At 38.3% G+C, this 144,179-nt stretch overlaps 1 long non-coding RNA gene across 2 annotated transcripts; it reads left to right on the top strand.

Moving 5' to 3' along the window:
* The first annotated feature begins 48,233 nt into the window (after nt 1-48,233).
* LOC144333231 (uncharacterized) lies at nt 48,234-115,148 on the top strand. Of its 2 annotated transcripts, none has more exons than XR_013401743.1 (3): nt 48,234-48,338; nt 100,312-100,524; nt 114,865-115,148. It is a non-coding gene; the product is annotated as an uncharacterized LOC144333231 (long non-coding RNA). The 2 variants fall into 2 exon arrangements; XR_013401742.1 differs by lacking the exon at nt 48,234-48,338 and adding an exon at nt 96,384-96,612.
* Nucleotides 115,149-144,179: the final 29,031 nt, after the last annotated feature.

The following is a 144,179-nucleotide window of genomic DNA, read 5'->3' as shown; positions in this document are numbered from 1 at the left end:
AGGTAAGAAAAACCTGGTTCTACTACCTCTCTTCAGAGCTACAAAGAGCTCCTGAAAGACTATGTAAAGTTAGAGTCTCGACGTCTCTGTGACTTTAGAGAACTATCAGAATAATTCATAGTTTGACTTTAGCTATTCTCTGTCCTTCAGGGGCACCTCAAACTTTAGCCACAAAAATTTCTCTCAAAATATTACCTAGTCACTTCAAAAAAACTCAAAAACACATAAGAAAACTGGAATTCCCATAAGTCTCCCATCAAACATAGTTTTCATCACAAGAAATAATCCAGAATAAAAAAATAATAGCTAGGTCTGAACTACAATAAAAATATTAATTTTAAAGAGTGAAATTATTTATATATGTATACACACACACACAACTCTTCTTGTTCTTAAACATCCATTTGTACAGTGAAAGTAAACATAAATTTAAACCACACTAAATTCTAGACCATTGACTATGGCTACAATATCACAAGAACTTCCTGAATCCCCAATTCTCGTCATTCTACAGTATCCACCTATTTTATCTGAAAGACCCTAAATACTATTTCAGGTCCATACGTCCTAAGTGATGCCCAACAGAACTACAATAATGAAAACATTCCTAAAGGGCAGTCAAATCTTCATGATTTAATTATTAAGTAATTAGCAGGTCGGCAGCAGATCCTATACAATCTGGGGGGGAACTCAAGTATAAGCTCAAGTTTAAAAGAAACACTGAAACCACTCAATTCAGATCCTTGCCTGCTAAAATTTGTATTTAAACCATTTTTTAAATTAAACAACTTACTCATATACTAGAGACACCTAAAGAGTTTCTCAGGAAGAAAACAAATATCTAAGATGGTACTCTCTGCAAAAATAGTCTTCTACTGGTCAGCAGCCTTGAAAACCAGCACACAGTGCTACCCAGATGTTGCTGCACTACTTCTACTGTCCTCAGATATTCTGCTCATATGATGGGTGCAGCACAGCAATATGGCACAAGTATACATATGTAACAAACCTGCACGTTATGCAAATGTACCCTAGAACTTAAAGTATAATAACAACAACAACAACAACAACAATAATAATAATAATAATAATAAAGAAACTGCTTTGTGATGTGTGAATTCATTTCACAGTGTTACACCACTCTTTCATGGAGGAGTTTGCTAGCACTGATTTCGTGAAATGTCAGAAGTGATAACTTGGATTTCGTTGAATCCCATGCTGAATAACGAAATATCCTCAGACAAAAACTGCAGAGAAGCCTTCTCAGAAACTGCTTTGTTGTGGCTGAATTCAGATCACAGAGTTACATCATTGTTTTCATTGAGAAGCTTGCTAAGAGTGTTTTCGCAGAATCTGCAATGAGACACACGGGGACGCTTTGAGACCACAAATATCCTCAACTCAAACAAGAAAAAAGCTTTCTGAGAAACTGCTTTGTGATGTGTGAATTCAACTCACTGAGTTACACCTGTATTTCGTGGAGCCATTTGCTAGCCCTGTTTTTCTGGAATCTGAGAACTGATATTTCAGATCGCTTTGAAGACTATAGGGCCAAAGGAAATATCCTCAGATAAAAACCAGAATGAAGCTTTCTGAGAAACTGCTTTGTGATGTGTTAATTCATCTCACATAGTTACACATGTATTTCGTGGAGTCATTTGCTAGCACTGTTTTTGTGGAATCTGAGAAGTGATATTTTGGATCGTTATGAAGACCCCTCGGACAAAGGAAATATCCTCAAATGAAAACCAGAAAGAAGCTTTCTGAGAAACTGCTTTATGATGCGTGAATTCATCTCACAAAGTTTCACCACCCTTTCATGGAGGAGTTTGCTAGCACTATTTTTGAGGAATCTCAGAAGTGATATTCTGGATATCATTGAATCCCATGGTGAAAAATGAAACATCCTCAGATAAAAGCTGCAGAGAAGCCTTATCAGAAACTGCCTTGTGGTGTGTGAATTCATCTCACAGAGTGACACTATTGTTTTCATTGAGAAGTTTGCTAACACTGTTTTCACGGAATCTGCAATGAAATAGATGGGAGTGCATTGAGAACTGAAATATCCTCAGATAAAAATGAGAAAGAAGCTTTCTGAGAAACTTATTTGTGATCTCTGAATTCATCTCACAGAGTTACACCTTTGTCTTCATGAAGCCATTTGCTAACACTGTTCTCGTGGACTCTGCAAAGTGATATTTGGGAGTGCATTGAGGGCTATGGTGAAAAAGGAAATATCCTCAGATAAAAACTGGAAAGAAACGTTCTGAGAAACTACATTGTGATGTGTGAATGCAACTCACAGAGTTACACTTTTCATTGATCAGTCTGCTAACACTGTTACTTGAAATCTGCAATGGCATAATTCTTAATGCAATGAAGCTTACGGTGACAAAGGAAATATCTTCAGATAAAAACTAGAAAGAAGCTTTCTGAGAAACTGCCTTGTAATGTGTGAATTCATCTCACAGAGTTACACTTTCGTTTCATGGAGCAGTCTTTTACCACTGTCTTTGGGGAATCTGAGGAGGGATACTTTGGATTCTCATTGAGAATGATAAAGGAAATATCCTCAACTCAAAACGTGAAAGAAGCTTTCTGAGAAACTTCTTTGTGATATGTGAATTCATCTCACAGTGTTACAACTTAGTCTTCATGAAGCCGTTTGCTAACACTGTTTTCGTGGAATCTGCAAAGTGATATTTGGGAGCGCATTGAAGCCTATGGTAAAAAAGGAAGTGTTTTCAGATAATAACTAGAAAGAAACTTTCTGAGAAATTGCTTTCTGATGTGTTAATTCATCTCACAGAGTTACACTTCCTTTTAATAGGGCAGTCTATCACCACTGTCTTTGGGGAATCTCAGAAGGGATACGTTAGATCGCATTGAAGCCTACACTGACAAAGGAAATATCCTCAAATAAAGACGAGAAAGAAACTCTCTGAGAAACTTCTTTGTGATGCGTGACTTCATCACACCGAGATTCACCTTTCCCTTCTTGTAGCAGTTTGCTAACACTGTTTTCATGGAATCTGCAAAGTGATATTTGGGAGCGCTTTGAGGCCTATGGTGAAAAAGGAAATATCCAAAGAAAAAACTGGAAAGAAGCGTTCTGAGAAACTGCATTGTGATGTGTGAATGCAACTCACAGAGTTAGACTTTTCTCTTCGTTGATCAGTTTGCTAACACAGTTTTCTTGAAATTTGCAATGGGATACTTGTTAGCGCAGCGAAACTTATGGTGACAGAGGAAATATCCTCAGATTAAAACGAGAAAGAAGCTTTCTGAGAAATTGCTTTCTGAAATGTGAATTCATCTCACAGAGTTAAACCACTACTTCGTGGAGCTGTTTGCTAGCCCTTTTTTTGTGGATTCTGAAAACTGATATTTCAGATGGGTTTGAAGAGTAGAAGGACAAAGGAAGTATCCTCCGAGAAAAACCGGAATGAAGCTTTCTGAGAAACTGCTTTGTGATGTGTGAATTCATTTCACAGTGTTACACCACTCTTTCATGAAGGAGTTTGCTAGCACTGATTTCGTGGAATGTCAGAAGTGATATCTTGGATCTCGTTGAATCCCATGGTGAATAATGAAATATCCTCAGACAAAAACTGCAGAGAAGCCTTCTCAGAAACTGCTTTATTGAGACTGAATTCAGCTCACAGGGTTACATCCTTGTTTTCACTGAGAAGCTTGCTAAGAGTGTTTTCGCAGAATCTGCAATGAGACACACGGGGACGCTTTGAGACCACAAATATCCTCACCTCAAATAGGAAAGATTTCTGAGAAACTGCTTTGTGACGTGTGCATTCAATTCACTGAGTTACACCTATATTTTGTGAAGCCATTTGCTACCCCTGTTTTTGTGGAATCTGAGAACTGATATTTCAGATCGCTTTGAAGACTATAGGGCCAAAGGAAATATCCTCAGATAAAAACTAGAATAAAGCTGTCTGAGAAAATGCTTTGCAATGTGTGACTTCATCTCACAGAGTTACACATGTATTTCATGGAGTCATTTGCTAGCACTGTTTGTGTGGAAACTGAGAAGTGATATTTTGGATCACTATGAAGACCCCTCAGACAAAGGAAATATCCTCAGATCAAAACCAGAAAGAAGGTTTCTGAGAAATTGCTTTGTTATGTGTGAATTCATCTCACAGAGTTACACCACTCTTTCCATAAAGCAGTTTGGTAGCACTGTTTTGGGGGAAACTGAGAACGGACATTTTGGATTGCATTGAAACCTATGGTGACAAAGGAAATATCCTCAGATAACAACTAGAACGAAGCTTTCTGAGAAAGCTCTTTGTGGTGTGTGAATTCATCTCACAGAGTTACACATTTCTTTTCATGAAACTGTTTGCTAATACTGTTTTCATAGAATCTGCAAAGGGATATTTAGGAGCGTATTGAGGCCTACAGTGACTGAGGAAATATCCTCAGATTGAAACCCAAATGATGCTTTCAGAGAAACCCCTTTGTAATGTGTTACTTCATCTCACAGAGTTACATGATTCTTTTCATTGCGCAGATTCGTAGCTCTGTTTTTGGGGAACCTAAGAAAGCATAATTTGGAACACATTGAAGCCTACGGTGACAAAGGAAATACCTCAGAGAAAAACAAAAAGAAGCTTTCTGAGAAACTGCTTTGTTAGGTGTGAATTCATCTTACAGTGTTACATCATTCTATTAACTGAGAAGATTACTGACACACTTTTCATGGAATCTGCAATGGGATATTCATGATCCCATTAAGGCCTATGGGGAAAAGTAAATATTCTCAGATAAAAATTAGAAAGAAGTGTTTTGAGGAACCATTTTGTGATGTGTGAATTCATATTACAGAGTTACATGACTGTTTTCATGGATCAATTTGGTAGCCCAGTTTTTGGGAAATCTGAGAAGGGATATTTTGGATAGCATTGAAGCCTATAGTGACAAAGGGAAAATCCTCAGATAAAACCTAGAAAGAAGCTTTCTGAGAAAGTTCTTTGTGATGTGTGTATTCATCTGACAGAGTTACACATTGCTTTTCATGGAGCAGTTTGCTAACACCATTTTCGTGTAATCTGCAATAGGATATTTGGGTGCACATTGAAGCCTATGGTGACAAGGGAAGTATCCACAGATAAAAACCAAGAAGAAGTTTTCTGAGAAACTGCTTTGTGATGTGTGAATTCATCTCCCATAGTTACACCTTTCATTTCATGGAGTAGTTTGCTCACACTGTTTTCGTAAAATCTGCAAAGGTATATTTGCAAGCACCTTGAGCCCTATTCAGGTGAAAAAGGAAATATCCTCAGATAAAAACTAGATAGTAGCTGTCGGAATAACTGCTTTGTGAAGCGTGAATTCATCTCACAGAGTTAAACTAGTCTTTTCATGGAGCAGTTTCTTGTTTGGGGTATCTGAGAAGGGATACTTTGGATCACTTTGAAGACTATGGTGACAAAGGACTAGAAAGAAGCTTTCTGAGAAACTGCTTTGTGATGTGTGAATTCATCTCACAGAGTTACATGATTCTTTTCGTGGATCAGTTTGGTACCACCATTTTTGGGGAATCTGAGAAGGGAAATTTTAGATCGCTTTGAAGTCTCCGGTGACAAAGGAAATAGCCTCAGATAAAAACTAGAAGGAAGCTTTCCGAGAAATTGCTTTGTGATGTGTGCCTTCGTCTCACAGAATTAAATGTTTCTGTTATGGGAGCAATTTGGCATCAATGTTTTAGTGGAATCTGGGAAAGGATATTTGGGAGCGCATTGAAGACTATGGTGGCAAAGGCTATATCCTCAGATGAAAACCAAAAGAAAGCTTCCTGAGAAACAGCTTTGTGATGCGTGAATTCATCTCACCCAGTGAAACAATTCTTTTCAATGAGCAGTTTCGTAGCACTGTGTTTGGGGAAACTGAGAAAGGATGTTTTGATTACATTGAAGCCTCTGGTGACAAAGGAACTATCCTCTGGTGAAAACTAGAAAGGAGCTTTCTGAGAAACTGCTTTGTGATGTGTGAATGCATCTCAAAGAGTTACACCATTTTTTTCATTGAGCAGTTTGCTAACAATGTTTTCGTGGAATCTGCAATAGGTTATTTGGGTTATGCAATTCTTTCCATGAAACAGATTGGTAGCACGGTCTTTGGAGATTCTAAGAAGGCATATTTTGGATGGCATTGAAGCCTATGGAGAAAAAGGAAATATCCTCAGACAAAAACCAAAAAGAAGCTTTCTGTGAAACTGCTTTGTGATGTGTGAATTCATCTCACAGAGTTACACTTTTCTTTTCATGGAGCAGTTGGTAACATTGTTTTTGTTGAATGTACAAAGGGATATTTGGGAGCACCTTCAGGCTTGTGGTGAAAAAGGTAATATTCCCAGATAAAAGTTAAAAAGAATCTATCTTTCTGGGAAACTGCTTTGTGTTGTAGGAATTCACCTCAGAGTTAAACGATTATTTTCATGGAGAAGTTTTATCTGAGAAAGGATATTTTGCATTGCATTGAAGACTACAGTGACAAAGGAAATATCCTCAGATAAAAACGAGAAAGAAGATTTTGAAGAAACTGCTTAGTGCTGTGTGAAGTTATCTCACAGAGTCATATGATTCTTTTCATGGAGCAGTTTACTAGCACTGTTTTTGTGGAATCTGCAGAGGTATATTCCTGAGCACATTGAAGCCTATGGTGAAAAAGGAAATATCCTCAGACAAAAACCAAATGAAGCTTTCTGTGAAACAGCTTTGTGACATGTGAATTCATCTCACAGAGATAAACGAATCTTTTCGTGGAGCAATTTGGTAGCACTGTTTTTGCGGAATCTGAGAAGGCATATTTTGGATCGCATTGAAGCCTATAGTCACAAAGGAAATATCCTGAGACAAAAACTGGAAAGAATCTTTCTGAGAAACTACCTTGTGATGTGTGAATTCATCTCACAGATTTACATCTTTCTTTTTCATGTAGCAGTTTGCTAACACGGTTTCCATGGAATCAGCAGTAGGATATTTGGGAGTGCATTGAAGCCTACGGTGACCAAGGAAATATCCTCAGATAAAAACAAGAAAGAAACTTTCTGAGAAACTGCTTTGTGATATGTGAGTACATCTCAAACAGTTACACCATTGTTTACATTGAGTAGCTTCCTAACACTGTTTTCGTGGAATCTACAAAGGGATGTTTGGGAGCAACCTGAGACCTATGGTGACAGAGGAAAAATCCTCAGATAAAAACTGTAAAGAAGCTTTCTGAGAAAGTGCTTTGTGATCTCTGAATTCATCTCACAGAGTTACATCTTTCTTTCCATGGAGCAGTTTGCTAATCCCATTTTCATGGAATCTTCAAAGAGACATTTTCCAGTATCCTGAGGCCTATAGTGACAAAGGAAATATCCTCAAATAAAATCAAGAAAGCAGCTTTCTGAGAAACTATTTTGGATGTGTGAATTCATCTGACCGAGTTACACTGTTCTTTTCATTGAGCATTTAATAACACTGTTTTCATGGACTCTGCAATAGGATATTTGGGAGCAAATAGAAGCCTATAATGACAAAGGATATACCCTGAGAAAAATATCAAAAACAAGCTTTCTGTGAAACTGCTTTTTGATGTGTGTATTCATCTCACAGAATTACACTGTTTTTTCATTGAGAAGTTTGCTAACACTCTCTTTGTGAAATCTGTAATAGGATATTTTGGATCGCATTGAAGCCTATGGTGACAAGGGAAATACCCTGAGAGAAAAACCAAAAAGAAGCTTTCTGAGAAACAGCTTTGTGATGTGTGAATTCACATCACAGAGTTACACCACTCTTTCCATGGAGCAGTTCAGTAGCACTGTTTTTGGGGAATCTGAGAAGGGATATTTTGAACTGCATTAGGAATATGGTTACAAAGGAAATGTCCTCAGATAAAAACTAGAAAGAAACTTTCTGAGAAACTGCTTTGTGATGTGTGTATTCATTTCACAGAGTAGCACCTTTCTTTCATGGAGCAGTTTGCTAAAACTGTTTTTCATGGATTCTGCAAAGGGATATTTGGAGCAAGTTGAGGCCTATTGTGAAAAAGGAAATATCCTCAGATAAAAACTAGAAAGAAGGTTTCCGAGAAACTTCTTTGTGATATGTGAATTCATCTCACAGAGTTACACTGTTCTTTTCATTGAGCTGTTGGCTAACACTGTTTTCTTGGAATGTACAATATGATATTTGAGAACTCATTGAAGCTTATGGTGACAAGGAAAATATCCTCATATAAAAACTGGAAAGATGCTTTCTGAGAAACCACGTAGTGATGTGTTAATTGATCTCACAGAGTTACTTGGTTATTTTCATGGATCAGTTTGGTAGCACTGTTTTTTGGGAATCTGAGAAGGTTCATTTTGGATTGCAATGAAGCCTATGGTGACAAAAGAAATATCCTCAGATAAAAACTAGAAAGAAGCTTCCTGAGAAACTGCTTTGTGATGTGTGTATTCATTTCACAGAATAACACCTTTCTTTTCATGGAGCAGTTTGCTAACACTGTTTTCGTGGAATCTGCAAAGGGATATTTGGGAGCACATTGAGGTCTATAGTGAAAAAGGAAATATCCTCAGATAAAAACTAGAACAAAGATGTCTGGGATACTGCTTTGTTTTGTGTGAATTCACCTCACAGATTTACACTATTCTTTTCATTGGCAGTATGGCCATTTTCACAAAAATAAGTCTTCCTATCCATGAGCATGGAATGTTCTTCCCTTTGTGTCCTTTTTATTTCATTGAGCAGTTGTTTGTAGTTCTCCTTGAAGTGGTCCTTCACATCCCTTGTAAGTTGGATTCCTAGGTATTTTATTTTATTTTATTTTAAGCAATTGTGAATGGTAATTTACTCATGATTTAGCTCTCTGCTTGTCTGTTATTGGTGTATATGAATGCTTGTGAATTTTGCACATTGATTTTGTATCCTGAGACTTGCTGAAGTTGCTTATCAGCTTAAGGAGATTTTGGGCTGAGAATATGAGGCTTTCTAAATATACAATCATGTCATCTGCAAGCAGGGACAATTTGAATTCCTCTTTTCCTAATTGAATACACTTTATTTCTTTCTCTTGCCTGATTGCCCTGGCCAGAACTTCCAACACTATATTGAGTAGGAGTGGTGAGAGAGGGCATCCCTTTCTTGTACTTGTTTTCAATGGGAATGCTTCCAGTTTTTGCCCATTCAGTATGATATTGGCTGTGGGTTTGTCACAAATAGCTCTTAATATTTTGAGATACGTCCCATCAATACTTAGTTTATTGAGAGTTTTTAGCATCAAGGACTGCTGAATTTTGTTGAAGGCCTCTTCTGCATCTATTGAGATAATTGTGTGGTTTTTGTCTTTGGTTTCATCTTATATAATAGATTACGTTTGTTGTTTTGTGTATGTTGAACTAACCTTTCACCCCAGGGATGAAGCCAAATTGGTTGTGGTAGATTAGCTTTTTGATGTGCTGCTGGATTCGGTTTGCCAGCATTTTATTGAGGATTTTTGCATTGATGCTCATCAGGTGTATTGTTTTAAAATTCTCGTTTTTGGTTGTGTCTCTTCCAGGCTTTTGGTATCAGCATGATGCTGGCCTCATAAAATGAGTTAGTGTGGATTCTCTCTTTTTCTATCAATTGGAATAATTTCAGAAGGCATTGTATCAGCTCCTCTTTTTACCTCTGGTAGAATTCGGCTGTGACTCCATCTAGTCCTCAACTTTTTTTGCTTGGTAGGCTATTAATTATTTCCTCAATTTCAGAGCCCTTTATTGGTCTATTCAGAGATTCAACTTCTTCCTGGTTTAAACTTCAGAGGGTGTATGTGTCCAGGAATTTATCCATTTCTTCCAGATTTTCTAGTTCATTTGCATAGATGTGTTTATAGTATTCTCTGATGGTAGTTTGTATTTCCATGGGGTCGGTGGTGATATCCCTTTTATCATTTTTTATTGCATCTATTTGATTCTTTTCTCTTTTCTTCTTTGTTAGTTTTGCTAGTGGTCTATTTTATTGATCTTTCCAAAGTACCAGCTCCTGGCTTCATTATTTTTTTGAAGGGATTTTGTATCTCTATCTCCTTCAGTTCTGCTCTGATCTTAGTTATTTCTTGCTTTCTGTTACCTTTTGAATGTATTTGCTCTTCCTTCTCTAGGTTTTTAAATTGTGATGTTAGGGTGTTAATTTTAGATCTTTCCTGCTTTCTCTTGTCGGCATTTAGTGCTATAAATTTGCCTCTACACACTGCATTAAATGTGTCCCACAGATTCTGATATGTTGTGACTCAGTTCTTATTGGTTTCAAAGAACATCTTTATTTCTGCATTCTTTTCATTATTTACCCAGTAGAGGGTACCCATTCAGAGCAGGTTGCTCAGTTTCCATGTAGTTATGTGGTTTTGAGTGAGTGTCTTAATCCTGAGATCTAATTTGACTGCACTGTGGTCTGAGAGATAGTTGGTTGTGATTTCTGTTCTTTTATATTTGCTGAGGAGAGCTTTACTTGCAACTATGTGGTCAATTTTGGAATAAGTACTATGTGGAGATAAAGAGAATATATATTCTGTTGATTTGGGGTGGAGAGTTCTGTAGATGTCTGTTAGGTCTGCTTGGTTTAGAGTTGAGTTCAAGCACTGTATATCCTTGTTAGCCTTCTCTCTCATTGAGCTGTCTAATATTGAGAGTGGGGTGTTAAAGTCTCCCATTATTATTGTGTGGGAGTCTAAGTCTCTTTGTCAGTCTCTAAGGACTTGCCTTATGAATCTGGGTGCTCCTGTATTGGGTGCATATATATTTAGGATAGTTAGCTCTTCTTGTTGAATTGATCCCTTTACCATTAGGTAACGGCCTTCTTTGTCTCTTTTGATCTTTGTTGGTTTAAAGTCTGTTTTATCAGAGACTAGGATTGCAACCTCTGCTTTTTTTTGTTTTTCATTTGCTTGGTAGCTCTCCCTCCATCCCTTTATTTTGACCCTGTGTGTGTCTCTGCACCTCAGATGGGTCTCTGGAATACAGCACACTGATGGGTTTTGACTCTTTATCCAATTTGCCAGTCTGTGTCTTTTAATTGGCACATTTAGCTCATTTACATTTAAGATTAATATTGTTATGTGTGAACTTGATCCTGTCATTATGATATTAGCGGGTCATTTTGCTCGTTAGTTGATGCAGTTTTTTCCTAACATCGATGGTCTTTACAATTTGGCATGTTTTTGCAGTGGCTGGTATCAGTTGTTCCTTCCCTTCAGGAACTCTTGAAGTATCAGTTCCTAGTATCAGTTGTTCCTTCAGGAGCTCTTGTAAGGCTGGTCTGGCGGTGACAAAATCTCTTAGCGTTTGCTTGTCTGTAAAAGATTTTCTTTCTCCTTCACTTATGAAGCTTAGTTTGGCTGGATATGAAATTCTGGGTTGAAAATTCTTTTCTTTAAGAATGTTGAATATTGGCCACCACTTTCTTATGGCTTATAGAGTTTCTGCCAGGAGGTCTACTGTTATTCTGATGGGCTTCCCTTTGTGGGTAACACGACCTTTCTCTCTGGCTGACCTTGACATTTTTTCCTTCATTTCAGCCTTGGTGAATCTGAGGATTATAGGTCTTGGGGTTGCTCGTCTCGAGGAGTATCCTTGTGGTGTTCTCTGTATTTCCTGAATTTGAATTTTGGCCTGCCTTGCTAGGTTAGGGAGGTTCTCCTGGATAATATCCTTAAGTGTGTTTACCAACTTGGTTCCATTCTCCCCATGACTTTCAGGTACACCAATCACATGCAGATTTGGTCTTTTCACATAAGCCCATATTTCTTGGAGGCTTTGTTCATTTCTTTTCACTCTTTTTTCTCTAAACTTCCCTTCTCACTTCGTTTCATTCATTTGATCTTCAATCACTGATACCCTTTCTTCCACTTGATCGAATCAGCTACTGAAGCTTGTGCATGCGTCACGTCATTCTCGTACGATGGTTTTCAGCTCCATCAGGTCATTTAATGTCTTCTTTATACTGTTTATTCTAGTTAGATGTTCATCTAACCTTTTTTCAAGGTTTTCAACTTCCTCGTGATGGGTTCGAACATCCTCCTTTAGCTTGGTGAAGTTTGTTATTACCGACCTTCTGAAGCCTACTTCTGTCATCTCGTCAAAATCATTTTCTGTCCAGCTTTGTTCCATTGCTGGCGAGGAGCTGCCATAATTTTCAGTAGAAGAGGCACTCTGGTTTTTTGAATTTTCATCTTTTCTGCTCTTGTTTCTCCCCATCTTTGTGGTTTTATCTACATTCGGTCTTTGATGATGGCGACCTACAGATGGGGTTTTGGTGTGGATGTCATTTTTGTTGATGTTGATGCTATTCTTTTCTTTTTGTTACGTTTCCTTCTAACGGTCAGGACCCTCAGCTGCAGGTCTGTTGGATATCGCTAGAGGTCCACTCCAGACCCTGTTTGGCTGGGTATCACCAGTGGAGGTTGCAGAACAGAAAATATTGCTGCCTAATCCTTCCTCTGGAAGCTTCGTCTCAGAGGGGCACCAGCTATATGTGGTGTCAGTCGGCCCCTACTGACAGGTGTCTCCCAGTTAGGCTACACAGAGTTCAGGGACCCTCTTGAGGAGGCAGTCTGTCTGTTCTTAGAGCTCAAACTCTATGCTGGGAGAACCACTGCTCTCTTCAGAGCTGTCAGACAGGGACTTTTAAGTCTGTAGAAGTTTCTGCTTCCTTTCATTCAGCTATAAGCTGCCCCCAGAGGTGGAGTCTACAGAGGCAGGCAGGCCTCATTGAGCTGTGATGGGCTCCACCCAGTTCGAGCTTCCCTGCCTCTTCGTTCACCAACTCAAACCTCAGCAATGGAGGATGCCCCTCCCCCAGCCCAGGCTGCCACCTCACAGTTCGATTTCAGACTGCTGCACTAGCAATGAGCAAGGCTCTGTGGGCGTGGGACCTGCTGAGCCAGGTGCAGGATATAATCTCCTGGTGTGCTGTTTACTAAGACCGTTGGAAAAGTGCATTATTTGGGCAGGACTGTCCCCATTTTCCATGTACTCTCTGTTACAGCTTCCCTTGGCTGGGAAAAGGAAATTCCTTGACCCCTTGCACTTCCCCAGTGAGGCAATGCCCAATCCAGCTTCGACTCACCCTCGGTGGGCTGCACCTGCTGTCCAACCAGTCCCAATTAAATGAACTAGGTACCTCAGTTGGAAATGCAGAAATCACCTGTCTTCTGTGTCAATCATGCTGGGAGCTGCAGACCGGAGGTGTTCCTATTCAGCTATCTTGGAATGATCCACCCAATTAAATTCATTTTCTAGGGTTGCCACAACAAAGTACCAGAGACTGGGTGGTTTAAGAAACAGAAATTAATTTTCTCACAATTCTGAAGCCTACAAAGTCCAAGATCAAACTCTTAGCGGGGTTGATTTCTTTTTGGGCTCATCCCTCTTTTGTTTGCAGATGACCATTTTCTCTTTGTATTTTACCATTGTCTTCCGTATATATGTGTCTGTGTGCAAATTTTCTCTTCTTATGAAAGCACCAGTCCTACTGCATTAGGGCCTACTGTAATGACTTCATTTTAACTTCATTACTCCTTTAACCTATATTCAAATCAAGTTACATTCTGAGGTACTGGGGTTAGGATTTTAATATGAATTTTGGATGGGAACAAAATTCAATCCATAATATCAAGATTACAAGAGGAGCCACTAACCCTCAATGTATCCATTCCTCAACTTATTTTTTGAAAGGTCAACAGGTATTTGGATTGTATTTGCCAGTCAAAACAATAGATTGATAAGTTTTGTGTAGACATTGCCTAATTCAGATACAAGCTACATAATCAGATTTAACCAGATATGGAGCTGTGGTATTTGCTCAACACACATAATGATAAAAGCGTAGGGCAGTAGTTACATGGGATTCCACTACGTGTTAAGCACAGTACTTTCATATATATATACATATATATATAAAATATATATATTATCTGTCTACATTCAGCAATCCTATGATGAGCATTTCAGAAATGAGTGGTCTGAAGTCAGAGTTGGTAGCTTTCCCAAATTAGCTCTGCTATAAAACGGTGAAGCTTGGGTTTGAATCTCTGTCTGATTCCAAAGACCATATTCTTTCCATATTTTATGCTGCTTAACTTGACCATTCTTTGTATTAACAATCTTTTTTGAAATAAATATTTTATTGATTTCAATTTTATATATTAAATAGATCCAAAATGTTTTTTAAAAATTTTGTTACATGGGTATATTGCAGGATGCTGAGGTGTGGGGTATAAATTATTCTGTCACCTGGGTAGTGACACCCAATAAATAGTTTATCCACATTTGCCTCCCTACCCCATCACCCCCTCTAGTGGACCTCAGTGTCTATTGTTACCATCCTTATATCCACGATTATCCAATGTTTAGCTTCCACTTACAAGTGACATGAGGTAGCTGCTTTTCTGTTCCTGCATTTATTCACTTAGGGTAATGGCCTTCAGCTGCATCCATGTTGCTGTGAAGGACAAAATTTTCTTCTTTTTAATGGCTCCACAGTATTCCATGGTGTATGTGTATCACATTTTCTTTATCCAATCTACCATTAATGGGCACCTACGTTGATTCCATGTACTTGCAATTCTGAATAGTGCTGTAATGAACATATGAATGCATGTGTCTAATTTTGGTAGAACAATTCATTTTCTTTTGGATATATACCCAGTAATGGGATTGCTTAGTCAAATGGTAGTTCCATTTTAAGTTCTTTGAGAAACTTCCAAACTGTTTTCACAGTAACTGAATTTCTTTACGTTCTCACCACAGGGAACAACCATTCCTTTTTCTCTGCAGCCTTGCCAGCAACTGTTGATTTTTGACTTTTAAAAAATAGCTATTCTGACTTTTGTGAAAGTGTATCTTACTGTGGTTTTGACTTGCATTTCTCAGGTGATTAGTGAGGTGGAGCATTTTTCATACATTTTTTGGCCACTTGTATGCCTTCTTTTGAGAAGTGTCTGTTCATGTCTTTTACCCACTTCTTAATGGAATTTTTTGTTTGTTTGTTGAGTTGTTTAAGTTCCTTATAGATTCTGGATATTATGCTTTTGTCAGATGCATAGCTTGCAAATATTTTCTCCCATTCTGTAGGTTGTCTCTTTACTCTATTTATAGTTTTTCTTTCTTTCTTTCTTTCTTTCTTTCTTTCTTTCTTTCTTTCTTTCTTTCTTTCTTTCTTTCTTTCTTAAATATGGCTTTTAAAAATTGTTCATAAAACTTATGCAGTAATTTATATTCTTTAGACTTTACTACATAAATATAGACTCACTTTTGTAACACTTTCCCTAATGCCTTTACTTTATGCACTACTTGTCAGAGTTCTAATTTGTTTAATAATTTGAAATGCATGATCAAAAGGAATTGTGTAAGGATTGTTTATGCTGAGAATATTAAATTTTCTGTAAAATTTTGTAGGAAAAAATGTTTGACATGCTTTGTATGTGTTAAATACTGGATTTCCATATGTAAACTTTCTTGCACAAAACAGTCTAAATTGCACTACATAATTTTGTAAGACCTCTAGAAAATTTTTCATTATGTGTGTGGAAATAAACTCATTTTATGAAATTTTAACAACTGTAAGCTTTTTATTTCTTTGGTCTCTTTAGAAATGCCCTTTAGCCTGTGTAAGTCACAATAGTATCATGATTATGTTGAAATTCATTGAATTTCTGAGTGAAAAAATTGATCATAATAGAGTAGAACATGGGATGGAGAAAAGATAAAACAGATTAGGTCTGTTGTCAGCACCCAGCCACAAACTCAAAACCTCTGATTTGAGGGTGATGAAAGGAAAGGAAAATTTTTTTTTGGATGCAGAGGGTAAAATTTACAATAGAGATTTATCAATTTATTTAACTTTTACTTTAGACTCAGGGGTACACGTACATGTTTGTTACACAGGTAAATTGCACGTCACAGGGGTTTGGTGTATAGATTATTTTGTTATCCAGGTAATTAGCATAGTATTCAATAGGCAGTTTTTTGATCATCACCCTTCTCCCTCCCTCTACCCTCAAGCAGGTTCTAGTGTCTGTTCCCTTCTTCGTGTCTGTATGTACTTAATGTTTGTCTCCCATTTCTAAATGAGAACATGTGGTATGTGTTTTTCTGTTTCTGTGTTATTTCACTTAGAAAAATAACCTACAGCTTCGGCCATGTTGCTCCAAAAGACATGATCTAATTCTTTTTTATGGCTGCATCATATTCCATGGTTTACATGTACCACATTTTCTTTATCCATTCTACTATTGATAGGCATTTCGGTCAATTTCATGTTGCTATTGTGAGTAGGGCTCCAATGAACATAAGAGTACACGTGCCTTTATGGTAGAACAATTTATATTGCTTTGAATATATACCCTATAATGGGATTTCTGGGTTGAATGGTACTTCTGTTTTAAGTTCTTTGAAAAATCACCACACTGCTTTCCACAATGGTTGAACTAATTTACATCCTCACCAGCAATGTATAAGCCTTCTCTTTTCTCCACAACCTCACCAGCATCTGTAAGTTTTTTGGCTTTTTAATGATATTCATTCTAACTGATACAAGAAGGGATTTCAAATGCATTTGATTTACATTTCTCTAATGACTAGTGATGTTAAGCATTTTTTCATATACTTGCTGGCTGCTTATATGTCTTCTTTTGAAAAATGTCTGTTCATATCCTTTGCCTAAATTTTTTTATATGGTTGTTTGTTTTTTGCTTATCAATTTAAGTTCCTTGTAGATTCCAAATATTAGACTTTAGTCAAATGCATAGTTTGTAAATATATTCTTCCATTCTGTAGGTTGTCTGTTTACTCTGTTGATAGTTTCTTTGGCTGTGTAGAAGCTCTTTAGTTTAGTTAGGTTCCATTTGTTAAATTTCATTTTGTTGCAATTGCTTTTGGCATCTTCATCATGAAGTCTTTTCCAGGTCTTCTGTTCAGAATGGTATTTCCTAGGTTATCTTCCAAGGTTTTCATAGGGTTAGGTTTTACATTTAAGTCTTTAATCCATTTTGAGTTAATTTTTTAATATTATGTAAGGAAGGGATCCAGTTTCAATCTTCTGATGGTTAGCCATTTATCCCAGCACCATTTATTGAATAGGTAGTCATTTCCTTATTGCTTGTTTTTGTCGACTTAGTCAAGGATCAGATGGTTGTAGAGCTGAAGCATTATTTCTGGCCTGTCTGTTCTGCTCCATTGGTCTGTGTGTCTGTTTCATATCAGTACCATGCTGTTTTTGTTACTGTAGCCCTACAGTATAGTTTTAAGTTGGGTAACGTAATGCCTCCAGCTTTTTTTTTTTTTTTTTTTTTTTTTTTTTTGCTTAGGATTACCTTGGCTATTTGGGCTCTTTTTTGGTTCTATATGAATTTTAATTATCACCAAATTATCAGCAAATATCATATCATTTGTTCCTAAGAATTTCAGGAGGTAGAAAGGATAGATGTCAAACTTGTTTCAAGAGTTGAAACTTCAGCTTAGAATGGTTAAGTGATGAACATAAATCCATGCAGCTAGTGATTGACAGGATTAAATAACCCATCTGATTTCCAGCCAGGTGCCTTTCCAACAAGTTAATGCTCACTTATAAATGAAAAGTGTTTGGTCATGTTAACGATGCAGAAGCTCTTTGGGAAATTTATATTGAAAAATTTGTAGTTACATATATCTACAGCAGACTCTGAATAAGAAAAAAAAGAGACTACTTGATACACCAGTGCAGGAAACAAAAATCTTTTTGTTAAAATTTTAAAGAAGAAATATATTTAATGGGAAATTTCCAGATTTTCCAAATCTTAGTATTATACTTACAGTGTTAGATTGTATGCATCATGTGACATATATGGATATGAATTTCTCATTTATTTCTACCTGTGGATTTGCTTCCTCTCTTTCCTTCTTAACCTGTCATAGAAATACTTTGGACCTCAGAGTCATGGACTAGAATTTGTGTATATTTAAGCATCCATCTCAATTTTGGTTTTTTTATGTATTACTGGAATATTCTGACACTGTCACTTTTTAAAGTTTTATTGGTAGTAGACTGGCCAAAATCTCACCCTATGAAGGAACTGATGTCCATTAAAGCGGGGGTACTCCAAACCTCAGGCTGCAGAGCAGTACCAGTCCGTGGCCGGTTAGGAAGCGGGTGGAACAGCAGGAAGTGAGCAGCAAACAAGCAAACGAAGCTTCATCTGTATTTACAGCCATTCTCCATCACTCACATTACTGCCTGAGCTCCACCTCCTGTCAGATCAATGGTAGCATTAAATTCTCATAGGAAGGATTTTGAACCCTATTGTGAACTGCGCATGTGAGGGATCTAGGTTGTGAGAATCTAACTAATGCCTGATGATCTGAAGTGTAACAGTTTCATCCCAAAACAATCTCCCACCCCGCCTCATCCATGGAAAAATTGTCTTCTGCAAAACTGGTCCCTGGGGCCAAAAATGTTGGGAACCGCTGCTTTAAAGGGCTCTGATGGAAAAAAAAAAAAAAAAAAAAAAAAGGACTGTGATGATGAGTAGTATTATGCCCTCTTGCCTTGCACGGTGGCACGGTGGCTCACGCCTGTAATCCCAGCGAGCGTTTCGGGAGCTCGAGCACTTAAGATCAAATTAACTTCTACCTAATGAGAAGCCTTTCGAAAGTAATCAACATGGAGTTGATCTCTGATAAAAAAAATATATATATACCTTAAAAATCTATCTGTACATCAGAAATCTTTTTAAGTTGGAAGCATATTTATGATTTTAACTCTATATCCTTGAATTAAAAAATAAAGATATAGCTGGGCACAATGGCTCATGCTTGTAATCCCAGCTCTTTGGGAGGCCGAGGAGGGTGGATCACCTGAAGTCAGCGGTTCAAGACCAGCCTGACCAACATGGTGAAACCCCATCTCTACTAAAAATACAAAAATTAGCATGATGTCGTGGTGGGTGCCTATAATCCCAGCTGCTGGGGTGGCTGAGACAGGAGGATCGCTTTAACCTGGGAGGTGGTGGTTGCAATGACTGAGATCATGTTGCTGCACTCCAGTCTGGGGGACAAAGCGAGACTCCATTTTAACAAATATATAAAAGGTATATACATTGTGAAAATTGAATAGTTCAGAGTCCTTTTGGTAAGAAATTATAGTTTCCTGACCACTCTTCCTCTATCTCCATTCCCATCCCCACAGCCAACATTTTAAAATGGCATTTATTGTAAGTTTCTAGTAATAACATCCATAACTATAAATATTTTTATTTTTTATTTGTGTCAATGTTACACCACATCAAGTTAAATTTTTGTAGAGACAAGATCTTGCTATGTTGCCCAGGCTGGTCTCAAACTCCCAGCCTCAAGCAATTCTCCTACCTTGGTTTCCCAAAGTCACCTGGCTACTTTGTTAACTTTAAGTAACATACTTCTACTTCCTGCTCTGTTTACTGCAGTCTATACTTGATTCTCTGTTCTATGAGAGGCTATAAATGGAGTACACTTGCCCTTGGTTTTTTTCACTCCCTCCTCTGTTTTCTTCCAACTGCTTCCTTCTTACAGCTATAATTTTAGTATTTTGTTTGAAAAATTGTTAATATTTACATTATGTTCTGATCCCATAATAGAAATCATCTTTTATCCATTGGTTGACTTGAAAAGCTGACAACTTGTAAGCACCATTTTCATTACAGTATTATGACTATGTAAATATTATCTACCAGCTTAAGTAGTACTATATTCCCTTGTCTATACTACCTTTGTTACTGGCTTAGTTCCTAAGTAAGGTCAAGTAGATTCTCCTCTCCTATACCCAAGCTTGAGTCATATTTTGTTTGCCTTGTGTTTGAACTATAAATTTATTGCAAAGGTTTAGTCTGCTCCTGATAGAGGAATTTCTATTTGCCCAAATTGTATATGTCATCAAATATTTCTATGCTGTAAATTACATTTTTTTATTGCAGTTTTATATTTTTTGTTGGAGAATAACTTTCCTGAGTTATTTATTATCCCAAACCAATCTAAATCAGTGGTGCCACTGAGACACGAGGGTTCCCTGATTCCCCCCTTGCAGGACGTGCAACTGGGGCATGGCTTATGTGTTTGGCCACGAGGCACTCAAAACCCTTACTAGAGGGGGAGCATGCAAATGGGCAGGTACAGGAGCCGGGGCAAGCACTCTGGGGCTCTGGCCCCATGGTAGGGTCTAGGGGTGTGTGCCTGCAACTCCCAAGACCCAAGTGGGTACGGCGTGTGTTACAGTACGCTCTTTTAACTTTGCCATCTGCAGATGGCTTAAGTGTTAACCAGCTCAGTGGACCCTCTGCCTTTTGGCCAGGGCAGAGGGCCAGTTTGACAGCTTCCTGTATTCCAAGCTCTTGTCCAGCATCCCAGAAGAATTGAGTCACACCCAACCTTAAAGGATAAATGTGGGGATTTTGTTGAGTGATAGAAGTGGCTCTCAGTGGGATGGATGGGAGCTGAAAGGGGGATGGAGTAGAAAGATGATTTTTCCCTGGAGTTGGCCGTCCAGTGGCCGAACTCCTTTCCCACCACCCTCAGCCAAACTCTGCTCGTTCAGACACTCCTTGTCTTCTCTCTTTCTGTGCAGTGTCGTTCTGTCGTTCATCTGTTTGTCTCCTTGTCTGCTTGTCTTCTCATCTCCTGGAGCCTGGGGTATGGGGTTTATATGTGTACAGTATAGGGGGTTGTGGCAGACCAAAAGGCAACATTTTGGGTGTGAAAACAGGAATGCCTGTTCCCATTTAGGGGCACAGGAATCTATGCTTGAGGGCGGGGCCTTTGCCAGGAAACTGCCCTCTTCTACCCAGTATTTCCCTGGCTCCCGTCTGTGTCACAGCTATGCCGTTTACACAGCTGTCTTCTTGGGATGTACGACTGTTCTCTTCAATTGGATTCCTGACTTCCTTTACATAGATTTCTGTTAAAGATAGCTCATTTTTTTCTTTTGTAAGAATTGAGTTTTAATTTTCTTAATTAACAAAATATCCTCATTTCAGTTTTGGAATAAGATACTTTTTTGAAAAAAGGAAACATGGTATTAAATATTGGTGATGTGTGATTCCTTCTCTGTGGATTTTGGAGAAATATCTTTGGCAAGCTTTGCCATTGATGTTGCCTGTGGGTGAGATATATCCATTTACTTTTCCTTCATTAGAAAATCCATTACTTATTTCACTCAGTTAGATAATTACCAAATGGAACATCAATTAGTAGTTAGTGAAACTTTTCAAAAGTGATCATGAACTACGCTTCTGTGTGCTAGCCCACATTATTTTGCTCAAGATATCTTACATATATTTTCTCTCTTTCCATAGCCCTGCAACATAGGATTCATTTATATTTCATACATCAGGAAACAGACTCAGAAGGTATATATAACTTACACAAGGACAAGTGTTTAGTAAGTGGCCAAGCTCTGATTAAACCCATGTCTGATATGTTCTTTCTTATAGGCGAAACTGCTTCTCTCATAGTAGCCTTTGTTGGATTTTGGTAACAAAGACGAAAGGTTGGTCCTTGGCCTGTTATAATGCATATAAATATTGAAGCATTTGGGTAATTTCCAACTATTTTAATTACTCTCCCAAAGTAATCTCTCTTTTTTGTCAGTATGGATCACTGGAAATATTCAGTTAGAGACAAATAGATGTTGGTTTAACTTTAAAAGAATATATATCAGTTGGGAGATTTTTATTCTGGTTAAGAATCACAACAGAAATTTCAGATATAATTTCCAAATGAAATTGTCATGTTTTAGTTTTCAAGCTTAGAATGCTATTCACATTCATGTCCCCACATTAAGAAATCAGTAAAAAATTAAAGGATATTCAATTTCTTGAGTAATTGAGATTCCTTGAAAAATACTCTATGCTTAGTACTCATGTGGTATATATATGATGATTGTTTCAGTGGAAACTTTTGTTACAAATGAAAGCTGTGGGTTTTTTCTAGATCAGTGACTATAAAGAAGAAAAGTAAAGATATGTATTGGCTCCACATTTAGAAGAAAACTAAGAATATTATTGCTGAAAGTATAGGAATTCAATTTATGTCATTCGTATACCAGCTTCAGAAGTATCGTTCTTTAAGACAAAGTTGTAGGTAATGGAGGGAATGAAAGGAATCTGTGTTCAGATATATTCAGTTTTAGCTTGAAATATTAAGGCCCAAGTAAGCCTTCTCTATGGAATTTCTGAAGAATTATCACAACTCCTTGATCTTTGACATCATTTTCCCAGGAGGCATTACTGCAGTCATTATTAGATTACGTCTTCAGGTCATCACCAACTCAGTTTCCCATACGTCATGACCTTCTCCAAAGTTGCTATGACAACAGCATGATACTTATAACAAAGTAGCTAGTTAAAGCTAAGCCTATAAGCAGTAGGAAGCACTTGTAGAAATATTATTATCTATTGAATTTTAAGAGCTTCCAGCTGTTTCCACAATTCCACAACTCTAATAAAATGTATTAAAATCCTGATTGCTTCCAGGATTGAATTATTTGGGCCAAGGATATACATATCCTATAAATATGATGCACAGAAAGCACAACATTCAAAATGTTTACAGTAACTTAGAATTTAGTACTTTCATAGAACAAGTTATGGCATATTTTCATGGTGTTAAATAAGCGAGGAAAAAGAAAATCAAATGCTGATATTTTAAACTCAAAGAAAGTGATCTAAAGTGATTTTCCAAAAAGACATTAACCCTATCTAGAGCTTTTTGACCAGAACTCATTCCATGATATAAATTAGGAGCCTCTTTCTTTTCATCTGTATGGATCCTTCTCTTTATTTGAGTAGCATGGAGGTTAACTCTTGGGGTCACCAGTAGTGAATCACTAACACTGTTATTTACTCAAGTAATATTTAAAGTATTCCTAATACATGAATTTACAATTGTAATCAAGTTTTTCTATTCTCCAGGAGCCTTGATTTCATTCTTTATTTTCTCCAGTTTATTAAAAAAGAGATAAAATGAGAGAAAAATAGGGAAGAGAAGGATCTGTAGCAAAAACCAAGAATCTTATAAATTCTTAGACCTGGGTCCTAATTCTGAGTGAAATTTTCAAGTGTCACAACAGTTAAATCATTCATCCTCTATAGCAGTGGTCCCCAACCCTTTTGGCACCAGGGACCCGTTTCATGGAAGACAATTTTTCCATGGACTGGAGTGGGGGCAGGGGAATGGTTTCAGGATGATTCAAACACATTACATTTATTGTGCACTTTATTTATATTATTACATTATAATATATAATGGAATCATTATACAACTCACCATAATGTAGAATCAGTGGGAGTCCTGAGCTTATTTTCCTGCAACTTGACAGTCCCATCTGGGGCTAATGGGAGACAGTGACAGATCATCAGGCATTAGATTCTCATCAGGAGCACAAAACCTAGATCCCTTGCGTGTACAGTTCACAATAGGGTTTGTTCTCCTGTCAGAATCTAATGACACTGCTGATCTGAGGTGGAGCTCATGTGGTAATGCGAGTGATGGGGAATGTCTGTAAATACAAATGAAGCTTCACTCATTCACTCTGCTCACCTCTTGCTATGAGGTTCAGTTCCTAACAGGCCACGGACCACTACCGGTCCATCGCTTGGGCACTGAGGACCCTGACGTATAGGGTATGGCTACATAAATGTTCTTTGAAACTTTAGAGACCACTTTGTGCTGGAGATGGTTTAGAACTCATGCCAAGGAAAGAGTACATGTGGAGTTGTATTCTGAGTTCCATGGGAGACAGAAGAAAAAATAAAAACTTCTTCATAATGCCGACATTGTTTGCTTACAAATTGCACTAACTAGTTCTGCCAATAATGTGTAATTAAATACATTTTCCTTCGATGACCATTTAAACTGGTATCTATAAGAAGTGCAGCATTTGACAAAGTCTTTAAGATAAAATCCTCCATAGATTATTCCTCACTTAAGGATTGTAGATGGTGCCTTCGGTATGTTTTGTTTCAACTTCAAAGTACCTGACGGTCACTTCGTTTCCCCTTTTCAAAAATAAACAACACAATGCAAACAGTTCCAAAATTTGAGGTTTAAGATGGACAAGCCAAATTTCTTATAAGACCCATTGCAATCAATAATGCATTATGAAGAACAATTGTTATTTAAAATTGAAAACAAATGTCATGAGGTCCACATTGAAAACCTCTGATTTGTTTTTGGTTTTGCTTTTATGACCTCGGCAATATTAAATCAAGGAATAATACTCTGTCACAGCCTGCAAAGCAAATCCAACTCCAGAAAGCATTAGTATAAGCACGGAGTATGGATTTTACTGAGGACGTTGTGAGTAGACTGAAGAAAAAAGGTACAGTGTGGTACCTTAACAATACTTGCTCAAAATTCTCATTATACATTTCCAACCTCCAGGAATTCTTCTTCAGCCAAAATCCACTTCAACCACATCTTCCCTGCTGCCTCCCAGCTTCCTCCTTTGCTGCTTATAGCCAGTTCTTGATTACAGATATGCTCTTGTGTTAGTTTTCTTTAGCTTATCTTCTTTTGTATTCTCCCACTTATCATCCAGCTCAGCAAGCAAGGCTTCCTAGACAGGATCAACTCACTTTAGAAGAAAGCAAGGGATTACATATTAAAACAAAAATATATAAGCATTTTGTTTTAGTTTGAAAGAGTAAACTATTCTCTTTTCTTAACACACCGAGAAATGTGAGCAGCAATGAAAAATAAATGAAGATGACATCAGTTTGAGTTATTTCTAGTTCCATTTCCCGTAATGCATGATAAATTTCAACTAATCTCCTCCACGGGGAGGGGAAACTTTTCAAACCAATTTTCTTCATTTGACTGGCAAAACAAAGCGTGATCTATTTTTCTTCTGTGCACTAATACAGAAAACAACCATGCTTTCATTTTCAAGCCAAGAAATACAAAATGACTGATTAATTCGAGGGTAAGTCGTACTATGAACCAGTTTTAGAGTCTTTGGGATTTGCACAGCTGTAGAAGTTCTGTGTGTACACTTTTTAGTAAGTGCTGTTATAAAATCCAACTCAAAATGGTTTCAGCAAAAATGAAGGATTTATTGGAATGATACTGAATGATGTTGGAACAGCTCATATAGTTGAAGGGAAAACTTCCAGAACATAGAGAACAAGAAAACTCAGGACTTGAACAGAGAAACTGACTTCCATGATTCTCTACATTTTTGTCTTTGATTTATGTCATTTTCTAAGATGGGAACATCATGGCCAGAAGCTTTGGTGTCACATTTATGTCTGAAGAAGAAAAAGAGGCTCTACTTTGCTCTACCTTAGGAAAAGGGTGTGGATGGCCTGATTTGTCCAACTTGTTTAGCAACCAAACACGAGCAAGTCATTGCAGTAAAAAATAAAGATGCAGTGCATAACCCAGGCACACTTTCAACTCTTCAGTGAAGGGAGGAGGCTCTTTTTATCACCTAAGTTACAGAGGCAATTGTACCCAGTACAGTTACTGGGCAGACAAAACCATAATTGTCACAAGGGTCATACTTGTATTTAGGATAGCTATTCTTATGGTATATTTACTAATGGCTCAAAGAGTATTTTTAAAAATGTTTCAATATGGTGCAAAATAAATTTTTGGTGGAAAATGAAGAGGTTTAACATTTTAATGTACGACACATGGCTGTTTTAGTTTCCATCTCAAACTGGGAAATATTTTCATAAGATTTTTATAATGTGTTTTAAGATGATCATTGCCAAATCACACTATTCTTATTTACCTTCTTGGCTCCATCTGTTTTTTTCTTGCAAAGAGAATCCTGTTCATGTTAAAATAAATTATTTCTTGAGGCTCTAATTATGTACAAGAGGAAACACATCTGTGAATTTATCCTTATTCATGAGGTTTTCATGTGTGGTAATTCATTATAATTGCACATTTACATGGTGGTAGCTGCCATACAGATGAAATAACGGTCAGTAATCCTGCATTCTGTTATAGTTCCACTGACAATTATAAATTTTTTAATCACTTAGAGATATGCATATATGAATAATTTTAGATTCATATGAGAAGCTAATGAGAACTCTAGAATACTGTGCTTACATTACTGGCTAGAGGAGGCCATGGGGTATCTTGAATTTGGAGTAGTAATGATTTGCCCCTGAAGAGGGATTTTAGAACTAATTCAAAAGATTTTAGAAAATGCTAAAGAATTAAACAGAAAAAAATACGTATCTGGAAATACTATATTTGGTCTTTCCTTAAATAAGTAAATAAATAAATGTATTAAAATTTCCCACATAAGTTCATTCAACTGAGACAGAATTGGGAGAATTGTTCACTGCTCTCAGAAAAATACCATAAAAAAGTGTGGTCATTATATTTTTGAAGTATAATAATACTGCTTTAAATAATTACAGTAGTTAAAGTAATGAACTGAGGGAGAAAAAAGCAAATAAATTTGTTTTTATATAATGTTTCCTATGTACCAGGTACCTTGCTAGGTATATTGGTACTTTAAACCTCCCATGTATCTGAGAGGTAGATTATTCTCCTTTCAAGGATATAGGAATGAAGGCTTCAGCGATTAAGCAATTAATCAAAGGAACACATCTATTAAGCACAAGGACCAATATTCAAACCATATTTGCAAGTTATCTATTCATTTCTTCAGCCAATATTTATTGAACACCAATAAGAGCCAGGTACTCATCCAAGAGCTAGGAATATAGCAGGGAAAACACAAAAACAAAAGACCAGAACTCCTGCCCTAGTGTAGCTTAAATGAAAATGTTATAAATAGGGCCCTGGTTGTAAAGTTTATCTAGGTATGGACACACATCAACCAGTATGCCTGGTCTTTCATTGAATCAAATCTGATATTCTCACAGAATTTCTATCAAATTGAGAAAGTTCAGACTCGTGTCTGGTCATGCACCATTGATTAGTGAAGTTTTTCCCTCTCACTTTATTCTCTGACTTGATCTCTGCTTTGAACCCCAATAAGAAATCAAGAGTCAGAATCCTTGGAGAACTATTTGGTCAGTCTAAATTATGTTTCTGCTTAATGTCTGATTCTTGCTTCTGATTTTGAGTCTTGTTTACAATTTCAGTAGAGTGAATTTTGTGATTCTAGTTTTAGCTGTGACTTAAACCCACAAATGGTGTTTGATTCCATGGACTAAACCTAAGAGGCATTTTGTCTATTTTCAGAAAATGCCGAGGTTTCCTAAAGCAAATTGCAAGAAGAGGTGTTTTAAATTCTGGTTTATACTTTTCCCTCAAATTTAATAGAATCATGCGAATGTGACCAAAAACATACTAAGGAATTGTGGATGTGGATCAAATGTAAGGTTGTTAACTAATTCTGCCTTGGGAAGAAGGGATGGTTAACCAGATTTAGAGAGATGGAATTACTTGACAAGAGTCACATAGTCAGATAGTGGCAAAAAGAATTGTAAAACTCAGTTAGTTTGTTTTTGAGACAGAGTCTCTGTAGCCCAGGCTGGAGTGTTCAGTGGCACGATCTCAGCTCACTGCAACCTCTGTCTCCCAGGTTCAAGCGATTCTCTTGCCTTAGCCTCCTGAGTAGCTGGGACTACAGGGGCATGCCACCTCCCCTGGCTAATTTTTTTTTTGTTTTTTTAGTAGAGATGGTGTTTCACTATGTTGGCCAGGCTGGTCTTGATCTCCTAACCTCGTGATCCACCTGCCTCAGCCCCACAAAGTATGGGGTTTACAGGCGTGAGCCACAGTGCCCAGCAAAACTCAGTTTTTGATTCAAAATTGTATTTTTTTTATTGCCAAACGATTTCTTTTTATTTTTTAAGTTTTCAAATTTACTTTATGTGTTCAATAATGTCATATTTTAATAAGAACACAGTGTTTTTATTTGGCATCAACCATGAGTTGGTTTTGAGAAAATACAGTATTATTACATCAGTTAATTATTGACTTTTCCATTCCTTTGGAGTGACTTTGCTAACAGGTGACAGTTTCCACTGTTTTCCAATTTGTGTTGATGTGTACATGCACACACATACAGGAGTGGTTCTACTCACTAATACAGCATTCCTGTATTTGTCATGAAAATCAGGTGTAGGTTTCTGATGGCTCTACCTTGTGTTTGTTTGATGGATGCTTTAAACTCAGAGGCAAATTAGTTTATTTTTGGCTAAGGGAAGCATTGTGAAGGTGAAGAAACTACAGCAACTTTGGCGATTGATTTGGTTCAACTTTGGGTCAGGTTACCTTATTTTTTGTTGTGTTTGTGTGTGTGTGTGTGTGTGTGTGTGTGTGTGTGTGTTTCATGGTCATGGTCAAAAACACACAACCTGAGATCTACCCTCTTAACAGATTTTTAAGTGTATCATATTGTTAATCATAAGCACAAAGTTGTACAGCAGAACTCCAGAAATGTCTCATCTTGTATGCATGAAATTCTACAGTCATTGAACAACAACTCCCAATTTTCCCTTCCCTGATTTCCTAGTAATCACCATTTTACTATCTACTTCTATGAGCTTGACTACTTTAGATACCTCTTAGAAGTGAAGTTATGGCCAGGCATCGTGGCTCACGCCTGTTACCTCAGCACTTTGGGAGTCCGAGGCGGATGGATCACTTGAGGCCAGGAGTTAAAGACCGGCCTGGCCAACATGGCGAAAGTCCATCTCTACCAAAAATACAAAAATGAGTGGAGTTTGGTGGCACATGTCTGTAATCCCAGCGACTCGAGAGGCTGAGACAGGAGAATTGTTTGAACCCAGGAGGCGGAGGTTGCAGTGAGCCGAGATGGCGCCACTGCACTCCAGCCTGGGTGATAAGAATGAAACGATGTCTACATAAAACAAGTGACTCCTTCAATTTCATTCTTTTCCAGAATTATTTGGCTATTGTGAGTCCCTTGCATTTTTATATAAACTTTAGGAGGAGCTTACCAATTTTGCAAGAAAGGCAACTGAGATTTTGAAAGAGATTGCACTGAATCTATAGATTAATTTAAAGAATATAAATTCTAAACAGTAAGTCTTCTGATTTATAAACGTGTCATCCTTTTTATTTAAATCTTCAATTTCTTCTAACAATGTTTTGAGACTCTCTGTATAAATCTTGTGCTTCTTTTTTTAAAGTTATACCTAAGTATTTTATTCTTTTTAATGCTATTAGTAAGAAATTGTTTCTTAAAGTACATTTTCAGAATGTTCATTGCAAGTATGCTGTTTTTATATTGATCTTGTATCCTACAATGTCAACTATTTTTACAAGTCAAATTCTGCAATACATGTTCTCTATTCATGAGTTTTTAAATTCTCTTCTGAATAGAATATAAATTAACTCAATAAAAAGTGTGCGCTATCAAAGATTGTCCATATATATCAAAATATTCCAAAATGTAATTATAGGATTTAAAATTAAATCTTGCATACCATTCAAGTTATCATTGTATAATTTATTCAGTTCGTCTTTTGTTTTTAAAAATAAATTTCAAACTCTATCTTTCTACAAGCATTGTTTTCAAGACCTGCAAATCACTAAAAACCTCAGAAGCTAAACTTTTTTCATGCTCTATTCAATGAATAATTTCATGTAAGATTTAAAATTGATTGAAACCGCAACCAAAATTTAGACGTTTAAAAAATTGTTCAATATCATTGTAGGACAGATGATTTTTTTTCAAACATTTCTGAAATTTGATTGAGAACAACAGACAATGAGAAAGTGAATATTACTATGCTGAAGTGATTTTGATATTCAGTATTAACTTTGTGTTAGAAATTTTGTAGTTCAGTAACTGTGTATAAATAAAGATATTCTTATGTTTTGACAATTACAGCCTCTACTTCAATTATTAGAATAGCACAATCTGTTTGCATGTTGCATTAATTATGCACTAACTAACTTAAGTGTTTGATTGCTGAAAGGCTTACAGACCCTAAATACTATATTTATAGGATAGTTTTATTGCAGGCTAAGATACAGTATAACAACTGCAGGAGAACAATATGCCTTGAAAGGGATCTGAAGCAATCTCAGGTTCAGTCTTTGTCCTCACACTGTTGGATCACACAGGATGCTCTTTGCTTTCCATTCTTGAATGATCACCAGCAGATGTGTGAAGCTTTGATTACCAGGAAGCCCAACGTCTGCTTGTGGTGAGGATCTTTTGTAGTGAGCTGCTTGCATAGGCACATTTCTGCTATGCAATCAGCTGCAGCCATCAAAACCCCTAGATCCCAACACTACCAACGGCAATTGCAGTAGATAGACTGCTAGATCAAATCACTACACCTAATCAATGCTGACAGGTTGGTATGCCCTGCCTTTGAAACAGTTCATGAACCCATGGTTACAGGACACAATTTGTCTAGTTAAAATATTTTATAGTGTTGGTCCATGGTCAGTACCTTGCTGCAGGCAACTCTGGAGTAAAGCATGCAGTCAACCCAGACCACCTGAGATTCAATCGTGCCATATAGTCCAATCCAGTGACACTCAGTCAAGGCCTTTTTATAATAAATTGTTCTTTATCTACACTCATAGAGTTACATCTTTCACACCAGTGATATAGCAAGCAAGTCAACAAAACACCAGTGGTTATTTTTGTAATAACTCAGGTGTCGATATCTACTTTAAAAGGCAGATCAACCACCCTATAATCCCTTCATGTTGCCTCAGGTTTTTGCATCATTTTAACATTTCTCTTGCCACGTTTGTCTACTGTAATTTTGACTCTGTGATAAGTGTGTGCTGATTGATTTAAAACCATGATTAACTGATTGCTAATTAAATCTGACTCCTCTTCAGAATAATCATCTTCCACTGGGATTAGAGTCGTGTTAGAGTTATTCAATATAACCATCATTTGGGTTTGCATTGTTTCATATTGCACTGAAGCATATGTCTTAGTCACCCCCATAACCTTAGTACTCAGTTCGACTGCCTCCCAGTTAAGATAATTTTGTTTTAGTAATGGCAGAGGCTTTGGAAAACAAAGTGCTTCACCCATATAAGCATTTGAATGTAAATTAAGAGAGAAAGCTATTTGCTCTAAGCTTGTCTTGAGACATCAAAGATATGCTTGATTTTCTGTTTTGAAGACTGTATTGGTTAGCTCCTTCAGACTTGGCCATTATTTCACCTTCTTTCCATTTGTGACTTAGTTTGATCCAAATTTTCTCTCTCTACTTTGGCATATCAGGTTTGTCCATGAAGCTGGTCCATATTTCTGGAATATAAAATACCTCAGGCTGGGCATGGTGGCTCATGCCTGTAATCCCAGCACTATGGGAGACCAAGGCAGGAGGATAGCTTGAGTCCAGGAGTTTGAGGTCAGCGTGGGAAATACAGTGACAGCCCATCTCTAAAAAACAAATTTAACAAAAAACATACCTCAACAATTTTATTTTTCTGAATTTAGCATCTGATCTTGGGAAGGAAACATTTTTATGCTCGACATTTGATGAAGTCTAGAACATAGGTGCCTGAGAACCATGTATGGCTGCAGATTGGCTACCTATTAACCAGAGTACTAATGCAAGGATTTAAAATACATATAGCAAAGTCATATCATTATAAACAACTTTAGCTCTTTTGAGTAAATTTTCCTTCCCTCTTTTCTTTGGCCTTTCCTCCCTTTTTCCTTCCCTTCCTCTCCCACTTACTCAGAATTTAAGAACCCCAAACTATCGAATTCCTTGAAGATATATAGACTCCTTCAAGTTCTTTAGTTTACTTTTCCAAGCTTCTACAGACCTTCAATGATTTCACAGCAGCACCATAAACAAGATATTATTATACACAAACTTCCAGTCTCTATACTAAAGATGGTTGTCCAACCAAGCCTACTCAGCTGTCACCTGGAGATAAGAAAATTATCACAACTTCTAGTAACCACCTAAAGAGAGTATTTAGACTCAACTCTGGGGGATAATAACTAGAATAGCAAGGCCTTAAGTTATAATTTGCAAATAGTAATCTGACAAGACTTATAGAATTCAAGTTTTCAGTTTTTAATTTTTGAAAGTTAAAGTTAAATAGTTACATGCAAGTCTGAAAGAGTACAAGGACAGTTTTCAAAGATATGTTTATCAGGATGTTCCTTGATCCACAGGCTGCCCTTCCATCCAGTGGATTCTCCTGATAGAAGGAGATTTTAGTAGACTTTCCGGAATTGCCAAAAATATAATCTTCAAAACATTATAAATCATAATTCCCAAGCCTAATGAGGATGTATCAAAGTTTTACTTAACTTATAATGAAGGAACCAGCCCGTTCAAAAGAGCATAAGAGAGACCTATATATGCATGGTGAGTGAAAGAAAAAAGAAATAGAAAGGGAGATACAAAATTGGTTAAAGGCCTGCAGGGCATCAGAAGTATTACCTTAATTCCAGCACTTTGACAGGCTGAGTCAGAAGGATTGTGTGAGACCAGGCATTCAGGACCAGCCTGGGCAATATGCTGTCTCTACCAAAAAAAAAAAAAAAAAAAAAAAAATTGCCAGTCATTGTGGTGTGCACCTGTAGTCCTAGCTACTCAGGAGGCTGAGTCAGCAGAGAGAATCACTTAAGCCGAGGAGTTTGAGGTTCCAGTGAGCTGTGACTGAGCCACTGCATTTCAGCTGGGTGACAGAGCGGGTCCCTGTATCTAAAATCTGTCTATCAGTCTATCTATCTGTCTTTATCTATCTATCTACCTGTCTATCTATTTATCTATCTATAAAACATTTGGGTTTATTTTCTCTATCAGACAAAAATAACATGTTTATAGCGAATAAAAATAATTTTTATCTTACCAGTTTTCTACAAATTAATATCTGAGATTACAGAATTATAGTATGTTCGGGTCCTCAATAGTAGGAAGTCAAACCTTTGTCCCCTTAGAGTCAGATGATACTCAGGGTTATTAGAAAACCTTTATATTCAAAATAAAGATTATAGAGTCATGTTTTTGTCTTATGAATTTTGGACAATTTTTCTTAACATCCCACAAGGCAAGAATAGGCTGCCCATTTCCCTGTCCTGGGTTAAAGGAGATGTATACTGATGGTAAAGGAACTGACTCACCCTTGGGTGGAATTGAGGATCTCCCATTTTATGTAAAATCGTTATTTTGAATTATTATTATTCAAGAGGTGGGTTCAATATTTTGCAAGTAAATACTCCTTGATCAAAATTATAGGCTGATTTTTGTTCCCTGAAAACAGTATACACCTTTTTAATGGTGAGATCTTATTTTTATTGTTGGTTAACTCTTCCATAACAAAATAGAGTACAAATTTTGAGACAGGAATAATACAGGGTGGTTGCAGGAGATTAGAAAATTCTGGCAGCAGTTTCACATGACTAGCAAAAGGAAACTTCTGAAATAGTTGCCAAAGCTATGAAATGATAAGATGCTGAAAAACCAGGGCGTGAACTAAGCTGGCTAAAACTGGACCCAACATGGCACTGGATTTGACCTAAGTTTCACCTAGGACTGCATTATATCCTCATTAACATACTAAACCACACACCAGTGAGTGCCATGACAGTTCAGAGAACATCCACATTTGGTTTAAAACCGGGTGACACCACAGTGCTAAGAAATCTCTATGTTTTTCCAGAAATGTTCACGAATATTCCACTTCATGGTTAAAGAAAGCAATAAAGCTAGCAGCCCCTTGTATGTGACTCTCTCTTGAGTACACCCACACTCCTTTTTCTTGAGTGTGTACTTTTCCCTTTGCAATAAATCTCTGTACTTTCATTACTTTCAGACTCATCCTTGAATTCATTCTCCTGACAGTGTCAAGAGCCTAGCTACTGGCTGGGATCAACGTCTCACCTGCATCTGGGGTCCTCCCCTGGTCCACTAGAATCAGTTTTACTTGCCATTTCTACCATAGGGTTTTCTTACCCTTTTTAAGAAATAACAGATTTTAGCATTGTCCCTTGACTTTTAAGGTAAAATTCTCCAAAATTTTTTAATAATTTTAAATGGAAAAATGAATAAGATATAATTGGTAATTCTACATCCCATAGTAAGTTACATTTTGAGGTTATATTTTTCTACATTAATAAAACCTAGAACAATGCAATTTATTAAGATTATCCCTAATGTTTGTAAATGTTAATAAGCTGCGGGGAAAAAAAACAAAAAGAATACAACCTTTTTATTTTAAGGAATTTCAGTCTCAGCAGTTTAGCCTTATACACAGAGGTCTCCTAAGAATGATTTGCAAAGACACAATCTCACACTAAAGACAATGCAGTGCTATCTTTTAATTCACAGCTACTTAGCAGAGTGTTTTACTAACTCCCTTATGTTACTCTGGAAACACATGTTCCTTTAAAGTATTTTTTTTTATTATACATTAAGCTTAGTTCAATCTGGGTATCTTTCTGAAATCTCAATGAGTCAAAAGCATGAAGTACTCAGAGGCATGTCATGGAATGTAGTTGTAAAATGAATGTATTTGCAATTCACATTCTCTGTAGTAGTCCTTCTAAGTCAAGTTATTATGCCTTTTAAAATAGAGAGAAACACTTCTTTTAGAAAGATAATATGTTATTAATCATTACTTGACCACAATTATTTTAGGCACAATGACATTCTGTGTCTTGGAACAATTCAGATTTTTTCCCACTAGTAACACAGTTACAGTGCAATGTTTCTCCCTAGTAAGTATGCAAGAGATGGGATTGTTTCCTTGTAGGGCAAAATACTCATGTGCATTCTCCATGAAATCTAAATTTCAGTAAGAAGTTAGTTATTTAAGCATTAACATTGTAGATCACTGTTTTAGGACACTGCCACTCTTTTTCTTTCTGTTCTTTGTTTGCCTGTTTTTATTAGATTTTTTAACTATCTAATTTTTAAGCAGAAAGCAACTTGAAAACTGGAAAAGAGTCTGGTTATTTAAAAGTATAGATTTCCTAACACTAATCAACTTGAATTTTTTCAAAGATGAAGGTTTCTCTTATTATGTTTAATCTCTCATTCATTCACTCCTTTAACAAAAAACTAATAAGCATTTATTCTATGCCAGATATAGTAATAGATACTAAAGATGGGAAAGGAACATTTATATGAAGAATATATGTCTCTGGTTTCTAGAAACTCATAGTCCATTTGGAGCTAATACAGCATTCCTTGAATGTAAATGGTGTTCTTCCCAAAATAACTCTTCTACTTGTTTACTTGTGCTGATCTTGTGAACAGGATGAAAGAAAGTCTAATCTTCCCTCAGTGGTCAGGAAAGGAGTTTCAGTGATAATACATGTATTGTTCTAGGAGAATTCAAGTATCAGACCAAGAATAGCTGCCTCATACTTTCCCCAGCCACAGTATCACAGACTGCAGCTTGAAGTGATGACCCTTCCTCATTTAAAAGGCTAATCAGGACTGACCCCCTCATGCCTTACACTTCAGCCTATCTTGATTATCTAGAGAAGCCCAAGGCTCCCAGGCCATCCACTTTCCCTAGGACTAATTTCCAAATATTTCTATGTATTCTCTATTCTAACTATCAAATCCCTGAAAAAGTCTTTCACTTAATTCTATGCTTTTTTTTTTTTTTTTTTTTCCTGAGACAGGGTCTCGCTCTGTCATCCAGGCTGGAAAGCAGTGGTGCAATCTCAGCTTGCTGTAACCTCCATCCCTTGGGCTCAAGTGATCCTCCAACCTCAGCCTCCCAAGTAGCTGGGACAACAGGCACGCACAACCACACCTGGCAAATTTTTTGTATTTTTGGTAGAGACGAGGTTTTGCCATGTTGGCCAGGCTGGTCTCCAACTCCTGAGTTCAGGCAATCTGCCTGCCTCAGCCTCCCAATGTACTGGGATTACAGGCATGAACCACCTCCCCAGCCATCACTGTGCCTTCCTAAACTTCAAGATTTGTGATCAGCAAAGTCTCTTACCAGATATTCATTCCTTTTCTGAAATGCCTCTGACCCCTTGCCTTCTGAAAGCTTTCTCATTGCCTTTCAAATGCAGGTTGTTTTCCCTCTTGCAAACTTACAGTAACTTAGGGCTGGGAGGTGGGATAGATATTCTACTGGCTCACCATTGTCTCTTCCTGATTCTTATTTTAAACAATATAATTCTTGAAATTCATGTCATGTCATAGAACCAACTGTAAATCCTCATTTGTGCCATCCCCAAATCACCACATCCTTTACATTCTTATGTTGAAAATTTTCTTCCTCTCCACCCAACCCTATCATTTTCTGAATGACTTTATTATTTAATGAATGACTGATCTTGGACCCTGAAGATACTGGTCAAATCAGAAAATCCCTGTATGTCACTTAAGCAGGAAAGATTTATTCTAGGGTAACAAATGACTTGAAGAATTATTGTGAAATCTGGAGGAAATGATCTGTTAAATTAACAATGACTCCAGGATGGACCTCCAAATGATCTGTTGCCCTCCTCTAATTAGGAAGCTATCACCTCCAGATCCACCGAATCACCATCATGATAAAGAAGCTACCACTACAAGAAGATCTTCAATAATTCAAAAGCTATGATTTGTACTAGAGAAAATGAGTGTGTTGTTCTCTGCCTCTTGACACTACAAAGCTAGTGATTGGATGCTGGGACCTTGGCCAACACTGCCTCCACAAACCTGCTGGCCAAGAGAAATAGAAACATCAAAAGCATATTATCTGCCTCGGTTCTGCCTTCCAAAAATCAGACTAACAAAAAAACATCAGAGGCAAATGTCCTCATGTTTTATTTCCAACAAACCTATAGACTACATGCAATTTTCAGATCTTCTCAGCCGTTCTTGTAAGAATGCAATAAAGGCCTCTTTTTTAAATGAAATCAAATTCCTATGCTTGAGCTCTGAACCCTAACTTTTCTTTATTTCTCAGGGTCTTCTCTCTTTACAATCATGTGTCACCTCTATAGTGATTAATTCTCATCCTTTACATGAATGTCCTATGTAATCATCGTATTAAAAGACAGAAATTTCACTTGACCCTCATAATGATATCTTTCTGTTCCTCAAATATGGCAAAACTGTTCTTCCTTTCAATCATTTGCTCACATATATCTATCTTACCTTGGAATATTTTCCTTAGTTCTTTGCATGCCTGGCTTACGTTTTTTCATATATACAGTTAATGTCCCAGTTCGAGTTAATCAGAGAGGCCTTCCCTGATCTCCCTCTCTCCCATGTCCACCTTCTCCAATTACTATCCCATCAAACTGTTTATTCTCTTTATAATTCTTATCAGATTCTAAAATTGACCTATTTGTGTATTTACTTATTTCTTCATTTATTTGTTTACTGCACTAGAATATAAGCTTATAGGGCAGGTATGTTTTTAGTCTTGTTCACTTTTTGTATTCACAGTCAATAGCACATAGTTTGGCATATTGGACAAGTTTATGTTGTCCATTGTTGTCCATTATATTTTGAAAAAATGAGTGAATGTTTTATACCAGGCAAAAGGAAATGATGGGGAGGTGCATATCAAGGGATGGAAGAAAAAAAATCTGACATTCCCTATTTCCTTCCCTGGTCAAAGTTTTGAAGCTCACAAAAGAAGGCCATACGTTTTCCTCCCCTTTCTTGTTCTGGCCTCCCCACAGTAAGTAGAGAGGATTCCTGACATAATTGTGTTCTACATCTATCTTTGAGCCACTGTAGCATTTCGGTCATTTCTCATTTCATGGAAGTTCTACTTTTTAATGATTTCTTTGATTTAGGAGAAATGTTTGTAATATCATCTGGTATATGGCATGACTTTTTAGGCGTTTATTTTTTGCTGCCCGGCCTCAACCCTTTTTAAAAATCAAGCATATTTCCTTCTTTTTTTCTTCCTCTATTATCCACAATAGTATACAAACCATGAGGGCAGAGTTCATGCCTATGTTTGCTGCTCTATCCCCCATACCAAACATTATGTCTGACATATAGTGGGTTCTTATTTAACATTTTTTGGAATGGCAAAAGTAGAATTTCCATTTGGGTAGCATGATTTTTCCAAGTTCGGAAAACATGAACATATTTTATGACCATTAATTACTCTTAAGAAAATACTTTAAGGATGTTTGTAAATATATTTAAGAAAAAAGCACAAAGGTTCAGAGCAGCTATTTGTTGAAAAGCAAGATACTGTGGTAACATCTATGAGTAAGAAAATGAATAAACGAAGAGCTGTATAGTCATTTGACAGAAGCCTAAATACAGTGGTCAAGTAAATGAACTATAGATATTTATCAACAGGATGAGTTGTAAAACTATAATTTTAAGGAAGAAATAGCAAGTCATAGAAGATTAAAAATAAATTATTCCACTCCATGAAGTTTAAATATATGCAAACATACAAAATATATGCTTCAGGAGCCCTTTTGGGTGCAGTAACAAAATGTCATAGACTGAGTGCCTTATAAACAAAAAAAAAAAACGAGTATATATATATATATATATATATATATATATATATATATATACACAACATAATATATACGCATATATCTTACAGATTTGGAGACCGGGAAGTCCAAGATCAGTGTGCCAGCAGATTCTGTGTCTAATGAAAGGACATTTTCTGGTTCATGGATTGTTGTCTTTTTGCTGTGCCCTCACAGGGCAGAGGGAGAAGGAGTCTGTCTCCGGGAGTCATTATTTCAACACATAAATTTTGGCAGGGGGCCCAATCACTCAGACCATAGCAGGAGACATACATATGCATAGCAAAAATATAAATAAATGCTTGAATATGGTAAACAAGAAATTCAAAGTAAGGTTATCCTGCTATGGATGGAAGTGAATGGTAAGAGGGCACCTATGAAGACTACATAGGGGCTTCATGGTAACACTTTCTTTTCTTCCTTAAACTGGGTGTTGGATACAGACACTGTTTATTTTTCAAATTTTTATGTGCTTGAAATATTTCATAATAAATGTCAAATCCCAAAGTTCTGAAATAAAATAGAGCAAGGATAAAAGATATTCTTCCTTAAAGAATATAAATATAGTCAGAGGCAGAGCAAGATGGCTGAATAGAAGCCCCCATCGGTCATCCTCCAAGCAGGAGCACAGCATTTAACATTATCTACACAAAAAAGCACCATATCGTGAGAACCAACAATCAGGTGAGTGATCATAGTACCTGGTTTCAACTTCATATCACTGAAAGAGTCACTGGAGAGGGTAAGAGAGACAATCTTGAATTGCCCAAACCACCCCTCCCTCATCCCATGGCAGTGATCATGTAATGCAAAGAGAATCTGTACACTTGGGGTAAGGAGAGCAGAGCAATTGTGGGACTTTGCATTGGAATCGTGTGCTATCAACACCAAACAGAACTCAGCCACTGCCTATGGAGGAAGCATTTAGATAAGTCCTAGCCAGAGGGAAGCTGCCCATCCCAGCAGTTGGAACTTGAGTTTCAGCAAGCCTTGCCACCACAGGCTAAAGTACTCTGGGGTTCTAAATAAATTCAAAAGGCGATTTAGGCCACAAGGACTGCAACTGCTAGGTAAGTCCTGGTGCTATGCTGGGTTTAGAGTCACTGGACTTGGGGTGCATGTGATCTAGTGATACACTAGCTGGGTGGCTAAAGGAGTGTTTGCATCACCCCTTCCCCAATCCCAGGCAATGCAGCTCGCAGCTCTGAAAAAGACTCTTTTCTTCCTCTTGAGGAAAAGCAAAGGGAAAAGTAAAGGGGATGTTGTCTTGTAACTTGGATACCAGCTCAGCCACTGTGGGATAGGGCACCAGGCAGAGTCACAAAGCCCCCATTCCAAGCTGTAGCTCCTGGATAACATTTCTAGACACACCCTGGGCCAGAAGGAAACCTGCTGCCTTAGAGGGAAGGACCAGCCCTGGCAGGATCCATCACCTGCTGACTAAAGTGTCCTTGGGCCCTGAACAAGGTAGTACATGCTGACGGATTACTCTGAGACACACTGGCTTCAGGTATGACCCAGCATATTCCCAGCTGTGGTGGCTATGAGGAGAGACTCTTTCTGTTTGAGAAAAGGAGAGGAAAGGGTAAAGGGGATTTGTCTTGCAGCCTAGGTATCAGCTCAGCCACAATGGGGAAGAGAAATAAGCAGGCTCTTAGGGTCCCTGATTTCAAGCCTTGGCTCTTAAATGGCATTTCTAGAACTACTCCAGGCCAGAGGGGAGCCCATCTGCCCCGAAGGGCAGACTCAGTGCTGTGTTGGCTTCAAGTCTGACCTAGGACAGTCCCAGTGGCCGTGGCCATAGGGGTGCTTGTGTCACCCTTCCCCCAGCTCCAGGGAGCTCAGTACAGAGAGAGAGAGAGTCTCCATAGCACTGGGACAGAGTAAGGGAAGAGAACAAGAGTCTCTGCCTGGTAATCCAGAGAATTCTCCTGGATCTTATCCATAACCACCAAAGTGGTACCTCTATGAGTGTGCAAGAACCATAGTATTACTGGGCGGGAAGTGTCTCCTAATATAGACATGGCTGCAGTGACCAAAAACTGAGATCACAACACCCAAGTCCCTTCAGATACCTGAAAAGTGTTCCCAAGAAGGATGGGGTACAAACAAACACAGACTGCAAAGACTCCAATAAATTCCTAACTGCCCAGACATCAAAAATTATCCACAAGCATCAAGACCAACCAGAAAAACATGATCTCACCAAACACTAAATGAGGCACCACTGACCAATCTCAGAGAGACAGAGATATGTGACCTTTTAGACAGACAATTGGTAATAGCTGTTTTGAAGAAACTCAAAGAAATTCAAAATAACATGGAGAAGAAATTTAAAATCCTATCAGAAATTAAGAATCCTCAATTTAAAATAAATTGAAAGAATTTTATAAATCATCAGAAATTCTGGAGTTCAAAAATGCAATTGACATACTGAAAAATACATCAGAGTCTCTTAGGAGCAGAGTGAGAAACTTCAGAAAGAATTAGTGAGCTTGAAGACAGGCTATTAGAAACTACACAGAGGAGACAAGAGAAAATAGAGTGAGAAAGAAAGAAGCATGCCTACACTATCAAGAAAACAGCCTCAAAAGGGCAAACCTAAGAGTTATCATCCTTAAAGAGGAGGTAGAGAGGTAGAAAATGTGTTCAAAGGCATAATAACAGAGAACTTCCCACACCTAAAGAAAGGTATCAATATTCAAATACAAGAAGGTTAGAACACCATACAGATTTTACTCAAAGAAGATTACCTCAAGGCATTTAATATCACACTCCCAAAGCTCAAGGATAAAGAAAGGATTCTAAAAACAGCAAGAGAAAAATAATCAATAACATACAATGGAGCTCCAATAGGTCTTGTGGCAGCCTTTTTTGTGGAAACCTTACAGGCCAGAAGAGAGTGGCAAGACATATTAAAGTGCTGAAGAAAATTTTAAATTAAAATGCTGAATGAAATTCTATTTCACTATATATATTATTCTAGGATAATTTAATCCTGGAATAATATATTCAGTGAAATATCTGGTGAATAATTTATCTGATAAAATAGCTCCTTTATGTTTTCTTCATTGAAACATGAAGGAGAGATAAGAGTTTCCCAGATAAACAAAAGCTCAGGGATTTCATCAACACCAGACCTGTCCAACAAGAAATGGTAAAGAAATTTCTTCAATATGAAAAAAGAAGGATATTAGTAACCATAAGAAATTATTGAAGGTACAAAACTCATTGGTAATAGTAAGTACACATAAAACAAAGAAAATAGAAACAGCAAAAATTTAAAATTCAGGGAGACAAAGTCGAAGTGTAGAGTTTTTATTAGTGTTCCTTTTTCTTCTTTGTTACTTTGTTTATGCAATCAGTGTTAAGTTGTCATCAGTTTTAAATAATGGGTTGTAAAATATTATTTGTAAGCTTCATGGTAACTTTAAATCTAAAAACATACAATGGATGAACAAAAAATAAAAAAGCGAGAAATTAAAACATGCCACAAGAAAAATAACCTACACTAATAGAAAGGAAGCAAAGAAAGAAGAAAAGACCATAAAACAACCAGAAAACAAATAACAAATTGGCAAGAGTAAGTCCTTAAATATCAATAATAACATTGAATGCAAATGGAAACCAAAACAGAGCAGGATTAGCCATACTAATACCAGAGAAAATAGATTTCAAGACAAAAACAATGTGAAGACAAAAGGAAGGTCATTATATAATGATAAAGGGATCAATCTGCAGTATAGACCAAAATGACCTAATAGATATTTACAGAACAGTTTACTCAACATTCTTCTCCTCAGCACATAGATCATTCTCAAGGGTAGACCAGATGTCAGTATACAAAACAAGTCTTTAAATTTTTTTTTTAATTAAAATTATATCAAGTGTCACCTCTCTCCACAAAAAAGAAACTGAAAATCAGTAACAAGAGGGATTTTAGAAACTATACGAACACATGGAAATTAAATAATATGCTCCTGAATGATCAGGGTGTCAATGAAGAGATTAAGAAGGAAATTTAAAAATTTCTTAAAACAAATGATAATGGGAATACAATATACCAAAATCTATGGGATACAGTGAAACAATAGTAAGAGGGGAGTTTTTAAGTGCCTACATCGAAAAAGAAGACAAACTTCAAATAAAGAATATAATGATGCATCTTAAAGAACTAGAAAATCAAAAGCAAACCAAACCCAAAATTAATAGAAGTAAAGAAATAATAAAGATCAGAGCAGAGATAAATGAAATTGGAAAAAGAAAACAATAGAAAAAATAAAAGGTATTTTCTTGAAAAGATAAACACAATTGACAAACCATTAGCCAGATGAACTATGAAAAAATGGTAAAACATCCAAATAAATAAAATCAGAGATGAAAAAAGAGACATTACACCCAATATAACCAAAATTCAAAGGATCATTAGAGAATACTAAGAGCAAGTATATGCCAATGAATTGGGAAACCTGGAAGAAATGGATAAATTCCTGGACATGTCCAACCTACCAAAATCGGACCATGATGAAATCCAAAGCCTAAACTGACCTATAACAAATATCAAGATTGAAGTTGTAATAAAATGTCTCCTAGTGGCAGGGCATGGTAGCTCATGCCTGTAATCCCAGCACTTTGGGAGACTGAGCAGGTGGATCACCAGAGGTCAAGAGTTTGAGACCATCCTGGCCAACATGGTGAAACCTCGTCTCTACTAAAAGTACAAAAAAAATTAGCCAGGCGTGGTGGTGGGCACCTATAATCCCAGCTTCTTGGGTTGCTAAGACAGGAGAATAGCTTGAATCCAGAGGTAGAGGCTGTAGTGAGCCAAGATAGTGCCATTGCACTCCAGGCTGGGTGACAGAGTGAGACTATGTCTCAGAAACAACAACAAGTGTCTTAGCAAACAAAGGCCTGGGACCCAACAGCTTCATTGTTGCATTCCACTGAACATTTAAAGAAGAACTAATACCAGTCCTACTCAAACTATTCCAAAAAAATAGAGGAGAAGGGAATACTTCCAAACTCATTCTATAACACCGGTATTCCCTTGATGCCAATGGCAGACAAAGATGCATCAAAGAAAGAAAATTACAGGATAACACACCTGGTGAACATTAATGCAAAAATCCTCAAAAAATACTAAGCAAACTAAATTAATCAATACAAGAAAAAGATCATTCATCATCCCCAAGTGGGATCTATCCCAGGGATGCAAGGATGGTTCAACATATGGAAATCAATCAGTGTGATACTTCTTATCAACAGAATGAAGGACAAAAACCATATGGTCATTTCAATTGATGCGGAAAGGCATCTGATAAAATTCAACATCGCTTCATGATAAAAACCCTAAAAATCTGGGGAAAGAAGAAACATACCTTAACATAATAAAAGCCATATATGACAGACCCACAGCTAGTACCATACTAAATGGGGAAAACCTGAAAGCCTTTCTTCTAAGATCTGAAACATGACAAAGATGCTCACTTTCACCACATTCAACATAGTAGTGGAAGTCCTAACTAGAACACTTAGACAAGAGAAAAAAATAAAAGGCATGTGGCTGGGCACAGTGATCCATGCCTGTAATCCCAGCACTTTGGGAGGCTGCCACTACACTCCAGCCTGGTGACAGAGTGACACTCCATCAAAAAAAAAAAAAAAAAAAAAAGAAGAAGAAGAAGAAATAAAGTCATCCAAATTGGAAAGGAAAAAGTCATATTATCCTTGTTTTCAGATGATAAAATTTTACATTTGGAAAAACCAGAAGACTACACCTAAAAACTATTTGATCTGATAAAGAAAATCAGTAAAGTTGCAGAATTCAAAATCAACATATAAAAATCAGTAGCATTTCTATATGCCAACAGCAAAAAAAAAAAAAAAAAATTGTAAAAGAAATCTGGAACGTAATCCCACTTACAATAGCTACACATAAAGTAAAATACCTAGCAGTTAACCAAAGAATTGAAAGATCTCTACAGTAAAAAGTATAAAACACTGATGAAAGAAACTGAAGAGAACACAAAAATATGGAAAGATATTCCATGTTCATGTGTTGGAAGAATCAACATTGTTAAAACATCCATACCATCCAAAGCAATCTCGAGATGTAGTACAACCCCTATCAAAATACTAATGATGGCTGGGCACGGTGGCTCATGCCTATAATACCAGCGTTTTTGGAGGCTGAGGCAGGTGGATCACTTGAGGTCAGAAGTTTAAGACCAGCTTGGCCAACATGGAAAAACACCATTTTTACTAAAAATACAAAAATTAGCTGGGTGTGGTGGCATGTGCCTGTAGTCCCAGGTACTTGAGAGGTTGAGGCATGAGAATTGCTTGAACCTGGAAGGCAGATGTCACAGTGAGCTACAATCACATGACTGCACTCCAACCTGGGTGACAGAATGAAACTCTGTCTCAAACAAAACAAAACAAACAAACAAATAAAAACCACTGACATTCTTTGCAGAAATAGAAAAAAGTCCCCAAATTTACATGGAACTGCAAAAGCCACAGAATAGCTAAATATATCCTGAGCAAAAAAGAACAAAACTGGAGTAATTATTATTCATTACCCAACTTTGAAGTGTACCACAGAGATATAGTAACCAAAACAGCATGCTACTGGCATAAAAACAGACACATAGACCAATGGAATAGAACAGAGAACCTGGAAACAAATATATATATCTACAGTGAACTCATTTTGACCAACATACCAGGAACATACATTGGGAAAAGGACAGTTTCTTCAATCAATAGTACTGGGAAAACTGGATATCCATATGCAGAAGAATGAAAATAGACTCTTATCTCTTGTCATATACAAAATTCAAATCAAAATGGATTAAAGACTTAAATGTAAGACCTCAACATATGAAATTATTAAAAGACAACATTGGAGAAACTCTTCAGGACATTGGACTAGGCAAAGATTTCTTGAGTAGTAACCCAAAAACCCAGACAAGTAAAGTGAAAATGAACAAGTCAAGCTTAAAGCTTCTGCACAGCGTAAGAAACAATCAACAAAGGAAAGAGACAACCCCCAGATTGGGAGAAAATATTTGCAAACTACCTATCTGACAATGGATTAATATAGGAATATATAAGGAGTTCAAACAACTCTTTAGGAAAGAAATCTAATAATCCAATTTAAAAATTAATGAAATATCTGAATAGGTTTTTCTCAAAAGAAGACATACCAATGGCAAACAGGCATATAAAAAAGTGCTCAACATCATTGATCATTAGAGAAATGCAAATCAAAACTACCTCACCCCAGTTAAAATGACTTTTATCCAAAAGAGAGGCAATAACAAATGCTGGAGAGGATGTGGAAAAAAGGAATTCTCATACACTGCTGATGGGAATGTAAATTAGTACAACCACTATGGAGAACAGTTTGGAGGCTCTTCAAAAACCTAAAAATAGAGCTACCACATGATCCAGCAGTCCCACTGCTGTGTATACATCCAAAAGAAAGGAAATCAGGATATCAAATAGATATCTGTACTCCCATATTTATTGCAGCTGTATTCGTAATAGCCAAGATTTGGAAGTAACTTAAGTGTCCATCACCAGATGAATGGATAAAGAAAATGTGGTACATATACACAATGGAGTACTATTCAGCCATTAAAAAGAATGAGATCCTGTCATTTGAATCAACATGTATGAAACTGGAGGTCATGTTACATGAAATAAGCCAGGCATAGAAAGACAAACTTTGCATGTTCTCATTTATTTGTGGGAGCTTAAAATTAAAACAATCGAACTCATGGAGATAGAGAGAAGGAAGGTAACTAGAGATTGGGGCTGGCAGTTGGGGGATTGGGGGGAAGTGGGTATAGTTAATGGGCACAAAAAGTAGTTAGAAAGAAAGAATAAGAACTTGTATTTGATAGCACAACAGGGTTACTACAGTCAACAATAATTTAATTGCACATTTAAAAATAAAAGAGTATAATTGAACTGTTTGTAACACAAAGGATAAATGCTTGAGGGGATGGATACACCATTTACCTTGATGTAAGTATTACACATAGTATGCTCTATCAAAATATCCCATATATCTCGTAAATTTTAAATGTATACTCTTAATAGGTACCCACAAAAATTAAAAATTAAAAAAAGAATATGAATATGAGGCATAGGGAAACATTCACTGAATATTGACTTGATTTCTCAAAATTACAAAATGTATATTTTATAAGTAATATTGGAAACAATAATTAACACCATCACTAACGTCTTAGACTTCAACTAGTATAATTCGGTTTTCAGTATTTTTCCCAAAATTGTTACTTCCAGTCGTTGAAAACGTAACTATCATGTTTAACTTGTAATTGCTGTTGAAAGAAAAGAATATGAAAATGGTTAGAGTACATTGCAAACGTAGCTAGCAGTATTTGTAAGAAGACTGAGATTCTGATGGATTTGCATAGAATTTCAATTATAAGTTACCTCCTTATAAAAGGCAAATTCTACCTTTAATAAAGGTATATACATTTGATAGTAAATATTCTAAATTAATCGCAAATGTTAGCTTATTTAGTCCTCACTAACAAGTGTTATTATTTCATTTGACAGATGAAGTAATTGAGGTGCAGAAAGGTGAAGTGATTTGCCCAAAGTCACACATTTTGTAAGAGGTGAAGGTAGAACTGCAACCCAGGTTGCCCAGTCCGAAAGTTCGATCACTAATAGAAGTTTCCCACCCATCCCTAATCGACAAATTCTCAGTACAATAGAAAATCGTGTTTTTGTTTTTGGTTTTTTTTTTTTGGTTTTTGTTTGTTTGTTTGTTTGTTTGTTTGTTTGTTTTTTGAGACGGAGTTTCTTCGCTCTCGTTGCCCAGACAGGAGTGCAATGGCGCGATCTCGGCTCACCGCAACCTCCGCTTCCCGGATTCAAGTGATTCTTCTGCCTCAACCTTCCGAATAGCTGGGATTACAGGCATGTGCCACCACGCCCGGCTAATTTTGTATTTTTAGTACAGACGAGTTCTCCATGTTGGTCAGACTAGTATCGAACTCCTGACCTTAGGTGATCCGCCCACCTCGGCCTCCCAAAGTGCTGGGATTACAGGCCTGAGCCACTGCGTTCGGTCTCAGAAAATCGTGTTTTTAAAGCTCTTTCAGTTGTAATATAGTACAGTTCTGTGAGGAGGAGAGCTCTGAGTGCCTACTAGGCATCAGGCAATTTTTCTGTGCTATATACCCACATCTTCCAAACAACCTTATGAGGTCAGTAATGTTATTATCCATGTTGTACAGATGAGGAAAATGAGGCACAGATAATAGAAATAATTTTTTAAGCATCTCATAACTAACCGACGGTGGATTCAAGCCTATAAAATCGGATTGCAGTCTCTATAGCTTGTCTCTTAAGCCTTGTACGTCAGAACTATTATACTTCTTTTAATTTGCAAAAGCAAAACAAACATGAAACTAAATGGAGGTATTATAGAAGTGGGGAAATGGAGAGAGGTGGAAGAGGGCTTTCTGTGTTCAGTAGCAAGGGAAGTGGCGGCAGCTGGCAGTGAGTGGATTAAAATGTTACCACGGAAAGCGCCAGTTTAACTCTGGCCTTGAAATCCTGCCAGCACGCTTCCCAGAGCGTTGCTCCAGGTTGGGTGGACAGGATGGACATCCTCGGTGTTGCCCGCTCTCCATCGCCCCCGGGTGCCGGCGTCCGCGGTTGTCTGGACTTTGGCGCCGGGACCCGCGGGGTTGAGGCGCCAGCGCTGGAGGCGGCGGGGAGTTAGCGACCCTCCGGGGCGGGGGACCACCCCGCACATGCGTCCTCAGCGCCAGACCCTGCGCCGGAGGCGGACACGGATCCGACGTCAAGAAGTGGGCACTGCCCGCCCCTTTTTTTGTCCGTGCCCCTCGGTGCTGGGTGAGATCCTCCAGCACCAGGAGGCGGGAGAGGGAGTGGCTCGGGTGTTGAAGCGGGATAAGCTGGAGGCGGTCGAATCCACCTGCTTCGCCCGCGCTGGCTCAGGGCACTCCGAGCGGGCGCGCGCTTTCTCGCCGGGGTCGTCTGAAGGTCGCGGACTTTGTCCCGCTCTGGAGTTTGTTGCGGATTTGGGCGTGGGTGTGGGTAGGAGGTCCCTTCCTGAAGCCCCGAAGAGCAAGAGGGACATAAGTTGGCGCCTTTCTCTTCCACTACTTTTTTCAAAAAGTAGTGGAAAACCACGGTAAAAACGGAGTTCCCTCCTGGGCTGTAGGGATGCGGGCCGCGGAACCCCCCGCCCCAGGATGTCCCCCAGGGGTCTAGGCTGGCTTCTGTTGGGGCCTCTCCGGGACTGGCTGGGCCGCCCAGGCCCGCCCCTCCCCAGTCCCGGCGCCCTGGGCCCTCTGGTTGCAGGCGTCGCGATTTGCAGCCAGGGCACGCGGGGCAGGTGCAGACTCTGTTGCCGGGGACCTACTCGCCTCCCTCCTCCTGCCTTTCCTGCGAGCGGGGCAGGTGTCCGCTCCCACCCCGACCCCCAGTTCGCGGCCAGAGGGCTGAGCCGTGGTAGCTCCGCGTTGAGTGGAGACCCAGTTGGCTGCCGTCCCGCCGTTAACCCCCGGCAAAGGCGGGAGAGATCGGGGTGAGCGGTCAGTCCTGGAACCTGAGAACGTTTGGGGAGCACGACACAGTCCCGGGAAACCGCTGCTTAACCTCCCTCTCCTGCGTTTTAGATCCTCTTTTGACTGTCCGACATCTGATACTCCTTACTGTATTGTACACTTAAGCATTTGTTAAGAGGATAATCTCATATTGAGTGTTCTTACCACCATACAAGAAAATAGAGTCATGTTGACTGTTTCATCTCCAATTTTAGGAATCTGTACATGACCTAATTTAAATATCCAAACTAAAACAGTATCTTAGTGAATATTCAGAGGGATGCACTGACTCGCTGAACGCTAGAATTTTTCTGTGTTCCACAGTCTGTTGGAAGATGCAACCATGCCTTTTCAGAAAACTAAATCCGACTAAGAGGTATTAAACAGCCTATGTTCTGAGTAATTACACTGACAGTTTACAATGAAGGGGCGTGGGGGAAAGAAGATATTATGACGGACTGGGGTCCTTTGAGAACATAGCAAAGAAGGGAGGGAGTTGAACACCTGGAAGTCCAGTTCGGGAGGGATGCCTGACAGAAAGTTGATCCAAACTAGGGGGAACAGGCTCCAGGGAAGATGGGGAGGGGTAAGGTGGCCACTGAAAGCGCCTTTTTGGAGGTGTGTTTTAGATTCAGGTTCCTCCATAGCCTTTTTCTTTTTAAAACATATTTGCTCTGTTCATTTCTTTCTCTTAATAAATGTTACCTCTGTCCAAACAACAATAACTTTTCATCAAATAATATTTACCTGCACTTTACAGATTTTCTAAAAGTCATAATGGCTTATTGCTATAGTCTGGATTAATTCTTCACAAAGGAGATAAATATGACAGTGGTTTATCAAAGCAGGAGTGTTTTGTTATTGTTTTAATACAATTGACCCTCTGTATCTGTGGTTCTGCATTGTGGATTCAATCAACCAGGGCTGGAAAATATTCGGAGAAAAAAACAGTTAAAAATAATACAATTAAAAACAAAAAAAAATACAGTATAACAACTATTTCCACAGCATTTACATTGTGTTAGGTATTTTAAGAAATCTAGAGATGATTTAAAGGGCATGGGAGGATGTGCAATGTGTGTAGATTATATGCAAATACAAAGCCATTCTATGTAAGAGGCTTGAGCATCCTCAACACCTAGTTGGTAAGGGTGGAGGTTGTGGGGGGTGGTCTTGTAATGAATCCTAGGTGATATCCTGGAACAACTGTATTCTCCTACAAGCCTGGCTTTGTTCAGACATTTTTTTCCTCAATATTTGCCCTCAGTATTTCTTATAAAAATAAAGTAATGCTGTAAGGAGATACAAGACAGAGGAGATTCCTGATTTGGAGGATCTTTTGATCAAATTGTGGAAATGTACAAACAAGAGAGAAATAGTAAAGCAAAGTATTTTAAAATGGCACAGTATAGATTGAAACAAATGGCAAGGAAATGTAGAAGAGAAGAGTGATTACAGAGAGATGTACTTCTGGATGCCAAACTAAGTTCTAATGTATAGCTTTCTTTTCTAAAACGTACCGTGTTAGTCTGTTCTCACACTGCTGATAAAGACGTGGTAATTTATAATGAAAGGGTAATTTATAAAGAAACTGGGTAATTAATAAAGACTGAGTAATTTATAAAGAAAAAGAGCTTTAATGAACTCACAGTTCCACATGGTGGAGGAAAGCAAAAGGCACATCTTACATGGCAGCAGATAAGAGAGAAAATGAGAATGAAGTGGGTTTCCCCTTATAAAACTATCAGCTCTCCTGAGACTTCTTCACTACCACGAGAACAGTATGGGGGAAACTGCCCCCATGATTCAATTATCTCCCTTTGGGTCCCTCCCACCACACGTGGGAATTATGAGAGCTACAATTCAAGATGAGACTTCAGTGGGGACACAGCCAAACCACATCACATACTATAAACCCAAAGTACTTGAGACAAGTCTCAGTCAATTTAGAAAGTTTATTTTGCCAAGGTTACAGATGCACCCATGACACAGCCTCAGGAGGTCCTGATGACATGTCCCTAAGGTGGTCAGGGTACAGCTTAATTTACACATTTTAGGGAGACACAATACATCAATCAATACATGTAAGAGTTACATTAGTTCCATCTGGAAGGGCTGGACAACTTAAAGATGGGGGCTTCCAGTGTCATAGGTAGATCCTAAAATTTTCTGATTGACAATTGTTTTAAATAGTTATTATCCATAGAAAGGAATGTCTGGGTTTGTGGAGACCTCAGTTTTATCATGTAGAGGAAGGCTCCAAGTACCAGGCTTCAGAGAGAATAGACTGTAAATGCTTCTTATCAAATCTAACGTCTGTGTTGATGTAAATTCTGGGGAGCTGTAATGAGGCAGGTCCAACCCTCTCCTCTATCATGTTCTGAACTAGATTTTAAGGTAACTCTGGAATGCCCTTGGCAGAAAGGAAGGGTCCATTCAGATGGTTAGGGGCCTTGGAATTTTATTTTTCTCTTACAATACATATTGGGTTTAATAATTTGACAAAGTATAGGTAGTTTGTGTCAACGAAGGTTTTAGAGTTAAGTTACCTCCCTGCATCACATCGATAAAATCAATAGTAGATGAATTGCACAGCTGTTTTTAGGCATGTATTGAAACAGACCTGTAGGCTTTGCTTTGTCTTGTTTTGTTTTGGCATGGTTCTCGAGGCAGAAAACAGACCAGCTGAAGCAGAGTTTCAAGGATACCAATCAATTACACAACTAACAGTTGCTGTAACCAGAACTTCCTGCATGTTTAACCACTTTTTTTACATGACACCTATCCCCATTTTGCTCCAACCAACCATCAATGTCAGTAAATCCACAGGCTGTAATGATGACTATGCTATTATGAGATATTTTATTTCTAATTAGAAGGTATATTGTGCATTTCTTCTTTATTTGCTATAGGACTTTTTTGAGGAAATTGTGAGGAATTCCATAAATCTGTATGTTATTGCCATGATTAGAGAGACTTTTCTGTTGAATAGACTAGAGATTCTCAAAATGTGGTCTCTGAACCAGCTGCATCAATATCTTCTGAGAAGTTTTTAGAATGCAAACTCTCAGGTACCACCTCAGCCTTACTGAATCAAAAATTCTGGGGTGGGACCCAGAAATCTGTTTTAACAAGCTCTCCAGGTGATTCTAATTCATACTGGAGTTTGAGAATTACTGTAATAGACCATAGTAGGAGGCTTCTCAAAATGTGGTCTGTTGATCATTGCAACAAAAACATCTAGGGTGTTTGTTTCAGGAAAAAATGCATAGTTAGTACTATTTCCTCTTTTCCTCAACCATACTGCATCTGAGTCTGTGATTTGCAGGCTGGCCAACTGCATAGCTAAGTGGCTCATCAGTTAATTCACACACATAATGAAGTTTTACAATCCTTATTGTAGGAGTCACTGTGTACAATGTGTGTGTGTGTGTTTTGAAGTCAATTTATCTATCATTTATTAAAGGAAATGTACACTCAATAAATAACAGGCAGAAGGATAAAATGGAAATATTGGTTTCTTATGTACTGGGAAGGACTAAAGATTAGGCTCCTCCCCACTGAGAAATTAATTTTTCAGTTGCAAATAAGGCTGCCTCCAGATTTAGTGCACTATCTATCAGTAATACTCAAGAACCCTGGTTCTATTACTTACCAGCTCTGTGACACTGTCGTTACTTAACTTCTTTAAGCCGTAGGCTTTCTCATCTGTAACATGGAAATCCTCCTGGATGAATTTTGGGATTTAGCTTAAATGCCATCTCAAAGAGACCTAACCTGACATTTCAATCTGGAGTAGTCATTGTGACATGCACAGTCTCTTCATGGGACTTAGGATCTGTTATTCTTATTTATTTATTTATTGGTTGGTTGGTTTTATTTGCTTCCACTGGAACATATGATGCATGAGGGCATAGAATTTGCTTATTTTGTTCACTCTTGTATGATCAATAACTAGAACATAGTTGGTATTTCACAAATATTTTTTGAATGAAGAATTGACTAATATAAAGACTTGTTCAGGGCCTGGTCATGGTGGTAGCTCTATAAGTGGTTGGAGTATGATAGCACAAGTACATGGGAAGTACTAGGGAGCATGATGGAGTTACCCGGCTAAGGCAAGTCCACAAATTAGAGGCTTGCCTTTGTTTTCTTGTATGATTTATTTTAAAAATATCTTTCATTTTTTTTAATTTCTGATGCTTTCTGAGTTTTAGCTGTGCACATTCTGTTTTCTTCTCTTGTGTGATTAACCAGTTGGTAAAATTTGATATTTGTGTATATTTGATATTGATTTATTTTACAGAATTAAATTTTCTACCTATGTGCAAATAAATATTTATTGTACAAATGAATGATGAAGTACGTGTCCCAAGTGATGATAATTTTTAAATTGCATTGGAATTACTTCTAATGGGCTTAGAATTTTTCCTCCCCCAAATGTTTTTCTTCTTTATGTAAGAAAAATTCTTAAAAACACAAACTCTACTATGTGCAGACTCTCATAATACTTGCTAATAAACCAGCATAAATAATTGTTAATTTAGGTGCTAAAGGAAATAATCTGGTAGGAAGGGGAAAAAATAATGATGAAGGATATAAAAAGGGAAGAATTGCAGGATTTATGTCCTTGCATAGGAAAGAGAGGGAAGAATTAGTACAAAAGTGGAGGGATGGGCATTAGCTTGGAGTCAAGATGATTTATCTATACTATTAGGAAGAAAAGCTGTTACAATTACTTTGTAAATTAGTTAAAAGAAGAAAAGAGAAGAAATATTTTTACTGTTCTTTATAATTACAAAAACATGCTTATTATCCCTCTTTGTTTTAGTGTGGATTCAAGTTCCTGCCTGGAGTTACTTGCTTTTAGCCTGAAGAGCTTCCTTTAGTATGTCTAGTAAGATGGGTTTTTTAGTAACAACTTCTGTTCATTTTTATATATTTCAGAATGTCTTTATTTTGCCATCATTTTAGAAAGACAGTTTTGGTAGAAATAAGGTCTTTGGTTGACAGTTACTTTTTGATCTTTCAGCATTCTGAGTATGTCATTCTCCTACCTTCTGTCTTCATTGTTTCTGATGGAAAGTCAATTGTTAATTTGAATGAGCTTCTCTTGTATGTGATGAGTTATTTCTCACTTGCTGCTTTCAAGATTTTCCCTTTGTCTTTGACATTCAACATTTTTGCTATGATGTTTCCTGGTATGGATCCCATTGCACTTATCCTAATTCGATTTTGTTGAGTTTTGTAGATGTGGTGAATAAATGTTTTTCATCACATTTGGGAATTTTTCAGCCATTATTCTTTGAATATTTTTTTATGCTCCATCACTTCCCTTCTCTTCTTCTGTTATTCCCATGTCATGTATGTTGGTGCACTTAATGGTGTCCCTGCATTTCTGAGGTTCTGCTCATTTTTATTCATTACCTTTTCTCTCTATTCTTTAGATTGCATAATCTCTATTGATCTGTCATCAGATTTTCTGATTTTTTTCTTCTGTCCTCTGAAATCCACTATTGGGTCCCTCTAGTGAATATTTTGTTTCAGTTAATATACATTTTTACTTCACAATTTTCATTTGGTTCTTTGAAAACTTAATTTCTGTCTTTTTATTGATATTCTCTAATTGATGACACATTGTCATCGTACATTTCTTTACTTCTTTAAGTATTGTTTCTTTTAGTTTTTGAAACATATTATAGTAGCTGCTTTAAAATCTTTATCTGCAAGTCCACCCTCTGGTCCCATTCAAAGGCAGTTTCTGTTGCCTGTTTGTGTGTGTGTGTGTATGTGTGTGTGTGTCACACTTTCTTCCTTTTTGCATATCTTGTAACTTTTTTGTTAAAAAGAAAGCTAGACATTTTAGATAACACATTGTAGCAACTCTGGCTACTGAACTTTTTCAGGCTTGTTTTTGATGTTGTTTGCTTGTTTATCTGTTTGGTGACTTATCTGGACTATTTTTGAGACGTCTATTGTACCTTCTGTGTGCAGCCACTGATGTTGCTTCATATAGTGCAGCCTTGGACACATGCACAATCTTTCTATGACGATGGTGGTTTTAGAAGGGTTCTGTTTTACTATTTCTTTGATTTCTTTAGTAAACTATTTGCTTCTCTTGGTATCAGGCTCAGCTGTAAGCCAACACTAATTGCCAACTGATTACACTATTGTTTTTGAGAATGCCCTAGGGCATAGATTGCTCTCCAGTTGCATATAATTAAATCCAGTCCTGTTTCCAGAGGCAGTCTGGGAAACCAGTCTTTGAGATTTGTTCTAGCCTCATGAATGCTCTTCCTAACTGTCTCTTTCCCTGATTCTCTCTGGTAAAATTCTAGTTGGTCTATGATTTCACTTATTGCTCTCGTACCCTTTTTTAGTTGCTTACTACAAAATCTCCGTTGTTTTCAAAAACATCCCTAGGTTTGAAAGTTTCCACACTCTATTCTATATAAAGTAAATTTTCTTAGGGAGCGTTTTGAAGCTTTTTGTTTTTATTGCCAGCCTTTCCCCCTGGGCATGACACCCTGTTTACAAATAAGGCATTTGTGGGGGCAGTAGCCTCTGATCATCTTGGGTTGCCTCTCCTGGCATGGAACCTCTGCCCTACTAGCAAGCTGAAGGTGAGGATAGCTATGACAAACTGTACATCAACTAATGGCGTAAGTCCATAAAGGAAAACTCTGCTGATCAAGACTTTGGGTAATATGTCATTCTAGACAGCCAAGGTTTACAAATAGCTTAAATCATTTCCATTTTAAAGCTTTAATCCTTGTGGATGTGAAACTTTCTCAGATGTATTATATAATTCTCCAACCTTATTAAACAGATCATACTAATTTAATTTCCTTTTGCTTTATGATCAGGAATTATTGTAAATATTAAGTATTGTGGAATGCTATAACATGGTGATATTCTTAGACTTATTGAACAGGAGGTAACTGACCCCATGTTGAAACAATTATGAGTTAATTGCGTGCTTACATTTGGGAGATTTCCTGTAAAATTTAAATTTAATTTATTTTGAAAAATCAGATCTGTGTAGCTTTCATTTCCATTTGGCTACAATTGGCTAATGCTGAGCAGTGGCTGTCCCTTGTATTAGGTTGGTTCGAAAGCAATCAACCTAATAAAAGTTTTTGCATATTTGCAAAAGCTGCAATTACTTTTGCACCAACCTGATAGATGGGCATGTGTTTTCTACTTTATCTCAGTCTTCACCCCTCCTTATTGTTATATACAGGGTTCCTTTACTCATTTGCCTGCTTTGCTTACCCTCTCCCGAAAGTATCAGAGTTTGGTCTTCCGACTTTTTATTTTAATTGCACATGGAATCCAGATAGTCACAATTCTAAAAAAAAAAAAAAAAAAAAAAAAAGAAAAGAAAAGATGGGAGGGGCCCGTAAAAGAGGTAGCAGGCTCTAAGTGAGACCACTAAATGAACCTCGTGACACTTAATTTGACCACTCAGAGGCCTTCTAAAAAATTACTTGTGGCTGGGTGCGGTGGCTCACGCCTGTAATCCCAGCACTTTGGGAGGCTGAGGAGGGTGGATCACAAGGTCAGGAGATCGAGACCACGGTGAAACCCCTGTCTCTACTAAAAATACAAAAAATTAGCTGGATGTGGTGGCAGGCGCCTGTAGTCCCAGCTACGTGGGAGACTGAGGCAGGAGAATGGTGTGAACCTGAGAGGCGGAGCTTGCAGTGAGCTGAGATTGCACCCCTGCACTCCAGCCTGGGCGACAGAGTGAGACTCCGTCTCAAAGAAAAAACAAACAAAATTACTTGTAACTTAAAAAAAATTTACAAACTAGTTTCAGATCAATGAAGTTTCTAGATAGCTAATCTTTTAAAAAGGAAATGTCAATAGAGGACTTCGATGATTATCTTCGAAACTTAATGGATAGGTTGGATGTAGTTTATTCACTGCATTCAAAATTTTTAATAAACTAATTCACAGTAGTTATTTCATATAGCAAATATCTGGTCCTTTTCTGAACTTCCATTTCTTTCCCCATGATTTAGGCCTCAAAACTTCTTTCTATACTCCTGTAATAGCTTCCAGATTTTTCTTTTTACCTCTAGCTTTTTGTCTTTGGTTTTTTTTTTTTTTTTTCTTTTTGAGATGGAATCTTGTTCTGTAGCCCAGGCTGGAGTGCACTGGTATGATTTCAGTTCACTGCAACCTCCACCTCCAGGGTTCAAGCAATTCTCCTGCGTCAGCCTCCCAAGTAGCTAGGATTACAGGTATCTGCCACCATGGCCGGCTAGTTTTTTTAGTTTTGGTAGAGACGGGATTTTGCCATGTTGGCTAGGCTGGTCTTGAACTCTTGATCTCAGGTGATTCACCTGCCTCAGCCTGCCAAAGTACTGGGATTACAGGTGTGAGCCACCGTGCCCGGCCTTCAGTCTATTTTTCTTGTTTGTTTGTTTTTTTTTTTGACAGAGTCTCGCCGTCACCCAAGCTGGAGTCCAGTGGCACGATCTCCGCTCACTGCAAGCTCTGGCTCCCAGGTTCACGCCATTCTCCTGCCTCAGCCTCCCGAGTAGCTGGGACTACAGGTGCCCGCTACCACGCCAGGCTAATTTTTTGTATTTTTTTTTAGTAGAGATGGGGTTTCACTGTGTTAGCCAGCATGGCCTCTATCTCCTGACCTCATGATCTGCCCGCCTTGGCCTCCCGAAGTGCTGGGATTGGAGGCGTGAGCCACTGTGCTCGGACCTTCAATCTGTTTATCATACAGTTGCTGCAGTGCTACTTTGAAACCCAAAATCTTATAGACTATTTTGGCTGGCTGTGAGGAATTTGTTAGCATGTTGTTTAATCAGAACCAATGTAGTAGAGTTCACTCTGTAATGAAAACAAAACTCTAAGATACTCTATATGCTAAATACAAAGCAAACCAAGAAATGCAGGCTACAGATTTTGTTTCTGTAACTGCTTATGAGATATTAGCTGTAATTAATTACTCTCTTTCTCTACTACACCTTCTAACATTACCTTGGACTTCAGCTAGGAGTTCAACTGGGCAGGGTTCCTTCATTTCAGTAGAATTGGGTAGAATTGCTATAGTCTTCCATTAATCTGTATCATCAAGCAAAGTCATAGAAGGAGAGCCCTTGGCTTTCACAGTACAGTCCCTGACTATATTTCTCAGGGGTCACAATTGAACTCTCTTCATGAAGCAAGTATGTAAACACAGCTGACAGAATAGGCAATATGGTAACTTGGAAAGGACCGGCTTTCAAGTCCTATCTAAGCTGGCCCCACACATGGCTATGAGGATCAAATAGAACCCAGTTATGAGTAGGGTATATAGCTGAAATATAATATATATGTTTGTGTATATATATAAATCTATATATGTGTGTGTATATGTGTGCAAGAATATACTACAGTCTCTGGCAGGTAAAAGCAAACATTTGTTATTTTATTTTGTTATTTAATGGTTATTCAAAAAGAGAAATATGCATTCTATAAGGTAGTAACTGCCTGTCAATTACCAGGTAATATGTTAATTTACAGCAGTAATAAGACTACATTAGAAATTGGAGTCAACACTGAATTTCAGTTATAACAATTAGGTGCCATTTTCATATACCCATATATCTTCTATGTGTGCTAAACTGGATAATTAATGGAGGGTATAATATAAATTGCAATAGGTGCATCTTTTGAGTATTTGTAATGGCATGATCATCTGCAGTTTCCAAGTCATGTAGTTGTGGCTTTTTGTTTGCTTGTATGATTGTCAGGAGAATTGATAGTGGCTTCAGTATTTTCCTTTGAAAATAGGCTTTGCTACATGATCAAAGAGTGAATGTAGAGGTACTGTTAATTGCTGAAGCTATTACTCAAGCTTTATAATTAGGAACTAGGGAAATAACCAATGAATGGGATTAAGACATTCCTGAAACTACTGTGAGGCAAACTCAGGACAGAATAACACTTATCATATGGATTCCATAGCCACCACACTGCACAGTGGGATACAGTGGCAGTGTGGATCCCCAGACATTAGTGCTATTTTAGTGCCTGTATTTGATCATCTAAAAAAAACAAGTTTGGTATGTTTCCCTATTCCCAAGACACAGTTACCCAGATAAAATAGCCACATATATTTTTGGAGAAGGTTCAGAGTAAGATTCAAGAATACAAAATGATATTAATTTGGCATTTTCTCTCAATGGTACCCAACCCCTTTCACTTAGAGGCTGCTGGGAGTGAACTGACTCAGGATCTAGAACAGTTTGAGAGGCAATGTTTGAGCAGAGTAACTTTATCATGCTGGTGTTCACTAGATTTGGATTCTTTTTTTCTGTTTTACAAATCAGATATGACCTTAGTGATTGCTTATTAGTTTCATTCCTGGGACTTCATATTTTAGCCAGAATCAGAGATCTTTTCATGAATCAAGGTTTTCTGTACCACATGTGTCCTAGTGCCTGCTAATGTTGATGATAGCAGCTGATTTCCGTCATTTTGGGCTCCAGTGAAAATTGCTGAAACTAGAAAGTCTTTTGCATTTGCTCCACTTGCTGAATAGATTACTGGTCTGGAGATCACAGTGAGTTGTCAATATTTAAAAGACTGGTGTTTTCTCCCAAGTGTCTTCATGCAGCAAGAATGGAGATTGATTGGGGTTCTAATGGGCGAAGAATGAGGAGACAAATGGGTGAGATGCACAATAAATCTAGCATTCCACTTTTCAAAGTAAGTGCATTACCTGTGCCATGTTGAGTTCTTATCCTGGGTACTAGAACAACAGTGAGAGGAGGTCATAAATGAATTGTATATGCAGTCATCCCTCAATATCCCTGAGGGATTTGTTCCGAGACACCCATGGTTTCCACAATCCACAGATGCTCAAGTCCCTTATATACAATGTTGTAGTATTTACGTATAACCTATGTACATTCTACTGTATACTTAATTTTTAAATTTTATTTATTCATTTTTTTTTTTTTTTGAGACAAGGTCTTGCTCTGTTGCCCAGACTGGAGTGCAGTGGTGCAATCACAACTCACTGCTGCCTCAACTTCCTGCGCTGAAGCCCCTCAAGTAGCTGGGACCACAGGTGTGCACCACCACACCTGGCTAATTTTTAAATTTTTTGTAGAGACAGAGTCTTGCTATGTTGCCTATCAGGTTTTGAGTTCCTGTCCTCCAGTGATCCTCCCTCCTCAGCCTCCCAAAGTGCTGGGATTATAGGAGTGAGCCACTGTGCCTTGTTGCCATATACTTTAAATCATTTCTGGATTACTTATAATACTTAATACAGTGCTTATACATTACTTCATTTTCATGGATTTAACTTAGTATTAGGTGCAGTGGAAAATTCTAGCTTTGCTTCTTGTAACATTGTGGATTTTTTTTTCTGAATATTTTCAATCCTTAGTTGGTTGAATCCATGGATAGGGAACCCATGAACACGGGGAGCCAATTGTGTTTCTTCTGCAAGAGAGTCAAGATAACCTCAGGTAAAGAAAACTTCATGGTGTTTCTGAGAGATTTGTGTTTCTGTAGTTCTCTATTTCTTCCAATACTTCTTAGATATCAATGTTAAACTTGTTAATATCTTACTGTTTTTTTTCTGAGTAGTGTTTTAATGTTTACAAAAGTGGTCTATTGAGATAGTGTCAATTTATCTGGGTCAGTTTGGAAATCCATAGCATAAGTTTTTGTGTTTGACTTTCTATGAGCTCAATCTTAAAGGACATCAATATGAGACTTGAAGCAGGTTATTAAAAGGTCCTCAGTTTGATTTCATACCTTGAAGGGAGGGCTTTAAAATGGGAACTTTTAATTTTCGTTTTGTTAAGTTCCTTTACGTTGTTCAAAGCCACTATTTTCCCCAACAGTCTAAAAATCTTCATATTCACTTTATCTTGGTAAATGGCAGCAGCTAATTGTCCCACCAGAGCTTCACCATCTGAGATGACTACAATTGAAAACTTGACTTGTTTTGCAGTTTGTAGCAATCAATGGCTACCGGTTTCCTTTCCTGGAATTTGAAGTAGATTTTTATTTTCATTGGACTTACCTCAACCCAATAAGTAAATGCAAATACGGCAAATATGCCTAGGATTCCTTTGCCTGAATTCTACACTGGTACCAATTTCTCTAATTGTAGCATCCGTTAGTTGCAAATCACAGAAACCAATTCTGGCTAACTTAGGCAAAAAGCAATTTGTTTACTCAGAGAATAAAAAGAAAATCTAGTTTCCTAGGGTAGGTCAGGGAATTCCTGAAGTATCAGTGTGGCATTCTTGTCGGTTAACCCAACTCCAATTGCTTTCTCTCCTGAGATTCAAATTGGTCTTAACTGAGTCACATCCTCAGCTACCCTATGGTGACAGTGGGGCTGGGGGTTTGTGGCAGGAGATGGTCATAGTCCTGTAATGAGTAGCCCTACCAGCCACTCATGGCATGGGGACACAGCAGGTCTCCCAAGAAGGTTGTGAAGCCCAGAAAGCAAAATAGAACAACCCAGATTACCCAATAACACATGATTTGACCTTTTTATTAATGGCATTTCTTAAGCAGATTATAGTGCTGTTTAAAATATATGTACCATATAATGCTTAGAAGATAATTTTCTTGATACAAGTTTTGTTTATTTCCTAAAGGAAACTGTTGAAATGTGCAGAGTATCTGGAAAAATATCATCTATATCTATGTAAACATTACATTATTATTTAATTGAAGTTATATATTACATAAAAGTATGTGATTCAACAAGTTTCTTCAACCTTTGGATATGATGGAGCAATGTAAATGAAAGTAGGAACAAAGGCAAATGTTCTTGCACAACAGGAAAGATTATTGTTAAGTATATAAAGAAGATAAATTCCTAAGGGTATTAATGGAGAAGAAATATCTGCTCAGCAGGCAGATATTGAAAACAATAAGAATCTCAACATGAGTCTCAAAGGCATATAATTAGCATATGGAAAAAACAGTTTGGACCATTAGTTCTCAACTGCGGCTGTGTGTTAGAATCATGTATTTAAAAGCACAAAAGCCCTATCACCATCTCCAGAAAGTGTATAGTGGGGCCCAGTAGGACTGCTGTTTTGCACAGTTCCATGGGAGTCCATTCACATCGAAAGTGTATGTAATGTGTGGCCCCTGGACTTGGGCAATGTGTGACCTGTATGGCTAGAAGCAGTGACCTGACCATCAGCATTAAGCTATTTTTTTTTTAATTTTTACTATTGTCTTTTTCCACCAACATTTTAAAAAATTTACCCCATTTTTTTTTTTAAAGCTTAGCCAGACTAGCAACCACTGGAGTCAGACAATCCTTTGTCTCTTATTCCCATGCCTAACTGTAGAGTGCCTTTTTGTGATTACTCTTTAAAATTGTCTTTGTGTTAACCTTGATCTCACCTGTCTACAGATGTGGTGGGTAGAATTGGGGACATTGAACATACAGAATTATTAGCTCCAGCCTGTACCTTGCATGGGTGACACTGAGAACATCTTATTCCAGGACAAATGTTGAAAGAGCTGGTTATGGGGCATGTTTGGTAACACTGAAATGCTCAAATGTGTTAATGGTAAATGGCTAATTATGATTTATCTGTAGTAACAGCCTATGGCAGAAGAAGTTATCAGAGTAGCTAATATCTTTGTGTCTAGTACAATCCCTATTATTTAACCATCTCCCTAATTTACTTTCTTTCCTTTTTTTTTTTTTTTTTTTTTTGATAAAGGACATGTACATTAACTTAGAAAAACAGGAAAATATGAAAAAATGTTTCAAATGTAATTAATTGTTGGTGCTGCCTCTGACTTTATTATATGTTTATGTTATATCCTTAATATCTTATTTTACAGAGGACTAACTCATATAGCGAAAGTTCACAATTTGTGAGATGTTTAAGCCTGTGTTACAAGAGGTACACGTGAAGATATTGATATTAATTAAACTCAAAAGAAAGTAATAAGGAAGAGCAAAGGACTCACAAGACTCAGAGTATATTCATGTGATGCTTTAATAAGGTAAAGGATATGGTGCAGCGGGGAAACAAGGCCCAAACAATGATAAGCATGCAAGGTTTCCAGGTGCAGCCCTCAGGGGCCATTTCTGGTTTTATAGGTGAACTGAAACAACCTTCTTCTTATTTCTTGGAGTGCTTGGAGGAATAGTAGTGATAGTTGGATAAGGTATGAATGAGATTTACTACTGATTTATAGGGTTAGTATATACAGTAATTTTTATATGGTGTAATTAAAGTATAAATATACCAGGGATTTACTGGCTTAAATAAATGGCTTAAATAAACACGTCATTATTGCATCTCTGCCTTTTTTTTTCTTCTGGTTTTATGATCATGGCCAGATATTTTAGAATCTGTAAAACATTGTTTCACCTGTGCATGATCTAAGGAAAGGCCAATGCTCTTCTTTAGCAATTCACAGGTGGTCTTCCTTGTTTGTTTAATGTGTACAAAATAGTCCTCAAAAGTTTGAATTAGTCAGTGTATATTTTAAATACCCCAAAAGAAACTCACAATTCCAAGAAATCATGTGTTAAATAATTTTGTAAACTTCAGACATTCTTCGCAATATAAATCTTCATCCCTCACTTCTTTTTTATGCATTGATTTGGAATATAGTTATTCATTTTTGAAGTCATTGCCCCTATTTTGATCTTAATGTATATTCCTCAAACTATAAAACTCTGTGAATCTTTACTGTGAATGGGAGAAGGACATATGTCTTATAGGGACTGTTTCCATAGAGCTGAAATGAAAAGGCATAGTGTGTTGGCAGACGGCAGAACATAAACCTGAGAAAATGCTTCCTTTGCTGCTTCCTTAGTAAAGCCCTTCAGGAAAATATTTAATTGCTACTGTCAGAAATCCGAAGCAGAAAATGGTATTTTTAAGGAAGAGGCACAATAGGCTGGCTCACAGCAAAAAAAAAGGAAACTTACAGGGTTGAGGACAATGACCTGGATCTCAGCAACTTGAAATGAGAACTGAAACGTTACTCTTGTTATCACTCTTATTTTCTTTGTTTTTAGGCTTCATGGGCCTCTCTGCATGTCAGAGATCATGGTCCAGAAGGACAGCCTTATCCTAGCCAGTTGTTGCTAAAGAATCCCAAGGAAAGCTGGTGACTAATCCAGCTGAGTCATAACATTGCATATCAGTATTGCTCTGTGCTGAGAAATGGACCCATTTTATGACAAGGAGGTGGGAGAGGGCAGAATATTATTGGCCGTCTCCACTAGAATAACATGGTTGGTGTAGGGAAGGGACATTATTACCAAAGAAAACGGTAGCAATCACCAGAAGGTGGTAAAAAATAGTCCTGGGAAGGGAAAGCCATCATGTAGCAGCTTTTACATTGGACTCAATATGGGTACAATGGGAAAAATAATTCCAAATTAACATACTTTCTTTACTGATACGGTTAACCAAGTCATAAAGTAGAGAATGGCTCAGGTAAATTTTTTTCAGCAAATTGTTTAGCAAAGTCTAGCAGTATCCTTGCCAATAAACTATGTGTAAGGGATTGAAAGACAACTGTTTTTGATGAATTGCTAATTTATTGGGAACAGGCCCCCAAAATCTGGCCATAAAATGGCCCCAAAACTGGCCATAAACAAAATTTCTGCAGCACTGTGACATGTTCATGATGGCCATGACGCCCATGCTGGAAGGTTGTGGGTTTACCAGAATGAAGGCAAAGAATACCTGGAAAACTGCTTAAAGTCGTTCTTAAACCACAAACAATAGCATGAGCAATCTGTGCCTTAAGGACATGCTCCTGCTGCAGATAACTAGCCAGACCCATCCCTTTACTTTGACCCATCCCATTTCTTTATTTCCCATAAAGAATACTTTCAGTTAATCTATAATCTATAGAAACAATGCTTATCACTGGCTTGCTATCAATAAATACGTGGGTAAATCTCTGTTCAAGACTATCAGCTCTGAAGGCTGAGACACCTGATTTCCCACTCCACATGCAATATTTCTGTGTGTGGGTCTTTAATTCCTCTAAGCCACTGGGTTAGGGTCTCCATGACCGAGCTGGTCTCGGCACTAATTTCAATAATCCAATGTCAATCTAGAGTGAGGTCTCTGGTAGCATTCCATAAAAAACAGGGTTTGCACTGAAACATTATTTTTGTGTCTTTAATGAGCATAATAGTTCAATCATCTTTTTCTAAGAGCATCTTATGGCCAGTCGGTATCCTAGACTCTGCTGATGGAAAGCATACCAGACAAATTACCTTTCCCAAGGAGCTCACTATTAGGGAAGACAAATCCATAAACTAATAGTTATCTTAAAAGAATATTATTTTAAGGCAGATTAACCTGAGTTGAGGGGGTGTAATAAAAGAATTTCCAGAGACAATAACCCTTGAATCTTGAAATAATCAGTTTAAAAGGGCAGGAGAAATATGTTTTAAGCAGAAGCATGTATGTAGGCCTTGATATAGGAAGAGCATCACACATTCAGATATCGGTAAGTGGTTCTATATTTAAATATCTATTAAAATGAAAGTACAAGATAAATATATAAATTAAATACTATATGTCTGGAGCTAGCATCTGTTAGGGGAGTAAAAGTGTGGCTAAAGGGTGATGATCAGACCTTGAAAAGGCTATGTGAGACCTAGGGAGGCCCACTGCATGTAAATGAGGATAGCAACATGTTTGGAAACCTCCTTCACGTTACTCCCAGTTAAAGTAGAGTAAAGGCAGCCCTGTGATGCCCTAATAATTGAACTCAATTATAACCCATGAAAAAGGCTTTCCAACATAGACAGACTGAGGCAGGTAGCTGAGAGTGGAAATTGTACCTTGTAAGCTGCCCAAAAATGTTTGCATAACCTCAGGTAATACATCAAAAACACTTCCGTTGAATCTGTCAGTTCCTGGAATGTGGGAAGTCTGTGAGAATACATGTGGACCCCATTTGGCATGCCACAGACTGGCTGACAGCTGAGGTGAATGAGAAAGTGGGTAGCTAGACTTTTTTCTTCCCCACAAATTGAACCATTGGAATGACAGATTGGACCTGAAAATGTAAGAGGTGCAGCTAGTAATGCTGGCTAACTGCTAAATTGAAACACACAGATACACACATAACACACTTGCACATACACATGAGCACAAATGCCCACATATACATGTACACACACATGCATGCTTGCATGCAACACAACATGTACACGCACATGCATAATACATACACCACACACATACACATCCCACACACACAAAAGACATACACAGACTCACGTGTGCATGTGTGCATGCCTCATAAGGAAGGGGCTTTGATTAGACCCAAAGAGACTGTTAGCTATGTGCTGCGTAATAAATAGTCCCCAGATAAAGTAATGAAGGAAAATGCCTGGGAACAATAAACAAAAATTCTTTTGCATAATATTCAACCAAAAGTTGGCCTGAAAGACTAAGCACCATTGGAAGACTTGCTTCTCCCCAATAGAGTATGGTGATAGGTTGTCACACTGTGATTTTGTTAATTGTGGTATATAAAACTCAGTCATGCTAGTTTTTTAAATAAATATGTAGAGGTTCTCTCTCTTTTTAAATTTTATGTTTTTTACTTATAAAAATTTGGGGGTACAAGTGCATTTTTTTTACATGAACAGAACGTATACTGGTCTAATCAGGGCTTTAGGGCAGGGGTCCCCAACACCTGGGCCGCAGACAGATACTGGTCTGTGGCCTGTTGGGAACCAGGCCACACAGCAGGAAGTGAGCACGGACAAGCGAGCATTACCGCCTGAACTCTGCTTGCTGACTTATCAGCTGGGGCATTCAATTCTCACAGGAGAGCGAACCCTATTGTGAACTGCACATGCAAGGAATCCAGGTTGCAAACTCCTTATGAGAATCTAACTAATGGTCTGATGACCTGAGGTGGAACAGTTTCATCCCAAAACCATCCCCTACCTCCAAGCCCATGGAAAAATTGTCTTCCAAAAAACTGGTCCCTGCTACCAAAAAGATTGGGGACCAGGGTATTCATCACCCAAATAATGTACATTGTACCCATTAAGTAATTTCTCATCATCCACCCGTTCCCACCCTCTTACCCTTCTCTGCTTTGCTGGCTTTGTAGAAGCAATTTACCATGAGTTCCACAGCGCAAGGAGATGAACTCTGTCAACAACCTGGGGGAGCTTAACGGCAGAACCTTTTCTAGTCAAGATGTTACCAGAAAGGGGACACAATCCACACCACAAGAAAGCGTTCTTGGACCTTGCACAAGAAGGAATTTGGGTCAGCTCCATAGAGTAAAGTGAAAGCAAGTTTAAAGAAAGTAAAGCAATAAAAGAATGATTATTCCATAGACAGAGCAGCAGTATGGGCTTCTCGACTAAGAATACTTATAGTTATTTCTTGATTATGTGCTAAACAAGGCATGGATTATCCATGAGTTTTCCAGGAAAGGAGTGGGGATTTCCTGAAAGTGAGGGTTCCTCCTCTTTTTAGAACATATAGGGTAACTTTCTAACATTGCCATGGCATTTGTAAACTGTCATGGTGCTGGTGGGAGTGACTTTTAATATGCTAATGCATTATAATTAACATATAATGAACAGTGAGGACAACCAGAAAACACTTTTTATCACCATCTTGCCTTCAGTAGTTTCAGATGTCTTCTTCACCGCATCCTGTTTTATCAGCAGTCTTTGTGACCTGTATCTTGTGCTGATCTCCTATCTCATCCTGTGAGTAAGAATGCTTAACTTCCTGGGAATGTAGCCCAGCAGGTTTCAGCCTTATTTTACCCAGCCTCTATTCAAGATGGAGTTGCTCTGGTTCAAATACCTCTGCAAAATGCATTGAAAATCAATGGTTCAAACCATCTGCTGCAAGCAGATACCTTGATTGCAGCCTCTGCGGATCCTAAGCAGAGGATCCAGTCAAGCCTGGACTCCCAACACACAGAAACTGAGATAATAAATGTGTATTGTTTTAAGCTGGTATGTGGACAATCATTTGTTACACAACAATAGAAAAGTGATACAAATATGAACACGATTACTGACTTCTGAAGTTTACAGTCTCGTGGAAGACATAGACAAATAAAACAGTTATTTGCAGTAGAATATGGTAAAAGTAACACTGAGGAATCAGGGCAGTGCCAGACTGTGCTGGACACAGGCAGAGGGAATAAAGATAGGTATTCAGGAAGCAGAGGCAAAGGCGGAGGGTGGATGATCAGTTGAGTGGGAGACTTGAAGGCCTGGATGCCTAACTTAGGGCCCAAGAGAATTGATAGGCAGAGAAATGTATATTAAAGGAAGATGGGAAAAAATGGTGACTAGGAGACAGGACTAACTTGCAGCTCCCACTCAGAGCGAAAGAACGATGTGTGGAGAGCCACATCATGAACTTTTGCTAGAAGTACTTCAGGTACATACCAGGAAAGCCGAGAGAATCCACAGACCCTTTGAAGGAGGTGGATTGCCCCTGCGGGCTCCCTGGGACAACTGATAACTATGAGTCGGCTTGCTTTCTCAGCTGGGAGACTTGTAGCCTGGGGCAAGTTCTCAGCCCTGCTCACCAGTTGCCTGGAAATAAACTCAGTGCTGCTGGTGGGGCACGGTGGGAGTGAGACTGGCTTTTTGAGCTGTGAGTTGTGTGGGAGTGGGGTGAGGCCTCTGGCTCCTAGCATTCCCCCACTTCCCTGATAACCTGTGTGATGCAGCAGAGACAGCCATAACCCTCTTTAGGAACATAACTGCATTGGCCTGGGAACCACGCCCCCTTCCCCCAACTGCAGCTGCAGCAAGCCCTGCCCAAGGAGAGTCTGAGCTCAGACCTGCCTAACTCTGCCCTCACCTGATTGTCTTTCTCTACCTGCCCTGGTAGCTGAAGACAAATGACATAATCTCTTGGGACCTCTGTGACCCATCCCCCACCTCCTCTAGGGCAAGATTGTATCCTCCCTACACAACCACAGCTGATGTGCACTTGAAAGAGCCACCTCCCGACTGGAGGCCGATCAAAACAAAATTAGTATATTCCACAAAAATACAACCAAGGACCCTCACAGAGTCCAGTTTACTACCCTGCTACTGCTACCAGGTGCTGGTATCCGTGGCTAAGAGGCCTAAAGATGGATCACATCACAGGACAGTTTGCGGACACACCCCAGTACCAGGCTGGAGCCTGGTAGCTGTGCTGGGTGACTAGATCCAGAAGAGAAATAACAAAAACTGCAGTTCAGCTCTCAGGAAGCCCCATCACTAGTGGAAAGAGGAGTGCACCACATCAAGGGAGCCCGCTGTGGGACAAAAGAATCTCTTTTAGCAACTCTTGATCCCAGATCTTTCCTCAAACATAGTCGACCCAAATGAGAAGGAATGAGAAAAACAATTCTGGTAACATGAAAAAACAAGGTTCTTTAACACCCCCAGAAGATCACAGTAGCTCATAAGCAATGGATCCAAACCAAGATGAAATCTCTGAATTGCCAGAAAAGAACTCAGAAAATCAGTTATTAAGCCAGTCAAGGAGGCACCAGAGAAAGATGAAGTCCAATGTAAAGAAATTTTTTTTTAAAACAGATACAGGATATTAATAGAAAAATCTCCAGTGAAATAGATAGCATAAATTTTAAAAAATCACAACTTCTGGAAATCAAGGACACACTGAGAGAAATGCAAAATCCACTGGAAAGTCTCAGCAATAGAATCAAATAAGTGGAAGAAAGAACTTCAGAAGTTGAAGACAAGGCTTTACAATTAACTTAATCCAACAAAAACAAAGAAAAAAGAATTTTAAGAAAATGAACAAAACCTCCAAGAAGTTTGGGATTATATTAGACAACCAAACCTAAGAATAATTGGTGTTCCCAAGGAAGAAGGGAAATCTAAAAGTTTGGAAAATGTATTTGAAGGAATAATTGAGGAAAACTTCCCCAGCCTTGTTAGAGATCTAGACATTCAAATACAAGAAGCTCAAAAAACACCTAGGAAATTCATCACAAAAAGATCAGTGCCTAGGCACATAGTCATCAGGTTATCTAAAGGCAAGTTGAAGGAAAGAATCTTAAGAGCTGTGAGGCAAAAGTATCAGGTAACCTATAAAAGAAAACCTATCAGATTAACAGCAGATTTCTCAGCAGAAACCTTACAGCTAGAAGAAATTGGGGTCCTATCTTTAACCTCCTTAAACAAAAGAATCATCAGCCAAGAATTTTGTATCCAGTGAAACTAAGCTTCATAAATGAAAGATACAGTCTTTTTCAGGCAAACAAATGCTGAGAGGATTTACTGCTACCAAGCCAGCACTACAAGAACTGCTAAATGGAGTTCCAAATCTTGAAACTAATCCTCAAAATACACCAAAATAGAATCTCCTTAAAGCATAAATCTCACAGGACTTACAAAAAATAACACAAACTAACAAACAAATTAAAAAAACAAAAAAACTTAAGAATATACCTAACCAAGGAGGTGAAAGACCTCTACAAAGAAAACTATGAAATATTGCTGAAAGGAATCATAGATAACAGAAATGAATGGAAACACATCCCATGCCCATGGATGGGTAGCATCAATATTGTGAAAATCGCCACACTGCCAAAAGCAATTTACAAATTCAATGCAATTCTCATCAAAATACCACCATCATTCTTCACAGAACTAGAAAAAAACAATCATAAAATTCATATGGAACAAAAAAGAGCCCACATAGCCAAAGCAAGACTAAGCAAAAAGAACAAATCTGGAGGTATTACATTATCCGACTTCAAACTATACTATAAGGCCAGAGTCATCAAAACAGCATGGCACTGGTATAAAAATAGGTATATAGACCAATGAAACAGAATAGAGAACCCAGAAATAAAGCCAAATACTTAAAGTCAACTGATCTTCAGCAAAGCGAACAAAAACATAAAGTAGTGAAAGGACACTCTATTCAGCAAATGGTGCTGGGATAACTGACAACCCACATGTAGTAGAATAAAGCTGGATCCTCATCTCTCACTCTAGACAAAAATCAACTCAAGATAGATCAAAGACTTAAATCTAAGACCTGAAACCATAAAAGTTCTAGAAGATAACGTCGGAAAAACCCTTCTAGACATTTGCTTAGGCAAAGACTTCATGACCGAGATCTCAAAAGCAAATGCCACAAAAACAAAGATATATAGATCAGATTTCATTAAACTAAAGAGGTTCTGCACAGCAAAAGAAACAATCAGCAGAGTAAATGGACAACCCAAAGTGGGAGAGAATCACAATCTATACATCTGACAAAGGACTAATTTCCAGAATCTACAAAGAACTCAAACAAATCTGCAAGGAAAAAAAAATCTCATCAAAGAAGTGAGCTAATGACATGAATAGACAATTCACAATAGAAGATATACAAATGACCAACAACATATGAAAAAATGCTTAACACCACTAATGAATAGGGAAATGCAAAATCAAAACCACAATGAGATACCATCTTACTCCTGCAAGAATGGCCATAATCAAAAAATCAAAAAGTAATAGTTTTGGGTGGGGATGTGGTGAAAAGGGAACACTTTTTCACTGTTAAATGAGAATGTAAACTAGTACAACCATTATGGACAACAGTGTGGAGATTCCTTAAAGAACTAAAAGTAGATCTACCATTTGATCTAGCAATCCCTCTCCAGGGTATGTATACAGAAGAAAAGAAGTCATTATATGAAAAAGATACTTGCACATGCATGTTTATAGCAGCACAATTCACAGTTGCAAAAATATGGAACCAGCCCAAATGCCCATTAGTCAATGAGTGGATAAAAAAAATTGTTCATACACTATGGAGTATTACTCGGCAATAGAAAGGAATGAAATAATGGCATTTGCAGCAATGTGGATGGAATCAGAGACCATTATTCTAAGTGAATTAACTCAGGAATGGAAAACCAAACATTATATATTCTCACTCATTAGTGTGAGCTAAGCTATGAAGATGCAAATGCATAAGAACAATACAATGGAGTTTGGTGACTTGGGGAAAAGTGTGTGAGGCGGAATGAGGGATAAAGGACTACACACTGGGTACAGTGTATACTGCTCAGGTGTGAAGGGTGCACCTAAATCTCAGAAATCACCACTAAAGAACTTATTCATGTGACCAACCACCACCTGTTCCCCAAAAACCTATTGAAATAAAAAAAAATTAAAAATATATATAAAGTCACAATGAGGGAGGTGTAGAGGTTGTTTCCAGGGAAATGAAAATAATTCAGTCTTGCTGATCTTAGGAGAGGAGAGAAAAATCTCTGGAGGGAGAGAAAAAATCTCAGAGGGGAGGGAGAAAGCTGATGAAAAGCTTTGTGATCCTTGCCTGGGAACCTTACTTATATTGGAAAAATGGAGAAACCATGACTTTTAAGCAGAGGTGTAGCTGAATCTAATTTGCGTATTAAATTGATCACCCCAATGGTTGTCAGAAATTTAATTAAAAGTTAATGACAAATAATAATCATCTGTATTTATGGGGTAGCATGTGAAGATTTGGTCTAGAAATTTAGATTTTTAAGAGAAACATTGAATTTGGGAGATATACATAACTAAATCAAGAAAATAAATGCTAGAATTAACAAAAAGTGGTTTGACTTTGGTGATTCACTGAATTTGGCTGGTTGACGAATAGAAATACAGAAGTTGCTGACTTATGTGACAAAAGGTGAGTGACAAAGTTAAAATATAAAGATAAAATTATGATTCTTATACAGATACTAAATACACACATGCCAAAAGTTTCACTTATTAGCTCCTTTAACTTACTAACTTGTTAGATAAATAGTAAGATGTTCAAAGGATAAACTGAAGATATTAAAGGTAATCAGGGATACTGAAATGAATTTGCTCATAGACATAAAACTTATATCTTGGAGAAACAATAAAATGTATTGTTTGGAATAATTGTTTTTATAGGGTGGAAATCAAACTGGTCAAACTTCATTTGCAATTCTATAAACAAGAATAATTACCCTCTTCAATGTACAGAGTTGTAAAATAGCCAAAGACAAAAGGAATAAGCAAGCATACAGAGCCAGCATTCCATTGAAAGTACAGCTAGAAATCTTTTGCCCACCCTGGTTTTTCTTTCTTTTTTTTTTTTTTTCTGAGACTAAGTCTCACTCTGCTGCCCAGGCTGGAGTGCAGTAGCGCAACCTCTGCCACCCGGGTTCAAGTGATTCTCCTGTCTCAGCCTCCTGAGTAGCTAGGATCACAGGTGCCTGCCACCGTGCCTGGCTAATTTTTGTAGTTTTAGTAGAGACGGGCTTTCACCATCTTGGCCAGCCTGCTCTTGAACTCCTGCCCTCGTGATCCACCTGCCTCAGCCTCCCAAAGTGTTGAGATTACAGGCGTGAGCCACCATGCCTGGCCCACCTTGGTTTTTCAAAATTCTCCCCAGCAATGGTGCTGTTAGTGTTGGAACATATCTGAAACAGGGCACCAAAGTATGTTAGTGGTGGTGAATACACATGGGTCTACAGACACCTCAATTCTTGCCTCCTCAGAAGAAAAAATTCATTAGAGGAAGCAGAAGGCAGAAGGAGAGACTGAGGCAAGTTTTAGAGCAGGAGTGAAAGTTTATTAAAAACTTTTAGAACAGGAACAAAATAAATTAAAGTACGCTTGGAAGAGTGGGCCAAGCAGGCGACTTGAGAGATCAAGTGAACAGTTGGACATTTTGAGTTGGGGTTTTATATGCTGGCATACTTCCAGGGTCTTGCATCTCTTCTCCGCTGATTCTTCCCCTAAGGGAAGGGCTGTCCATAAGTGCAGTGGGCCTGCTAATACTTGGGAGGGGAGCATGCAAAGTGTGTTTACTAGAGTCGTATGCATGCTCACCTGAGGCGTTCTTCCCTTACCAGTCAAATGTTCCTAAGACGTCATATACCAGTTAAACTCTGCTATTTTGCCCCTTGGTGTGCCTGTGCGAGCCCACTCACCCAATTCCTAAGATCTTATCAGGAAGCTACTGATCACCAGTTTCAGGTTTTTCCTGTCTTGGGAGCCTGCCTTTCCCTGGTGCTGGCTGCTACCTATTATTCTTTTAGAGAGACAGTTAAAAACACCCAGACCATCACCTGATGGTTTCCTGACATTCCTGGTTGGGGGTTGGGGTTTGCGGGGAGCCCTCTCCTGCCCTGTTTATGTCTAACTAGCTACCTACAGTAACAGCGCCAAAAATGAGTCTAGGAGAAAAGTAAGCTCAGAAAGAAACACAAAGAGAAAACTCAGTATATTCTTGTGAGACAGAAAAGCTTTTGTTTTCCATTAGAGGAGTGAGAGGGTAAGAAGACAGATCTCATGCCAACATTTTCTCTTTCACAGGTCCAGCTTTGAAAGAGTTTGATGTGGCAGAAACTTCAAATACATATTGGGAAATCAAGAACGCTGGAAATCATGCTATGCTTTCCTGGGCACAGCCTGAGGGAGGCTGCAGGCCTACAGGAGGATTGATGCACTTGGCTCAGTGCCACATCCAACATTAATGGAGGGAGAGTGTGGATTTGAGGAGGAGAGAGACTAAATATACGAGCCTGAGGCTATACTCTTGGCTCCCCATGGCCTGCAAATGAAATGCCTGGGATTGAGAAATGCCTTTTTATTCCAGTAGAATAGATGCAGAAGTGCTGAGAGGATAAGGAGTGCAGTGGAGGCCCCAGACCACAATAAGTGGGAACTTCAGGGCCAAAGGCCAATGCCACACCACCTCATCATTTTTCTTTGCACACTAGAGTGTATTGTGAGTAAAATTTCATCTCCATTGCAATAGATGTTAAAGGAGAGTGCTATTAGAAAACAGAGGCAGGAACATTTGTACATTCATTCTTCCTTTTTTCCAAGTGTTTGCTGAGTGCTTGACATACTTAGACAATGGACTGATAGCCTTATTTTCTATATCTTTTTTAAGAAGAGAAACCATAAAGACACCTTTTAGGGAAAGATATGTGCATATCCCCCTGAATTCTCCCTTTCTTGGTAGGAAGATATGTCTGTAGTATTTTTGTTCATAGAAATCTAATTCAAAAATTCAGCCAATTATTATTGAGCGACTCCTGTGTACCAGGTGTTGTGTTAACTCTTGGGGAAGAACAATGATGAACACTATAGAAACAGTGTTTTCTTTCCTTCCAGGCTAGGATGGAAAATAGTAATTAAATAATTGTGATACAGCTTCATAAGCATTGTGGTTGGATAAGCACAGTGTGCTAGAAGAGGATCTATGGCAGACCCTGAATCCAGATTTATACCCCATCTTCAGGAGTGGTTATGTTACTGTTAGGAGACTTGTACTTCACTTAGAAATTCTTTAATTTATGTAATAGATATCACTTGTGGAATATATAGGCTAAGGTACAACCCCACTCAGTCGTATGACTCCATTCATATGTCAGAGGGCTGAAAAGGAAGTGTAGTCTTTGGCAAGGAAGATGCCTTCAATAACTACCATTGATAACCAATAACCCTGTGGAAGGGAAGCACAAATATTTGCTGGATAGTTAGCTCTCTCTGCTATAGAACCTGATAATTGTTTATGACCAATTGCTTTAAGTAAGTTCCTCAAATTATGCTTAGACAATGTATTTGTCCGTTCTTGTGGTTTGCCAAATCGCAAAATTTAGAAGAATCAATGTAATTCCTTTATATGACCATTAAAATATTAGTGTCAGAAGTCTAGGTATGCTATGGTTAATACAATTTAAATTAATTTGTACATGTGACAACTCAAAGAGAGGGCTGTATATTGAGAAAAAATATTTATTAACCCCAAAAAGCCCATCCAAACATAGTGAGATGATTCTTGTAAAAGGCTTCTGCTTTAGATTTGTAAAATTAACTTTCTCCTCTTGTATATAAAAATGATGTATCTTTTCGTTCAAGGAGAAAAGCTATTTTTGAGCTCTGTGATTGATGTCCTCTTTCAAATTCAAGTAACTAATAACAGAATTGTGTCTATTGTATCAGCCTGGAAATAAGCAAGAAAGAGATGACACCACCATGCTTACTATTGATGAACTTAATAAAAGGACTCTACAAAGCTTTGAGACAAAATTAGAAGCATCAACAAGGGATAGTGAAACACTTTGAGTTTAGTACAGGTAAGAAGATGTTACTTCCATGCTTGCAGCAGCAAGGGGATGGAGCACTGCGAGAACCCGAGACAGAGAGGGCTAGTAGATAGAGACCACTATCTGAAGTGGCAACTGTAGATAACCAGCACAGCTGTTAATCAGATAAACTAAATTTCACCCTTTATTATTTCATCTTAATATTTCCCCTCAACCTCAGAGAAGGAATAATAAATGGCATAATGGTTAAAGGCACAAATTCTAGAGCCAGACTGCCTGGATTCAAATCCTAGTTTTGCCACTTTACTTATATCTTTGTGCCTTAACTTTCTCAACTGAAAAATGAAAATTTATCTCTTGCTGTTGAAAAGATTAAATGGGTTATAAGTAAATTCTTAGAGTACTATCTGACATATTGACAAATGCTGTAAGTCTTTTACCTATTTTCTTGGGTCTTTATTTTGATAATATACACAAACCGCAAGTTCTTTATGATGAATCAGTCAGTTTTGAAGTCTATTAGCCTTGGGTAGACTCTATGAAGTGAACAGATTTCTGCCTGCCCACTCCCCCATTCTTAGGCCAGTCACATGGTATAAGTTAGTCTGTCCTTTTGCCCAATGAGTGCTCACATACACCTTTCTAGGATATTGATGAAAGACTTCAATTAAGCTAACTAGCCATGTTCTTTGATTATACACAACCCATAATTACACTGGATCCTCTTCACTGGGATGGTTACCTGTCAGGATAATCTGAACTTGGAATTCTTTGTAACCATCTTTCCATTCTCCCTCAGAATGAAGACAACAAAGAGGAAAGCAGGAGAGGAAATGGAGAATTTATAGTTGCATGAACCAAGAATTTCCACATCTTCTTTTTCTTCTAGTCCAAGTTGTGTGTTGTATTAGTCCGTTTTGCATTGCTAGAAAGAGGTACCTGAGGCTGAGTAATTTATAAACAAAAGAGGTTTATTTTTTTCACAGTTCCGCAGGCTGTATGAGCATGGCACCAGCATCTGCTCAGCTTCTGGTGAGGCCTCAAGAAGCTTTTAATCATGATGGAAGGCAAATGGGAGCAGTCATGTCACATGGTGAGAGAGGGAGCAAGAGAGAGATACCAGGCTCTTCTAAACAACCAACTTTCATGTGAATTAATACAGTGAGAACTCGCTCATTATAGCAGGGAAGACACCAGGCCGTTCATGAAGGATCTGCCCCCATGACCCAAACACCTCCCACTAGGTCCCACCTCCAACACTAGAGATCAAATTTCAACATGAGATTTGGAGGGGATAAACATCCAAACCATTTCAGGTGTCTCTTGTTTTAACCAAAATTCCTAATTTCAAAATTATATTGTATTTTACAGTTAGTACCAGTGTCAACACTTTCTATTTTCTAACTATATTACTAGGCATGAGATTTCACACATCCCATGTAGATACTGGAGCTGGAATTTCAAATCTGTAAAAATAGAAATGGCAACAAAAGAATGAATCTGGAAGACTACTATGTTGTCATTAATTCCTTTAAAAAACTGCAGGCTAACAATTTTTCAGTGAAAAGTTTGAGGTGTAAATATTGGGAGCTTTCTATAAATCATCTAATATTTACCAAAAAGCAAAGACCTATGGGATAGGTGCTACTATTGATCTCTTTCCTAGTAAAGATACTTAGGTTAAAACTGGCCAGGTGTGGTGGCTCATGCCTGCGATCCCAGCAGGTTGGGAGGTCGAGGTGAGTGGATAACGAGGTCAGGAGTTCAAGACCAGCCTGGCCAAGATGGTGAAACCCCATCTTTACTAAAAATACAAAAATTAACTGGACATGGTGGCGGGGACCTGTAATCCCAGCTACTTGGGACTCTGAATAACTTTTAAGTTATTTTAAACTTTCTTCTATTTTTTGTTTTGTTTGACTTTTTAAAATGACAAATGCATATTATTTTTATTAAAACATACCAATAACTTCACAGACTAATAAATCATGAATACCTCAGCATTAAAAAAGGAGGAATAAAATACAAAGAATTAGAATTCTGATATAGCAAGCAATGTATTCTCTTTTTATTCATTCATTCAACAAATCTTCATTGGGTAGTAGAGATTGTGGTAGATACCTCGGGGAAAATGATGAACGAAGTCATTTCAGTCTCTAATATTAATGTACAAAATGCTTTTGAGAGCCAGTTCCAGAGCCCTAATGGAATCTACTGCTTCCATTCATATGCCTGTTCTGGCTGTAATTGTGTTTGTGTTTGTGTTGGGGGAGGCAAAGAGATAGGGGTAAGTGGAGTGGTAAGGAAGCCCATTACCCAAGGCATTCACTGTACTTTGCTGACAACCATGAGCAGAGAGTTCCTGTAATCCTTTCATGGATAGGGCTAAATGAGATCAGGCACAAGGAAGTACTTTATGTAAGTCACTATCTCCTTTCTCAGAGGCCTGGCTCTGGAAATCTCTGAATACAGGATAATTTATAATTTACACTCAGAAGTAGTGCTGGCCTCTATGGGTGCACACACACCCACGTCCTCTCCCACACTATTCCTTTACACCTTCCATGAAAAGTGTTTATCAGACACATTGCATAATTCAAAGTAAAAAAAAAAAAAAAATGGGGAAACTTCATTTCAAAAAGGAGAAATTGACAGTGGCTAAGAAAGTTTGAAATGTAATTTTCATCTCCCTTGACCGTAACCTGAAAAGCCTTGAGATAAATTCCTTTCCTGTCTGAGTGCTTGTTCCAATTATTTTCTTTCTTTCCCTTCCTCCTCCATCAACCTATCCTCGCCCAACAATTTGAAAATAAACTGCTGCTTGGACCTGACAGGCAGACTTATCAGAGCAGGAGCACAGTCTAAAAACATATTCTTGATGCTGGGACAGAAAGGAGATCTAGGAACTTGGAATGTTTCCAAGAACTCAGCAACAGTCCAGGAGTTACGTGGTACTCTTTGTGTCTGTGTGTATAAGTGCCCAGGTTTATTTCTAATACAATTTTTTTTTTTTAAACGGGGGCTGCTTTATGACATGACCCTCCTAGATGGCAAGAGGAAACCTCTCTAACTTGATTTTGATCTTGGCTTTTCTATCTAGGACCAGTTTAAATGATTACTAGATGAGAGAGCAGCAAACTCCAGATACCTTATCATCTAGGGTAGTGGTCCTTAGCCTTTTTGGCACCAGGGACTGGTTTTGTGGAAGACAGTTTTTTTTCACAGACCTGGAGGTGGGAGTGGATGGATGGTTTCGGGATGAAGCTGTTCCACCTCAGATCATCAGGCATTAGTTAGATTCTCATAAGGAGCGTGCAATGCAACCTAGATCCCTCACATGCATAGTACACAATAGGATTCACGTTCCTATGAGAATCTAATGCTACCATTGATCTGACAGGAGGTGGAGCTCGGGCAGTAATGCTCACTTGTGCAATGCTCACCTCCTGCTGTGTGGCCCAATTCCTAACAGGCCACAGATTGGTAGCAGTTCATGGCCCAGGTGTTGGGGACCCCTGTTCTAAGGTTAAAATTGTTGTTATTAAATAGGATCATTCAGAACATGGAGAATTGTTTTCCTTTGCTCAAGAAAATATGACTTTTAGGAGTTTTAAAGTTTTATTAGTAATTGCTGAACTTTCAAGTAACATAATATTTATTTCTAGGTTTATAATGTTTTTTCCTTTAAAAGAGTATTAAGGAAGGGAAGTTAATTGGATTTAAGGAGTTAGATTGGATGATCTGCAAGGTCACTTCAGATGGTCTCTTAATCACATTTTGTGATTAAGTGGGTAGGTTTGAGATTTTAGTTTATAATCTGTGGAATTAGGCTGGTAATAGTGCTACATTAAAGGGGTGTCTGGGATGATAAAAGTCACTTGCCTCTCTCATGTTAATGGGTAAGATAGTAGAAAAACACCAAATCGTATTTGATAGCTCATTCATATCCCTAATTTGTCTTTCCCCCATTTTTATCACATAACAAAATAAGGGTTAAAAATTAGAGTTACCATATAGCTATTACATATCATCCACAAATCTGGATTCATAGTTAGTATAAATGTCCAAGATCTAAGAATCAGAATTCTGTTACATGGAGTCACATGGATATGATATAGAACAAAGGGATATTAAAAAAAGAAGGCATTTCAAGCAGAGACAAATCTATTCATGATGACAGAGTTGTGCATCAATGTGATATTTAGTTACCTGTAGGTAGTTCATCATTGCTAGACCAAGGGGTATATATTGTAATGGGGAGGAGGCAGGAGGAAATGAGTAAAGGCCAGGGCTAAAGTGGTAGTCAGGGGTCAGATGTGAAGGGCCTTGAGGGCTGAGCTAAGGAATTATAATTTTGTTCTTAAGACTATGCTGATCCATGAAAAATTATTGACAGACTCTGAGTCGGGGATGACATGTCTGGTAGATAACTGGGTATGCTGATTTGTACGCCAGCTAGTTAGAGGCAGGAGAATTAAATGCCACAGTCATCAGCACACAAATGATCATCTCTGGGTACTGGGAGAAAAGTGACAGGAATATAATGGTTATACGATGATACACTTGCCTTCTCTTTACCCACCCCAACTCCCACTGAGAAAAATCAGAAGGATGGGACTGAGGAGTTCAGCTCCACCTCTTGCCCTGTGTTAGGAAGGCAGAGAGTGCTCCTTCCCACCCGGCTCCCCAGGTTGGACTGTGGTATAGCTGTGAACAGCTCCATGCCTTTCCAAAGCTGCTTTGGTTTTTTTTTACTTTACTAGACATTATCCACTTAAGAGCAGGACTGAAGGGAGCAGGAAGCAGCACAATTTACCTCTTTCCCCAAGCCCCCTAAAGAGGAGCTGTAGGAAGAGGGAGTACGCTAAAGGGTTAAAAGATGTTTTGGAGAAGAATTCTAGAAAATGCAGTATTTCGTGTAATTTCCTTGCTGATGTTGATGAAAAGAATCAAACCCTATAAAATATTTGAAGAGATTTATTCTGAGCCAAATATATGAGTGACAAATGGCCCATGACATAGCCCTCAGGAGATCCTGAGAACATGTGCCCAAGTTGTTCTAGGCACAGCTTAGTTTTAGACATTTTAGGCAGACATAAGACTCAATCAAATACATGTAAGATGCACAGTGGTTCGGTCTGGAAAGTCAGGCCAACTGGAAGCAGGTGCTTCCAGGTGATAGGTAGATCCAAAGATTTTCTGATTAGCTGTTGGCTGAAAGAGTTAAGTTATTGTCTGAAGACTTAGGAATGTCTGGGTTGAGATACAGGGTTGTGGAGATCAAGGTTTTATCATGCAAATGAAGCCTCCAGGTAGCAGACTTCAGAGAGAACAGACTGTAAATATTTTTTATCAGACTTAAAGAGTCTGTTCTATCAGTAACTCCAGAAAAGAGAAGAGTGTAATGAGGCATGGCCAGCTCCCCCTTCCCGTCATGTCCTGAACTAATTTTTTAAGGTTAGCTTTGAAATGCTCTTGCAGAGAGAAGGAGTCCATTCAGATAGTCAGGGGCTTAGAATTTTATTTTTGGTTTACATTCTTTATATCTAAACAAGGTTCTAGGTAAACTGCTCACTTTGGACAACTGAAGGTTTTTTTTTTCCCTCCTTTTCTTTTCTTTTTAAAACAAAGAAATATAAAAAAATGGATGAGTGTTAACAGAAGTTTATAAATTCTGAGTAAACAAGAGAGAAGAGGCCAAAACCCTACTGAACTTTAAATACAAGGTTAAGGGAAAGAAAAGTAATGATTGTTTCATGCAGACCTTTTGTGTATCCTCACTACACTGCCTTACTTTCTATTGCCTTAGGGCAAATTGAGTCTACACTGACTTTAAAGTTTAATGGGCTTTTTTCCTCCCTGTGTGCTTTTTTTTTTTTTTTTTTTTTTTTTGGTGAGACAGGGTCTCACTGTTGCCCAGGCTGAAGTGCAGCCATCATGGTTCACTGCTGCCTTGATCTCGGAGGCTCAAGCCATCCTCCCATCTAAGTGTACTGTGTAGATGGGACTACAGGCTTGCACCATCGCACTTGGCTAATATTTTGATTTTTTGGAGTCAGAGTCTCACTCTGTTACCCAGGCTAGTCTCAAATTCCTAGGCCCAAGCCATCATCCTGCCTAGGCCTCCCAAAGTGCTGGGATTACAGACCTGAGCCACTGCGCCTGGCCTGTTTGTTGTTATTGTTTTGTTTTGTTTTCTTGTTTCTTTGTTTGTTTTAAAGCTGTAAGGAAGGTCCAGCAGAGAATAGGGCATATATTGGTTATAGTGCAAGGACAGATCATCAGACTTGCTTGGAAAGGAAGTGCTGGTAGATTAGATTAGAATGTTTTTGTATCCTAGAAAATCTAGTGCACAGGTCTATGCCAGTGTACATCTGTTGCTATGGCTGGACCTAAGCAATTTTGTCAAGTACAGCTCTTTGATAAATACCAGTATTGAGAGATGGTCACCTTCCAACCTCCATATCAAGTTAAAGAAAGCAAATGTGAGACCAAATCCTGACCATGCATACAGAGATCCATTAAACGAACATTAAGAAGCAGGTATAAAACAATTCATACAATACATTCAGTGTTCTTAGTGAATTCCTAGCTCTCTCTTCTATTTTGTGTTCTAACAAGACCTAGCATGAAATATTTACTCAAGGCAAATGTGATAATATTCTAAAGGCAGAAATCAGTTAGATTCATAATCAATATCAGGCAACCTAAATCCTTTAACTAAGTGGCTGGACATAGTTTTGTTACAGAATCAATCTTTGGGAGGCTTTCCAAAAAGCAAAGGGCTTACTAGAATCTCATATTCATTTGAGGGTTGAAGTAGATGTAATATACTTTAGTCAATTCATATATTTTGACTTTCATCATTGAGAATTCTATTTTGAACATCTGTTGTCTAATTAACAGTCCACAAATTTTCACCAACATTTTTCCTAACATTCATTATGCTAATTTAAGTCTTTGGTGTAGATCAGAAAGAATGACAGCAGAAAGGCTTGCAGTAGCGATCGCTGGAGTGTGAATGTTTCTGATTAAATGCTAGCTGATCAGGCCTGGAGTGTGACTTCCAGATTAGGGCAACAAACTACTCCTATAGTGTCACTTAAACTAATACAAGAAGATTATCGTATTGTGCTGAAGTGTTTTAAGTTATAGAGTTCATGACACTTGCGATGGTTAACATCCTAGCCTACTTGCTAATAGGAGCTTCCCTAAAATCCTCAACTGGCTGGCAAGGACTCATTAAAAAAGTATGAAAAGTGGTATGTTACTGGTGCACCTTTAAAGCAATGAGAGCACTTTACATTAAACCATATCAAAATGGCCTTGTTACTTTGCATTCACACTGATTAACTCATTTATATTCTACAGGAGTAAAGCTTTGGTTTGTAAAATGCTCCAAAATTCAATATGTCAAAGCAAAGCATATATTTAATTACATAATTTGATTAATAGTGCTTTAGAGAGCACACTTGACATTTACTTAGGAAATCTGATTCCTTTGGGAATTGTTTACTGCTAAGACATAAGTATAAATTTATATTAATATTGCCTTCCAAAAGCAAAATTGCCTTTCCTTCAATAAAGAGATCATGCCAATTTTGGTCATTTTTAAAAATTGAGAATTGATGAGTGTTTTCGTGTTGTTTTTCAATAAGGCCAGGTAAAATACAGGAAGTCCATTTCACTATGGCGGGATAAAATGACATCTTTTAGTATAGGACAACACTGCAACTAAATGTTTTGGAAACTCTTATTGATATTTATGTTTAAAATATTACTTTTTAAAGTAAGAGGAGCTTAAGCTACCTATCAAATCTTTAGTTCTTTATTTTCTGATGAGTAATAGCTTTATTTTATTACACTTGTAGTGAAATGTGACAGAATATGTAAGTTCAACTTAAATACCACAAAAATGGTTTTTCTCCTTACTTGAGTTTATTAATAAAGTACAGGACTTCCCACCTCTCTATGGATTAGTTCTGCTGTGTAAGGCAAATGATAGACTGTAATTGTATTTGTAAATATTCTCCATATTGTCCCCTTTGCTACTGATGAGGAAAGGACAAAGAATCATTAGGTAAGACATTACTTTATGAGACCCTAATTACATGTGAACAGTTCTACTGAGCAATTAGGTGTGAAGCTGGAGACAGGCAATGGGTAGAGTAGAAGTAGGGTTGCCAGATAAAATATGTAGTTAGTTTGAATTTCAGATATACAACACATGATTTTTTAGTATGAGTATGTATGTATGTATGTGTGGGACATATTTATACCAAAATATTATTCCTTATTTACATGAAATTCAAATTTAACTAAGCATTCTATACTTTTTGTTTGTAAAACGTGGCAACTCTAGGTAGGAAGTGGGGGGTGTTGCAAGTTTATATTTTAATTTCTATTTTTGTCTGCATTTTGAATATTGTTTCTTAAAAAAGTGGTGATCTTAAATGAAAACTTCTTTAGGAAAAAATTCTGGACTGAGATTTAGAGGGTTTTCTTGTTTTCTACCTAGGACTTTGTGAATTTTTCTTTCTGAAGCCTGTAATTCAAAATGATGAGAAAAGCAAGCACACTTCAGTTGTTTGGAAATGAGTAACTCAGGGAAACTGGAGAGGAAATGGATGGATTCTAATGCTGGATCATTGGTACAATTTGTAGATTGGCACACCACTTTAGCTCTGGGAGGCTCTACATTAATTACTAAAAAAAATGAGATTTAAAATCAAATATACTTGAGTCCAACTATAAAACTTATGATGTGACTTTGAACATTATTGTCTTCCTCAATATAATGAAATGAACATAACAGTAGTAATCCTCTCATGTGTATTGAGTCAAATAATTATAAAATTCTTGGCATGATACTTGATACACACAAAATACTACAAAAATGGCAGCTTTGTTCTCATGCCTTTTCAACTCAAGTGTGTTTTGCAATAAGTTGGATATTTATTCTCTACTAAAAAACACAAAAACTAGCCGCGCGAGGTGGCGGGCGCCTGTAGTCCCAGCTACTCGGGAGGCTGAGGCAGTAGAATGGCGTGAACCTGGGAGGCGGAGCTTGCAGTGAGCTGAGATCCCGCCACTGCACTCCAGCCGGGGGGACAGAGCAAAACTCCGTCTCAAAAATAAAAAATAAAAATAAAAGTAAAAGTAAACAGAAAAAAATGTAGTAATGCCAGTTCAGGGAAAATATTTTATTTAATGTATAAATTAGGCCAAGAAATAGGGACTGCCTGTAGTCCCAGCTACTCAGGAAGCTGAGGCAGCAGAATGGCGTGAACCCGAGGGGCACAGCTTGCAGTGAGAGGAGATTGCGCCACTGCACTCCAGCCTGGGCGACAGAGCAAAACTCCATCTCAAAAATAAATAAATAAACAAAGTAAAGTAAAATAAAAAGAAATAGGGACAAAGAAATCTCTTTTTCATAAAAGAAGAAAGAACACGAACAGTTTTGCTTGTGCTGTATTTTTTCCCTGTTAAAATTTTCTCCTTTATTGTATTTCTAGAGCTCTATGAATTTTTAACTAAGCTCCTCTTTTAAAATATTTCAGTATTTGTCACTGATACGGTTTGGATTTGTGTCCCTGCTTAAATCTCATGTGGAATTGTAAATGCCAGTGTTGGAAGAGGGACCTGGTGGGAGGTGATTGGATCATGGGGGCAGATTTCCCTCTTGCTGTTCTCATGATAGTGAGTGAGTTCTCACAAGATCTGGTTGTTGGAAAGTGTGTAGCACCTCCCCCTTCACTCTCTCTTTCTCTTTTTCTGGTCATGTAAGACGTGTCTGCTTCCTTTTTGTCTTCTGCTATGACTGTAAGTTTCCTGAGGCCTCCCCAGCTATGTATGCTTCCTGTACAGCCTGTGAGTAATTAAACTGTGAGTAAACTGTGAGTAAACTGTGAGTAAATTAAACCTCTTTTCTTTATAAATCACCTAGTCTCAGGTAGTTCTTTATAGCAATGAGAGAAGGGACTAATAGTCACCAATAATATTCATTTTCCTTTTTACTAAAAAGCTAAATTTATGTCATCAGTAATAATGTCAGATCTAGAAGTCTATGGAATTTCAATGCAGAAATATTATATTTCCAAGTAGGCAGAAACCTGTGAGAATTTTATTCTTATTGTTACTATAATAGGATACTTTATTTTTATTTCATTTTTAATAATTATTTATTTTTACAGTATTGCACTCATCCTAAAACTGATGATACATTGTAAAAAATATGCTATAATGTGTGATTATTGTAGCTAACCATAACAATAGTAACCTTGTGATAGAATTGATATGATGTATCTATGCTTTTTTTCTCAACTAAATCAAAGTATAATAACCTGGTAAGGCAAAGTTTCAGAATCTCAGTGGATGGAATTGCTGTTCCAAGGTAGTACTCTTTGGGTTCTGTATGAATTACATCTGTTTATGTTGACTAAACCATCATTCTGATTTTGTGGATGAGATCACCAAATTCATAAGTCCTCCCTTTGTGAACTGAGGAGGCTCAGTGACTTAGAAGAAACCCAATTCTCTTCAACTCCATATTTGAATCTTTCTGGAATTTTTGTCACCTAACTGACAAGGTTTAGGGAAGTATTTCCACTTAATAGGAAACTACATTTATCAATCATGTCCTAGGTGCTGAGAGTAGATGGACAAAATACACTTAAACAATGTGCAGTTACAGGAAGATGGACCACCTGTATGCATGGTGTGATTGGAAGCAAGTGTGGCGTAGAAAGGCAAGAGATATAAAGGAGGCCAGGGAAGTCTTCTAAGCTAAGGCTTGTAAATGAGAATAGACATGAGCCCCAATGACTTGGCAACACCAGCCACTTCCTGAAGGTAAAAGAATTGGAGCAGATTAAGTTAAAGATCTCCATAGAAAATAACCCATCTTGAAGATTGTAAGAGGAAAATAAAAAGACAAATATTGCTTAGACTAACAGCATTAGAATTTTTAGACATTTAAAACAAATTCTTCCTCATTAACACTTGACTAAAAATAACAATAGAAATAACAAGAAAATGGAAATTAGGCAAATACACAGCCAACCAAAGGTACAGTCAGCTGTCCATATCCATGGATTCCACATCTGTGGATTCAACAAAGCACGGATCAAAACTATTGGAGAAAAAAAATGTGTCTGTACTGAACATGTACACGTACTTTTTCCTTGCCATTATTCCCTTAACAATAGAGTATAATGACTATTTACATAGCATTTACATTGAACTAGGTATTATAAGTAATCTAGAAATGATTAAAATATACTATATTTTAAATGCTATGTATTTAATGTGAATATGCTGTAATATAAAATACTATTGCCATTTTATATCAGGGACTCAAGATTTTGGTATCCACAGGAAGTCCTGGAACAAATTCTCCATGGAAACTGTGGGTCAACCATAATTTATCTGCATTTAAAATGTAACAGGCACTGTGCCTAAGCTCTATGTACGTTATCTCATTTCATACTCACTACAGCTCCTTAAAGGATCATTGTCCCCATTTTGCAGATGAAGAAGTTGAGGCTAAGGGGAGTTAAGGACTAGAGCTTGGGTTAAAACCTAAGTTTGGCTCCTTAGCCTGTAGTATAATTTTTATAAACTGCTCTTCTTTAATTCAAGGGACAAGTTGCTTGGTATTCCTCTTCTTGTCACACTAACAAGGCAGAATAGACTGAAGAAATCAACAGAAGTTCTTAAAATTGAATTATTGGCATTATCTTCCATGCTCTTTCACCCACAGATGAAGAAAATATATGCACTCAGCCACTTATGCAGACAAAGAAGGCTAATAAAAGATTTGTTTCTTATATTAATGGAATTATCTTGTAGAGAGGAGAAAAAGCAACAATAAGTCAAGTATTTGCCTCTTGGCATAGCCCCAGAAAACTGAATCCATTTGGAGGGCTAAAGTGGAAATAGTTGTCTATTTACAACACATTTTTAATGCTCTACTCTTTCCAAATGTTTTTTTGTTTTCTTTTTTCCTCTGTCTAAAAAGAAGGTTGGAAGCTTTTTTGTAAGTACATTGGGTGATGAGATCCATATCTTAGTGGATCAATGTTTTAAAGATTTGTAGGTGGCTAAAACCTGTTTGTGATAGGGCTAACAGAGCAGGTAAGAAAATGGAAATTAGGCAAATACACAGCCAACCAAATGTCAAGAAATGAGGATAATTTTTCTGGCTGTATTTATTTTCAACTCAAGCTGCAACATGAGCCCGTCTGTGAAAATTCCATTCCTTGCGAGACACTCTTAGAGTAGTCTTCAATGTTTCCACCAGAGGGCAGTAATGTCCTCTGCTATATCTTGAGTGGCGGTGAATATTCATCAGTCGGATGGAACAGTGGGAGAGTGATTTACCCAGTCTGCATTTAGACAGGAGGGTGAATTTGGTACCAAAGCCCAAATAGAATTCAGAGCAGTGATATTACAGCAACAAACATGAACTGCAAAGGCTTTTAAATCAAAAGTACAAACAATAATACCGTCGTCAAAGTTGATTGAATTGGGATGGTATTCGAAATTCAGAGTATGATTAATCCTGGAGGATGCCATCAACAGTGTTCAGTGAACATAATGGCAAAATCCTTGTGTCTCATGAAACCACAGGAAGATCATCTTTCAGACCAAAAAAGAAATAAAGATGGAGCATTTCTTCTAAGATGCTCAAATATCTAAATCACTTTGAAGGCAATGGGGTAGGTCTCTTGTGTCTAATTACACCTGTCTCTCATTCCACTATTGCAGATTGGTTTAACTGGAATTAGACACTAAGATGGAGTCTGAGGTGCAAAATGCTCACAATGGTCCAACACTTGGGAAAGGAGGTGGGATAAAGCAAAACTGGCGAGGGCATGAAATTGAAAAGTGGTCCAGGCCTGGCAAAGCCTTGACCAATATGGCTAAGAGCCCTGGTGCAAGAATTGCCCTCCAGTGTTTTGTGTTACATGAACCTGACTAGTTCTTTATACCCCTGCCTCGCTCGGTCCTGGATGTGAGCTGCCCCAAGAAGGGCTGAGGAAGTCTCTGTAGGAGCTGTGAGATGAAGGCTATGTGGATATGTGAAATGGAACTTTTCTTATTTATTACAGATGAATTCAGTTTTTGGATGTAAGATAAAGTGGGCCAAAGGGCTCTTTCCTTGTCATTCCGAAAGAGTCCTTCTTCAATGCAATCATACTGCAATTTTTCTAAGAAATAGTTTTGTCCTATGATTGTGATGGATTTCCTTTTCCATAAAATTACATAGCTGTAAGAATGACAAAAGCTTACTCATCTCAACCTACTCAGTTTACAAATGTGGAATGTGAAGTCTATAAGAGTTAAGTAACTTATTGGCAATTACACAAGTAAGTTAGTAGCAGAGTCAGAATTCAAATCTCATTAGATTACTCAATCCAGTACTCATTCTAATTTACCAACATGTACCAATCTAGCCACACACTACTGCCAAGATTTTTTTTTTTTTTGTAATCAGTGACATCAATAATATACTAGCTTCTCTCGGCAATGGATGACTCAATCTGGAAATCTATTCTGCCCCCAGTTTTAGCTGTTGATATCTTTCTTTCAAGGCCAAGTTCAAATGCTGTCTCCATTCTGTTTGGTTGAATTTTCCTTTACTTGGTAAGGAAGGAGGTATCAGTTGATTCAAGTTTCTTCCTGGTTGGAACACAATGGAAAGCCGATTTAATGAAACTCTTCATGCATACCATTAGTGGTTGGGGAAAACAGGAGAAAACTAGGAGCAAGAGAGGGGAGTAAAATAAAGTATTTAATGAAAAAGAATTCAAGTTATTACTCAAGCCCGTTTTTAAAAATTATTTCAGTAATTTATTAATATGGAGAGAGCACAGATTCTTTCTTATTTTATCTTTTTTTTAGATTTCAATAGTTTTTGGGGAACAAGTGGCATTTGGTCACATAAATAAAAATTGTTTAGTGGTGATTTCTGAAATTTTGATGCACCCATCACCCGAGCAGTGTACATTGTACCCAACGTGTAGTCCTTTATCCCTCCTCCCCTTCCCTCCAGTTCCCTTGAGTCTCCAATTGTCCATTGTATCATTCTTATGTCCTCAAAGGTTAGCTCCCACTTACGAGTTGCTGCAGATGCCATCATTGTATTCCTTTTTATGGCTAAGTAGTATTTTATGGCTAAGTAGTATTACACAGTATGCATATAGCACATTTTCTTTACCCACTTGTTGATTGATGAGCATTTGGACTGGTTCCATATTTTTGCAACTGTGAATTGTGCTGCTATAAACAAGAATGTGCAAGTATCTTTTTTGTATAATGACTTCATTTCCTCTGGGTAGGTACCCAGTAGTGGGATTGCTGGATCAAATGGTAGCTCTACTTTTAGGTCTTTAAGGAGTCTCTACACTGTTTTCCGTAGTGGTTGTACTAGTTTACATTCCCACCAACATGTAAAAGTGGTCCCTTTTCACCACATCCACACCAATATCTATTATTTTTTCTTTTTTCTTTGTGGTCATTCTTGCACGAGTAAAGTGGTATTGCATTACAGTTCTGATTTGCATTTCCCTGATAGTTAGTGATGTTAAACATTTTTTTATGTTTGTCGGCCATTTGTATATCTTCTTTTGAGAATTGTCTATTCATGTCCTTTGTCCACTTTTTGATGGGATTGTTTGTTTTGTTCTCACTGATTTGTTTGAGTTCCTGGTAGATTCTGGATATTAGTCCTTTTTTGGATGTTATAGATTGCAAAGATTTTTCTCCTACTCTGTGGGTTCTCTGCTTACTCTGCTGATTGTTTCTTTTGCTGTGCAGAATTTTTTTTTTTTTTTTGGAGACAGAGTCTTGCTCTGCCTCCCAGGCTGGAGTGCAGTGGTGCGATCTTGGCTCACTGCAACCTCCGCCTCCTGGTTCAAGCGATTTTCCTCAGTCTCCTGAGTAGCTGGGACTACAGGCATGCACCACCACATCCAGCTAATTTTTGTATTTTTAGTAGAGATGGATTTCATTATGTTGGCCAGGATGGTCTTGATCTCAAGACCTCGTGATCCACCTGCCTTGGCCTCCCAAAGTACTGGGATTACAGGTGTGAGCCACTGCATCCAGCCAGAAGCTTTTTACTTTAATGAAATCCCATCTATTTATTTTTATTTTTGTTGCATTTGCTTTTGGGTTCTTGGTCATGAAGTCTTTGCCTAAACCATGTCTAAAAGGTTTTTTAAATGTTATCTTCCACAATTTTTATGGTTTCAGGTCTTAGATTTAAGTCTTTGATTCATATTGAGTTGACTTTTGCATAGGGTGAGAGATGAGGATCCAGCTTCATTCTTCTACCTGTGGCTTGCCGTTTATCCTAGTACCATTTGTTAAATAGGGTGGCCTTTCCACACTTTGGTTTTGTTTGCTTTGTCAAAGATCAGATGATTGTAAGTATTTGGCTTTATTTCTGGGTTCTCTATTCTGTTCCATTTGTCTATATGCCTATTTTTATGCCAGTACCATGCTATTTTGGTGTCTATGGCCTTATAGTATAATTTGAAGTCAGGTGTTGTAATGCCTCCAGATTTGTTCCTTTTGCTTAGCCTTGCTTTGGCTATGCAGGCTTTTTTAGTGTTCCACATGAATTTTAGGATTGTTTTTTCTAATTCTGTGAAGAATGATGGTGGTATTTTGATGGAAATTGTACTGAATTTGTAGATTGCTTTTGGCAGTATGGTCATTTTCACAATATTGATTCTGCCTATCCATGAGCATAGGGTGTGTTTCCATTTGTTTGTGTCATGTATGATTTTTTTTCAGCAGTGTTTTGTAGTTTTCCTTGTAGAAGTCTTTCACCTCCTTGGTTAAGCATATTCCTAAGTATTTTATTTCTCGCAGCTATTGTAAGAGTTTGAGTTCTTGACTTGATTCTCAGCTTGGTACGTGTTGGTGTATAGTAGAGCAACTTATTTGTGTATATTAATTTTGTATCCTGAAACTTTGTTGAATACATTTATCATTTCCATGGTCTTTTTGGATGAGTCTTTAGGGTTTTCTAGATATACGATCATATCTCTAGCAACTATTACCAATTTGGATGCCCTTGATTTCTTTCTCTTGTCTGATTGCTCTGGCTGGGACTTCCAGTACTATGTTGAATAGAAGTGGTGAAAGTGGGCATTCTTGTTTTGTTCCAGTTCTCGGAAGGAATGCTTTCAGCTTTTCTCTGTTCAGTATAATGTTGGCTGTGGGTTTGTTATAGATGGCTTTTATTACCTTAAGGTATGTTCCCTTTATGCCGATTCTGCTGAGAGCTTTAATCACAGGGATGCTGGATTTTTTTCAAACACGTTTTCTGCGTCTATTGAGATAATCATGTGATATTTGTTTTTAATTCTCTTTATGTTTTGTATCACATTTATTGACTTGTGGATGTTAAGCCATCCCTGCATCCCTGGTATGAAACCCACTCGATCATGGTGGGTTTTCTGTTTGATCTGCTGTTTTATTCTGTTAACTAATTTTTTTTTGAAGATTTTTTGCATCTATGTTCATCAGAGATATTGGTCTGTAGTTTTCCTTTTTTGGTATATTCTTTCCTGGTTTTGGTATTAGGGTGATATTGGCTTCATAGAATGATTTGGGGAGGATTCTCTCTTTCTTTATCTTTTGGAATAGTGTCAATAGAGGATTGTTACTAACTCTGTTTTGTATGTCTGACAGAATTCAATTGTGAAACCATCTGGTCTTGGCTTTTTTTTCTGTTAGTAACTTTTGAATTATCCTTTCAATCTAGCTTCTTGTTACTGGTTTGTTCACAGTTTCTATTTCTTCCTGGTTTAATCTAGGAGGGTTGTATATTTCCAAGAATTTATTCATCTCCTCTAGATTTTCTTGTTTGTGCATGTAAAGGTGTTCATAGTAGCCTTTAATGATCTTTTGTATTTCTGTGGTATCAGTTGTAATAACTCTCATTTTGTTTCTAGTTGAACTTATTTGGATATTCTCTCTTCTTTTCCTGGTTAATCCTTTCAAAGAACCAACTTTTATTTCATTTGTCTTTGGTATTTTTTGTTTCAATTTCATTTAGTTCTCTTCTAGTCTTGGTTATTTCTTTTCATCTGCTAGGTTTGGGTTTCATATGTTCTTGCTTCTCTAATTCCTTGAAGTGTGACCTCAGGTTGTTTATTTGTGATCTTTCAGACTCTTTGATGTAGGCATTTAATGCTGTGAACTTTCCTTTTAGTATTGCTTTTGCTGTATTCCAGAGGTTTTGATAGATTGTGTCACTGTTATTGCTCAGTTCAAAGAATTTTTAAGTTTTCATCTTGATTTCATTGTTAATCTGACAATAATTCAGGAGTAGATATTTAGTTTCCATGTATTTGCATGGTTTCGAGGGTTCTTTTTAAAGTTGATTTCCAATTTTATTATTGAGAGAGTTCTTGATATAATTTCTATTTTTCTAAAATTTTTTGAGACTTGTTTTGTGGCCTATTATATGGTCTATCTTGGAGAATGTTCATGTGCTGATGAATAGAATGTATCATCTGCAGTTGTTGGGTAGAACGTTCTATAAATATCTGTTAAGTCCATTTGTCCTAGGATATAGTTTTAAGTCCATTGTTCCTTTGTTGACTTTCTGTCTTGATGATCTGCCTAGTGCTGTCAGTGGAGTATTGAAGTCTCCCACTATTATTGTGTTGCCATCTATCTCATTCCTTAGACCTAGTAGTGATTGTTTTATAAATTTGGGAGCTCTAATGTTAGGTGCATATATATTTAGGATTGTGATATTTTCCTGCCAGATGAGTCCTTTTGCCATTACATAACGTCCCTCTTTGTCTTTTTTAACTGCTGTTGCTTTAAAGTTTGTTTTGTCTGATATAAGAATGGCTACTCCTACTTTCTTTTGGTGTCCATTGCCATGGAATATCTTTTTCACCTTTTACCTTAAGTTTATGTGAGTCCTTTTGTGTCAGGTAAGTCTCTTGAAGACAGCAGATAGTTGGTTGGTGACTTCTAATCCACTCTGCCATTCTGTATCTTTTTTTTTTTTTTTTTTGAGACGGAGTCTCGGTTTGTTGCCCAGGCTGGAGTGCAGGGGCACAATCTTGGCACTTACTGCAACCTCTGCCTCCTGGGTTTAAGCAATTCTCCTGCCTCACCCTGCTGAGTAGCTGGGACTACAGGCGTGTGCCACCATGCCTGGTTAATTTTGTATTTTTAGAAGAGATGGGGTTTCACTGTGTTAGCCAGGATGATCTCAATCTCCTGACCTCATGATCTACTTCACTCAGCATCCAAAAGTGTTGAGATAGCAGGCGTAAGCAACCACACCTGCACCCGGCCTTTGTATCTTTTAAGTGGAGTATTTAGGCCATTTACATTCAACATCTGTATTGAGATGTGAGGTACTGTTCTTTTCATTGGGATTGTTGCCTGAATACTTTGATTTTTTTTCATTGTGTTATTGTTTTATAGGTCCTGTGAGATGTATACTTTAAGGAAATTCTATTTTGATGTATTTCAAGGATTTGTTTCGAGATTTGGAGCTCCATTTAGCAGTTCTCATAGTGCTGGCTTGGTAGTGGTGAATTTTCACAGCATTCATTTGTCTGCAAAATACTATATCTTTCCTTCATTTATGAAACTTAGTTTCACTGGATACAAAATTCTTGTCTTATAATTGTTTTGTTTAAGGAGGCTAAAGATAGGACTCCAATCCCTTCCAGCTTGTACGGTTTCTGCTGGGAAATCTGCTGTTAATCTGACAAGTTTTTCTTTATAGCTTATTGATGCCTTTGCCTCACAGTTCTTAAGATTCTTTCCTTCGTCTTGACTTTAGATAACCTGATGACAACATGCCTAAGTGATGATCTTCTTGCGATGAATTTCCCAGGTATTCTTTGAGCTTCTTGTGTTTGAATGTGTAGATCTCTAGCAAGACTGGGAAAGTTTTCCTCAATTATTCCCTCAAATATGTTTTCCAAATTTTCAGATTTCTTATTTTCCTCAGGAACACCAATTATTCTTAGGTTTGCTCGTTTAACATAATTCCACACTTCTTGGAGGTTTTGTTCATTTTTTAAACACTCTTTATTTTTTTGTTTTTGTTGGATTGGGTTAATTCAAAAGCCTTGTCTTTGAACTCTGAAGTTCTTTCTTCTATTTGTTTGATTCTATTGCTGACTTTCCATTGTATTTTGCATTTCTCCAAGTGTGTCCTTGATTTCCAGAAGTTGTGGATTTTTTTTTTTTTTAACTTATGCTATCTATTTTACTGGAGATTTTTCAATTCATATCCCATATCTTTTTTTTTTTTTTTAATTTGCACTCTACCTTTCTCTGATGCCTCCTTGATTGCCTTAATAATCGACCTTTTGAATGCTTTTTCTGGCAATTCAGAGATTTCATCTTGGTTTGGATCCATTGCTGGTGAACTAGTATGATTTCCTGGGGGTGTTAAAGAACCTTGTTTTGTCACATTACCAGAGTTATTTTTCTGGTTCCTTCTCATTTGTATAGACTATTTCAGAGGGAAGATCTGGGACTCAAGGGCTGCTGCTCAGATTCTTTTGTCCCACAGGGATGTTCCCTTGATGTGGTGCACTCCTCTTTCCCCTAGGGATGGGGCTTCCTGAGAGCTGAACTGCAGTTATTGTTATTTCTCCTCTGGATCTAGCTACCCAGCAGAGGTATCAGGCTCCAGGCTGGTATTGGGGAGTGTCTGCAAAGAGTACTGTGATGTGACCTGTTATCAGGTCTCTCAGCCATGGATCCCAGCAGCTGCTCTGGTGGAAGTAGAAGGGGAGTAAATTGGACTCTGCGAGGACCATTAGTTGTATTTTTGTTAAGCGTGCTGGTTTAGTGTTGGCTGGCCTGCAGCCAGGAGATGGTGCTTCAAGACTACATCAGCTGCAGTTTTATAAGAAGGATACAAGCTTGTTCTAGAGTCACCTTTGGATAAGTATTCATGTTTCTCAGGTGGAGAGTAAGGCCATAGAGCTCCCTAGAGATTATGGCCTTTGTCTTTGGCTTCCAGGGTGGGTAGAGAAAGACCATCAGGTGGGGACAGGGTTAGGCGTGTCTGAGCTCAGACTCTCCTTGGGTGGGGATTACTGCAGCTGCTGTGGGGGATGGGAGTGTTGTTCCCAGGCCAATATAGTTATGCTCCCAAGTGGATTATGGATCTCTCTGCTGCATCACACAGGTCACCAGGGAAATGAAGGAAAGCCAGCAGCTACAGGCCTCACCCAGCTCCTACACAGCCTGCATCCTAAAAGACTGGTCTCACTCCTACTGTGCCCCTGCAACAGCACTGAGTTTATTTCCAGGCAGCTGGTGAGCAGGATTGAGAACTTGCCCTAGACCACAAGTCTCCCAGCTGAGAAAGCAAGATACTCACAGCTCCTCAGCTGTCCCACAGAGCCTGCAGTGGCAATCCACCTCCTTCAAAGGGTCTGTGAATTCTCTCAGCTTTCCTGGTATGTTCCTCTGGTAGTTCTTGGAGCAAAAGTTCACGATGTGGGTCTCCACATGCTGCTCTGTCCCTCCACGTGGCAGCTGCAAGTTAGTGCTTCCTCCTATCAGCCATTTTTCTGATAACCGGGTCTCCTTAAGCCCATTTTTTCTGGGTCTCCTTAAGCTCATTTTGAGGTTTATTAGATTATACACTTGATGATGATGATGATGATGATGATTACCCTTAATCACAGCACTACTGGGTGGGCGCAGTGGCTCACACCTGTAATCCCAACATTTTCGGAGACTAAGGCAGGAGGATCACGAGGTCAAGAGATGGAGACCATCCTGGCCAACATGGTGAAAGCTTGTCTCTACTAAAAATACAAAAATTAACTGGGCATGGTGGTGTGAGCCTGTAGTCCCAGCTACTTGGGAGGCTGAGGCAGGAGAATCATTTGAATCTAGGAGGCAAAGGTTGCAGTGAGCTGAGATTGTGCCACTGCACTCCAGCCTAGTGACAGAGCATGACTCTGTCTAAAAACAAACAAACAAACAAAACTCCAAAACAACAACAAGAACAAAAAACCCATAGCACTATTATCTTATGTTATAGATATGAAAATTGAGGCTGGGATGATTTATATAGTTTGAGCAGATTTAGGTGGGACTTTCTTTCCTTCTTTCTTTTCCTTCTATTTATTCATTCCATCTTTTATTACATATTCATTGCCTATACTGTGTCAAACACTCCAGTGTATATGTGCATCACATTGGACTGCATTATATAAGAAGGAAATAACCTTTTATTTCTTAAGCCACTGAGATTTGTTAGTTGTTTGTTTTTGGTTTTTGTTTTTTATAACAACCCATACCTGACTAATGCAAAAGTATTGGTCAAGTCTGTCCTTGTGACTTCAAATGTTGAAAAAATTAATATATGGAATTCTTTCCTTCTAGTGTGACTAAAACATTTGAGATGGTGTGGTTATGATGATGGGACTGTATGACAGCTTATTGTAGTACTCACAGTTCTAACATATTTGCTATGTGATATGTTTACTTGGAGATTAAACCACATGCCCTGTGTATTATTCAGGGTGTGTTTCTTCATTTATTTTAACCTGGTACTTTTATTCTATTTGTACTATGTACAGAACTTTGGTCTTCTCATTTCTAATCAGCTTTCTCTTTCTATCTCTCTGTACTCTCAATTGTTTTAGTGTTTAGTCTAGTAGTAATTTCTAGTCTAGTAGTCTATTTGGTCTTTCCTGAAATGTTTCTTTACTCTTTATGATTTTTTTCAGTATTATCTTCCTTACATCTTTAAGACTTTCATTAGGTAAATGTTTAACAATGCACACAATTTTTTATTAACTACACAAACACTCTGAAACTCACATCTTAATAAGCCCTTAAATGCATTGTATTAAGTTCAAAATCAGTGACACATGTTTAATATTACATGCTTAGCATGTCCCAAAATTAATTTAAAATATTAAGCCAACACATCCTCAGAAATGCATTCAATTTTTTTTACCTGACAGTGTCAAGTTTTATAATTTTTCGTATTATCACTGGGAACTTGTCTTTTCATTGGTAGATGTGATCATCTGAAAACTAAGCTGAATCTTGGAAAAAGATAAGAATTTGGATTTTAATTGGTTCCTCAACAAGCCCTCTGAAATTAATATATGAAGAATAAATAAAAAACAGCAAAAAACTGAGAAACATTGGAAACTATAATTTCACTTACTTTTATTCTTAATAAGGCAGGAAAATAAAGGAATTACAGATATTCTGGAAGAGTAATTGTCAGAAGAGAAAGTTTCCAGAGTAAACTCCACTGACTTAGTTCATTTCATGCAGTCATTGAGTAAACTGCCAATCTGTGCTAGGCACTGGCAATACAAAGATCCATATTATGTGTTGATCAAGGTATTTAGGTATGGAGTATGGAGTCAGTGAGAGGTAGGTATGCAGACAGGCAATTACAATACAATAGTTAATTTCCCTAATAGAGCAAGCCTTGTACAAAGAACAAACATTTGACCTCCTTGGGAAAACAAGAACACTTCATCCAGGATGGGCCGATAATGCAAGGACTAATGGGACTTGGTGGAGAGACCAGGGCATGCGATACTGGTAAGGTACTATGAACAGCTCTGGATAAAGACAGGGAAAGCAATGAGTGCTTGGGAAATTGCAAACGATTTGGTATAAATAAATAAAGTGGGAATAAAGTGGGAAGTGGATAGGATATTGGGTGGGAAGGGTGAAGGTGGAGATGACAAAAAAAGGCTTAGTGGGCAATACTACCGGAATATAAGTTTATCCTTAGGGAACGGTATGTTATTGTGTGATTTTAAATCAGGGAGTCACAGGATCAGAGTTGTGTTTTAGGAAGATCATCTGTCAGTGGTGTGCAGGATGCAAGAAGTTGCCGAGGATGATGGCTGGAGGGTAGCTTAGGGGCCAACTAGTGTTACCAGGGGTCCTTGCTCCCAGAGCTCCCAAGATGGTGGCAGGTCACTTCCCAGATGGTGGTGAGGCGCTTCCAAGATGGTGGCAAACCATGTGCTCTCTGACCTGGGGTTCTTGGCCTCACAGATTCCAAGGAATGGAATCTTGGGCCATGCAGTGAGTGTTACAACTCTATTAGAAGCCATGGGTCACAGAAGAGAACCATGGAACCCAGCGACTAGTATTCAGCTTGATTAGGATGAACCTGAGCACTTAGCCGTGCAGGAACAATGGCAAGTATTTAGCCCAATCGGGAGTGGCAGTGGACTCCTCGCTGGATCAGGAGTAGAGCAAACACCCTGCTGGATCTTGAGGGATGGAAGTCAGTGGCGGGTCTGCGACAGCGGCAAACACCAGTGGTGGACGGTGAGCCAAAGCTCAGCTGGAGCCATAACAAACACAGACCAGAAGAGAGTGCAGTTGCAAGATTTACTAGAGTGAAAACAGAGCTCCCATACAAAGGGAGGGGACCTGAAGAGAGCAGCCGCCTCAAATGCCTGGCTTTATACCCCAATCATTGTCCCTCCCACTGTACTCTCAGGTGATAGATGATTGACTGTTTCTTTATCTCCTGTTTTTGCCTAATTAGCATTTTAGTGAGCTCTCTTTACTACCTTATTGGTCAGGTGTGAGCTAAGTTGCACCTAAAACCCCGTGTTTAAAGGTAGATGCAGTCACCTTTCCAACTAGGCTTAGGGATTCTTAGTCAGCCTAGGAAATCCAGCTATTCCTGTCTCTCACTAGCATAGTCCATGTACAAAATGAGGGACTGACTAGGGGAGGGCCATAAAGAAACACAGAAAGGGAGGAAGATATGAAGTATTCAGGAGATAGAATTGAGTGGATTTAGTACCTCATTAGATATAATCAATGATGAAGGAAAAGGAGTCGAGGATAAATATCAGGTTTCTGGCTTGGCTAATTGCATTCTCAGTGTTTTCACTCATAACAATAAGAAATGCCGGGTGTTGTAGACTGAATTATGTCCATCTGCATTCATGTGTTGGAGCCCCAACTCTCAACATCCCTGGATTTGAAGATGGGGTCTTTAAGGAGGTAAGTAAAGTTAAATGAGATCATAAGTGTGGGCTCCTAATCTGGTAGGACATATAAGAGGAAGAGACACCACATTTTTCTCTTTCCCTCTTTCTCTTCCTCATTCTTCCCCCAATACCCCCTCTCTTTCTCTCTCCTCACAGGAAAGACTAGATGCTGACACCTTGATCTTGGACCTCAAGCTTTCTGAATTGTGATAAATAGATGTTTATAATCAAGCCACCCAGTCTGTGGTATCTTGTTATGACAGCTGGACCTGGCTAATACACAGGGCATGTGGCAAGTTTAAGGGTAAGATGTCTTTCTGAAACTTTTGAATTAGAAGTTCTTTTGGAACAACTAAAGAAAGATGTCAGGTAAGCAGATGAATATATCTCTTTCAGTCAGGAGAGTTCTGGGTTGGAGATATAATTTTGGAAGTTACTGGGAAATATGCATAGTAGTGGAAGCCTTAAAAATGGTTATGATGGCTCCCAGTGAACAGGTTGATTCCTTCATCTATTTAGCAAATATCTAACAAATATTTACCGTATTCCAGAAATTCTGTGCACTTAGAGAGTGAATAAAACAGTAATCCGTGAGCATCTAGAACTTGGAGAAAGACAGTATACGGTAACTGTGATATGAAAGCATATTATACAGAATGTTAGAATAGAATAAATGATGTAGAATAAGATAAAATTAGCTAGGGCAAGAGGAATTGGGAGTGCTGGATTGGGGCAAGGTGAAGGTTGCACTATTTTACAAGATAGTCAGATAAAAATGATTTGAGCAGTGGTTTGTAGTTCTCCATGAAGAGGTCCTTTACATTCCTTGTAAGTTGGATTCCTAGATATTTTATTCTCTTTGAAGCAATTGTGAATGGAAGTTCATTCATGATTTGGCTCTCTGTTTGTCTGTTACTGGTGTATAAGAATGCTTGTGATTTTTGCACATTGATTTTGTATCCTGAGACTTTGCTGAAGTTGCTTATCAGCTTAAGGAGATTTTGGGCTGCGTTGATGGGGTTTTCTAAATATACAATCATGTCATCTGCAAAGAGGGACAATTTGACTTCTTCTTTTCCTAACTGAATACACTTGATTTCTTTCTCTTGCCTGATTGCCCTAGACAGAACTTCCAACACTATGTTGAATAGGAGTGGTGAGAGAGGGCATCCCTGTCTTGTGCCAGTTTTCAAAGGGAATTTTTCCAGTTTTTGCCCATTCAGTATGATATTGGCTGTCGGTTTGTCATAAATAGCTCTTATTATTTTGAGATATGTTCCATCAATACCGAATTTATTGAGCGTTTTTAGCATGAAGGGCTGTTGAATTTTGTCAAAAGCCTTTTCTGCATCTATTGAGATAATCATGTGGTTATTGTCTTTGGTTCTGTTTATATGCTGGATTACGTTTATTGATTTGCGTATGTTGAACCTGTTGGGGTCCGCGTGTTTCCTAAACAAAGCAATGAACACACAAGACAACACAAGACAAGACAAACATGGCGGACGCCTCGAATGGCGCGCTCTCCTTTATTTTATACAGTCGTTTGTGGAATGTTGCCAAGTCACAAGACACATTGTTGTTTTTCTGACCTTTCCCTGACTTTCTGGATTTTCAAGATATTTACATATAAACAGGCCCCCAATGCCCTGCTTCGTTTGCAAGAGCAGGACTTATTGGGAATGCCCTGCTTCGTTTGCAAGAGCAGGACTTGTCAGGAACGCCCTGCTTCGTTTGCGAGAGCAGGACTTATGGGGAACACCCTGTTTGTGAGCACGTAGTCCTCTACATTTCCCCTTTCCTTATCTATAAGTTTGAATTTCTTTTAAAACCATCATTACATGTTGGGCTCACTGGGATTCGGTGTTTGCCCTTTGGCACCGTCTCCAGCAGACTGTGAAAAATGACAAAGGCAAGAACAACAATCAATACATTACTAGAAACAGAGGTCAGCAAAGTTTTTACAGGACTCATAGGGTTCAAAGACATCAAACTTTGTGCAATACCAGTCATCAAATCTGCACCAGTCAGCAACGGTAACTGATTGCAAAATGTTTCAGAAAGGTTCCATGTTAATTCTTGTATTTCTAGGGAAAGATTATTATGACCAATTAAAAGTCTCTTTATCTCAGTCCAATTATGTACAGTGCTGTCAAAAGGAACAGGAGTAATACAAAATTGGGTAGTGTTCCAATCACATTTCAACAAAGCTCGGGTATTCAACACTGTTAGCTGATCTCCCAACCAAGAAACCACTTGTTCCAGATTATCTACTCATTCAGTCAAACGAGCATCTATGTCTCATTGCTGCTGCCACAACAAATGTGATTGTTCATGCCATTGTTGCACAAATTCTGCATTTTGTATATTCTGGTGTAGAGCTAATCCAGCAACAGCGGCAGTGGAAGCAATTGCTACAAGTCCTATCACCGCGGTCACGACGATTCCAACCATTCTCCGACTGCGGTGGACAAGATCTTGCATAACCTTATAAATTTGAGTAACCCCAGCAGATTCACTCTAAGTACGTGTTAAGTTTACAGGTAGCCAGGTTTCTTTCTGGCTCTTAGTATATATAAATCGGAATGAGACTCATTCCAATTATTATTCCACCAAGTAGTATTTATACAACTTAAGAATGTACAATTGTTTGTACAGTTAACTACCCCTGTATTATTATCCCATTTAAAAATTCCTGTCAACAACAAGTAAGGCTTTCTTACACATGCAATAACATATCTAGAACTATTTCAATGCAAAGATATATGGAAAGGGTTAGCAATATTAGTAAGATTTAAGGACATGTTTCCCGTGAAAGTGAACATTGGTTTACCAGCAGCTAGCAACTTCCAAATATGACCTTGTATTTGTGAGGTATTAGCCAAATGTGGCAAGGGGGTGATAGACCACCATCATGCCAAATAATAGTTTCATTGCCATCTGCAGAAATGCTGTGATTACCTTATGCCAACGCAGGTTGACATGGCTGAATTTAGTCTGAAAATCTCCATGTACACTCCAATCTGTAACAAAGTATTTACGACTCTTCCCTTTTACTTCTAACAATAATCGTGGCCCACTACTTCTACATCTAGTCCACTCTAGTTGGGAAACACCTCCGGACACATCAGGGATAGGGCATAAAGATAATGTACTTGGCAGAGTTTCATTAAGTACTGCAGTATGATTATACTTAAAACTTTGAGCAACAATAATCATAGTAAAGGCAGAGATATGACTATGGTTATAGTGAACAGCCCAAGCCTCATGAGAAAGATGCAGACAATGTGGACTACCCCCCCCAAGACATATAGGTAACCCTTCAACCCCAAATTGATATGAACTATTTACTGTGCCAGTGTCTAATTCAGGATCCTGGTTTAAAAAAGGTGATGGCATCCAAGCAGTATCATTAGTAAATACTGGGACTTCTGTCTCCCCAGGCCACACCTTGATATAAGGGTGGAAAAGGAATATAAGCCCAGTATGTAAATTCTCCAGCTGTTACCTGACAGTTTACTACAGCCAGCATAGCCAGGAATAAAGTCAGTGGGGTTTTGGGCTGCCTAGCTTGTTGAACAACCCCTTTAGCTTCTTAACTGTTTCAGTTGTCCCCATGTCGGGGGCTCTGCACGAGTTCCAAAGGTGAATGTTCTCTGAGCACTCAGATTTAGCTCCTGGAATTCCTTCAGGAACTGTTTGGATTGGTTCCTCTTCGCCATGGCACTGTTTCAACCATCGACATGGAAACCACTCGTTTCCGGCACCTGTACGGACAAGAGCATAGCCTCGGCCCCATTGTAAAACTTTTCCTTTTAAATATTTCCTTTGTAATGAAGGATAATACACCCACAGATTACTGTTTTGCGGCTTTTCTAAAGGCTGTTGAAAATGTTTCGCCGCTGCAGACTGCTGTAATTGGCGCCAATGGTTGAGAAAATTTAAAGTAAAAAAGGCTTTCAGAATTTGATGTTTTGGGGAATCTCGCCCATCTCCCCCTTTTTGCTTTAAAAGTTGTAATTTTAAGGTAGCATTGGCTCTTTCAATAATTGCTTGACCTTGACTGTTAAATGGAATACTAGTGGAATGATGAATATGGTATAAAGAGAGGAAGGCAGCCAATTTGCGAGAGCAATAAGCAGGGGCATTATCAGTTTTTAATTCAGCAGGGACTCCCATAACTGCAAAGCAAGTAAGTAAATGAGTAATAACAGAGTCAGCCTTTTCAGAGGGTAATGGTGTAGCCCACTGGAAATGTGACCACGTATCAATAGTATGATGAACATATTTTAAACGACCAAAGGAAGGAACATAAGTTACATCCATTTGCCAAATGTGATTTTGTTGAATGCCTCAAGGATTAATACCTGGACTTTAAAAAGGTGCAATAATAGGAGCACAAGGTGGGCAGGCTCTGACAATAGCTCGGGCTAGTCGGCGTGTTATAGAAAATCACCGTTGTAATCCTAAACTATTAGTATGATGTAGTTGGTGCTCATCTTGAGCCCGTTGGACACTGCCAATAAGTAAAGAATCAATCTGACTATTGCCAGAAGATAAAGGTCCTGGCAAAGCTGAATGAGAATGAATATGAGTGATAAAAAGGGGGGCAATGCGGGAAGTAAGAGTTACAAATAATAAAGACTGATTCAAATGGATAGTGAGAAATTTTTGAATTGTCTGAAGTCCAGTATCCAGCCTTTCCATTGCTTGAAGCATCAGTAAAAAAGGTGGGACCTTTAACTGGAGTGTAAGAGATAGGATTATATGGCAGTAAAGAATATTGTTGCAGAAAAGCAAACAATTTATTACTAGGATAATGCTGAGAAAAAGAACCAGTATACTCAGCGCAAGCCACTTGCCAACCCTCATGAGTTTCCAGCAGAGATTCAATGTATTGATTAGATAATCGGGTAATAATTTTTACAGGGTCAGCACCAAGCAACTGACGAGCTCGATATCGTCCTTTAATAATTAATTCAGCCAATTTATCAATATATGGGTGAATTTTCTTAATGGCTTTATTAGCCCAAAACAGCCACTCCAGAATATTATTATCTTGGTGTAAAACGGCCCTTGGCGAATGGGGAGTATGAAAAAGACACAACGAAAGTGGAAGATTGGGTACAATATAATCAAGGTGAGCTTCATTAATTCTATTTTCTACAAATGACAATTCTTCTTCTGCTACAGGGGATAAAGTCCCCATAGGTTGAATACAAGTATTTACAGTTCTAAGATCAGTTGATAAGTGCCATTTTCCTTTTTTTTTTTTTTTGACAAGACAAACACAGGGGAATTCCATGCAGAAGTACTTGGTTCAATATGCCCCTCGGCCAATTGTTCCTTAACTAAATTCTTTAAAGCCTTAAGTCTTTCTTTAGATAATGGCCACTGTTCCACCCAAACAGGAGTTGTAGTTTTCCACTTCAATTGTAAAGCTTGAGGCTTGTGGACAGTGGCTAAGAGTTTAAAGGGGCCGGGCGCGGTGGCTCAAGCCTGTAATCCCAGCACTTTGGGAGGCCGAGGCGGGTGGATCACGAGGTCAGGAGATCGAGACTATCCTGGCTAACACGGTGAAACCCCGTCTCTACTAAAAATACAAAAAATTAGCCGGGCGAGGTGGCAGGCGCCTGTAGTCTCAGCTACTTGGGAGGCTGAGGCGGGAGAATGGCGTGAACCCGGGAGGCGGAGCTTGCAGTGAGCCGAGATCGCGCCACTGCACTCCAGCCTGGGAGACACAGCGAGACTCCGTCTCAAAAAAAAAAAAAAAAAAAAAAAAAAAAAAAAAAAAAAGAGTTTAAAGGATTGTAGCCCATTTTGAACATCATATTTTTGGCAGCTGAAGAAATATGAGGAATGCTTAAAAAGGCACCAAATTGTTGTAAAAGATCGCGGCCCCAAATACAATATAAAAGAACACTTTTCCTTGTTGTCCTTCAGGTCCTACACAGCTCAGGGGCTCGACAGTTTGGTAGACTATAGAAGCAGTACCTAGGCCGGATAGAGTAACCGATACTTGTTTCTTTTTCCAATGATCAGGCCATTGAGCCAAACATTATTATATACATCCGCTCCTGTGTCGACTAAGCCCTCAAAAAGTATCCCATTAATTTGCAATGAACATAAAGATTTTTGATCAGAAACTAAAGTTTCCCAGAAAACAGTTTTCCCAGTACTACCGAAACCTCCTTGACGAGACACATCTCCAGATAAGAAAGGAAAAAAAGGCAATAAAAGCAATTATGCAATACATTCCCCTGCCTCTAGGCGCATAAGTTGTGAGACTTGTACCATAATAAGGATTTCATCAGTAAAATCAGGATCAATTATTCCTGGGACCACCATTAACCCCCGCATTGCATTGCTACTTTAACCTAGTAAAAGTCCTACATGTCCCTTTGGCAAAGGACCACACACTCCGGTAGCCAACTTATATATTCCTCTATTAGGAGTTAAAGTATAAGGCTGGACAATAGCTAGGTCAGCAGTGGCACTCTGCTTAGTGGCAGCATAAAGCTGAGAAACTGGGGTAGGGTAAGATGTCTTTAAGGAGGACTCGAGGTCATTCCTTGATGTTGTAAGCCACTGCTCACTGGGTACTAGGGTAGGCCTGCATTGTAGTTGTTGGGGCCCCAAGCCTGCGGGCCCCAGCTTCTGTTTCCCAAGAGGGGTGACAGTACATTCCCACTTTTATCAGTTTTTGAACGGCATTCATTGGTCCAATGTCGACCCTTGCCACATCGTTTACACATATTAGATGGTAACCTTTTTCCTTTTAGAGCAGAAAAGCCTAATTTTTTCCGGCATTCCTTTTAAAAATGACCGGGTTTCCCACATTGATAGCATATACCTTGTTTAGAATTGCCTTTTAAAGCCTTAGAAAGTGCCCCAGCAAACAATTGAGCATTGTAAATAGCTCCTCCAACACCTGCACAAGCCCGAATGTATTCATCTAAATCAGCCTCACTAGCTTTTAGAGGATGCAGCAATTTTTGGCACTCAGGATTAGCACTCTCAAAAGCCAGAGTATCCAAAAGAATTTTAGCAGCAGGGCCTGAACCTACAGTCTTTAATACAGCATCTTGAAGATGGGCTACAAAATCTGGATATGGCTCTGTGGCTCCTTGTAGGATCTTTACAAAAGATAAAGAAGTTTTACCCGCTATTTCAACCTTAGTCCATGCTTTTAAAAACAAGGCTTTAATCTGAGTGAGAGCAATATCATCTAGGCCTGCCTGAGCATTAAGAGTGGCGTATTGTCCTGAACCCGTAAGCTGCTCTTCAGTAGGTCCTGGGGGATTTCATGTAGCATTTTTTCTAGCTTGTACTCTTGCTTCCTCCCACCACCAACTTTTTAATTGAAGCCATTGCGAACAATCAAGGACAGCCTGTCCCAACGTTTCCCAGTCAATAGGAATCATCATATGTTCTGAAGAGAAGGTTTCGAGAAGGCCAAGGACAAACGGTGATTGAGGGCCATAATTAGAAATTGCAGCTTTCATTTCTTTCAAAAATTTAAATTGTAGGGCTGTAAAAGTCACATTCTGGCCACCGTTTGGGAACTGAGCATTGGGGCCGAAAGCAGCCCGTGTTATTGGGAATAAATCTAATTCCTCGAAATCACCCTTTTCCTTCTATTCCTTCTTTTCTCCTACAGGAGGAAGAGGCACAGAGAAAACCTGACCTGACATAGACAAAGAGGTTGGAGGTGGAGGCAAAGGGAAATCCTTTTAGCATAAGGGAAGGTAACAAGGAAGGCTCATGGCGGAGAGATAGAAGAAACAGGAGCAGTGGTATCTTGCAATTTTAACAACTGTTGTAACATCTCTAAAATGTGCTGCAAATCAGAATTTCCTTCAGATGAAGGAGGCTTTAGCTCTTTTTCCAATTCCTTGTCCTCAACAACCGGGGCGTAAATATGTTCCTCTCTAGGATCATTCCTCTCTAAAGCTTCAGATGCCTCACCTCCTGTGGCAGTATCACCATGCTCTGAGTCAGTTTCAAGTAACTCTAATGCCTGAGTAATGGAATTACACAAAGTCCACAAAGTCAGAGGCATCGTTTGCCCCTGCTGATGAGCTCGACGCAGGACTTTAACCACTTGTAACCATTCCTTTCGATTTAACTGCACTTTGGTTTGATATTGAAACCAATAACAATGTTGTTCAACATGGGCAAACAATCACTTCAAAGTCTTATGTTCCTTAACTAACTTCTACTCCTATAGACATCAACAGTCCCTGGAGTAACCACAAATATTCAGAGGCCAGAGAGGTGGAATTCCCCATAATTTTCCCGTGGGTCCCCCTTTCTTTATTTACCTGCCTGGGGTGTTCCCCCTCCGGTTCCTTGCTCTCGTGGAGCCACGGACCCTGCTTGCTGCGCCAGATGTTGGGGTCCACGTGTTTCCTAAACAAAGGAATGAACACACAAGACAACACAAGACAAGACAAACATGGCGGCCGCCTCGAATGGCACGCTCTCCTTTATTTTATACAGTCGTTTGTGGAATGTTGCCAAGTCACAAGACACATTGTTGTTTTTCTGACCTTTCCCTGACTTTCTGGATTTTCAAGATATTTACATATAAACAGGCCCCCAATGCCCTGCTTCGTTTGCAAGAGCAGGACTTATTGGGAACGCCCTGCTTCGTTTGCAAGAGCAGGACTTGTCGGGAACGCCCTGCTTCGTTTGCGAGAGCAGGACTTATGGGGAACACCCTGTTTGTGAGCATGTAGTCCTCTACAGAACCAGCCTTGCATCCCAGGGATGAAGCCCACTTGATCATGGTGGATAAGCTTTTTGATGTGCTGCTGGATCCAGTTTGCTTACTGCTCAGTGAAATAAAAGAGGACACAAACAAAAGGAAGAACATACCATGCTCATGGATAGGAAGAATCAATATCATGAAAATGGCCATACTGCCCAAGGTAATTTATAGATTCAATGCCATCCCCATCAAGCTACCAATGAGTTTCTTCACAGAATTGGAAAAAACTGCTTTAAAGTTCATATGGAACCAAAAAAGAGCCCGCATTGCCAAGACAATCCTAAGTCAAAAGAACAAAGCTGGAGGCATCACACTACCTGACTTCAAACTATACTACAAGGCTACAGTAATCAAAACAGCATGGTACTGGTACCAAAACAGCATGGTACTGGTATCAAAACAGAGATTTAGACCAATGGAACAGAACAGATTCCTCAGAAATAATACCATACATCTACAGCCAACTGATCTTTGACAAACCTCAGAAAAACAAGAAATGGGGAAAGGATTCCCTATTTAATAAATGGTGCTGGGAAAATTGGCTAGCCATAAGTAGAAAGCTGAAACTGGATCCTTTCCTTACTCCTTATACAAAAATTAATTCGAGATGGATTAGAGACTTAAATGTTAGACCTAATACCATAAAAACCCTAGAAGAAAACCTAGGTAGTACCATTCAGGACATAGGCATGAGCAAGGACTTCATGTCTAAAACACCAAAAGCAATGGCAACAAAAGCCAAAATTGACAAATGGGATCTAATTCAACTAAAGAGCTTCTGCACAGCAAAAGAAACTACCATCAGAATGAACAGGCAACCTACAGAATGGGAGAAAATTTTTGCAATCTACTCATCTGACAAAGGGCTAATATCCAGAACCTACAAAGAACTCAAACAAATTTACAAGAAAAAAACAAACAACCCCTTCAAAAAGTGGGCTAAGCATATGAACAGACAGTTCTCAAAAGAAGACATTCACACAGCCAACAGACACATGAAAAAATGCTCATCATCACTGGCCATCAGAGAAATGCAAATCAAAACCACAATGAGATACCATCTCACACCAGTTAGAATGGCAATCATTAAAAAGTCAGGAAACAACAGGTGCTGGAGAGGATGTGGAGAAATAGGAACACTTTTACACTGTTGGTGGTACTGTAAACTAGTTCAACCATTATGGAAAACAGTATGGTGATTCCTCAAGGATCTAGAACTAGAAGTACCATATGACCCCATATGACCCAGCCATCCCATTATTGGGTATATACCCAAAGGAGTATAAATCATGCTGCTATAAAGACACATGCACACGTATGTTTATTGTGGCACTATTCACAATAGCAAAGACTTGGAATCAACCCAAATGTCCACCAGTGACAGACTGGATGAAGAAAATGTGGCACATATACACCATGGAATACTATGCAGCCATAAAAAAGGATGAGTTTGTGTCCTTTGTAGGGACATGGATGCAGCTGGAAACCATCATTCTCAGCAAACTATCGCAAGAACAGAAAACCAAACACCGCATGTTCTCACTCATAGGTGGGAACTGAACAATGAGATCACCTGGACTCGGGAAGGGGAACATCACACACCGGGGCCTATCATGGGGAAGGGGTGGGGGGAGGGATTGCACTGGGAGTTATACCTGATGTAAATGACTGGTTGATGGGTGCTGACGAGCTGATGGGTGCAGCACACCAACATGGCACAAGTATACATATGTAACAAACCTGCACGTTATGCACATGTACCCTAGAACTTAAAGTATAATAATAATAATAATAAAAATGAAACTAAACTAAAAAAAAAAAGAAAAGAAAAGATTTGAAGGAGGGTGGGAGAACACAAGGATTTGTCTCAGTGAAAAGCGTTCCAAACAGAGGGAACAGGCGCTGCAAAGGTTCATGACTGGGAGGTGTTGACCAGGTGGTCAGTGTGGCTTGAGTGGAGTGAGTGAGAAGAGTGATGGTAGATGAAGTCGGAGAATTCACAGTAGGGTAGGTGTTCAGATCAAGGCTCCATGTAGGGTAAGGACTTTGACTTTGAGTCAAATGTGATGTAATTGGGGATTTTAAGTAGAGAGTGATGATAGACTCTGCCTTACGTTTTAAACACATCACTGTGGCTACGTTATGAGAACATAGACAGCAGTGGGGCAAGTGCTGAAGCAGAAAGACTGGCTAGAAGACTATTTTGGAGTTCCAGAAGAAAGATAGATGGTGGTAGCTTGATGCACTTGCTGACTGCTGTGAGGGAGAGAAGTGATAGAATTCTGCATACATTTTGAAGGTAGAGCTAGGAGGATTTGTTTCTGGATTGGTAGAGTTTAAGAGAAAGAGTCAAGCATGAAACCAAGCTTTTCAGCCTTAGTATTGAGAAGGATGGAGTTAGCTTGTACTGAAATGGAGCAGATTTCTCTTTTTCTTTTTGGTTTCAGTGGAGGTTTGGAGAGCAGTGCAGAGACAGGGAGGTAAGGGTAGCTTCTTTTTGATATGTTAAATTTGCATGTCCAATGCATATTGAAGTGCAAATGTGGTGAAGGTAGTTGGATTGTTTGAGTTTGAATTCAGGGAAGGAGTCTGTTTTCAAGTTACAAATTTGAAAATTATCAGTACATAGATGCTATTTAAAGCCATGAGACTGAATGCGACCCCTTAAGAAGATATTACAGACTGAGAAAAGAAGAGAGCTCAGTCATGTGTCCTGGGGCACTCTAATATTAAGAGATTGAAGAGAGAAGTGCAAAACAGAAGAAGCGATTGAGAAAGTGTGACCAGTGAGGTAGAAAGAAAACCAAGGTAGAAGAAAAAACCCCAAGAAAGTGTGGGTCCTGGAAGCTGAGTGGAGGAAGCAGAAAAAGGATGGGGGATCAGCTAAGTCAAATGCTCCTGATAGTCACTTATACAATAAGGACTAGGCTGGGTGCAGTGGCTCAGGCCTGTAATCCCAGCACTTTGTGAGGCCAAGGCAGGCAGATCATGAGGTCAGGAGATCAAGAACATCTTGGCTAACACGGTGAAACCCTGTCTCTACTAAAAAAGTACAAAAAAATTTAGCCGGGTCTGGTAGAGAGTGCCTGTAGTCCCAGCTACGCAGGAAGCTGAGGCAGGAGAATGGCTTGCACCCGGGAGGCGGAACTTGCAGTGATCAGAGATCGCACCAGGGTGCTCCAGCCTGGGCAACAGAGCAAGAATCCGACTCAAAAGAAAAAAGAAAAAAAAAAAGGACTGAAGCAGAGGATCCCAGCCTTTCTTGGTTTATGGTTTATGTCACCCTGGCTGTTTCAGTAGTTTTTTTATGGGTCTCCTAGGCCAAAAGAAATACATAACAATTTTGTTTATTAAGTGGCCTTACCCCAAACATTTCATAAGTATTTTTGTCCTATCAACTTAGTAGCCATTTGGAAACCTAAAACATACAAATTTAAAGAAAAAAATTAATATTTAATTTTATTCTAAAATAACCATAATTACTTTCTAATGAGATGTGTGTACCTATTGGATATAGTTATGAATAACGCTAAACCTTGGAACCTCTTTGAGAACTGCCAAATTTATTTCCTGTTCCACACTGGTTTTTGTACAGTCCTTAACTTTTTATGACAGACAGCAAACGCCAGAAACTCAGATCTGCAACAATACGATATCATTGAAAGGAATGCAGTGCAATCTAACATTGTAATTGTGAGTTAACTTGAGCTAGTAGCTTGTGCAGAATTTGAGAGATATGTTTTCCTTGACATTTTAAAACATCCCGAGGGGTCCAGTGATTTTGCTGGCTATTTAGGGAGCCTTGGAACCTAGAAGGAGAACTGAGGTGCTGAGAATTGACCACTGGGTTTTGCAGCCGGATTCATAAATAGGTAGACCATATATTTTATCGTTCAAATAGGGATAGCACATGTGAAAATGAAAGAGTGCACTAGCATTATTAAGTGTGACATCTGGAGTAACTCAGATTGTTGGGGAAAACTGGAACTATTGACTACCTAGTAACTTAGGTGGAAAGGTGGGGTGAGAACCTTATTTGAGTGGCTTTAAGAATGAATGAGAAAAGATAAGTTGAAGACAATGAGTACTGAAGAAAACTGAGAGTTGAGAACACAGCCTAATATTTATGGAGCTGATGGAGGAATAAAAAGCAAAATGATAGGAAAGAAGCAAGAGACAAACCAAAAGAGAGGAAAATTGCAAGGCTGTCATATTTGATGGTATCAAATGCTAAAAGCAAACAAGTTAAAATAATTGAAATGTATCCATAGGATTTGCAAGAAAGACAAGAACAGTCTTTGTCGACCTATGGGGATTATTAAGCTACCATTTAGTTAGTTGAGGCATGTAAAGAAGCAATAGAGGCAGCTAGTTCATTGTAAAAGAGATGAGTGGGGCACATGCTAGAAAGCGTTGCATGTAAGCAGGCTGAATTATTTGAAAATGTATCTCACACTTGAGAACCACCTAACATTTTTTTCTTAAGCATTTGCTGTGATGCTATTGCTCATCTTTGTAACTGCTTTGTAACTTTTATAAGCACTTATGATCATTGAATTTATTCCCGTGGGAAGAAAACCTCAAAAACATTTCAAGGCCCATTTAAACTCTCATCTCTTCCTCAGAGGTTTCAGAAATCCTCTGAGATTTACACTTTCATTTATTTCTTTTTGAGAATTTGTAATTTTGTTTTTGCATGTAGTCTTTTACTGATCTCTTATTTTCAAAGTATAAGCCTGCCCTTCCCAGTAGCTGTAAACATTCTGAACTTTGACCCTCCTGGCATCCATCAGGAATGCTCTATCCTCAGATTCTTGCACGGGCTGCTTATAAAGACACCCTTCTTCTTTGCTTCAGATCTGTGTTCAAATGTCCCCTTCATAAAGAGGCCTGTCCTGGGCACACCGATTTAAATTGCAACCTGTCTGATATGCTTTTGATGTCCCCTCCTAATCTCATGTCAAAATGTAATCACCAGTGTTGAAGGCGGGGCCTAGTTGGAGGTGTTTGGATTTTGGGGGCAAAACCCTCAGAAATGGCTTAGTGCCATCCGCTTGGTGATGAGAGAGTTCTCTGGAGATCTGGTAGTTTGAAAGTGAGTGGCATCTCCCCCTTCTCTCTCTCTTGTTCCCACTCTTGTCATGTGATGTGCCTGCTTCCACTTCACCTTCTGCCACTAGTAAAAGCTCCCTGAGGCCTCCCCAGAAGCTGAGCAATGCCAGCGCCATGCTTGCATGGCCTACAGAACCATAAGCCAATCAAACCTCTTTTAAATTACCCAGTCTCAAGTATGCCTTTATAGAAATACAAGAAGATCCTGACACACCTTCCTTCTCTCACCCCAATAACCTGTATCTCAACCACTATTACCCTGCTCCATTTTTTCCTATAATATTTTCAAATTCTGACATATAATTGCTTTTATGTTTAACGTTCATCTTCTGTGTTCCATGAAATAGAACATAATTTCCACCCTGGCAGAGATTTAGGAGGAAGAGGGTGGTCTATTTTGTTCAATGATGATCCTAACAGCCCAGTGTATAAAATATGCTCAATAAGTTACTTCTTGAGTGAATAAATTTTATTTTTATGAATCTCCTTCAGTAAGTCTCCTCTGTGGCCTCAATATCTCCTTTTTTCATTTCAAAGAACTGACTTGAATTGGTTCAAAAATCTTAAAAGTTTCCTAAATTCCCAAAGCCATGACAATTGCTTCCTTTATCTCTCAGTGGGCCGAAGCACACATTTCTGTCTAGATTGGCCAGTCAAGAGCTTTTCTTTCTTTCTTCTTTTTTTTTTCTAAGCTTTGAATGAAATGGTTCTTGAAAATTACATGGACTACTTTCATGTTCCACATTTTTATTCAGAATTTCTTTTTAATTGACTTTTATCATTTTTATTTGTCCCTTTTGTGTCACCTTATACTTTTCATACAGTATGCTGCCTCACAATGCTGTTTGACGACACTGGCTTAGAAAATAGAAAACAGATTTTTCTTTTCTCCAAAGAAATAGAAAACTTTCCTCTATACTCCAAGGGATATACAGGAAGAATAGAAACATGAATTTGAACTATGACTAAGAGTCAGCATGTACTTTCCTTTCTCTGGAAAAAGAAAAGAAAAAAGCTGGAGAAGTAAAGCTCAGAAGCACGGTTGGGTATGGTTGAGTTAAGTAGACTACATGAAAAATAAAGACTGTCAACAGTCTTATAAAGAAAATGAATTTTGCTCTTTCATGTAAGAAAAAATCCACTCACCTTTATTTTTAAAATGTCCTGAGTTGAGGTAAACAATATCTATTTTTGCTATTAAAACATTCTATTTCTGTCTGATATTTTTCCCAATTGATAGAAAATTAGAAGAACACTCCTAGAGAAATTAGCACTAAAATGCAAAAGCACTGTCATGGCTCCTCTTTGATATTATGAATTGACTTTAACCTGATTTGCTCTCTCAATTTCTTAGGTTATTTTTGAATTTTGTTTATAGTTTATTAGCATGTTAAATATTTTTTGTGGTTTTGGTTTTGTGTACATATACAATATTTTGGTCATATTAAAAATGAAATAACTGGTGTGTGTTTACTACCTCCTGATTTGCTTTCTGTCACTGGCATAAGCCTATTTTACATTGCTGTCAGGCCTATTTAGTTAATAGGATGTGTTAGCCAGTGTTTTCTGTACATACTTCAGTGGCTTTAGAGTTTTGCAGTTCAGCCTATTGCCTTTTTAAATTACTAGGTTAGAGTGGTTTTAGGTTTACAGTGAAATTAAGCAAAAAGTACGGAGTTGCCACATACTGCAACCTCTCCCCCTTCCCCTACCCATCCCTATAATACACAGTCTGCCTCACCATCGAGATGCCCTACCATGAACAACTATAAGCCAATAAACTGGAAAACCTAGAAGAAATGGATAAATTCCTAGATACATACAATCTACCAAAACTGAATCACGAAGAAACAGAAAATCTTAACAGATCAATGTCAAGTAACAAAATTGAATCAGTAGTGAAATGTCTCCCATCAAAGAAAACTCCAGGACCTGATGCCATCACTGCTGAATTCTATCAAACATTTAAAGAAGAACAATCTGAACAGATCAATATCCAGTAACAAAACTGAATAAGCAATAAAATACCTCCCATCAAAGAAAAGCCCAGGACCTGATGCCTTCACTGCCACATTGTCTCAAACATTTAACAATCTAATACCAACACTCTGTAAACTATTCCAAAAATTGAAGAGGAGGGAATACTTCCAAACTCAATCTATGAGGACAGTATTACCCTAATACAAAATTAGACAAGGACACAACCAAAGAAGAAACCTACAGGCCAATATCCCTGATGCACATAGATGCAAAAATCTCAACAAAATATTAGCAAGCCAAATTCAACAGCACATTAAAAATGCCATTAACCATGATCAAGTAGGATTCATCCCAGGTATGCAAGAATGATTTGAGAATATGGAAACCTGGCCAGGTGGGGTGGCTCATGCCTGTAATCCCAGCACTCTGGGAGACCAAGGAGGGTAGATCACCTGAGGTGGGGAGTTTGAGACCAGTCTGACCAACATGGAGAAACCCCATCTCTACTAAAAATACAAAATTAGGTGGGTGTGGTGGTGCACTCTAGCCTGGACAACAAGAGTGAAACTCTGTCTCAAAAAAAAAAAAAAAAAGGAAACCAATAAACTTGATATATCACATTAACAAAATCAAACACAAAACCCATGTGGTTATTTCAATACGCATGGAAAAAGCATTTGGGAAAATTCACTCTCCCTTTATGATAAGAACTCTCAAAAAATTAGGTGTAGAAAAAAATGTACCTCAACACAGTACCATAGCTAACATCATACCGTACAGGGAAAAGTTGAAAACTCTACCTCTAAGATCTAGAACAAGACAAAGATACCTACTTTTACCACTTTCATTCAACATGGTACTGGGATCCCTAGCCAAAGCAATTAGACAAGAGAAAGAAACAAAGGGCATCCAAATTGGAAAGGAGGAAGTCAGATTGTCCCTATTTGCAGACAACATAATCTTATAATAAAAAAAAGAAACCCAAAAGACTCTTCCAAAAACTATTAGAACTAACAAATTTGATAAAGGTACAGGATACAAAATCAACATATAGAAATCAGTAGCATTTTATACACCAAAAGTGAACTATATGAAAAAGAAAGCAAGAAGGCAATCCCATTTATAACACCTATAAAAAATACATAGGAGTAAATTCAACCAAGGAGGTGAAAGATCTCTACAATGAAAACTATAAAACATTGATGGAAGAAATTGAATAGGGCACAAATAAATGAAAAGATATTTTATGTACAAGAATTGAAAAAATTAATATTGCTAAAATGTCCATATCACTCAAATAATCTACAGATTTAATGCAATATCTATCAAAATACCAATGACATTCTTCATGGAAATAGAAAAAACAATCCTAAAATTTATATGAAAACACAAAAGACTCCAAATTGCCAAAGTAATGTTGGGCAAAAGGATAAAAAATTGGAGGCATCACACTACCTGATGTCAAAATGCACTACAAAGCTATAGTAACCAAACATCCTGCTATAAACATAAAAATAGACACATGGACAAATGGAATAGGAGAGAAAACTCAGAAATAAACACACTCACTTATAGCCAACTGATTTTTGACAAGGCACCAAGAACACACATTGAGGAAAAGACAGTCTCTTCGATAAGTGTTGCTAAAAAAAACTAAATATCCACCTGTAAAAGAATGAAGCTAGATCCCTATATCTCATAATCTACAAAAATCAACTCAAAATGGATTAAAGATATAAATTTATGATCCAAAAACTATAAAACTACTAGAAGAAAACATAAACATACAGGTAATGCTTCATGATATTGATCTGGGTAAGGATTTTTTGGATAAGAATTCGAAAGCACAGGCAACAAAAGAAAACACAGACAAATGGAATTACATTAAATGAAAAAGTCTCTGTACAACAAAGGAAACAATCAAGAGATTGAAGAGACAACCTAAAAATAGGAGAAAATATTTGCAAACAATGCGTTTGCCTAAGAGAAATTAATATCCAGAATATAAAAGGACTTCAAACAATGCAACAGCAAACAGCAAATAATTTGATTTTAGGCGGGGCACGGTGGCTCACTCCCGTAATCCCAGCACATTGGGAAGCCAAGGCGGGTGGATCACAGGGTGGTGAAACCCCGTCTCTACTAAAAATACAAAAATTAGCCGAGTGCAGTAGCAGGTGCCTGTAATCCCAGCTACTTGGGGAGGCTGTGGCAAGAGAATTGCTTGAGCCCGGGAGGTGGAGGTTGCAGTGAGCCGAGATCGCACCACTGCACTGTAGCCTGGGTGATATAGCAAGACTTGGTCTTTAAAAAAAAAGAAAAAATAATAATTTTAAAAATGAAAGCTTAGCAGCAAGATGGCCGAACAGGAACAGCTCCAGTCTCCAACACCCAGTGCGAGCGACACAGAAGACCGGTGATTTCTGCATTTTCAACCGAGGTACTGGGTTCATCTCACTGGGGAGTGCTGGACTATCGGTGCTGATCAGCTGCTGCAGCCCGACCAGCGAGAGCTGAAGCAGGGCGAGGCATTGCCTCACCTGGGAAGTGCAAGGGGGAAGGGAATCCCTTTTCCTAGCCAGTGGAACTGAGACACACAACACCTGGAAAATAGGGTAACTCCCACCCCAATACTGCGCTTTAAGCAAACGGGCACATCAGGAGATCATATCCCACACCTGGCCGGGAGGGTCCCACACCCACGGAGCCTCCCTCATTGCTAGCACAGCAGTTTGTGATCTACCAGCAAAGCAGCAGCGAGGCTGGGGGAGGGGCGTCCGCCATTGCTGAGGCTTAAGTAGGTAAACAAAGCTGCTGGGAGGCTCGAACTGGGTGGAGCTCACAGCAGCTCAAGGAAACCTGCCTGTCTCTGTAGACTCCACCTCCGGGGACAGGGCACAGTAAACAATAACAAACGCAGCAGAAAGCTCTGCAGATGCAAACGACTCTGTCTGACAGCTTTGAAGAGAGCAGTGGATCTCCCAACACGGAGGTTGAGATCTGAGAAGGGACAGAATGCCTGCTCAAGTGGGTCCCTGACCCCTGAGTAGCCTAACTGGGAGACATCCCCCACTAGGGGCAGTCTGACACCCCACACCTCACAGGGTGGAGTACACCCCTGAGAGGAAGCTTCCAAAGCAAGAATCAGACAGGTACACTCGCTGTTCAGAAATATTCTATCTTCTGCAGCCTCTGCTGCTGATACCCAGGCAAACAGGGTCTGGAGTGGACCTCAAGCAATCTCCAACAGACCTACAGCTGAGAGTCCTGACTGTTAGAAGGAAAACTATCAAACAGGAAGGACACCTACACCAAAACCCCATCAGTACATCACCATCATCAAAGACCAGAGGCAGATAAGACCACAAAAATGGGGAAAAAGCAGGGCAGAAAAGCTGGAAATTCAAAAAATAACAGTGCATCTCCCCCGGCAAAGGAGCGCAGCTCATCGCCAGCAATGGATGAAAGCTGGACGGAGAATGACTTTGACGAGATGAGAGAAGAAGGCTTCAGTCCATCAAATTTCTCAGAGCTAAAGGAGGAATTACGTACCCAGCGCAAAGAAACTAAAAATCTTGAAAAAAAAGTGGAAGAATTGATGGCTAGAGTAATTAATGCAGAGAAGGTCATAAACGAAATGAAAGAGATGAAAACCATGACACGAGAAATACGTGACAAATGCACAAGCTTCAGTAACCAACTCGATCAACTGGAAGAAAGAGTATCAGCGATTGAGGATCAAATGAATGAAATGAAGCGAGAAGAGAAACCAAAAGAAAAAAGAAGAAAAAGAAATGAACAAAGCCTGCAAGAAGTATGGGATTATGTAAAAAGACCAAATCTACGTCTGATTGGGGTGCCTGAAAGTGAGGGGGAAAATGGAACCAAGTTGGAAAACACTCTTCAGGATATCATCCAGGAGAACTTCCCCAACCTAGTATGGCAGGCCAACATTCAAATTCAGGAAATACAGAGAACGCCACAAAGATACTCCTCAAGAAGAGCAACTCTAGACACATAATTGCCAGATTCACCAAAGTTGAAATGAAGGAAAAAATCTTAAGGGCAGCCAGAGAGAACGGTCGGGTTACCGACAAAGGGAAGCCCATCAGACTAACAGCAGATCTCTCAGCAGAAACTCTCCAAGCCAGAAGACAGTGGGGGCCAATATTCAACATTCTTAAAGAAAAGAATTTTCAACCCAGAATTTCATATCCAGCCAAACTAAGTTTCATAAGTGAAGGAGAAATAAAATCCTTTACAGATAAGCAAATGCTTAGAGATTTTGTCACCACTAGGCCTGCCTTACAAGAGACCCTGAAGGAAGCACTCAACATGGAAAGCAACAACCGGTACCAGCCATTGCAAAAACATGCCAAAATGTAAAGACCATCGAGGCTAGGAAGAAACTGCATCAACTAACGAGCAAAATAACCAGTTAATATCATAATGGCAGGATCAAGTTCACACATAACAATCTTAACCTTAAATGTAAATGGACTAAATGTTCCAATTAAAAGACACAGACTGGCAAACTGGATAAAGAGTCAAGACCCATCAGTCTGCTGTATTCAGGAGACCCATCTCACACGCAGAGACATACATTGGCTCAAAATAAAGGGATGGAGGAAGATTTACCAAGCAAATGGAGAACAAAAAAAAGCGGGGGTTGCAATACTAGTCTCTGATAAAACAGACTTTAAACAATCAAAGATCAAAAGAGACAAAGAAGGCCATTACATAATGGTAAAGGGATCAATTCAACAGGAAGAGCTAACTATCCTAAATATATATGCACCCAATACAGGAGCACCCAGATTCATAAAGCAAGTCGTTAGAGACTTACAAAGAGACTTAGACTCCCATACAATAATAATGGGAGACTTCAACACTCCACTGTCAACATTAGACAGATCAACGAGGCAGAAAGTTAACAAGGATATGCAGGAATTGAACTCATCTCTGCAGCAAGCAGACCTAATAGACATCTATAGAACTCTCCACCCCAAATCAACAGAATATACATTCTTCTCAGCACCACATCGTACTTACTCCAAAATTGACCACGTAATTGGAAGTAAGGCACTCCTCAGCAAATGTACAAGAACAGAAATTATAACAAACTGTCTCTCAGACCACAGTGCAATCAAACTAGAACTCAGGACTAAGAAACTCAATCAAAACCGCTCAACTACATGGAAACTGAACAACCTGCACCTGATTGACTACTGGGTACATAACGAAATGAAGGCAGAAATAAAGATGTTCTTTGAAACCAATGAGAACAGAACAAAGATACAACATACCAGAATCTCTGGGACACATTTAAAGCAGTGTGTAGAGGGAAATATATAGCACTAAATGCCCACAAGAGAAAGCAGGAAAGATCTAAAATTGACACTCTAACATCGCAATTAAAAGAAATAGAGAAGCAAGAGCAAACACATTCAAAAGCTAGCAGAAGGCAAGAAATAACTAAGATCAGAGCAGAACTGAAGGAGATAGAGACACAAAAAACCCTCCAAAAAATCAATAAATCCAGGAGTTGGTTTTTTGAAAAGATCAACAAAATCGACAGACCACTAGCAAGACTAATAAAGAAGAAACGAGAGAAGAATCAAACCGACGCAATTAAAAATGATAAAGGGGATATCACCACCGACCCCACAGAAAAACAAACTACCATCAGAGAATACTATAAACACCTCTACGCAAATAAACTGGAAAATCTAGAAGAAATGGATAATTTCCTGGACACTTACACTCTTCCAAGACTAAACCAGGAAGAAGTTGAATCCCTGAATAGACCAATAGTAGGCTCTGAAATTGAGGCAATAATTAATAGCCTACCAACCAAAAAAAGTCCAGGACCAGATGGATTCACAGCTGAATTCCACCAGAGGTACAAGGAGGAGTTGGTACCATTCCTTCTGAAACTATTCCAATCAATAGAAAAAGAGGGAATCCTCCCTAACTCATTTTATGAGGCCAACATCATCCTGATACCAAAGCCTGGCAGAGACACAACAAAAAAAGAGAATTTTAGACCAATATCCCTGATGAACATCGATGCAAAAATCGTCAATAAAATACTGGCAAACCGGATTCAGCAACACATCAAAAAGCTTATCCACCATGATCAAGTGGGCTTCATCCCTGGGATGCAAGGTTGGTTCAACATTCGCAAATCAATAAACATAATCCAGCATATAAACAGAACCAAAGACAAGAACCCATGATTATCTCAATAGATGCAGAAAAGTCTTTTGACAAAATTCAACAGCCCTTCATGCTAAAAACGCTCGATAAATTCGGTATTGATGGAACGTACCTGAAAATAATAAGAACTATTTATGACAAACCCACAGCCAATATCATACTGAATGGGCAAAAACTGGAAAAATTCCCTTTGAAAACTGGCACAAGACAGGGATGCCCTCTCTCACCACTCCTATTCAACATAGTGTTGGAAGATCTGGCTAGGGCAATCAGGCAAGAGAAAGAAATCAAGGGTATTCAGTTAGGAAAAGAAGAAATCAAATTGTCCCTCTTTGCGGTTGACATGATTGTATATTTAGAAAACCCCATTGTCTCAGCCCAAAATCTCCTTAAGCTGATAAGCAACTTCAGCAAAGTCTCAGGATACAAAATTAATGTGCAAAAATCACAAGCATTCTTATACACCAGTAACAGACAAACAGAGAGCCAAATCAGGAATGAACTTCCATTCACAATTGCTTCAAAGAGAATAAAATACCTAGGAATCCAACTTACAAGCGATGTAAAGGACCTCTTCAAGGAGAACTACAAACCACTGCTCAGTGAAATCAAAGAGGACACAAACAAATGGAAGAACATACCATGCTCATGGATAGGAAGAATTAATATTGTGAAAATGGCCATACTGCCCAAGGTAATTTATAGATTCAATGCCATCCCCATCAAGCTACCAATTACTTTCTTCACAGAATTGGAAAAAAACTGCTTTAAAGTTCATATGGAACCAAAAAAGAGCCCGCATCTCCAAGACAATCTTAAGTCAAAAGAACAAAGCTGGAGGCATCACGCTACCTGACTTCAAACTATACTACAAGACTACAGTAACCAAAACAGCATGGTACTGGTACCAAAACAGAGATATAGACCAATGGAACAGAACAGAGTCCTCAGAAATAATACCATACATCTACAGCCATCTGATCTTTGACAAACCTAAGAGAAACAAGAAATGGGGAAAGGATTCCCTATTTAATAAATGGTGCTGGGAAAATTGGCTAGCCATAAGTAGAAAGCTGAAACTGGATCCTTTCCTTACTCCTTATACAAAAATTAATTCAAGATGGATTAGAGACTTACATGTTAGACCTAATACCATAAAAATCCTAGAGGAAAACCTAAGTAGTACCATTCAGGACATAGGCATGGGCAAAGACTTCATGTCTAAAACACCAAAAGCAACAGCAGCAAAAACCAAAATTGACAAATGGGATCTAATTAAACTAAAGAGCTTCTGCACAGCAAAAGAAACTACCACCAGAGTGAACAGGCAACCTACAGAATGGGAGAAAATTTTTGCAATCTACTCATCTGACAAAGGGCTAATATCCAGAACCTACAAAGAACTCAAACAAATTTACAAGAAAAAAACAAACAACCCCATGAAAAAGTGGGCAAAGGATATGAACAGACATTTCTCAAAAGAAGACATTCATACAGCCAACAGACACATGAAAAAATGCTCATCATCACTGGCCATCAGAGAAATGCAAATCAAAACCACAATGAGATACCATCTCACACCAGTTAGAATGGCGATCATTCAAAAATCAGGAAACAACAGGTGCTGGAGAGGATGTGGAGAAATAGGAACACTTTTACACTGTTGGTGGGATTGTAAACTAGTTCAACCATTATGGAAAACAGTAGGGCTATTCCTCAAGGATCTAGAACTAGATGTACCATATGACCCAGCCATCCCATTACTGGGTATATACTCAAAGGATTATAAATTATGCTGCTATAAAGACACATGCACACGTATGTTTATTGCGACACTATTCACAATAGCAAAGACTTGGAATCAACCCAAATGTCCATCAGTGACAGACTGGATGAAGAAAATGTGGCACATATACACCATGGAATACTATGCAGCCATAAAAAAGGATAAGTTTGTGTCCTTTGTAGGGACATGGATGCAGCTGGAAACCATCATTCTCAGCAAACTATCGCAAGAACAGAAAACCAAACACCGCATGTTCTCACTCATAGGTGGGAACTGAACAATGAGATCACTTGGACTCGGGAAGGGGAACATCACACACCGGGGCCTATCATGGGGAGGGGGGAGGGGGGAGGGATTGCATTGGGATTTATACCTGATGTAAATGACGAGGTGATGGGTGCAGCACACCAACATGGCACAAGTATACATATGTAACAAACCTGCACGTTATGCACATGTATCCTACAACTTAAAGTATAATAATAATAAATAAATTAAAAAATAATAATAAAAAAATAATCAAAAAATAAAAATAAAAATGAGAAAAAGGCCTGAATAGGTATATCTTATAAAAAGACATGCAAATTGCTAAGAGGTATAGAAAAAAATTCTTAATATCAATAACATGTTGTTGTTGCTAAACATCCTCGTCATTTTGTGGTATTAGAGCCCATCACTTAAACATTTTTTTTTTAGTTTATTATGTTAGGATTTTCAGAAAATAATGAAGCCTCAAAAGCTAGACATTAATTAGTTATTTTTTTTTTTCTTTTTAGGGGTGACAGAGAGACAGGAAGGGAGAGATGAGAAGGGAGAGGGTGGGATGGGATAAGGAAAGAGTGGAGAGAAATGGGAAAGAAGGAGAGGAGAGGAGACAGATGAGAGAGTTCTTTTCTTTATAGAATTTCTTAGTTCTGAAGTTTCCTTGGTATCTTGTTGATATGATTTAGCTCTGGGTTCCCACCCAAATCTCACCTTGAATTGTAATTCCCTTGCATTGAGGGAGGGACCTGGTGGGAGGTGATTGAATTATGAGGGTGCTCTCCCCCATGCTGTTCTCATAATAGTGAGTGAGCCTCATGGAATCTGATGACTCTATAAGTGTTCGGTAGTTTCTCCTTAACTCATGCTTCTCTCTCCTGCCACCTTGTGAAGAAGGTGCCTGCTTCCCCTTCATCTTCCATTTTATGTAAGTTTCCTGAGGCCTCCCCAGCTATGTAGAACTCTGAGTCCATTAAACCTCTTTCCTTTGTAAATTACTCAGTCTCCGGTATTGCTTTATAGCAGTGTGAAAACGTACTAATACACTTGCAGGCCATTCCTGGAAGAGAAAATGTACTCACAAGATTAATAACCATGAAGAATAGTTTGAAAAGGATGGACAATAAACAAATGCCTAGATTTTTAGCTCTATGTAAGCAAGGTTTAATAGTACTTATTTAGCAATATTCAATTAGAACTATATACTTCAAGGTACATTTACTTCTTCTACTGTCTATTTTTTACCTTCTACTTTTGTAGCACTCAAATTAGATAAGAGCCTTTTGCCATATCTAGTACCACCAATATTCAAGATTGATCTAGATATTCAATATATATATATGGAACCCATTACCTCCCTGTGCATTCTTGACTTCTTGAAAAGTTGCTATTGTTAACATAATTAATAATAATAAACACGTCATTTATCTCACAAACCAAATAATATAAAGCTTTCATTTTGCAATCTCCTTGCAATGTGAATGTATCACTTTTATAGTGCCCAAATTCTAAATTGTACTAATTGGAGGGATTTTGCTAATTGAATTACAAATACTGAGTTGGAAAATTCACGATAGTCAAGGCACCTGTTTCCCACCCGAGGCCCAAACCTAAGCACTGTCTTTAGCAGACTCAAGGGCCCTAACATGCAGAGTCATGCCTATGAACATCCGGAAGCCTTAGAGTTTTCACTTGGTGATTCATAAATCCACAAGGGTGTAAAAAGGGGTTCCCATTGGTTCATGAATTAAAGGTGACAATAGCATCTACTTAATTTCTGGTAATAAAAATGAACAAATAAACAAGTTGCTAATAAGTTTGTACCATTTTAAATTGGAACAATGCAGAAGTCTCTGTATTGACTGAATGTACACCATGAGTTGGAAGGAAGTCAAGATCAGAGGAGAGGAGGTGGCATGCTGAAGACTTGGATGTTCCAAGTTACCACTCAGCTAAAGAGTAGCATTAGTATTTTAAAGTTTTTAATATTTAAATTCTCATATATTGTTTATAGTCACTAATGGTTACTAGTTCAAGTCAGAAGCAAAAGGAATACAGATGCTAGAATGGAAAACAAAATCGGTGAAGACTGAAAAGTTGATAATTCTTTAAATTCACCTAAAGAGGATATTTCCCAGATCTGTGTCTTGCATGCATCAGATCAAATTATTCAAACTTCAATAAATCTCTTATACTTCAGAAAACAATGCTAAAAAGAGAAAATGTATTGTTAATAGATGATTTGGGTTTTTTTGGGTTATATGGGAATAAATATTTTCTGTAACTGCAATGCATTACTTGAACATAAATGTTATTTTTAAAAAGCCTACAATCCTCTCTTCAGAAATATTTTTCAAAATATGTTTTAAAAATAAGTCATAAAATTTAATTTTATGTAAGTATAATCTTAATAAGACCATAATGTATACAGGCACTAAGTTAACTAAAAATACACGAATACTTTAGGCATGGAAATTTGAAGCTCTAATCAAGGACATGGAAAACAATCTGGAAAAATGGAGTGACATCCCATGCACTTAGATGGAATGACAATATTATAAAAATGTCACTTCTCCCCAAATTAATCTATAAGTTAAGTGCAATTATAAACTTTTCTGTTGGATTTTTGAAGAACTTAATGAAGACCCTCTCAAGTTTATTTGGAAGGATACATATCCATGAACTAAATCGTCTTTAAGAAGGAATGTACAAGCTTGCCCTCCCAAGTTGCCCTTTCTTTTTTTCTCCACTATATATATGCATATCATATATATATATATATATATATATAGTAAAATATAATAATATGGTTTTGTCTGAAAGAAGCACCTAAAGGTTTTAAGAATATTTTAAGAAAACCAATTCACTAGAAGCTTTTAGACGTGATATGTTAAACATAATGGAAAAGAGATAACTTTACATGCACCTCAACTTAGAGTCATAGCATGAGCTCTGAAGAACTTTCAGCTGTTCTAATTAGGCAAATACTATTTTGGTCACAAGATCAGCTTGTATGGTGCCTGTATTTCCTTAGCTAAACTAATAAAGTATTTTTGGTTTGGACTGAGGTCTACTTAGCTTACTGTAGCTCTGTTTTCACCTCATTAAACAGTGACAAGCTTGACTTTCACATTTAGGTGGGAATTGCCACAGTTTTGATTTGCTAACTAGGACCTACTCTAAGTGAGAAATTTCACTGAGTGATGTTCCCTGAAGTATCAAGTTCTCACTTAAACTAATGAAGTGCTTAATTAATGAAGCTGCCAATGGCAATTTCTTTTTTCTTTTTTTAACTTCCAAATGTATTTATTTTCTTGTTTCACAATACACAGTTCATTTCTCACATAGCTTCTATTATTGCATTACTCTCAATTACATTTTTGGATATGGTCTTAACTACTGATTTGTTGGGTTAGAGTCAAGTGTAGTCCTTAGTACCTCCGATATAGGCTCAGTTCTTACCTCTTTAGTCTTCTTATACATTTCCTATGTCTGATATGTCTTTATTTTGTTTTCTGTTCTTGCGATAGTTTGCTGAGAATGATGGTTTCCAGCTGCATCCATGTCCCTACAAAGGACACAAACTCATCCTTTTTTATGGCTGCATAGTATTCCATGGTGTATATGTACCACATTTTCTTCATCCAGTCTGTCACTGATGGACATTTGGGTTGATTCCAAGTCTTTGCTATTGTGAATAGTGCCACAATAAACATACGTGTGCATGTTTCTTTATAGCAGCATGATTTATAATCCTTTGGGTATATCCCCAGTAATGGGATGGCTGGGTCAAATGGTACTTCTAGTTCTAGATCCTTGAGGAATTGCCATACTGTTTTCCATAATGGTTGAACTAGTTTACAGTACCACCAACAGTGTAAAAGTGTTCCTATTTCTCCACATCCTCTCCAGCACCTGTTGTTTCCTGACTTTTTAATGATTGCCATTCTAACTGGTGTGAGATGGTATCTCATTGTGGTTTTGATTTGCATTTCTCTGATGGCCAGTGATGATGAGCATTTTTTCATGTGTCTGTTGGCTGTATGAATGTCTTCTTTTGAGAACTGTCTGTTCACATGCTTAGCCCACTTTTTGAAGGGGTTGTTTGTTTTTTTCTTGTAAATTTGTTTGAGTTCTTTGTAGGTTCTGGATATTAGCCCTTTGTCAGATGAGTAGATTGCAAAAATTTTCTCCCATTCTGTAGGTTGCCTGTTCATTCTGATGGTAGTTTCTTTTGCTGTGCAGAAGCTCTTTAGTTTAATTAGATCCCATTTGTCAATTTTGGCTTTTGTTGCCATTGCTTCTGGTGTTTTAGACAAGAAGTCCTTGCTCATGCCTATGTCCTGAATGGTATTACCTAGGTTTTCTTCTAGGGTTTTTATGGTATTAGGTCTAACGTTTAAGTCTCTAATCCATCTTGAATTAATTTTCGTATAAGGAGTAAGGAAAGGATCCAGTTTCAGCTTTCTACTTATGGCTAGCCAATTTTCCCAGCACCATTTATTAAATAGGGAATCCTTTCCCCATTTCTTGTTTTTCTGAGGTTTGTCAAAGATCAGATGGCTGTAGATGTATGGTATTATTTCTGAGGAATCTGTTCTGTTCCATTGGTCTATATCTCTGTTTTGGTACCAGTACCATGCGGTGTTGGTTACTGTAGCCTTGTAGTATAGTTTGAAGTCAGGTAGCGTGATGCCTCCAGCTTTGTTCTTTTGACTTGGGATTGTGTTGGCAATGCGGGCTCTTTTTTGGTTCCATATGAACTTTAAAGCAGTTTTTTCCAATTCTGTGAAGAAACTCATTGGTAGCTTGATGGGGATGGCATTGAATCTATAAGTTACCTTGGGCAGTATGGTCATTTTCACGATATTGATTCTTCCTTCCATTTGTTTGTGTCCTCTTTGATTTCACTGAGCAGTGGTTTGTAGTTCTCCTTGAAGAGGTCCTTTACATCTCTAGTAAGTTGGATTCCTAGGTATTTCATTCTCTTTGAAGCAATTGTGAATGGAAGTTCATTCCTGATTTGGCTCTCTGTTTGTCTGTTACTGGCGTATAAGAATGCTTGTGATTTTTGCACATTAATTTTGTATCCTGAGACTTTGCTGAAATTTCTTATCAGCTTAAAGAGATTTTGGGCTGAGACAATGGGGTTTTCTAAATATATAATCATGTCATCTGCAAACAGGGACAATTTGACTTCTTCTTTTCCTAACTGAATACCCTGGATTTCTTTCTCTTGCCTGATTGCCCTAGCCAGATCTTCCAACACTATGTTGAATAGGAGTGGTGAGAGAGGGCATCCCTGTCTTGTGCCAGTTTTCAAAGGGAATTTTTCCAGTTTTTGCCCATTCAGTATGATATTGGCTGTGGGTTTGTCATAAATAGCTCTTATTATTTTGAGATACGTTCCATCAATACCGAATTTATTGAGCGTTTTTAGCATGAAGGGCTGTTGAATTTTGTCAAAAGACTTTTCTGCATCTATTGAGATAATCATGTGGTTATTGTCTTTGGTTCTGTTTATATGCTGGAGTACATTTATTGGTTTGCATATGTTGAACAAGCCTTGCATCCCAGGGATGAAGCCCACTTGATCACGGTGGATAAGCTTTTTGATGTGCTGCTGGATCTGGTTTGCCAGTATTTTATTGAGGATTTTTGCATCGATGTTCATCAGGGATATTGGTCTAAAATTCTCTTTTTTTGTTGTGTCTCTGCCAGGCTTTGGTATCAGGATGATGTTGGCCTCATAAAATGAGTTAGGGAGGATTCCCTCTTTTTCTATTGATTGGAATAGTTTCAGAAGGAATGGTACCAACTCCTCCTTGTACCTCTGGTGGAATTCAGCTGTGAATCCATCTGGTCCTGGACTTTTTTTGGTTGGTAGGCTATTAATTATTGCCTCAATTTCAGAGCCTGCTATTGGTCTATTCAGGAATTCAGCTTCTTCCTGGTTTAGTCTTGGGAGAGTGTAAGTGTCCAGGAAATTATCCATTTCTTCTAGATTTTCTAGTTTATTTGCGTAGAGGTGTTTATAGTATTCTCTGAGGGTAGTTTGTATTTCTATGGGGTCAGTGGTGATATCCCCTTTATCATTTTTTATTGCGTCTATTTGATTCTTCTCTCTTTTGTTCTTTATTAATCTTGCTAGCAGTCTATCAATTTTGTTGATCTTTTCAAAAAACCAACTCCTGGATTCATTGATTTTTTGGAGGGTTTTTTGTGTCTCTATCTCCTTCAGTTCTGCTCTGATCTTAGTTATTTCTTGCCTTCTGCTAGCTTTTGAATGTGTTTGCTCTAGCTTCTCTAGTTCCTTTAATGGTGATGTTAAGAGTGTCAATTTTAGATCTTTCCTGCTTTCTCTTGTTGGCATTTAGTGCTATAAATTTCCCTCTACACACTGCTTTAAATGTGTCCCAGAGATTCTGGTATGTTGTATCTTTGTTCTCATTGGTTTCAAAGAACATCTTTATTTCTGCCTTCATTTCATTATGTACCCAGTAGTCATTCAGGAGCAGGTTGTTCAGTTTCCATGTAGCTGAGTGGTTTTGATTGAGTTTCTTAGTCCTGAGTTCTAGTTTGATTGCACTGTGGTCTGAGAGACTGTTTGTTATAATTTCTGTTCTTGTACATTTGCTGAAGAGTGCTTTACTTCCAATTATGTGGTCAATTTTGGAGTAAGTGTGATGTGGTGCTGAGAAGAATGTATATTCTATTGATTTGGGGTGGAGAGTTCTGTAGATGTCTATTAGGTCTGCTTGCTGCAGAGATGAGTTCAATTCCTGGACATCCTTGTTAACTTTCTGTCTCGTTGATCTGTCTAATGTTGACAGTGCGGTGTTGAAGTCTCCCATTATTATTGTATGGGAGTCTAAGTCTCTTTGTAAGTCTCTAAGGACTTGCTTGATGAATCTGGGTGCTCCTCTATTGGGTGCATATATATTTAGGATAGTTAGCTCTTCCTGTTGAATTGATCCCTTTACCATTATGTACCATCTTTGTCTCTTTTGGTCTTTGTTGGTTTAAAATATGTTTTATCAGAGACTAGTATTGCAACCCTGCTTTTTTTTGTTCTCCATTTGCTTAGTAAATCTTCCTCCATCCCTTTATTTTGAGCCTATGTATGTCTCTGCATGAGAAGGGTCTCCTGAATACAGCAGACTGATGTGTCTTGACTCTTTATCCAGTTTGCCAGTCTGTGTCTTTTAATTGGAGCATTTAGTCCATTTACATTTAAGGTTAATACTGTTATGTGTGAACTTGATCCTGCCATTATGATATTAACTGGTTATTTTGCTCGTTAGTTGATGCAGTTTCTTCCTAGCCTCGATGGTCTTTACATTTTGGCATGTTTTTGCAATGGCTGGTACCGGTTGTTCCTTTCCATGTTGAGTGCTTCCTTCAGTGTCTCTTGTAAGCCAGGCCTGGTGGTGACAAAATCTCTAAGCATTTGCTTATCTGTAAAGGATTTTATTTCTCCTTCACTTATGAAACTTAGTTAGTTTGGCTGGATATGAAATTCTGGGTTTAAAATTCTTTTCTTTAAGAATGTTGAACATTGGCCCCCACTCTTTTCTGGCTGGTAGAGTTTCTGCTGAGTGATCTGCTGTTAGTCTGATGGGCTTCCCTTTGTGGGTAACCCGACCTTTCTCTCTGGCTGCCCTTAAGATTTTTTCCTTCATTTCAACTTTGGTGAATCTGGCAATTATGTGTCTTGGAGTTCTTGGAGTTGCTCTTCTTGAGGATTATCTTTGTGGTGTTCTCTGTATTTCCTGAATTTGAATGTTGGCCTGCCCTACTAGGTTGAGGATGTTCTCCTGGATGATATCCTGAAGAGTGTTTTCCAACTTGGTTCCATTTTCCCCCTCACTTTCAGGCACCCCAATCAGATGTAGATTTGGTCTTTTTACATAATCCCATACTTTTTGCAGGCTTTGTTCATTTCTTTTTCTTCTTTTTTCTTTTGGTTTCTCTTCTTGCTTCATTTCATTCATTTGATCCTCAATCGCTGATACTCTTTCTTCCAGTTGATCGAGTTGGTTACTGAAGCTTGTGCATTTGTCACGTATTTCTCATGTCATGGTTTTCATCTCTGTCCATTCGTTTATGGCCTTCTCTGCATTAATTATTCTAGTTATCAATTCTTCCACTCTTTTTTCAAGATTTTTAGTTTCTTTGCACTGGGTACATAATTCCTTCTTTAGCTCTGAGAAGTTTTTTGGACTGAAGCCTTCTTCTCTCATCTCGTCAAAGTCATTCTCCGTCCAGCTTTGATCTGTTGCTGGCGATGAGCTGCGTTCCTTTGCAGGGGGCGATGCGCTCTTATTTTTTGAATTTCCAGCTTTTCTGCTCTGCTTTCTCCCCATCTTTGTGGTTTTATCTGCCTCTGGTCTTTGATGATGGTGACGTACTGATGGGGTTTTGGTGTGGGTGTCCTTCCTGTTTGATAGTTTTCCTTCTAACAGTCAGGACCCTCAGCTGTAGGTCTGTTGGAGATTGCTTGAGGTCCACTCCAGACCCTCTTTGCCTGGGTATCAGCAGCAGAGGCTGCAGAAGATAGACTATTGCTGAACAGCGAGTGTACCTCTCTGATTCTTGCTTTGGAAGCTTCCTCTCAGTGGTGTACTCCACCGTGTGAGGTGTGTGGTGTTGGTCTGCCCCTAGTGGGGGATGTCTCCCAGTTAGGCTACTCAGGGGTCAGGGACCCACTTGAGCAGGCAGTCTGTCCCTTCTCAGATCTCAAACTCCGTGTTGGGAGATCCACTGCTCTCTTCAAAGCTGTCAGACAGAGTCGTTTGCGTCTGCAGAGGTTTCAGCTGCTTTTTTGTTGTTGTTGTTGTTGTTGTTTAGCTGTGCCCTGTCCTCAGAGGTGGAGTCTACAGAGATAGGCAGGACTCCTTGAGCTGCTGTGAGCTCCACCCAGTTCGAGTTTCCCAGCCGCTTTGTTTATCTACTTAAGCCTCAGCAATGGCGGGCGCCCCTCCCCCAGCCTCGCTGCTGCCTTGCCGGTAGATGGCAGACTGCTGTGCTAGCAATGAGGGAGGCTCCATGGGCGTGGGACCCTCCCGGCCAGGTGTGGGATATAGTCTCCTGGTGTGCCCGTTTGCTAAGATCCTTGATAGAGCGCAGTATTGGGGTGGGAGTTACCCGATTTTCCAGGTGTTGTGTGTCTCAGTTCCCCTGGCTAGGAAAAGGGATTCTCTTCCCCCTTGAGCTTCCCGGGTGATGGGATGCCTTGCCCTGCTTCAGCTGTCGCTGGTCGGGCTGCAGCAGCTGACCAGCACTGATTGTCAGGCATTCCCTAGTGAGATAAACCCAGTACCTCAGTTGAAAATGCAGAAATCACCTGTCTTCTGTGTGGCTCGCGCTGGGAGTTGGAGACTGGAGCTGTTCCTATTCGGCCATCTTGCTCCGCCCCTCCGGCAATTTCTTTTTGTAAAGCATTGTATGCTGTTAGACCGTTAACCATGCCAGAAAATAACTTTGCTTTTTTTTGCACTGGAACCCATTCTCCTTAACAAATAAGTCCACCATTTAAAATTCTTTGCCTTCATAGTTCCTGGCTGAAGGTCATTGAAATAATAGCCTTTGTGGTGTCCTTTTTCTTTTAACCAGGGATTATTTTGTGATTCAAATTGTACTTTATATACAGTGACAGTACTGCTTCTAGGATTTCTAACTAAAGATCGTGGAAGAAATATAAAACAAAGTAACTTTCTTAATAGAAAGTCTTCCTTTGTATTTTTCTGATTAGATATCAGAAATATATACTATTATGTTTTTAGAATGGGCATTCGGGTTGGGCACAGTGACTCACACCTATAATCCTAATACTTTGGGAGGTCGAGGCAGGAGGATTGCTTGAGGCCAGAAGTTTGAGAAGCTGGGGCAGCACAATGAGACAACATCCCTAAAAAATAAAAATAAAAATAAAAGAAAGTGAGCATGGCAGTGTGCAACTGTAGTCCTAGCTGCTAGGGAGGCTAAGGTGGGAAAATCACCTGAGCTCAGGAGTTGGGGTATAATGAGCTATACTTATGCCACTGCAATCCAGCCTGGGTGACAAAGTGGGAAAAAAGAGAGAAAAAAAAGTGCATTCAGTGAAAATCACACACAAATTTATGAATTTGAGATGTTGTAAAGTATTTCACAATGTATTATAAATATTTTTCCATGTTATTAAAAGTGTTCAGGCCAGGTGCCATGGTTCACACCTGTAATCCCAGTGCTTTGGGAGGCCAAGGCAGAAGGATCACATGAGCTCAGGAGTTCCAGGCCAGCCTAGGCAACATAGTGAGACCTAGTTGCTACTAAAAATTTAAACAAACAAACAAACAAAATCTAGTTTTGGTGTTATTTGGAGGTGGGAGCTACTTGGAGGTGGGAGCTACTCAGGAGACTGAGATAGGAGGATCACCTGAGACTGGAAACTATTTAGCTATTTTTTTACTCTTGTAATTAATGTTGTAACAAACAATGAAAACGTTTCTTTATGGCCTCTTTACTGAGGTGAACAAAAGAACAACCTGCAGGCTGGGTGTGGTGGCTTACACCTGTAATCCCAGAACTTTGGATGGCTGAGGCTGGTGGATCATAAAGTCAGGAGTTCGAGGCCAGCCTGGCCCATATGGTGAAACCCCATCTCTACTAAAATTTCAAAAATTAGCCAGGCGTGGTGGTGGGAGCCTGTAGTCCCAGCTACTCAGGAGGCTGAGGCAGGAGAATCACTTGAACCTGGGAGGCAGAGATTGTTGTGAGCTGAGATCGCGCCACTGCACTCCAGCCTGGGCAACAGAGTGAGACTCTGTCTCAAAAACAAAACAAAACAAAACAGACAAACACAAAAAACAAAGAACAACCTGAAATGTGCACTATTTGTGGAAATGGGAGACAGTGTTTTTAATTGTAATTGTAGCTACAGTATGTAACTACAATATTTAATAGTTACAAGGAAGCTAGTACTTCATTGGTTTAAGGTCAAACATTATTGACAGAGATAATACATATACCCATTCAGACTCATTTGTGATTTTGCAAGAAATCATTAATCAATCTATCTCTTATTACTTCCTAGCAAGAATGAGGCAGCAGGACATGGAACTGGTAATTATGACTGGAAGAAAGTTCTGGAACATTGGTTGCCCCAAGGTAGATAGGTCAATTAAGTCCTCAAGTTGGGACTTTAGGTAGACACAGGAGAAGTAAATGACTGAAATGGAGGATTAGAGGAGCACTTTTGGAAGATAAATGTACATCATAAACCACATGTACGAATAAATCACATCATAATAAAAACTACTTTGTGAATGATTGGAAAATTAAGGAGGCTTTTAACTTAAACATTAGTAACTTTCAATATTGTAAGTTGGTAAAATTATGGCCCTAATTAATTTTTAGGATTAAGTCACCTTGCCAGTGTAGTAAATATTTGTTCGGTTTGTCAGATGTTAGCTATGGTCTGAACGTTGTTGTCTTCTTAAAATTCATACTTTGGAGCCTAAACCCAGTGTGATAGTGGGGCTTTGTTCCCCCAAATTCATTAAGTCATAAGGACTCTACGCTCTAGTCAAGAGAGTGGGATTGTGCCCTTATAAAAGAGCCCCCACAGAGCTCCCCAGATCCCTCCCCCATGTGAGGATATGCACCAGGGCACCATCTATGAAGTCCTTACCAGACATCAAATCTGCGGGAACCTTGATCTTGGTTTTCTAACCTCCAGAACTGAGCAGTAAATCTGTTTTTTAATAAATTACCTAGTCTAACCTAGTCTAAGTTATTTTGTTATAACAGCCTAAATGGACCAAGACCCCTTCCCACTCAAATAAATAAACATATATTTAAATATAATATGGATAAAATATGTCATATATATTATTTTGCATGTATATAATTTACAAATATATAAATTATACATAAATATATATAATTACATATATATTTAAGAAATTTCATATATACTCAGTTTGCAACCATATATGAGTAAGGTGCAAGGTGGCTTTGATAGGAGGAACGCTGTCAAATAGGTGTTCTTAGCTTGTTGGTCCTGGCATCATTGAATATATTTTGACTCAAAAAGAGATTTGACTTCTCGTTATGTAGAGTATTATTTGGGGAATGACTCTCAATGAGTTCTGTGAATAATTTGACTTGGAAAAGGGCAATACTAGAGTTGTTGGTTAAAGTTTGACTTGAAGTTTAGTAAAGTTTATTATTTATATCTGTGACTGGGGAGTAGAATAAAAGATCCACTGTGAAAAATTTGACTTTCTGGGTCAGCCTGGCTTATTTCACTTAGTAAAATGTCCCCCAGGTTCAACTATGATGTCACAAATGACAAGATTTCCCCTGTTTTTAAGGCTGAACAGTATTCCATTGTGGTTATATCCCTGAATTTATTTATTCATCCAATGACAGACACGTAGGTTGCTTTCCTATCTTAGCTGTTCTGAATAATGCTGCAGTGAACATAGGAGTGCAGATATCTCTTTGGTATTCTGATTTCAATGCATTTGAATATATACCCAGAGGGGGAATTAATGGATCACATAGTAATTCTATTTTTAGTTTTCTGAGGAACCTCTATATTGTTTTCTATGAACGCTGTATTAATTTGTTTCACACTTTCCCAGGGGAAATGCACCAGCAGTGCATAAGGGTTCCTTTTTCTCCACATTCTCACCAACATTTGTTACCTTTTATCTTTTTGATAATGGCCATTCAAATAGGTGTGAGGTAATATCTCATTGTTGATCACATTATAACCCGTAAAGATATACAGTTATTTGTCAGTTAAAAATCAATTAAAACAAATTTAGTGGCCAGAGAGGAGTAGACAGTATATTGAAAGATAAGGCTGGAAAGAACATTGCTAAATTTGGAGAAGTGAAGTAAAACATGTTTACTGAGATCCTGCAGGACAATTTTCAAAAGAGGCCTTAAGCCATGGTAGTGATTGAAGCAGTTTGAGGTCCCTCCCTTTCTCCCTTCCTCCCTTTGTCAATATTCCCATATATTGAGGTGTGGGTATAGATCAGTTGATAGTTAAGTCATTTTTCCAGTTTGATTATTTCTCTAGGTAAAATATTTAAGTTCAATAAAGTGTTGACACCTTTATCTTTCTGCTGCCCTCAGAGGGTGGAATTTATGAGAGACACAGGCTTTCTCAATCTCAGCATAAAGAGCTGCTCATCAATCATCACTAAGTAGCAATAGGGATTGTGGGGTGGGGGTGGGAGGACGTAAGTACTGAGGCTAGGCTGCTGTTGAATTTGCTATACTTACTGAAGACTCTCGGATCTATGGACTTATGTTTATGCTCCCCTCTGGGAAAGTGTGAGAGTGACTGACTTAGATTACGTTTCAGAAAAAGTATTAAAAGAAAAAAACAGCAAATATTGTAGTGGATTCTTCGTTGGAAGTTAGATTTTGTGGATTGTCCCTTCTGTTCAGTAGGATATGCATTTACACATGCTTCTAAGCATGTTCCGCTATATCTGTTCCTCTATCTTTCCCCCTACATTGGAAATTTGTAATGGAAATTGTAATTTATGTTAAAATATAGTCCCTTATTTCATTAGGAGTTGGCAAATGACGACTTAGCTTACTTTCAGTCACTGTCATTTCTTATTTGCTAAAATATTGACCTTTTTTCTGAAAAAAATTCAACCAATATTTTAAAAATACCAACAGCTTTAGCCTACTATTAGATGTAGAGGTAATAGGAAAATCCCAGGCATGAAATGGAATTTGAGTCTGGTTAGAAATGCATTGATTTCATGTTACTATAACCCAATTAAACCCCCTGTGGCTTGGCAAAGCTATACCTTGTTGGCGTGGATCTCCTGTGTCCTCCTGCTGCTCCTGGGGATTTCTGTTCATGACACTTATCACCCCGCTTTGTCTGGGAGGACAGGATTTGTGTCTGTCCTGTTCATGTTATGTCACCAGTACCTAGGCAGCATCTAGTCTATAGTAGTGCTCAGTACATATTTATTCAATGAATAGATTTACTACCTTTTAAAAATATATTTCCTGAGCAGAAATTATAACTAAGAAATATCTATAATGGAAGTATACATAAATGTGATGAAAAAGTTTTTGAATTATGTAAGGATTTGGAAAAAGAGAAACTTATGTGTACACATGTGTGTGTGTGTGTGTGTGTGTGTGTGTGCATATACACCCCTCCCAGATTTATTATATTGTTCAAATGCACATAATAAATAAAATAATACCTGTCACTTCTCTCCCTCCCCATTTCTCCATCAACTAACCACTGGTATATTAAGGATGACGTTGAAGCAATTACCGATTTAGCTCTGACCTTCTTTCCCTATATCTGTTGTATTATGAGATCCAGCCATTTTCCTTATTAGACTGCCTCCTGAATATTCCATTTCAATATCTTTCTTATTTAGATTTAATATCCAGAATGCTCTCACAAGCAGTTTTTCTATTTAAATATGCTGAACCCTAGAAATTGATGGATGCTTGTGATCTGTATGTCAATGTGAAAAATGAGTGGCACAGCTTATTAGAATTTCTGTTTATATAAGCTTAAAATAGCAGTTCACTGTTAACATGTTTGAAAAATATGGTGCCTTCTATACTCAGCATAATCTGTTAATGAGATTGTCAAAAAGGGGTGATTATAATCAAGTTAGTAAATATGTACCACAGTAAATATTTAAGAAATTGAATTTTTATTGTAATTGGAGTTTTAAGATAAATTATTTTAATAAACTTTTGAGGAGGAATCTGATTTGTCCTTAGGGTTTCAAATCATCAACAGTGATATGACACAGTCTACAAAGATTGCAAAACCATATAATTCTTTATCCTTAGGAATTAGAGAGGGTATTGCAATTAATTAAGGTGGATCACAGCATAGATTTCTTTTTATGCATCTGTTCCTTTCTTTGAATGTAGTGAGTAAATAAAAAATAAATAGTTAAAATATATAAGTACAGCTGGGAATGTTAAGCGTACATCTAGGATATGGATAAATTAGTATACATGTACATATGTAAATTTTTCTTATCCAGTGGGAAATAGCACGGGAGCTAGACATTTATGAAAATGTTAAGTTTATGACAGGAAATTTGAACAAACTCTTATTGCACATCATCTCTTATTTTAACTTAAAAAACAATTATAATTACATATATAATATCAAAGATAAAAGCACATTCCTAGGAATAGTCCTAACTTTCAGCGAATAATGAAGATTTTCAAAAATTCATTTTTGAAAACACACTGAATTTGACTCTAACACATATTTAAAATTTTAATAAAATATACACTGTGAATAATTGTTGTAGTTAATGTTCCTGACCATTTCCTACTTTGTCACACTGCGTATAAATCATCTAAGATTTTCTTGTGTCTAAGGTTTTCCCATTCTGTCTGAATCTTAAATATTCTATCTAATTTTCCCCATAAAAGAAAATTAATTTCTTATATATTATGTCTCACTTTTTAATTTAAAAATATGGGTACCATATATATATGAGCTTGACAAGTTTTTAAATATGTAGAACTTTTTTAATTAAATAGTTTACTGCATTTCCAAAATATCGAATTGAAAAGTGGCTAAAAATCAAGTTTCTTTATTTCATTTGTACTATTTACATGAACATTTCACATTATTCACTTGAAAAGTAGTGCTGTAAAGTGGCAGTGTATGATAGATATGTGGGCCGTGCTTTTCAAGAGCCCTGGTTGGGTCATTCAGATGATAAAACCAGGATGATTGGTTTGCCAACAATAATATTCAACAGGATGATAAATGTGGTGCTCTACTTACTGAATTTTAAAATATCTCTACCCTATGGGATGTATATTTCCTTTACAGAAGCTCTCTTGTACGTCCTCATGTTATAGAGGGAGAGGGATTAGGTGATACACTGTTGTCTCTGTAACCAAGACTCTGTGTTCTCAAGGCATTTTCCTGTCAAAATCATTGTAACTTGAACTAGAAACAGAGACAGTGCTATGACACAGCAAACATGCAAATGTCTTCCTAGCCACATTTCAACAACCCCATTGAAATCACTGGGATTCTGAGCTTCTCTATTCTATTCTGAATTCTGCTGTGTCCAGGCAGAATTTGCCACAAGGAACCAAGTTCTCAGGAAGCTACCAGTGGAAGTATCAATATATTTGCCAACAGACTCAGTTTCCCACTTAAGGTGATTAAGAGATTTTTATGTAAAATTCTGAGAGACAACAAGTTTGTCTTTGAGAAACTTCTCTTGTACTTTTCACTAATGTTTGATGTTAACTGCCCCTTTCCCTTCCCTCATGACCAGATTCCAGGCTTCCTGTACAGATTATTAAAAAGCCAATCAGCTGGTGTGAATGAACTAGCAGAGGGTCCTTTTACTTCTCCGAAGATCCTTCCTTTCCACTTAGGAAAAAATTTAAACTTTTCCTTTTCCCTTTCTTAATTTAAACATTACTTCTAGTAAAATACAACTCCTCGTCCTTGTAATCCTAAAGCTGAGACTTCCTGGTTGGGAGAAAACATTTTTTGCTATGGCTTGTTAATGTGAGGGAAGGACACTGGAAGACAGAAACAAACAAACAATAATAAACAACAACAAAAAAGCTTATCATCTTGTGACTTTGGTTAGCTTGAGTGGCCCTCTAAGTAAACTCTCCCAACCCTAACTACATGGCTCCCACGTTCCAAGCCAAAGTACAGTGACTGAATTGTCAACAAGAAATAGCTTAAAATACCCTAAGAATTGGAATTTTCAAAGTTTTGAAAGAAAAAATTATAATCAATTTGCAACTTCGTTTACCTTGTTCTTAAATCCCTTAGTAGCTCAAGGGACCTAGATCATGTCAGATGAAAAAGTGTCTGATTATCCATTGATGTTTGCATTCTTAGGCTATTGTTATAACAATGATCCCCATCTCACTCCCCTGAAATAGACAGGGCAGGTATTATATCCATTTTACAGAGAACAATCCTTGACTCATAGAGATTAAACGACACACCCAGACTGCCACAGCCAAGGGAGAGCTAGATTAAACCCTAGGCCACCTATATGCTAATTTGATGTCTTTCCATTAAATGGTAGTGCCAGCCACTGGTAATGTTGTGAGAAAAACTTCAAGGAGTCCTTCTTGGCCTGGGTTATACTTCATGGCTCTGTAGAAAAAATTCAAGGCCAAAACAATTTATTCAAATTGTTCTGTATAAATACATCATATTCCATGAACAAATATAATTTTCCTGGGACAGTGAAGGCCGTAAGACTCCTCCATTTTTGTTCCATGGTTCTGGCAGGTGAGTAATTTATCTTTTGACAATTTTTAACACTTTTAAAATAAAAATCAGTACAAAATTTAAAAGAACTAGTAGGTTGTGTGCTGTGGCTCATGCCTGTAATCCCACCACTTTGGGAGTCTGAGGTGGGAGGATCACGAGGTCAGGAGTTCATGACCAGCCTGACTAATATGGTGAAATCCCATCTCTACTAAAAATACAAAATTTAGCTGGACGTGTTGGCTTGCACCTATAATCCCAGCTACTCAGGAGGCTGAATCAGGATAATCACTTGAACCTGGGAGGTGAAGTTTGCAGTCAGCCAAGATCACGCCACTGCACTCCAGCCTGGGCGACAGAGAGAAGCTCCATCTTGAAAAAATAATAATAATAATAAAAAGAACTGGTAAATAACCTATCTAACACTTAGTCCTTAATATATTACTATATGCTCTATGTTAGCATAGACAAAAATCAAACTTATAAGCTAAGCTTTACCATTACTGTTTTAAATATGATCAAACCAAAGCTTGGAAAGTTTGAGTGGCTTATCTAAAGTCATACAGCTTGAAAGTCCCAAAGCAATGTTGACCCCAGGAACACATCCCTGCAGTTGGTACAGAATAGGGAAGGAGAACTGGAAAAGGGCAGTGAGGCAGTGAGGAGACTTTTGGTAACACGCAAGAGATATTGAATGAGAAGCTCATGTGGACAAAGGATAGAAAACATAATAACCTGAGTACAGACTGAACTGATGCAATAATAAGGGTAAGTTAGGATGAGGGCTAGATGTTTATGCATGAAGCTATTCATTTAATGTTAATATTTGCTTGGTCTGAATTTTGAGAAACAGAAGTGAGAGAATGAAGCTTTCTATTAGTTGGAGTCGGCATTTTGTTTTTGGAGTATTGTAAGAATAAGCATTTCCAATTTAATCATGTAATATGGAGCAGTGGTCTTTTTACTCCAATTTTCATACTCCTTGGGATATGTGACGTTTTTCCTAGAGGTAGACGGCTACAGACAGCTTTGTAGAGCATGTACACATTTATGGGCATGTGTGTAACGTGTAGTTTGATAGATACTGTTAAATTCCCCTTAACAGGGATTGTGCAATATTTTGTCTCCATCAGCAACATACATATAAGAGTGCCCATTTACCAAAAAGGTATGTTGATCAATTTGATAGCCAATTCTGAGGTAGGTGTTTCATGGACCTTAATTGCAGAAAACACAGTTTAGAAATCATTTATAACAGAACCAAAAAGAGATCAAATGTTGCTTGTGACTACTATCAAAATATTAATTAAATCATGACTATGTTCAATTTGTGATTTTGGAGCAAAAGTGAATTGCATCTGTATTCCAACATATTCAATTTATGGGGACAAAGATTAGTAATCCATGAAATTGATTACATTAGTAGAATGAAAGTCCCCTAAATATCAAAGGTGAGAAAATAATCAGCATTGGCAGCATAAACCTAGGATTTTTAAAAAATGAAAGCCACAGAAGAAAGGGGATGAAAAAATATATCAGTATTATGGCTTTTTTGAAGGCCTGGTATCTGTTAGCTTTGAGAAAGCAAATAATAATAATAATACTTCCAATAATAATACTGTTAGCAGTATTATTATTGGAAGCCTGACAACTGGTATCTAGTCTGTAAATGAAGGAAGGCATAGCAAATAGGAAATAAATAATTATGTTGACTTTTGTGAAATCCATTTGGTAACATTTGGAAGATGATAATGAATAGACAACTAAGATTGAGGAACCATAAAATATGTGCATTCTGAGAATATTACAAGTGACTAAATAATAAATGTTAATACTGCATTTTTAAGGGACAGGTTTTTGTTTTACTCAGGCTGACAAATTTATAGTAGTTGCTTCGTATCCACCAGCTATTCCACTTGCAATCTAAGCATTTTGAGAGATACTTTTTTTTTTTTTTTAAGTTCTACAAGTGTCTTGATTATAATAAGTTTTCAGGATATCTTTTCATTTACCCTGCCCTGCTTTCCTTCTTGGTTCAATTCTAGACCAGCCAGTTAGTTCAAGTTCATGCTCAGCATCTGTAGCTGCCCTAATTACATAAGGACTGTCACCCTGATCCTGGAGTTTCCCAAGGCTGGTGTTTGGCCAGGAATTTCTGCTGGTCTCCATCTAAAATGTCAGGCATCCCACAGTGTTTTGAGAAAACTGACTCATGCTCTTCGGTAGCGTCCTCTGAACGAACTGACTGTTATCCAGAGTCAGGGGCAAATGAAGTTTCCTGTACCAACTGTGGATGTCACTGGTGTGTTGCTGACAATAAGGTTCCATGTTGCTTCTTTAATTCCAAACAAGAGGCTGCTTGTGCTATGCGGTTTCCCATTCAGAAACGCATCAATTGCCACCCTCAACCAGGAAACTCTCGAGAAAGCTGTGAAGCTAAAGGCTGTTTCTGGTGTTCCACAACCACTGCCAACATTCCTTGGTGGTTTTACCCAGCAGATGATTCATACGGCTACACCATAAATGATCAACCTGAAAAGACAGATTCAGGATGGAGGTATATGTTTCCAAGAACTTTTAATAAGCATTTCTCTCATCTAAAATTTTTGATCTATGCT

Source organism: Macaca mulatta, chromosome 11 (assembly GCF_049350105.2).
Source record: "Macaca mulatta isolate MMU2019108-1 chromosome 11, T2T-MMU8v2.0, whole genome shotgun sequence".
Classification (NCBI taxonomy): Eukaryota; Metazoa; Chordata; class Mammalia; order Primates; family Cercopithecidae; genus Macaca; species Macaca mulatta.
Note: the sequence above shows the minus strand (reverse complement) of the source record. Positions and strands in the feature narration are given on the sequence as shown.